At 29.2% G+C, this 131,736-nt stretch overlaps 11 protein-coding genes and 9 pseudogenes across 14 annotated transcripts; 9 read left to right on the top strand and 11 right to left on the bottom strand.

Annotated features, from left to right (window-relative positions):
* Positions 1-1,293: 1,293 nt before the first annotated feature.
* On the top strand, positions 1,294-3,328 carry LOC149059829 (uncharacterized; annotated as a pseudogene).
* A 1,626-nt stretch (positions 3,329-4,954) lies between these two features.
* Positions 4,955-6,899, bottom strand: LOC149059830 (uncharacterized). Its single transcript, XM_089226371.1, has 3 exons — positions 6,838-6,899; positions 5,063-6,419; positions 4,955-4,987 (listed from the first exon to the last, which is right to left on the bottom strand). The coding sequence occupies exons 1-2, from the start codon at positions 6,897-6,899 to the stop codon at positions 5,918-5,920; spliced, it is 564 nt and encodes a 187-aa protein (XP_089082497.1). The 3' UTR covers positions 4,955-4,987; positions 5,063-5,917.
* LOC149059831 (uncharacterized) lies at positions 6,857-15,100 on the bottom strand (annotated as a pseudogene). The gene is made up of 7 exons (XR_016189928.1): positions 14,912-15,100; positions 14,668-14,827; positions 14,372-14,492; positions 14,132-14,290; positions 7,667-7,889; positions 7,485-7,592; positions 6,857-7,423 (listed from the first exon to the last, which is right to left on the bottom strand). The product of XR_016189928.1 is annotated as an uncharacterized LOC149059831 (transcript).
* LOC107171068 (uncharacterized) lies at positions 9,856-12,381 on the bottom strand (annotated as a pseudogene). The gene is made up of 4 exons (XR_016189929.1): positions 12,011-12,381; positions 11,725-11,931; positions 10,005-10,553; positions 9,856-9,925 (listed from the first exon to the last, which is right to left on the bottom strand). The product of XR_016189929.1 is annotated as an uncharacterized LOC107171068 (transcript).
* An 839-nt stretch (positions 15,101-15,939) lies between the features above and the next one.
* Positions 15,940-16,519, top strand: LOC149059832 (uncharacterized; annotated as a pseudogene). The gene is made up of 2 exons (XR_016189931.1): positions 15,940-16,165; positions 16,240-16,519. The product of XR_016189931.1 is annotated as an uncharacterized LOC149059832 (transcript).
* Positions 16,520-19,534: 3,015 nt separating this feature from the next.
* On the top strand, positions 19,535-30,440 carry LOC149059833 (uncharacterized). Its single transcript, XM_089218019.1, has 14 exons — positions 19,535-19,817; positions 21,637-21,738; positions 22,062-22,170; positions 22,254-22,376; positions 23,129-23,314; positions 23,417-23,512; positions 23,602-23,695; positions 23,971-24,025; positions 24,855-25,048; positions 25,112-25,221; positions 26,978-27,127; positions 29,606-29,790; positions 29,965-30,203; positions 30,282-30,440. The coding sequence occupies exons 2-14, from the start codon at positions 21,723-21,725 to the stop codon at positions 30,297-30,299; spliced, it is 1,575 nt and encodes a 524-aa protein (XP_089074145.1). The 5' UTR covers positions 19,535-19,817; positions 21,637-21,722; the 3' UTR covers positions 30,300-30,440.
* Positions 30,441-33,725: 3,285 nt separating this feature from the next.
* LOC149059834 (uncharacterized) lies at positions 33,726-44,621 on the top strand. Its single transcript, XM_089218020.1, has 14 exons — positions 33,726-33,999; positions 35,819-35,920; positions 36,244-36,352; positions 36,436-36,558; positions 37,311-37,496; positions 37,599-37,694; positions 37,784-37,877; positions 38,153-38,207; positions 39,037-39,230; positions 39,294-39,403; positions 41,160-41,309; positions 43,788-43,972; positions 44,147-44,385; positions 44,464-44,621. The coding sequence occupies exons 2-14, from the start codon at positions 35,905-35,907 to the stop codon at positions 44,479-44,481; spliced, it is 1,575 nt and encodes a 524-aa protein (XP_089074146.1). The 5' UTR covers positions 33,726-33,999; positions 35,819-35,904; the 3' UTR covers positions 44,482-44,621.
* A 7,139-nt stretch (positions 44,622-51,760) lies between these two features.
* On the top strand, positions 51,761-54,263 carry LOC149059835 (zinc finger MYM-type protein 1-like). Its single transcript, XM_089226376.1, has 2 exons — positions 51,761-51,832; positions 53,025-54,263. The coding sequence occupies exons 1-2, from the start codon at positions 51,761-51,763 to the stop codon at positions 54,261-54,263; spliced, it is 1,311 nt and encodes a 436-aa protein (XP_089082502.1).
* A 103-nt stretch (positions 54,264-54,366) lies between these two features.
* On the top strand, positions 54,367-55,512 carry LOC149059836 (52 kDa repressor of the inhibitor of the protein kinase-like). The gene is made up of 2 exons (XM_089218023.1): positions 54,367-55,078; positions 55,153-55,512. Exons 1-2 carry the CDS (start codon positions 54,756-54,758, stop codon positions 55,337-55,339), a joined length of 510 nt encoding a protein of 169 aa, XP_089074149.1. The 5' UTR covers positions 54,367-54,755; the 3' UTR covers positions 55,340-55,512.
* Positions 55,513-69,931: 14,419 nt separating this feature from the next.
* LOC149059837 (uncharacterized) lies at positions 69,932-75,083 on the bottom strand. Its single transcript, XM_089226389.1, has 8 exons — positions 74,587-75,083; positions 73,283-73,690; positions 72,639-72,750; positions 72,125-72,347; positions 71,832-72,041; positions 71,358-71,483; positions 70,738-70,965; positions 69,932-70,662 (listed from the first exon to the last, which is right to left on the bottom strand). The coding sequence occupies exons 1-8, from the start codon at positions 74,733-74,735 to the stop codon at positions 69,932-69,934; spliced, it is 2,187 nt and encodes a 728-aa protein (XP_089082515.1). The 5' UTR covers positions 74,736-75,083.
* A 4,784-nt stretch (positions 75,084-79,867) lies between these two features.
* LOC149059838 (uncharacterized) lies at positions 79,868-81,612 on the bottom strand (annotated as a pseudogene).
* On the bottom strand, positions 80,869-83,987 carry LOC107171511 (zinc finger MYM-type protein 1-like; annotated as a pseudogene).
* Positions 83,988-85,429: 1,442 nt separating this feature from the next.
* Positions 85,430-86,053, top strand: LOC149059839 (uncharacterized). The gene has a single exon (XM_089226409.1). The coding sequence runs from the start codon at positions 85,430-85,432 to the stop codon at positions 86,051-86,053; it is 624 nt and encodes a 207-aa protein (XP_089082535.1).
* Positions 86,054-86,455: 402 nt separating this feature from the next.
* Positions 86,456-88,440, bottom strand: LOC149059840 (uncharacterized; annotated as a pseudogene).
* A 2,667-nt stretch (positions 88,441-91,107) lies between these two features.
* On the top strand, positions 91,108-92,638 carry LOC149059841 (uncharacterized). The gene is made up of 4 exons (XM_089226414.1): positions 91,108-91,890; positions 91,957-92,094; positions 92,157-92,246; positions 92,369-92,638. The coding sequence occupies exons 1-4, from the start codon at positions 91,183-91,185 to the stop codon at positions 92,636-92,638; spliced, it is 1,206 nt and encodes a 401-aa protein (XP_089082540.1). The 5' UTR covers positions 91,108-91,182.
* Positions 92,639-92,804: 166 nt separating this feature from the next.
* On the bottom strand, positions 92,805-94,049 carry LOC149059842 (uncharacterized). Its single transcript, XM_089226420.1, has 2 exons — positions 93,402-94,049; positions 92,805-93,353 (listed from the first exon to the last, which is right to left on the bottom strand). Exons 1-2 carry the CDS (start codon positions 94,047-94,049, stop codon positions 92,805-92,807), a joined length of 1,197 nt encoding a protein of 398 aa, XP_089082546.1.
* Positions 94,050-100,965: 6,916 nt separating this feature from the next.
* LOC149059843 (uncharacterized) lies at positions 100,966-102,631 on the bottom strand (annotated as a pseudogene).
* A 40-nt stretch (positions 102,632-102,671) lies between these two features.
* Positions 102,672-103,303, bottom strand: LOC149059844 (uncharacterized). The gene is made up of 2 exons (XM_089226444.1): positions 102,880-103,303; positions 102,672-102,823 (listed from the first exon to the last, which is right to left on the bottom strand). The coding sequence occupies exons 1-2, from the start codon at positions 103,301-103,303 to the stop codon at positions 102,672-102,674; spliced, it is 576 nt and encodes a 191-aa protein (XP_089082570.1).
* A 24-nt stretch (positions 103,304-103,327) lies between these two features.
* On the bottom strand, positions 103,328-106,752 carry LOC149059845 (uncharacterized; annotated as a pseudogene).
* Positions 106,753-111,129: 4,377 nt separating this feature from the next.
* LOC149059846 (uncharacterized) lies at positions 111,130-116,367 on the top strand. The gene has a single exon (XM_089226453.1). It carries the CDS (start codon positions 111,130-111,132, stop codon positions 116,365-116,367), a length of 5,238 nt encoding a protein of 1,745 aa, XP_089082579.1.
* Positions 116,368-131,736: the final 15,369 nt, after the last annotated feature.

Here is a 131,736-nt window from a genome sequence, read left to right on the forward strand (position 1 = left end):
TGAGTCATGGTACCTTAAAGAGGGTACATATTTATATTATTCAAGTTGCAAGTATAATTCATATAAGTGTAGAGTTTATTAAAACTACGCTGATTTATCTAATAATCAAACAATAAACTTAAACACTTTGTGAACTTTATTGCTGTTGAATATTACTGATTAATAAATATACTTATCAAGGGTGGGCAATTTAATGATCGTTTTTAACTTGTTAAGTTAAATTAAAATCTAGTTAAAAGTTAATCCAAAATGTTCTATCAATTGAACTAAGTTAAGAAGTAACCTACATTTAAGATCACCTTTCAACTCAAAATAGTTAAAAAAAAATTTTTCTTGTTTTCGTATAGGTAAAATTAAGATGATCGGTAGGTACCTAAAACTGTTCTATCATTAGACCAAAGACCTATTGTTTTATGTGTTCCAAAAGGTAGCAGAACAAAGTTTGTTAGCATACTCATAACTGATAAATGCGCACAGCAATTTGTATGCCTACAATAGTTCACATAATTTTTTTAAAAAATGTATACTTTTTATAAATAAAAAAAATTCATTTGAAATTATATTTATTGTTTTTCTGCAAATATTCGAGTTGAGACGGACTTGTGAGTATTTTTAAAAATTTTCCAAACCCCATATACATCGGTCGCTTTTTTCGGTGCGTGGCGTCTGGGCTATCGTCAACTCCTGACGTTTTCGCGAGCCGACTCGCCACGATCTGATTGCATATTCTGATTGTCCATGTTATAACGAAGATTTGTATACTACTTAGAAAGTGGAGACGGACTTGTGAATATTTTTAAAAAATTCAAATTATTAATTTTGTTTCCGAAGTCTTATATACTTATGAAAGTAGGTACCATGTCCTTCAGTACATCAATAAGGAATGCAATTGTTTGTTGCTTTGACAAAATGTATTAAAACTATATAGTTATAAAGGCAAGACAAAAAAAAGTTTATTGGTCTGAATCTATTTGATGTAATTTATGGTGAGTGAATAAGTGATATTTTACACTATTTATTTAATTTTTAATACATTTATATTTAGAAAATCCATCTAATCATATATATTTATAAATTATTATACCTATGTTATATTATACACAGTGGCGGCTCGTGGCTTGGACGACGGGACGATCGCACCCCCTACTAAAATTAATTAAAAGAAGACAATTTATTTATTTTTTTAATTCTATAATTTAAAAAAAATAATTTTTATTAAGACCTAACTTAAATTTCTAGTATATTTTGTCGTATGCGAACATTAAATTTGTTTCCCTTAGATACCAGGAGCATATGGGTACGCTAGTACGCATGCACACACGAGCAGTGTCTGGACGACCGGCAGCGTCGTCCAGACGTAATATTCTGAATACGTACATTTTAACCGATGGCACCGCAGTCGTGTGCGTGCGGGTACGTTTTAGCTGCGAACTTATTGCGGGGTCTGGACGACCGGCAGCGTCGTCCATAAAGAAAAATATTAGTGTTTATTTTTAAAATTAACCGTATACGCTCGTTGTTATCGGTTGCTAATCGCTATTGTTATTGTCGATTATTATCTTGAAACATTTTTATTATTTATGACACTTTAATAATAAAATAATATATACATGTATACATGCGTGTACATTTGAACTGCGGTCTTATATACGCGTTTTTGACGACTGGTAGCGTCGTCCGTGATATAATTATATATAATTATAATATTATTTTCATTTCTATTTTTTTCTGCGGCCTGCGAGGCTGCGACTAGTAGGAAGCGGCTAAGATTGTCGTCATTGCATACATCTTATAACTTGTAAGTGAACAATTTATTATTTTTTTATTTTAATTACCTATTTCAACATGTCAAATAATGTTATAATAAATGTTTCATTTTATTATTTTCATTATACTTAACTTGACAATTTGTTATATCTATGACTAGGGGGCAGGGCATTAATGTATTATATTTAAAGTCGCACCCCCATCACCAGCACCCACGAGCCGCCACTGATTATACATATAGCAGGGGTGGCCACTAACCTTTATTTTGGGAGCCGCAAATTTATTAAGCTATTTTGAAGTGAGCCACTTTGTTAGGTTAGGTAGGTATGTTTATAAAACAAAAATATATTTTTGATTTTATAACAAATAAAGCAACATTCATTTTTTACACTACACAGAGCATAATTGTTCAGGTAGTAAGATAGTCGGTATTAAGAAATGGGATTTTACTTTTGAGGAGTGTTTTTTATATTATAATAGGTATGAATTAATTTTACTCTAAGCTTAGTTTCAACTTTCAAGAGTCACACGAGACTCACTCGTAAGTCGCATGCGGCTCGCGAGCCTCGTTGTGGCCACCCCTGTTATATAGAGTGATTAGATAGATTGATATAATATATATAATCTGTTTTTGGAATTTTTCAATATACATTAAGAAAATATTTTTAAATTCTTGCGATTTTTGTATTACTCAGAGTGTCCTAGCATCATATATAGATGATAGAACTTATATTTTCAAATTAGAACTTTCCATTTATACTGTGAATTGTATTCGTTTAGTCATGGACTCTAATACCTTTGTTAAGTTATTGTGACACCATTTCGCTAAATCAAATAAAATATACAGTCCGCTTTATACAAAAATAAAATAAGTTGTTTGTGTACATTTCTTTAAATTTCATAGACAAATCATCAACAAGAAGTAATGACTATTGATGATATGTATCCCAATAATTTTAAAGCTGTTACTAATACCCATTGATTTTAAAGCCTTATGCTTTGAAAAATTATCTCACAGCTAATCAAACAGTTGGGTTTTTGTACTTATGAAGTCTAGAACCTCTAGTCGAAGATTTTAGTGAAATTCTTCTCTTAGAAAATGATATAAACTCCTCAGAATTTAGAACTTCAGAAAATAGTGTACAAATGTTATCTGAGCTTTGTAAATTATCTTTTGAACAAATTAAAGATATAGCTTCTAAAATCATAGGACAAAGTCAAAATGTTAAATGGTGTCTTCATAGAAAATGCTGTTTAACATCTATTAATTTTCATAAAGTAATTAAATCAGTCAAAAACAATTGATATCCTAATTCACTTTATAAAGGTCTCCTAGGTAAATATTTTGTCGGAGTAAAATCTATTGAATGGGAAAAAACACACAAAAATATTACAATTGAGGAGTTTGAGAAGGCTATCAACTATATTGTGATAAAAACTGATATTTGGTTACCTGAATCTGAGTTTTTGGTAACCAGTCCAGATGGTTTGCTTTTTGATGAGAACTCTTCATATTGCATTGAAGTCAAGTGTCCTTATAAATTTCGAAATGAGGATTTAAAATTTTCCCTCACAAATATAAATGATTATATTATTAACTTTGATACAAACAAAAATGATTTTGTTTTAAATTCTGATCATGAGTATTATGACCAAATTTAAGGTCAAATGCACATGAAAAATTTCATCTGCAATTCTTATTATATGGACTACAAAATTTTTAGTTGCTTTTAAAATTAATCAAGATCCAAATTGGTCATAAAATGTTGATATTTTATTACGTTTTTACCATCAACAATTGATTCCATATATTTTAACAGATTTTAACTGATTATTATTATGCATAAAATAATTTAGGTTTATTATATAATATATATATGTATGCTATGTTTGGATTAATTTGTTAACATAATTAAAACAAATTAATAAATATTTGATAGAACAATTTATTTACATTGAAATTATAAAAATTATATACTTTAGGTTAATGTGTAATAGATTTTTAACTATATTTAAATCATTTAGTTTAATTAAAATTTAAAATTTGTATTACTTTGTATAACTACCACCTATATAATACACTTAACAGAATATAACTATTGAAAATACAACCATAAAGTGTGTGTTAGTATTCATTATAAAAAATAATGAAACAAACAAACTCATCTTTATTACAATTAATTAAATAACAATTTATTTATTTGAATAATCAAAATAAAAATATACATACATTTTTTGTAAACCCTTTCATAACAATTTAATTAATATTATAATAAATAATACATAATAATAAAATAATAATTCAAAGATAACAATGTAATCTATATTTTAAAATATGAATTAGTTAATTTATATCAAAATAACTTTTTCTGTACCTCAAATATAAATTTAAAAAAAATAGTTTGTGGTATGGTTCAAAACAATTTTTACACAGAACCACCATAACAGTTGAATAAATATTATAATAAATATACATAAAAATTAATATAATAATTCAAGGATAACAATGTAACAAAATTTTAAAATATGAATAGGATAATTTTTATCAAAAACCTTTTTCTGAACTTCAAATATATGTATAAATAAATAAAAATAGTTTATTGTTTGTGGTATGGTTCAAAACAATTTTTGCATAGAGTCGCCTCACAAGTTATGCAAACTATATTCGACCTTTTTTCTTGTTTTTTGGTACTGCACATTTTGCAATGCCTATAATTACTAATAAATTCAGGCAAATGCTGAACATTATCAAACGATAGACTATTGATAGACAATTTAATTTTTTTTTTATAATCCTATCTTGAGGTGAGGAAGTCTGTTTTTTTCTTGAACTAAAATTACTAATTAGCTCATCAGTAAGTCTTGATCTGAATTCCAAATGACTAATAATTTTTTTTTCATTGTATTGCAACTTTCTTTATATAAAATAAATGAATTTACAACAGCAGTATTGATCATATAGTAAAATAACTTCAACCACCAGCGATTATAATATCCACACCACCCATATGCTTATTGTAGTCAGATATACCAACTGGACATTTCACTGCAATTTTTTCTCCTCTTTTATTTTTTCTATTTACCATATTGGACTCTGATGCATTATGCATATTACTAACTAATGTAACTGGTTTTACTCCTCTGTCTTTCCATCTCATCAAACTAATATCTTTTGATCAAATCGTAATCCATTATAAAAATATGCCTTACAATATCAATTCTAAAACAACGATTAAATACTATTTACTACAGCCTAAAGGAATATATTTCGTTATAAGTTGTGCTACAAACTTACAACAATACAACTTGGTATTTACAATAAATTATTATGGATAATTATTAATCAAAAAAATATACAAAAACGCAAAAAACAGAATGTTTTTTTTCTATATTGTTATCAAATGAATAAATGATACATTTTGTCGTGTTTTCGTGGTGGCGACGAATTCTGCAGACTGGTTTTTTTTTATGTTGTTATCAGTTTTATAATGCGATTTATTCCTATTTATTTAATATAATATTGTATTCGTTTCATTTTATTGTAAAACGGGTATACGACAACTGTGATAACAGTGTAAACACTGTAAACGGATATTTCGTCACCGTCAATTCCCGTCATTGAGATTTAAAATTTCAAATAAATAGTGACTGAAACAAATAAAAATAAATAATTACGTAAAATATGCATTTGTATTATGCCTAAATGTAATTAATTTTTGTAATATATATTACATTATTTAAAAATTCAATTCGACTGATGACAATTAGTAGCTAGATAATATATTTATATTTATATTTTAAATAGAAAGTGATTTAATTTTTTTAATTTAAAATACTAGGATGGTACCAAATGTCTTATTTTAATAGTTGACCTAGACGAAAAGCCCGCGATTACTGTATGTTGTATGTATATGTTCCTTGACACACCAACGATTTCGTTACCCACGCAGAGTCCCGTGCAGCCATTGGCTTTCGTTTTAAGATGTACACAACGCCGCCATTGCGTCGTGTGAACAAAGGATGAAAGGACAACTCGATTTTTCGTCTTTCGTTCTACTGTTCTTCGCTCCTCATTAGTTATTAGGTTAGGAATTTAGGATCGACTGTGACGAGTTGTTTTTCATGTAAACACCGCCGCGCATGGCGTATCTCACGATGAACCCATTTTGCGTTTCTCGACGATAGCACCGTGAACCGCCGACCGTTGTCGAGTATCCATGCTTATTTTTCCAACAATATTGATTATTCCCGTGTTCATTATTTGACATAGGTCATAGGTACGTTTCAATGTGAAAATAATAAATTGGTAATTGGGATTTGGTAACTCTGAAGGAGATTTAATATTTTGATTTGATAAATAATTGTCAACAAGAAGTTTATAATCAGTATTTGAAATTATTGAATTATTTTCCTCAAAATTAAAAAAATCATCCTCAATGTCACTATTATGATGTTCAGTAGATGTTGTGTTAGATGTAGATTGTAGATCTTGGGAATTTGTTAATGATGCGTTATCTATTATGGTTTCCAATGTTTCTATAAGTGAATTTTTTATGTTGTTTCGATCATCTTCTACAGCCCAATTGAGTTTGAATTTTGGTATCAAACAGGCAGCCACTTGGCACATATTTGACTCCATATATCTTACGAATCTAATAATAAAAAAATGTTCATAACATTATTTGAGTTTAATAAGGAATAAAACAAAATATAACCGATTATGATATTTATAATCTTTACAGTTAATTTGTTTTTTATTTTATCATGTTTAACATATTCAGTATTTTAGTTTTATATAAAATTTATATTTTATACAACAATACATAATCTATTTTTGATCATATGATTTTTTTTTTTTTTTAATAATTAAGTTATACATATTTTTATTTAGATATTAAATAACTAATTTAAGATTTAATTTCTTAAAAATCATTTGGCCAAAATACAAATTATATTTTTATTAGAAACAGTATAATAGATTATAATTTTATACAGGTCAGGTTATGTAATATTCTATAAATTTAAATGTTTGCTATTTAAATAATTCATCAATTCAATCAGAAATATTACCTTTTATTTAATCCTCTTTTAAGTGCAATAATCAATGGTCTACAGAAAACTATATTCTTCATATCGTTTAATGATTACATAATTCATTTTATGATTAAAATATATAATAATAACAATAAAATATAAATCTTATTAAAATAAATAAATAATAATAACAGTCGAATATCTTTTGATTCAAATCAAAATAAAATCACAATTCCTTTTGTTTTATAAATAATAAAAATTCCTATAATTCTTTTAATTGTTTTTTCAGTTCATATTCTAAAAACTCTCCTTTAAGCTTGTTTTGTTTTGCTTGGGAAGTATAATTTTCTCTTTCTGCCTTCAGTTTTTCAATAGCCACAATCTTTTCTATTTCTAAAATTTTTAGCTTTATATCAGAATATTTTCTTTTAATGATGTTGTAGTCATTTATAAATGATTCTTTTAAACTATACGAACTTAATCGCTGGTTAGTAAGTTTGTTTATATTTTCATAAACTTTCTTGGGAGTTACACGCATTGTTAAAATCTTTGGGCAATAATTCTTGTGACGTTGAAGTTTGAATCTGTTTTTGTACTGACTGATCGTAACTTGGTATGTTTTCTAAACAAAATTCAACAGTTGTACAAAATGTGTTTTAAAAAATTTGAATAACAATGTTTACCATCTGATGAGTGTTGTTGATCATCTACAACTTCATACATTTTAGGAGGTGTTGAGCGTGAGGTGACTTCCATGGCTAAATTTAAATCATTAGGGCCCAAATAAGAATCTAAAAAAAAAAACAAACAATAAAATATTCTCAATTTAATTCATTTAAATTTAAAAACTATAAAAAGTGCTTACATTCTTCTGGACTACTTTCATCAAAAATTTCAATGCATTGATCATCAGTAGAAACTGGAGTATAACTTTAATTTATAATTACAGATGTACTGGCAAAATCTCCATCACTATCATAAGGTGATTCTAATGATTCGAACCGGTTACCCATCATGCCAATTATTTTATTGCTTATCGTAGAAGAATGTATTTGAGATTGTCCTCCTCCAGTTTTATAAGTTTCTCTCTATAAAAATTATATTTGAATGTTATGAATATAAAAAACAACAGAAAATATAGACAAAGATAGTTCAAAGTTATTAATTAAAATTGTAAAACCTATCTGTTGTTTGGTTATAAATTTAAAAGCATAAATTCATTGTTAATTGGGACTCCATAACCAAATTTTGTATAGTTAAAATATATGTTACAAAAACTATGTTAACGAATACCGCCAATAAACAATTTTAAAATGTTGTCACCGAGGTATTCCTCTGGTATCTTATACAGTGACAGTCAAATCAAATCAAGACAATATACTACTTCAACTATTGTGATATAATAAAATGATAACTAATTGTATTATTTAAATTATATATATATTATTGAACTATTTTAATAATTAGGGCTTGGGAATTTTTGAATACTCCAATAATTATTTTTATGTTAAAACAATATCATATTATAATGCTTGATAAAATAAATAATAATAAAGATTCAAGATACATTAAAAATTATATATAATTATATAAGAAATCTTAAAACTTAGAAATTTACTAATAAATTACAAAAAAAAATCACCCTGTTGAAGGTGATTAAAATCTTATATCTTTGTACTGTGTATAAGCAAGGCTGGGCAAGTAAATGAAATTTTTTAACTCATTTAAGTTAATTTTTTTTTTTCAATTAAGTTAAAAGTTAATAGACTTTTTTAATAAATCAATTAAGTTTAAATTAAGTTAACAAATATTGTTAACTTAACTTAACTTCAATTAATAAGTTAAGTTAATATAAAAAAAAAAATTCATCGAAAAGGTATTAAGATAACTAATAAGTGATAATCACTTGAATATAGTAATATAGGTAGCATATACATATGATAAAAGATGCATAATAATATATTATTATGTATATAATTTAAAACCTGTTATAGGGCTGTACCACCTGTGTAATTTTATAATTATATTTCACTGTTTAACATTTACAATTCGAAAATAAATAACTCAAATGTTTAAAAATTAGGTACAGAAAAAATTACTACTCATATATTTTTAGTCATTAACTTATAAATATTACATCTATATAATATATATGTATTTATAAATAAAAAAAATCATTTGTATTTTACAGCAAGGTTATTCAAAATATTTATTGAATTTTAATAATAGTGTCATTTCAAAATTGTGATCGGCCATTGATCCCCTCCTCTTGTTTAATAACTGTCCTCCAGCACTAAAGAGCCGCTCAACATGAGCAGATGAAGGGACGGCAGTGTTATACTTTATGTATAATTCTTTAAGGGGATTTGGTAACTCTGAAGGAGATTTAATATTTTGATTTGATAAATAATTGTCAACAAGAAGTTTATAATCAGTATTTGAAATTATTGAATTATTTTCCTCAAAATTAAAAAAATCATCCTCAATGTCACTATTATGATGTTCAGTAGATGTTGTGTTAGATGTAGATTGTAGATCTTGGGAATTTGTTAATGATGCGTTATCTATTATGGTTTCCAATGTTTCTATAAGTGAATTTTTTATGTTGTTTCGATCATCTTCTACAGCCCAATTGAGTTTGAATTTTGGTATCAAACAGGCAGCCACTTGGCACATATTTGACTCCATATATCTTATGAATCTAATAATAAAAAAATGTTCATAACATTATTTGAGTTTAATAAGGAATAAAACAAAATATAACCGATTATGATATTTATAATCTTTACAGTTAATTTGTTTTTTATTTTATCATGTTTAACATATTCAGTATTTTAGTTTTATATAAAATTTATATTTTATACAACAATACATAATCTATTTTTGATCAGATGATTTTTTTTTTTTTTAATAATTAAGTTATACATATTTTTATTTAGATATAAAATAACTAATTTAAGATTTAATTTCTTAAAAATCATTTGGCCAAAATACAAATTATATTTTTATTAGAAACAGTATAATAGATTATAATTTATACCTATAATTAATATTTTATACCCATATTTATACAGTTTTTATCACCCTGCAATATATCCAATGCTCTAGATATAGGTTTCATGACCTAAAAAACAGTATAAGACAACTACTATTAGAATATATTTTAAAAATATTAAATGTGCATATTTATATATAAAATTTACATTGCAATATTCTTGTAAAAATGAGATTTCACGAGGTCCTGAAATGGTACTTAGTTGTAAATTATTACACACATCTTCAATTTAATCAATATTTTCAAGAATGCATTTCATCGCATCATAATATGAATTCCACCTAAACATAAGATATTATAAGACATTTTTCTTTCAATGCATAATATTATTTAAAATAATTGGTAATGCCTTGTGGCATTAGGTGTAATAAGATATCGACCAAGATGATTTTTAATGATATCTGCACTTAATGTAGATTGATCCTGTTTATTAAATATTGCTTGGCACTTTTTAAATACTTTATGGCTGATGGTTTTATATGCAAGGTCTTTTTCCGCATCTTTAATGTCAACTGAAGCAATAAGGTTCATTGTGTGTGCTGCACACCGTTGGTGGGGGGGTAATGATATACTTAGGTTATCAACATTAGATGGTTCACCTTCCAGAGTGTTTGTAATTTCTATAGAGACATCATTTTCTTCAGATACTTCAGATACACCAATGCATTCATTTAGATCATTATCATTACTATATATTCTATAAAATAAAAAAAAAATTTATTTTTTGTTTAAATTTACCAAAAAAACTAATGTTTTAATTTATAAGTTATAAGCAGGCTTAGGGACTTATAGCTCTAAAAAAATGCACAAATATGCTGCTAAAATCATTGAAATATGCATTTTAATAAGCATTTATATGCATTGAAAAAAAAAATTGACCACTAAATCTTGGTCAATTTTACTTTAAACTTAAAAAAGTTATTATTTAAAAGTTATATCTAATAATTAATAAATTTTTTTTTTACGATCGGTTGAAATATGTATAATATGTAGTTATATCATATATGTATCTTAACATAAAATTGTAATAATTAATTATCGCATTTAACATGTCAAAATGTATTAATTATCTTTCATCTCTAGGTATAGACTTCAACAGTTAAGAATACCTTATTGTAATAAAATAAAAAATAAAAAAAATTTGTCAAAATGAGCACAAACATTTTAAAATATGCACTTTCCTGCAAAATCTTTCAAAGATGCAAAAATATGCACATTAAAATTTGAGGTCTGATATCATAGCACCGAGGAACGAATTTATTTCACACTCTGCTATATTTAAAAATAATTAAAAAAAGTATGCTAATGCTAGAAGTCCCTAAGCCTAGTTATAAGTATAACTATAATTAGTATTCACTAAAAAGCTGCAGTAACTATTTTATATTATATTAATTGTTTATTATTTAAATATTATAGAATATAAAATGTAGATGTCTCTGCTATTAATGAATCATTGAAAAAAAAGTGTGGATGTAGAAGTTATAATTTTTTTTTGAGTATAAACTGACAATTTTTTACTCATAATTTATAAATTATTATTCTGAGTTATAAGAAAAACTTTTTTATAGGAATATAAATACTAAAATATAAAAAAAAAAAAGCACTTGAATATGATTTTTAAATACTTATTGTATAGATATAAAACTATACAAGTATTATAGCACATATTGAATAGTATAAAAACTGTAGGTATACAATTGTTTCAAACAATTATCAATATCTATAAATGAGTGACTCTAGCATAAATTAAAATATTCAATATTTTTAAGTGATTTATTAACTAAAATATGAATTAAACATTGTTTATTGAGCTCATAATGAAGTTTAATTGGTAACTATTAACATCTAATTAAGAAAAGGATAATTACCTAAAAGTTTTGACAAAATTTGCTGCATTGTCAGTGACTATTAATGTTGTTTTATTCTGAATTTTAAATTCATCGAGTACTTTGTCTATTGATTCGGCAATATTATTGTAAGTGTGTCTTCCTATCATTCGTCTGCAAGCCAGTCCTTTAGAACATCTTTCAAGCGTTTCAGGATTAATCCAATGGATAGTAAATCATATGTATGATCTAAAATAATAAAAGATTAAAACTTAATATTATATGAAATAGAAAAACTTAACTGAACCAAAATGTCCAAAATATTTACTTGTGGAATAAGCTCCAGCAGTCTGCTGTAATACATACATATTTAACTGTATCTAATTCGCTGATCATTTCGTGTATCATTTTATTATACAAATATTCAACATCACGCATTAAACTTCTACGTGATGCAGGAACCTTATTTGACGTAACTTTACAATAATTTACGCTGGATGCTTGATAAATGAAAAGGGTGACACCGTATCAATTATAAGTCTTAAATTAGCCTTATCAAATTCAGCTTGATTCAACTTTTTGATTGGGTAAACTTTACCAACCTCGCTTAACTTAAGTTGCTTATGAGACGTTGTTGTAGAATTTGTTGGTCTTTTTTTTCATACAATTGTTGAATTCTGCCAAATCATTTGGATGCATAATCTGAAAAAAAGTATAAATAAAATATTTAATATTTTGCATGAGAGTATACTAAAACTTGTTTATTTTTAATAATAAACAACAACAATCAATAAAAATTATTTAAAAATATTAGCATTAAAATATAATAACTATTATTTCATAAAAATATAACAAATAGTTTTAGAACCATAGGTTCTAAAACTTAAGCTAAAACAAATTATATGATTAATAGTTATAAACAAAGGCAATTAGTTTTATTATAGTTTACACCTATATATTTAAGAAATCAGTCATCACCGTCAACTTAAAATATAAACCACACTTATAAATTATAAATACAGATAGGTACATATTTTGATATGTGTTCGAAGATTTGAATTTGAGAAAGTCGAAATGTGTTTTTCTTTTGGACCACATAAAATGCACTTAAAAATCAAATTATTTTTGTTTGCATTTAAACCGCTTGATTTAAGTTTTTCAAAATAAGAAATCATTGTTGGCCATTTTGGCTGATCATTGGAGCTATTCACTTCTTGGTGTCCTGGTGCACTAAAAACTGAGAAAAATATTTATTTTTTTTTAAATTAGAAAATAATGTAGTTACAATAAATAGAAATATATTGAAAATAAATAAAAATATTGAAAATTTCAAATTTGTATATTATACTAACAATTAATTGGTTTAAAAAAGTGTTTCGTATTTTTAATAACCATAATATAATCTATATAGTATATTCTATAGGTACATGTTTATTACTATATACAATACAGTATAATATGAATACATATAACAATAATATATAAAAAATATATAATATATATAATATATATTATAATATATAATTTGGATTAAATAAAAATATTACTTACTTGGATAATTATTATTATTCATGTTTATGTCCAGTCCAAGTTACAATACGTAGGTACAAAATACGCAATAAATAATTAAACTAATAGTGAAAACACTGAAAACGTATTAGTTATTACTTATTAGTTTATTACTGACAAACTGCAGCAGTGTAAGCGACTGATTAAACTAGTGAGGAACTGAGGAATGAAAACTATGAACTAAGAATGTATAAATGTATATTACACCACTATAATAGGTAGGTAGGTATTTTTGTAGTACAATTATTATAACATATTAAATGTTAAATATAAATTTATATAATAAACAAATAAATAGAAATAGTCACAATTCATGATAATCGACAATCGTACAAATTATAAAATATTGAATAATAAGAAATAACTATAATGAGACCTAATAAGCCATTAAGCCCGCAATTATTACGCTATTAAACGTGACTTCGTGGGCTCGTATAGCTATTGATAAATCTTATATAACGGTCATAGGGGCTACAATGGTCTAAATGTCACATTGTGTATTATACTATTATTATTTATTATTTTGTTTTTCATTAAATCTTTTTTTTCTAATAATATTTTATAATATTCTACGAATTAAATTAATTAAAACGACAAAAATTCAAAATTAACTTAATTGGGAATTTTAAAAATAATACAAGTTGATTTTAAGTTAACGGATATCCTAATGAGTTAAGTTAAAGTTAAGTTAATTAAAACAGCGAACTAGTAAGTTAAGTTAATAAGTTAAAATTAACTTGACTTTTAACTTATTAACTCGTTAATGCCCAGCCTTGTGTATAAGTATATAGCCATAAACATACTATTTAATACTTAAGAGTTACCATTAAGATCAAAAGCTACCTACGTTATTCATTAAATTATTGTACATAGTACTTACTTTTTCATTATTTAAATCAGATTTGGCTGTTTAGCATAAAAGTTGGTTCATCATTATTAGTTCATCTCTTGTTTTCACCCCACAAGTTTGCATTTGATTATATGCTTCAACAATTGTATTCCATGCATTGGTTTGTATATCAGAACAAGCAAGTGGATCCTACATAAATACAAATATATATATATATAATTTGATAAATGAATTAAATGTAGAAACAATTAATTACAATGTATTACATACAACAGATAATTTGTTGTCTGAAATAAGATCTAACATCAATTCTATTTCTCGGTCAGTTTGTACTGTGGCCTGATGCATGTAAGAGTTAACATGTTTTAAAAAATATATCATTCACTATAATCTACAACAAAATATTTGAGACATGTTTGAGCACTATTAAAAATAACATAAATTTGATAAGTACATTAAACCAAATACAATAAAATAATATTCTTTGTTAAAAATATAACCTACCTACTGAGAAAATAATTTAAGGATAAATAGTTCAATATTATGTGTATTTCTAAATAATTTACTTTTTTCAATGCTTTTGTCCTTTTTAGTTTTACGTTTCATCACATCAAACATAGCTTTTAACTGAATGCTAGTTCTTTGTCCAGAAGTTCGTAATGCGTTATAACTCACTGTTATGTCTTCCCAAACACATAACTTCATTTTATTTGTAGCGCCATCAGTCTAATTCAAAACAAGTGAAGATAATGTTTACATTAAAAGTTTCAGTTTAATAAAATACCTATTATTCTAAATTGTAATACACACCTTAATATTTTCAATTACATTTAACCGTGGTTGGATTAACTGCAACAATCTATCTTTCTCTGCCTCAGTAACATTTTTACTTCTACGTTTAGGCATCATATTTTAGTAGGTATTATAAATTATAAAACTAAATTTCAACTGTAATACAAATACTTATGCACTTATAAAGACCTTGTAGTCGATTCACAATTGTTGATGTAATATTGTAAATTGTAATCAGTAATCACTATTCGCTATTTCGAGTTTCGACATTTCAAAAAACAATGATAACAAATAACGACCGATTTATCATTAATTGAATATACCATACTACCATGACCCTGGTAAGTTGTCAATTAATAATATATTTGTTCAACGTTTATGCAACAGTGATGTACTTTATGGAACCGATAAAGATGTTTATATGATGGTTTATCGACCCGATCGATGCCTTATCGTGCAGTTTTTATAGATCGTTTATGCAACCCGGCATTAGTAATTCAAAGTGTTATCAAATATTTATAACTGATACTATCATGTACAGAAAAAAATAACGGTTCTTTTCAAATAAGTGGGAAAAATATTACCTTAGCAAGGAGCAAGAATTTTTTTTCGTAGGTGGGAAATATAGATCCCATGCACTATAAAGTGATACACGATACACTTGACATTTGAAATTTTTGAATTCAAATAGTGGCCAAGTGGCGGGCTAAAATATTAGATTTTCAATAAGTGATAACACAAGTTGAGATAACAGGCACCTTTGTGAGACAAAAGATGTCTGCTCTCTCGGAACGCGGCACATACTGGCCCGTATTACGAATAGTAGTTTAACCTCTTATCGGTGTTTAAACCTGGGTCAAATGGAAAAGACCGTATTACAATCAATTATCAATGGTTTAAACCACTGATGGCTGAACCACCGATTTCGGTGGTTTAAACTTGGTTCGGAGATGGATCTGTGATTTCATTTGCTGTTCATTAATGTTGATAATGAACTTTGTTATAATGATAAACCACATAATTTTTGATACACCATGATTACTGTTCATTTGCAAATTGCAATTGCCAATTTGCATTTTATGACTTTAAACATTAAAGACTGTAACAGTTTTGTGCCTTTGTTTTTCAAGTCAGTTGTAAATTATGGAAACTTCTGTGGAGAATAAACGCACGCCAAATTTTACCAAACAAGAGGAAAGATGCGTTGCTGCATCTTGTACAACAGTACATACATATTTTAGAATGTAAAACGACTGACAGTATTCAAAATAGGTACCTAAAAACAAATTATTATTTATTATAATTTATAATACTATAATATTTCTTGGTTGTGTTATTTTAATAGAAAAAAAAACGGACACGTGGGCTACTGTTGAAAATGAATACAATAAAAATCTTGAAGGAATAGTATTCCGAACTGCAACAGTTCTGAAAAATAAATATTTGAATTTAAAAAAAAAATTGCAAAAGAAAATTGGAGACTAAAGGTCAGGAATCAGAGGTACTGGAGGTGGTCCCTACAATAAAGTTGAATATAATGATAGCTAAAATTTAGTTTTTGAAATATTAGGCGAAAAAAGACTTGGACGTCAATACTCAAAATATGATGATAATAATGGTAAATAATATACTTTATAAACTTAAATTGGTATCCTACAATGTACATGATACATTTCAGAACACGCTGCTTTATATTTTAATTTTAGAACAATGCATTAGTAGAGCCCAGACACCTTTGGATCAAATGAAGATTACTTTACCAGGTGGCAAAATTGTATCAATGGAGGAGGTTGTCACTGAAGAAGTTTTAGATGATGCAGAGACTTCAAATATTTAGTCTCTCCAAGTTGATATATTTCAAGGTAAATATAGTAGTTTGTATTAATTACAATTAAATGTATAAGTTATACTTATTTATTTATTTTTTTTTTTTACTGTAGACACTGTATTGGTAAACGACATTATTTCTCCGAGCACTGAAAAGAATAATGGTAAGTTAAAAATTTGTATTTATTATTTAATCATTGATAATCAACTTATGATATACATATTTACATACATAATAACAAGTATAGTCTTAATTAATTTTTAACATAATAATAAAACATAATAACTGATGGGTTACTCTTGGAGTTTGTTCTCCAAAATAGCAAGCAATATTGTGGAGTACAGCAGTTGCCACTATAATGCTTTCAACAGACTCCAATTTCATATTAATTTCAACAGCTAATACTGGAAATCTCTTTTTCCAAACGCCATAACTTCTTTCTACGGCATTTCTTGTTCTTATCTGTGCTTCATTGTAAGTATTTTATCTGCGCCAGTAGGGTTCAAAAATGGTGTCATCAAATATGTCTTCAAAGCATAACTACTATCACCAACAAGAATGCCAGCCTTCATTTCTCCTCTTTCAAATTTACCCTGAATAATAATTGAAAATAGTAGAGTCATGATTACTTCCTGGAAATGTGGCAACTATATTTTGAATTCTGAGATCTGCATCACAAATAGTCTGGACATTAATAGAAAAATAGCCCTTCCTGTTTCTATAGATTTCTGAATCCAGTCCACCTGGAGATATAATTCTAACATGTGTACAATCAATAGGACCAACATATTTTGGAAACTTAGAAACATTATAAAACTTCTGTCGTATTGAATCGATTTCTGTAGAAGTTGATGGAAAGTTTATAAATGTAGCACAGTGTTCCAGAAAAGGTTTTTAGCAGGACAAAATTGTTTATTTATATAATTGTTTTACTTTTCGGATACTTAGATCATTTAAAAATTCAGTTTTTACCTTGTGCAATCATTAAGTCCTTAAACCAAATTTTCGAACTCCGACAATATGTAATATTATTTTTTTATTTAAACATTTTTTTTTTTAGAATTAAAAAAATAAACTGCTTAATAGTTAGTATATTATTTATTCTAATAATACAATAAATATATTATTATATTTGAATTAAAGTTATTTTTTTTTTGTCATTTGGTTTTATGGTGAAATATAATTTTTGACGAATTTTAAAAATATAATAGGTACTATGTATTGTGCAGCAACTTGCCGTAACCAAATAGTATAATGTCGTTTAGAGGACAAGTTAAGCTAAAAGAAAACACCAAGTTCAAACCTCTACTATCCACTACTATATTTTTAGTATCCTTAATAATTAAAAAAAAAATGTATCTTACATTTTTAAATATTTCTATATATATTACTTAAATTTTTCATGCAAAACTTAATAAAAATAAATATATACATCATTTCCACTAGTGTATCCATAATGTTGAAGAAAAATGAACGGACTAACTTCATTCAACGAACGACACTAACGGTATAAAAACTATACGCTCAAACAATTTAGCTGGTAATTGAAAATCTAATTTCAGACTATTAGTACAATCAGTTCACTTTTATAACTGTATGCAATTGTGTATCAATTTAAAAACCTATATTATATAATCAGTCGACAGTCACTGACTATCAACAAATTAAATTCATTTTTATGTTCAATTAATGATTATGAAAATTCTTATTTTGTCCACCTAAATCAAATTTCTGGAACACTGTGTGTAGGTCTTAATAATGCCAGTTCATGAGAAACGAGTCGAATGATTTGGCCAGCTGTTGATTTGTGGACTCCTACAAAATCACCGCATATCGTTAGGAACGATCCTGTAGCATAGTAACGTAATGTAATCAGAAGTTTCTGTTCGGGGGTTACAGCATTGTTCCTGTAACAAGTAACAACATTTAATTATATCCTCCATACCAGTTCTATGTTATAATCAAAAAAAAAAATACATGTACACTGTACACCACTCATTGTGTACAATGTAAAGTATACTAGTTGTATTTCTATACAAATATAAAATTATAAACAATACTTTACCTATTTGTTGGTGATGTTATACGTTCTTTAATGTGATCAAGTATGAAGTAAACAGTATTTTTGTAAAGGTGAAAACGATTAAAAAACTGTTCATCTCTCCATTTCGTGAAAAGGTTGGGCCGCTCAAGAAACATTTTTCTCTTTCTAGGAAAAGCTAGAAGTAATGCCAATTCCATAAAATCTTCATCGTCTATTATATTATTTTCACTTACAGACATTACAACTCAAAAAATGTACGAATATAAAATAATTCAAAAAATTACATACAATAGTTGCTAACAACAAAAACAAATAATTTATTAATCAGTCAATGATAATAAATTATAAGTTATCACGTCCAAGCACCACGATCTGCTAGCTTTTCCATTCATTCCACAGTATCACCAATCGTATTGTAAAAATAACGGTTTAACCACAGTTCAACAGAACGACGATTGTAATACCGACAAGTTAACCTAGGAGTTAGTTGATAACCGATGTTCAGCTGAACTCAGGTTCAACTTCCTATAGTAATACGGCCAATACGGGCCCTTAATGTTATAAGCATAGCCTTGGCCTATCCATTCTTTATTATAAATACTTTAAATACTTTATTATCTATGTATTTACATCGTTCGATGATTCGGCATTTCGACACCGACGCGCCTTGACAGTGCGTTGCGCATTAGCCCTCAGATAGGTTAAAAACGAAATGATGCACAATAACCACGTTTTTGCTGAATGGTAACAAGACTACAAAAGCAACAAGAACAAGTAACCACATTACGCCATTACAACAATCGGTTTGTCTTTCTCGACTGTTCAGTGTTCACTTATGCAATCTCATTTGGTATGTCGTGTTTCGTGTAGACGTGTAGTCTGTACTTTTCTTTCTAACTGACAACAGTTTTGACATAGATTTATAGCTAAGAAGATTTTAGTAAACAGTATTCTCTCATAACGATTGTAAAATCAAATTATAAGTTTTTAAACTGAATAAAATAAAATATATGTAGTGTTCCTATTCCATTCAAATTTCATCTTCGGTTTCGGTGAGTGACAAAAAATATAATCAAATAATATTTAACTTTAATACATATTTTCTTACGATGAGTATCTAGTCATATTTAACTGGAAATTAACAATTCTATATAACTAATGTTTGGTTGTTGTTACACATTGTATACGTAGACTAATATATACTATTTTAGGTAGGTAAATAAATAACGATTAATCCAACTAAACATAGTTTTATAAATTAGGTAGTTAGGTATAATAATTTAGAACAAATTGGTTTTTGATTAAAAAACAGTTGGTCAATTACTTTGCGACCCCCCTCCCCCCCATATATAATAGGTAAAAATTTGAACAATAAGGATATCATATCATTAGCATTAACCAATTAATCAAAACAAATATTCCATATTGAATATCAATTAATACATACTATGTATAGTAATTTAAACTTGTTACAGTTAAATAGATTAATCAACTTTTAAATGCAATAAATTCATTATTACTTACCTGCCCACCTTTTTTTTTTAAATTAAAATAATTTTAGATTTTTCTTATTTAATTAATAAACATGGTTTTTGCTATCTATTTTGTTTTGAATCAAGTCTCATATATTATAACATTGTATACTGGTTACACAACTGATACGTAAAATACTATGAATTTGTGTCCCCTTTCATAATGTACCGTTTAATGCAAGCAGATAGCTATCAGTTGTCACTAATTTTTTTCCACGGTTGTTTACCCTCAACCATGGTTATTCCTATTAAATATTAAAACAATTAAAGATAAATTAATGATACGTGTATAGATATAACTACCTGAAATGTTTAAAATTTTTCCACCTGGAGCGATTAGTTAAGTTTTAAATGCCTTTTCATGACCAATCGAGGAGGGTCATTTTTTTTCGACTAGTTGTATTATCACTTATCAGTATATCTTTATTAATACTTATAACTCAAAAACTACTTATGAACAATTTAATTTTAATATATCTAAGTAGGTACATAGTACAAAGTATATCGAATAAGGAGTGTCATTAAAGATTATTAATATGTATAATCTATTTAGAAAAAATCTTTTTTGTTTTAACTTAAAATTATGTAAAAACAGGGTTTGGAATGAATGCATTTTCAATGAATGCAATTCATGAGTACATTCAATTTTTACATTATGAATTATGATTGTGAATCGGGTTGTGAATGCATTTATTTCTCAAACAAATATGAATGGAAATTGAATGTAATTATGCATTCTTTTTCTAATCACATAGAAAATATATTAATATTATATTTTTAATACCAAAAAATAGTTTTTACTAGAGTCTATCTACTATCTACATAATCTGCGGCAAGATTAGAATATTATCGTCTCAGTTTCAACCACAATAACAAATAATTATTATTTTTAATATTTTATTTATTTATATATATATATATACAATATTATATAATATTGTTAATGCAGTTAATGTTTAAAATGTGTGTTATTTCAATTTGCTATACCTACCTCGTTTATTGATATGGTTCATGCAATATATAAAATGCCTCGTTAAACACAAAAAATAAATTATAATATATTATGTTTTATTCAAATAAAATAAAACATTTTTTTACATGAAAGTGGTTAAGAATGCATTCTTTTAATGAAATGCAAGTATGAATGCATTCTTTTTGAAAAATTGAATGTTGAGTGCTAATACATTCAATTTTAAGCTCTATGAATGTGAATGTGAATGCATTTATTTTTTGAATGAATGTTCCAAACCCTGTGTAAAAACAAACTATATCAAACTAAACTTTGATATTTGTCTTATGTTATATATGTTATATTTATCTCTGTATATATTCTTTTCAGACTGGCCATTAAAATAGTTGTTGGGTTAAGTTACGTAATTTACACTAATCTGCAGTTACTGATCATTGTCAATTGGTTGTACCGGCATGGCGGCATTATCAGGTCGGAGGAGTTTATTATTATCATTGTTGTATATTTCAATATATTTTGTATTTTTAGTCAATTGCATTGAGCGTACTATATGTCATTACTGGTTTCGTTATTATTACGTATTTGTATGTATAAGTATTGAGCACTATCCCACCAACATATTAAATTGTAATGTTAAAATTTGCAATTTATGAAGATATCTTGCTTCTAATGCCTTTATGTATGTGTTGGTGTGATATAAGCTACTTTTATATTTTAAACAATATTAATTAATTTTAACTATGCACTTAATTTTTAAAATATAATACTGGATTCAAATAAATTTTTTTTTTCAGTAAAAGTCTTCAGTTGCTCAATTTGCAATGAACCTTTAGGAGATACTCCATTCTCTACACTATGTGGACACATGTTCCACTATAATTGTATTTCTCAATGGCTGTTTCGGTAAAACACATATTTTAATACTGTTTAATATAAAATTATTGTTAGAAAATAATTAAATTTTTTATGTTATTTTATTTCCAAAGGTCAGGATCAGAAACATGTCCAAATTGTAGAACCCATGTACCAAGATTCAGTTTACTCCAACTTTTTCCATCTGAAGATGATAAGTTTTGGGTAAAAACCAAAGAAGAACTGGAATTGTTACAGTAAATATTTGTATACGTACAAAGAATACCATACAATAAATGAATTTAATTAATTTAAAAATGATTAAAAAATAAGTTATTTAATACTTGTTTGTGGTTCCAAAACCTTCTTATATAATTACTGATTTTGGTTGCCAAGCATATATCTGTTAACAAACATATTTATATAGAACTATTGGATTTTTAGTGGTCTAAGTCAATATATGTTTTCGTTAGCCAATTTGGACAAAACATACATTTCTTTCATTATTTCAACTTGGATATTAATGAACAATACTTATCTAGATCACAATAATTTTGATTAAAAACAAAACTTATATAAAATAGATGTGTTTCAATTTTTAATAAAAACACTGTCAATATATCTAATTTAAAAGCTTTTAATTAAATTAATAACAAATTTGTTCATCTATGTATATTAACTGAAGTCTGACATCTTGATAGACTTACAACATTTAAATTAAATGTATATATGAAGTATATTACTTTGTAAGAAATTAAACTTTATAGAAAAGTGATTAAAATGTCATTCTTAATTTTATCTAATAAACGCAATAATTAAGGATTATTAAAAATGAAAAGTATTAAAAACATAATTAAACAAAAATGTATTACAGGCATTGCAGCAATAAATTATTAGGAATTAATAACAGGTGTTTAATGATTTTGATTCATAGAACAGAAACTCTAAAATAATACTTTTCAAATGTCAATAATTAATTTGTATAATTCTATAAAAAATTTTCTTTTAGGAAGAAATTAAAAAGTGTCAGGATGTGTAATGCAGATTATAAAAACAAAATGAATAATCTCACATTAAAACTAAATGCTGCTGAAGAGAACTTAGATAAAAGCAATAAAGAATTTAATGATATTAATACCAAATATTCAAATCACTGTAATAATTGTGTTAATCTCATTGCAAAAGTAGATAAAGAGTAAGTAATCTTGTTAGTTATCAAACAATTACATTTTTAAATATCCATAATTTATTACTCACTGTTATTTATTATTATTATTATTATTTGTATACATAACAGGACATTAGATTGCAAATATAATCAAGAGAAATCAACAAGAATATTATTACAGAAAGAATGTTATGAATACCATTCTATCGTTTCAGCAGAGCTTAAGTAATTATATATGTTTTTGTTGATTCTGTGTATTTTAGTGTAAATTGAGTATTGAAATATTTATTAATTTCTTATTTTTTACTAATTAGGGAGTTACAATCTGAAATAGAAAATTTAAAATCGGAAAAGAATTATTTTCAAAAAAAATGTCATGATCTTGAACTATCAAGTACATCATCAAAGGTATATATTTTAATATTTCTTGTTTGTATTATGTTCTCATATGATGAACAATTATTATAGTGTTATGTGATATATAATATATTAATATATATGTTTTGACTTAAATTTGAATTTTGAGAGTTTTTATAAGGCAAACAAAAACACAATTTATTTATATTCAAGTGTTATAAATATTTAAGTACTTCGACATACGTACTTAAGTAGTTCAAATTAAAGGTCATTCAGTAAAATGATTTAATATTATTTGCTCATCTTGTTCATTTGAATTATTTTAGATACTTACTAGAAGCATAAGCACACTTTCACGTCAAATACAGTCTTCGGCTCAACGTAAGATAATATTATTAAAAAAATATTCTACAGTAAAAACAATAACATTATAAGCTTAATAAGTAAACTTAAATAATATAACATTTATTATTAAAATATTAAGCAAATAGATAGTAGCTTTGTTCTATTCTATATTTTTTTAGCATAATATGTTATGAACTAGAATCTAAATGATGGAATGATAATCCAAATAAAATGATTCCCAGCATCTCATGTGCAATATGTTTTATCACCTGGATATAACAATTTGATTCTTTGGGTCCTTTGGAAATCGTTTTAAGCTGATTCTACTTTAATTAAAATCAATAAAACTTAAATTATTTTATTTTTATATAAAAATGTATAATTGATGTAAAGTAAACAAATTTTGTATAAAATACGTTTTTTCTGTGCGTTAAATTTATAATGGCTTATAATATATTCAATTTCTAGACATTAACAAAATTCACAATTTACGAATTATTTCAAGTAATCGTAAAACTTTGAAATTCAAGTGATATATATAATTAAATAGTATATTATACCAGCAAATTATTTTTTTCTGATTAAGTAGGAAAATTTGTGGGGAATCTTTATTAAGATGTCTAATGTTTGATATCAGATGAAATACTTTTATGAACTTCCAAATGAAGAATAGTTTGCATATTTTTACGATTTATAGTTTACCTTTATGCTGGCTTTTCACATTCACTACCTTTAATTTTTAAGTTCTATTACTGCTTGTAAAATATATGTCCCCTTAATAGTTAATAAAATACAATATTATTAATAATATGTATTATTGTAATATTACTATGAAGTATAAAGTATTATTTTTTTCAATTTTCAGCATCTCCTGATGGCTTTCTATCGAACTGTCATTTTTGGATTGTCAATGAACTTGAAAAAGTATCAGGAGCGACCAATCACATACACTTCAATGAACAACGTGTTTTAGAGCACGGTGGAACTGTTGCATATCATTATACAAATATGGTTACACATGTCATTGGCGTTTCTCGGAAAAATTCAGATGTTCTTAGAGTAAAAATAATATTTTTATATCTTATTTAAATGTAATAACTGATTGACATATTAATTTTTCAGGGTTTAAAAGAACGTAAAAAATGTGCAACTGATTACTGGCTCAGTGATGTTATAAGTGAAAGAAAAATGATAAAACCATGGTTACCTCATCATTTTCCAATGCCATACTGGTAAAATATTTTTTGTTTATTTACTCGTATATATTTATAAATGTGTAATCAAACCTGTATTTAACAAAACTTTCCAAGAAAAAAAAGATTTTATGGAACTATGAAATTTTCATTCAAAAACGTTTTTATTTAAACAATTCATTTTGTTTTACTTTTTTCAAACAAATGTAAAAACTTTTATTATTTATAGGATTCACCCTCATCAAGAGTATGAATTGTATGCTATCATGCCTTGTCAAATTTTATTATCTTAGATTATTATTATTTATGATAATATATAAGATACGATGTACTTTAAAACAGTTTTCTTCTATTTGTCACTAGTTGTTCATTAATTTGTGTTGCATGTTGTACATGTATAAGTAAGATCTAGAATTTCAAAAAAATAATTTTAAGTATCACAGATAAAACAAGATGATCAAATTTAGTGTAAAAAAAGTTATTTGGAATTATGTCCAGTACAATAAAAAAAACTAGTATTGAAGTAAAAAACATTATAATTTCTATTTTAACAAAGTAGAATTTCACAAGTTTTTTCCAATGAACCATTAAATTTGATCAGTAGAGGTTTTACTATGTACGATATATGTATTATATATGTAGTATATAACAGTTAATAGTTGAGCCCAGTTCATCTGTATTATCCTTTAAGACACTGTACTTGTATGTATTGTCTCCTTCTTACAGTGCATAACATGGCAAATTTACACTCAGCAGATCATGTTAAGCTCCATTAGTTTAAAAATTAAAGTGACTTGTCCTCTCATAAAATTTAAAGAACATTATCTGTGTATTTTATGATAGTTCAATTTTTAAGTTGTTATGAGGATTTTTAATTAACACTATAGAATGTAGGAAAAACTTGCTCTAAAATTGTACTATTTTAAATTATCCACATAAAAACACAAATAATGTGCTTTATACATTTTATGAGAGGTCCCATAAATTTTTAAACTTACCGAGCTAAATATTCGAGATAAATTATCTGTTACGCACTTGTAAGATGGAGACAACACATGCGGGTATAGTGTTCTCTTAATAATTAATCTTAAGTTCACATTAAAATCAATTTTGTTTATTTTTACTACAAATTTTGCTAAAACTACAAATTTAATTTATTATTTCATTGTCATAACTGATTAATTTTTATTAAAAAAAAAATACAACTTTAAATTGTTATCGTAAACACCATAATAATATATTAACGAATATGGCCGGTCAGTCTAAGATAACTTATCTTAGTTATATCTTATTGATGTTATTATTATTTTTTTTTACTCAGTATTATGGTAGGTTAATTTAATTTTTGCCAAAAGCATTGCATTTCTAAGCATTGTTAATATTTGATTTCTAACTATTTTAATACTCAAGTATATTATACAATACTTTGTTCAAGCTATGAAACATAATCGGTGGTTAATTTATGAAAAGGATCTATGTAATATTACACGCAAGTATTTAAAAAGTTTTTATTTCGGGGTGATTAATGGATGTGGCCCAACTGTTAACTAATGAAAACTGGTTACTGCCAACTGCATTTCTTAACTTGAACAGTGTAGATGGTAGTTGAAGCAATTAAGAGAATAAAAATGACCTCTTCAAAGTACTATTTAAATTGAATTTTAACAATTGCTCATAATAAAAATTATTGCCAATGATAATAAGAAATATTAAGATTATAAGAACTTAAACATTTTCTTGCATAAGCTGAATTAAAAAAAAAAAATAATAAATATTTTTTATTATTATGTTTCAGTGAAGATAATTTGCCTTTTGCAAATAAAGAAATAGCTATTGTGAATTTTGACAAAAACGAATATATTAAAATTAAAGTGATGGCTGAATGCTTAGGTGCTATGGTTATCAATAAAATTTCCCGTAGTACAGACATGGTAATTACTCTGAAGTAAGGATTTATTATTATTATTATTATTATATTTATATACTTTTAAAGGTCATAATATTATATTGTAATATAGGTATAGGTATTAAAAATAGTATCAAATGTATTTCAAAACAAAAATAAATGTCGAGATGTTATATTTATGAGATAAATAAACATTATATGTAGTGATGGGTCAAACTGAATTCTTAAAGCATTGCAAATCAGAACTATAATGACTTATAAATTATTTAAACTAACCCAAACCAAACTATAAACAATTTTAATTGAATTCAAATTTAAACTTCATTTCATTTTAATTTATCATACCTAATTGCAATAATATAAAATAAATGTCAATAGTTTAATATTATCATGAAATTTACATTTTAATTAGGTACTATAAATAAAGGAAATTAATTTAATGTATTGTTTTACTCAGAATAATTTCAAATTTGATTACTTAACAGTAAAAGATACTTAATAGTTCAGTTCGTAATTTTTTTACACAGAGTTTGAATTTCAAAACAAACCAAATGTGAAGGGATTGGTTTGGTTTGAGATTTAATCAGTTTGACTGGTAATATAAATATGATTGTTTTGAAGATTGTCTATGACCTAATTGTATTTTATTTAAACATCAAGTAATATAATATTTGATGGAAAAAAACTTTGTCAATGTTAATAAAAAAAATTAAAGTAATTTAAATTTAAAGCTTAAAGTAGGAGCACAATTTAAATGTGTTTATGTTAAAAATTGTTTTTAAAAATGATGTTTTTCATAAAATGTTTAATATTAAGTCCTTAATACGGTGAAAAACTAAAAAACTCCAAATGAAATTCAGCATCATGTGCTCTCATCATATTTGAACATACTGTTTACCACGAACTAAGATACACAGGACTGGAAACGAATGTTGATACAAGTACACCTTAATATTTAGATTGTGAGGGGAACGAGGGAATTTGGGTTCTAATCAACACTAGCACTCAACTCAAGGCTGTCGGCCGCTATATCTATTATATAGGAAGCATTTAAAAAATAAAAAATTAGTAGAACCTATTACCTATAATTTATAAAGTACCTAGTATCTATGTAGTAACAAGTTTAGATAACTTTTTTTGTAATTTTCTTTTTTAATTGTTTGTTTTGTGACAAAGTAAACTGTTTCGTTCTCATAGTGATGTAGTATTGGAAAATATTAGTCATTATTTCTGTTTCAAACAGACACAATTATTATGAATTATAATTATAATATGTTAAGTAGGTATTAAATGTATGATAATATATTATAGGTAATATTGTATAATTATATATTTTCAAAGTATGAAAAAGGCGGGAAATTAAGCTCCTATTAATATTGATTAGCATGCTGATTTATTAATTTCTTGTTTTGGATACCTAGATGACGCTAGTAATGACAAGAACTCAAAGCCCCCGTACCCCGCTCATTGTATACATTTTATTTATTTATTATTTTTGTTATTTTTTTTGTTTTTGGCCTTTAAGACCATCTTGCCAAAGAACATATCCTCCCCCCATTGTATACATAAAGGAGGATTTACCTCTCACACCCCCCCCCCAAACCTGTTTGTTTCCAGTCCTGTATATCTTAGTTCATACTGTTTACACAGGGATTCATATTTTACCAGCAGACAATTTAGATAATAATAAATAATTTACTTCTAATGTATATTTTATCTTAAAATCTTACAAGTTGCATACCTTTTGTATATTTTTTATTTCCAATATTTTTATGATATAAATATAATATAATTTTTAATTTTTATTAAGTAGTTGTTGGGTGGGACCTTAATGTCAATTATGCAGAAATAAAAACCATCCCGAGAGAATGTACTTCATAATATTATTAAGCTCTTGAGTACTTGTATTAGAAAAATATAATTATATAAACTAACGTGGATGTCAAATGCGTTTGATAGAAAATTAGGTATTCTTTTAATGTGTAATCTACCAGATTTTTTCTGTCTATAACTAACATTAAAAATGTTAATAGAAGATTCTCCCTCTCCGCGTTTTCTAAATTTAACAATAAATTAGTTTATCTAAAAGTTACATTATTTACAGTCTTGAGATATTTTAAATTTTAGATTATTTATTTGATTTATTGTAGATTTATAGAGGAACACAACTCAGGATTGTTTTACCTATGCAATTAATAACTTTCATTTAGTATCATAGAATTTAATTATAACACATCCAATACAAACTATCGCCTATAAACTTATTTATTTTCATTTCTTCAATAATCATTGATTTTTTTTCAATGCAGCTATTTACCACAAACTTGTTTCATAAAAGAGGGCGATATAAAATATTTTGATTTTCAGGGTAGTGACAGTCTTTAAAAAGATTGAGAGACATTGTTGTAAATGGTTTCCACCGTGTCCTATAAATATAAATTGTCTTACAGTATTATTAAATTAAAATTGTATAATTTTCTTCCAAATAATTAAAGTTACTTGCATTTATTATTATAGATTAGAAGGTGGAATGATAAAAAAAGCTTTAGCATTAAAGTTACCAGTGGTTAATGCTCAATGGATAACTGATGTATTTCTTAATGAAAAAATTGGTTTACAAGATTTTAAACATAAAAAATACCAACAGTTTGATTTGTGCAAGTCATATTTAATGGATTACAATATGGTATCAAGTATAATGGGTATGCTAATCAGTTTTTATGAATTGACAAATTATACATTGAAATTTTAGTTTTACAAAGATTGTTCTTCTTAATTGTTCAAAATCAATAATTCATAACTATTTTTATTAAGTGGCTTGATAAAAATGAAAAATTGTGATAAATCGTGATTATGAAATTCCATTTTTTTTTCAGAGGCTTGGGAAAAGCATTTAAATGTTTCTAGGTTACAATTTTCAACTAAAAAAGTTTGTAATAAATCTACTCTTGCAAATAATAAAAGGAAAGCATGTGTTGTACAAGAAGTTTTAGAATCTGTTGATAATGATGATGATAATGACAGTATCACTTCTGTTGCAACCACATCCACTGAAACTAAACCACATATTAAATTTTCTAAAAAATCAATTAGGCAACCTAAAGACATGAAAAAGGTATTTTGTCATATTATTTTTTATTTTATAATTAAATTTTTTACTATATGTATTAAAAGGTTAAAATCAATTTTGCAGGGGAACAAAAACAAATAACAATTTAACTTTACAACAGATTACTTGAAAGTAAATATCGAAATACTTTCATCCATTCTTAATATTTTTATGATAAATATATAATTTTAAATAGTTAATGTAGTGAACAAATTGAAAATTCAGTTTTAAAAAACCATCTGTTGCGTCATTATCTTAAATTTGTGTAATTTTTATGACATTTTTGTACTTTTATATATATAATTATAATATTGTATAAGTTTATATTAATTTTAAATCTTGTAATTTAATTTTTTTTTAATTCTTCAATATGATAATGTACTCTAATGAGTTGTTTGTTTGGAGCCCACCCAAAATACTTAAAATTAAATAAATGCATTAAAGTCATGAAAATGTGTAAATTATTTTCTAATGGTAATTTTATAAATACCTATCTTATTTTAACTTCTATTAGGTTTGAAATATTAATACATGATACATTATGAGTTTTATTTATTAAAAATAAATTAAGACACATAAAGGCAGGTCATATCTCAACTCATAGTTTTAGGCAGCAATATTCTGGCCCTAACACCACTCACCATCTCAATTACTTTATAAACTTACTTATGTAAAAGTTCAGTTTATTTTAGTAAAAATCTATTTAAAACTAAAACCGTCAAGTGTTCACTCTCAAGTTGATATATGATGTATGAATTGACAAATAGAGACATAACAATATTAGTTTCATTAATAGGTAAAATAAAACAATTAATGACTTATTGTTTAAGATGCAAAATGTTAAGTAATTGTAATAAATATACAAAAAGTAAAACATGATGTTCCTTCATTGAAATAAACATAATAATATAAAATACTTTTATCTTTTAATCATTAATGCTATACAGTGGCACAAATCCCTGGTTTAAAAGGGTTAGCACTTGAGCTGTCCTACTACGGTAGTATACGAATGAGACCGTTTTACCTTTTTAGCAACACGATTGAGAACGATTGTCGGCAGATCAAAGAAACAGTATTTCGTACTGTACGGGCGGAGGCTTTCAAGCAATATGAAAGGTTCCCCAACACCTAACGCTCTAAAAGGAGTGGACTGTATAACGAGGAACTCTGCTTACACACAACCATACATGTAAACGGAGGGTTCGCCTGCGATGAACAAGGGGTTGAGTGAAGCAATTAACAGTCTTGGGGCACCGAAATTATAAAATAATAAATCACAATATATAGTAACCAAAATATATAATATAGTATATTAATATGATTATTAACGGGGTAATTATAAATATGACATAGACTACTCGTGCTATCCAATAATAATTAACTAACAATGGTTAGCATATATGATGATACCAATAACAATTTAACTCAATATGAGTATGGTTAATTAACTAATTTAACATAATATAATACAATAAGACTCACGGTACTGTGGAGTGCGGAAACTGGCCAGCTGCACACTATAATTGCTACTATTTGCCTATATAGCTTACAGCAGTAAGTGCGGCACTTGAGGACCACTTATTTTTTTATCAACATTAAAAATCATAAAAAAAACCATAAAAAACATAAACATTAAAAAAACCGACCTTATATTTTTATGTTAAAAATTACAAAAAATCTAGACTTATCTGTTAAAATTACAAAAAATATAAACTATTTTTAAATGAATCTAAATTTATATTTTACCTATTTAACAATACAAAAAACATCATACATACAGGTATAATAATGATAACATTAATTCTTCTTCATAAAATGTACCCTCTATATCATAAATTTTATAATAAGCAACATTTGATATAAAAACTTTTTCAATTGTAAATATTTCCTTAGACCAATTTGTTTTTAATTTATTTCTATATACATCAATTATTGATGATAATCTAACTCTATCATTTATCTCAAATTTAGGTATAGAATTACTAATATCATAGCTATAAACGCTATTAAGTAAATCATACTCATTATTCTTATTAACTTCAACAGGTTTCATTTTTATTGTTCTATTATATGTCTTAATAATCTTCGGCAATCCATACATTATTTAAATAAAGTAGTTTCTTTAATTTATCACCTAATGTACGGTTAAAACGTTCGATCATAGAAAACTTTTTATCAGTACCAGTACTATACATTGTTATGTTATATTTGTTTAGTAATTGTTTTAAATCTTAATTATAAAATTATTTTCCTTTATCAACATGTAATTCTTTTGGTACAATATATTGTACTCTCATGTGAGTAGAGTGTACTCGTAAGAAAGTAAGTCCATAATGTGTTTTGTTCGTTTGTTATTGGTATATTGAGTGTGGGTGGGTGTGTGTGTGTGTGTGTGTGTGTGTGTGTGTGTGTGTGTGTGTGTGTGTGTGTGTGTGTGTGTGTGTGTGTGTGTGTGTGTGTGTGTGTGTGTGTGTGTGAACTATTTACCTAAACAACATTCAAATACGGAATATTCAATTGTATATTGTTTTGAGCAATAGAACAAAACGGAAGAACGTTTAATTGGTGTATTCATACATATACATATTTATAATCTTTATATTAATTCATCTATGTGTTCATTGGTCATATAATAAACGGTCAATTTGGAATTGTAAAGCAGTAAAACAACACAAATATGATGATAAATGTTAAAAAGTCCCAGTAAAAATGAAATGAAACTGACAGGTATTGTTGCTGTATACTGAACAATAATTATTGCAAAACGGACAAATCATTACAGTTATTATTAAAGCTTGAATAAAATGCAAGAACTTTATGCTGCCGTGGTAATACGTCATATATAATTCTATAAACATATAATAATATGTCACCGTTACCGAGTGAGGCAAAGTATAAAATTAAAACAAAATTACGTAAAAAAAAATGCAAAATATGAACCGGCCGCACGATCATCGTTGCCGCCGTCAAAACCAGCGCTCACGGATTCGATCTACACACCTACAGCTAACTATGCCTAACGCCTGAGGGGACCGGCGGCTTCAAAAAGACGTCCGCCGAGCGATCAGCACACGGACGGCGTTTAAAAAGTCGAAACCGATCGAAAACGACGGTAAAAAGGGTGAAATAACGGGCGACCAAACGACTCGAGGCGGCACCGTTTGCCGTCGAACCGATCGAGACGCGGACCTCGGACGACGGGACGCGAACGAAAACCGAACGGGGTCGAAGAGGCGCGATAAAAGGGCAAAAGAAGTCGAAAGAGTGAAAAAAAACGCGACGTTTTTGAAAAAACGCGGACGACGCGATAAGGACTGCGGGCCGAGATAACGACGGTAGGCCGAGGACGACGTATAAACGGTACGGTTCCCCAAGGACGTCGTAAGAGCCGGCACGGGGAGCGCCACCGTCTTAGCCGTGCCAGTGCGTTGCGCATTAGCCCTCTGATAGGTTAAAAACGAAATGATGCACAATAACCACGTTTTTGCTGGCTGGTAACAAGACTACAAAAGCAACAAGAACAAGTAACCACATTACGCCATTACGACAATCGGTTTGTCTTTCTCGACTGTTCAGTGTTCACTTATGCAATCTCATTTGGTATGTCGTGTTTCGTGTAGACGTGTAGTCTGTACTTTTCTTTCTAACTGACAACAGTTTTGACATAGATTTATAGCTAAGAAGATTTTAGTAAACAGTATTCTCTCATAACGATTGTAAAATCAAATTATAAGTTTTTAAACTGAATAAAATAAAATATATGTAGTGTTCCTATTCCATTCAAATTTCATCTTCGGTTTCGGTGAGTGACAAAAAATATAATCAAATAATATTTAACTTTAATACATATTTTCTTACGATGAGTATCTAGTCATATTTAACTGGAAATTAACAATTCTATATAACTAATGTTTGGTTGTTGTTACACATTGTATACGTAGACTAATATATACTATTTTAGGTAGGTAAATAAATAATGATAAATCCAACTAAACATAGTTTTATAAATTAGGTAGTTAGGTATAATAATTTAGAACAAATTGGTTTTTGATTAAAAAACAGTTGGTCAATTACTTTGCGACCCCCCTCCCCCCCATATATAATAGGTAAAAATTTGAACAATAAGGATATCATATCATTAGCATTAACCAATTAATCAAAACAAATATTCCATATTGAATATCAATTAATACATACTATGTATAGTAATTTAAACTTGTTACAGTTAAATAGATTAATCAACTTTTAAATGCAATAAATTCATTATTACTTACCTGCCCACCTTTTTTTTTTAAATTAAAATAATTTTAGATTTTTCTTATTTAATTAATAAACATGGTTTTTGCTATCTATTTTGTTTTGAATCAAGTCTCATATATTATAACATTGTATACTGGTTACACAACTGATACGTAAAATACTATGAATTTGTGTCCCCTTTCATAATGTACCGTTTAATGCAAGCAGATAGCTATCAGTTGTCACTAATTTTTTTCCACGGTTGTTTACCCTCAACCATGGTTATTCCTATTAAATATTAAAACAATTAAAGATAAATTAATGATACGTGTATAGATATAACTACCTGAAATGTTTAAAATTTTTCCACCTGGAGCGATTAGTTAAGTTTTAAATGCCTTTTCATGACCAATCGAGGAGGGTCATTTTTTTTCGACTAGTTGTATTATCACTTATCAGTATATCTTTATTAATACTTATAACTCAAAAACTACTTATGAACAATTTAATTTTAATATATCTAAGTAGGTACATAGTACAAAGTATATCGAATAAGGAGTGTCATTAAAGATTATTAATATGTATAATCTATTTAGAAAAAATCTTTTTTGTTTTAACTTAAAATTATGTAAAAACAGGGTTTGGAATGAATGCATTTTCAATGAATGCAATTCATGAGTACATTCAATTTTTACATTATGAATTATGATTGTGAATCGGGTTGTGAATGCATTTATTTCTCAAACAAATATGAATGGAAATTGAATGTAATTATGCATTCTTTTTCTAATCACATAGAAAATATATTAATATTATATTTTTAATACCAAAAAATAGTTTTTACTAGAGTCTATCTACTATCTACATAATCTGCGGCAAGATTAGAATATTATCGTCTCAGTTTCAACCACAATAACAAATAATTATTATTTTTAATATTTTATTTATTTATATATATATATATACAATATTATATAATATTGTTAATGCAGTTAATGTTTAAAATGTGTGTTATTTCAATTTGCTATACCTACCTCGTTTATTGATATGGTTCATGCAATATATAAAATGCCTCGTTAAACACAAAAAATAAATTATAATATATTATGTTTTATTCAAATAAAATAAAACATTTTTTTACATGAAAGTGGTTAAGAATGCATTCTTTTAATGAAATGCAAGTATGAATGCATTCTTTTTGAAAAATTGAATGTTGAGTGCTAATACATTCAATTTTAAGCTCTATGAATGTGAATGTGAATGCATTTATTTTTTGAATGAATGTTCCAAACCCTGTGTAAAAACAAACTATATCAAACTAAACTTTGATATTTGTCTTATGTTATATATGTTATATTTATCTCTGTATATATTCTTTTCAGACTGGCCATTAAAATAGTTGTTGGGTTAAGTTACGTAATTTACACTAATCTGCAGTTACTGATCATTGTCAATTGGTTGTACCGGCATGGCGGCATTATCAGGTCGGAGGAGTTTATTATTATCATTGTTGTATATTTCAATATATTTTGTATTTTTAGTCAATTGCATTGAGCGTACTATATGTCATTACTGGTTTCGTTATTATTACGTATTTGTATGTATAAGTATTGAGCACTATCCCACCAACATATTAAATTGTAATGTTAAAATTTGCAATTTATGAAGATATCTTGCTTCTAATGCCTTTATGTATGTGTTGGTGTGATATAAGCTACTTTTATATTTTAAACAATATTAATTAATTTTAACTATGCACTTAATTTTTAAAATATAATACTGGATTCAAATAAATTTTTTTTTTCAGTAAAAGTCTTCAGTTGCTCAATTTGCAATGAACCTTTAGGAGATACTCCATTCTCTACACTATGTGGACACATGTTCCACTATAATTGTATTTCTCAATGGCTGTTTCGGTAAAACACATATTTTAATACTGTTTAATATAAAATTATTGTTAGAAAATAATTAAATTTTTTATGTTATTTTATTTCCAAAGGTCAGGATCAGAAACATGTCCAAATTGTAGAACCCATGTACCAAGATTCAGTTTACTCCAACTTTTTCCATCTGAAGATGATAAGTTTTGGGTAAAAACCAAAGAAGAACTGGAATTGTTACAGTAAATATTTGTATACGTACAAAGAATACCATACAATAAATGAATTTAATTAATTTAAAAATGATTAAAAAATAAGTTATTTAATACTTGTTTGTGGTTCCAAAACCTTCTTATATAATTACTGATTTTGGTTGCCAAGCATATATCTGTTAACAAACATATTTATATAGAACTATTGGATTTTTAGTGGTCTAAGTCAATATATGTTTTCGTTAGCCAATTTGGACAAAACATACATTTCTTTCATTATTTCAACTTGGATATTAATGAACAATACTTATCTAGATCACAATAATTTTGATTAAAAACAAAACTTATATAAAATAGATGTGTTTCAATTTTTAATAAAAACACTGTCAATATATCTAATTTAAAAGCTTTTAATTAAATTAATAACAAATTTGTTCATCTATGTATATTAACTGAAGTCTGACATCTTGATAGACTTACAACATTTAAATTAAATGTATATATGAAGTATATTACTTTGTAAGAAATTAAACTTTATAGAAAAGTGATTAAAATGTCATTCTTAATTTTATCTAATAAACGCAATAATTAAGGATTATTAAAAATGAAAAGTATTAAAAACATAATTAAACAAAAATGTATTACAGGCATTGCAGCAATAAATTATTAGGAATTAATAACAGGTGTTTAATGATTTTGATTCATAGAACAGAAACTCTAAAATAATACTTTTCAAATGTCAATAATTAATTTGTATAATTCTATAAAAAATTTTCTTTTAGGAAGAAATTAAAAAGTGTCAGGATGTGTAATGCAGATTATAAAAACAAAATGAATAATCTCACATTAAAACTAAATGCTGCTGAAGAGAACTTAGATAAAAGCAATAAAGAATTTAATGATATTAATACCAAATATTCAAATCACTGTAATAATTGTGTTAATCTCATTGCAAAAGTAGATAAAGAGTAAGTAATCTTGTTAGTTATCAAACAATTACATTTTTAAATATCCATAATTTATTACTCACTGTTATTTATTATTATTATTATTATTTGTATACATAACAGGACATTAGATTACAAATATAATCAAGAGAAATCAACAAGAATATTATTACAGAAAGAATGTTATGAATACCATTCTATCGTTTCAGCAGAGCTTAAGTAATTATATATGTTTTTGTTGATTCTGTGTATTTTAGTGTAAATTGAGTATTGAAATATTTATTAATTTCTTATTTTTTACTAATTAGGGAGTTACAATCTGAAATAGAAAATTTAAAATCGGAAAAGAATTATTTTCAAAAAAAATGTCATGATCTTGAACTATCAAGTACATCATCAAAGGTATATATTTTAATATTTCTTGTTTGTATTATGTTCTCATATGATGAACAATTATTATAGTGTTATGTGATATATAATATATTAATATATATGTTTTGACTTAAATTTGAATTTTGAGAGTTTTTATAAGGCAAACAAAAACACAATTTATTTATATTCAAGTGTTATAAATATTTAAGTACTTCGACATACGTACTTAAGTAGTTCAAATTAAAGGTCATTCAGTAAAATGATTTAATATTATTTGCTCATCTTGTTCATTTGAATTATTTTAGATACTTACTAGAAGCATAAGCACACTTTCACGTCAAATACAGTCTTCGGCTCAACGTAAGATAATATTATTAAAAAAATATTCTACAGTAAAAACAATAACATTATAAGCTTAATAAGTAAACTTAAATAATATAACATTTATTATTAAAATATTAAGCAAATAGATAGTAGCTTTGTTCTATTCTATATTTTTTTAGCATAATATGTTATGAACTAGAATCTAAATGATGGAATGATAATCCAAATAAAATGATTCCCAGCATCTCATGTGCAATATGTTTTATCACCTGGATATAACAATTTGATTCTTTGGGTCCTTTGGAAATCGTTTTAAGCTGATTCTACTTTAATTAAAATCAATAAAACTTAAATTATTTTATTTTTATATAAAAATGTATAATTGATGTAAAGTAAACAAATTTTGTATAAAATACGTTTTTTCTGTGCGTTAAATTTATAATGGCTTATAATATATTCAATTTCTAGACATTGACAAAATTCACAATTTACGAATTATTTCAAGTAATCGTAAAACTTTGAAATTCAAGTGATATATATAATTAAATAGTATATTATACCAGCAAATTATTTTTTTCTGATTAAGTAGGAAAATTTGTGGGGAATCTTTATTAAGATGTCTAATGTTTGATATCAGATGAAATACTTTTATGAACTTCCAAATGAAGAATAGTTTGCATATTTTTACGATTTATAGTTTACCTTTATGCTGGCTTTTCACATTCACTACCTTTAATTTTTAAGTTCTATTACTGCTTGTAAAATATATGTCCCCTTAATAGTTAATAAAATACAATATTATTAATAATATGTATTATTGTAATATTACTATGAAGTATAAAGTATTATTTTTTTCAATTTTCAGCATCTCCTGATGGCTTTCTATCGAACTGTCATTTTTGGATTGTCAATGAACTTGAAAAAGTATCAGGAGCGACCAATCACATACACTTCAATGAACAACGTGTTTTAGAGCACGGTGGAACTGTTGCATATCATTATACAAATATGGTTACACATGTCATTGGCGTTTCTCGGAAAAATTCAGATGTTCTTAGAGTAAAAATAATATTTTTATATCTTATTTAAATGTAATAACTGATTGACATATTAATTTTTCAGGGTTTAAAAGAACGTAAAAAATGTGCAACTGATTACTGGCTCAGTGATGTTATAAGTGAAAGAAAAATGATAAAACCATGGTTACCTCATCATTTTCCAATGCCATACTGGTAAAATATTTTTTGTTTATTTACTCGTATATATTTATAAATGTGTAATCAAACCTGTATTTAACAAAACTTTCCAAGAAAAAAAAGATTTTATGGAACTATGAAATTTTCATTCAAAAACGTTTTTATTTAAACAATTCATTTTGTTTTACTTTTTTCAAACAAATGTAAAAACTTTTATTATTTATAGGATTCACCCTCATCAAGAGTATGAATTGTATGCTATCATGCCTTGTCAAATTTTATTACCTTAGATTATTATTATTTATGATAATATATAAGATACGATGTACTTTAAAACAGTTTTCTTCTATTTGTCACTAGTTGTTCATTAATTTGTGTTGCATGTTGTACATGTATAAGTAAGATCTAGAATTTCAAAAAAATAATTTTAAGTATCACAGATAAAACAAGATGATCAAATTTAGTGTAAAAAAAGTTATTTGGAATTATGTCCAGTACAATAAAAAAAACTAGTATTGAAGTAAAAAACATTATAATTTCTATTTTAACAAAGTAGAATTTCACAAGTTTTTTCCAATGAACCATTAAATTTGATCAGTAGAGGTTTTACTATGTACGATATATGTATTATATATGTAGTATATAACAGTTAATAGTTGAGCCCAGTTCATCTGTATTATCCTTTAAGACACTGTACTTGTATGTATTGTCTCCTTCTTACAGTGCATAACATGGCAAATTTACACTCAGCAGATCATGTTAAGCTCCATTAGTTTAAAAATTAAAGTGACTTGTCCTCTCATAAAATTTAAATAACATTATCTGTGTATTTTATGATAGTTCAATTTTTAAGTTGTTATGAGGATTTTTAATTAACACTATAGAATGTAGGAAAAACTTGCTCTAAAATTGTACTATTTTAAATTATCCACATAAAAACACAAATAATGTGCTTTATACATTTTATGAGAGGTCCCATAAATTTTTAAACTTACCGAGCTAAATATTCGAGATAAATTATCTGTTACGCACTTGTAAGATGGAGACAACACATGCGGGTATAGTGTTCTCTTAATAATTAATCTTAAGTTCACATTAAAATCAATTTTGTTTATTTTTACTACAAATTTTGCTAAAACTACAAATTTAATTTATTATTTCATTGTCATAACTGATTAATTTTTATTAAAAAAAAAATACAACTTTAAATTGTTATCGTAAACACCATAATAATATATTAACGAATATGGCCGGTCAGTCTAAGATAACTTATCTTAGTTATATCTTATTGATGTTATTATTATTATTTTTTACTCAGTATTATGGTAGGTTAATTTAATTTTTGCCAAAAGCATTGCATTTCTAAGCATTGTTAATATTTGATTTCTAACTATTTTAATACTCAAGTATATTATACAATACTTTGTTCAAGCTATGAAACATAATCGGTGGTTAATTTATGAAAAGGATCTATGTAATATTACACGCAAGTATTTAAAAAGTTTTTATTTCGGGGTGATTAATGGATGTGGCCCAACTGTTAACTAATGAAAACTGGTTACTGCCAACTGCATTTCTTAACTTGAACAGTGTAGATGGTAGTTGAAGCAATTAAGAGAATAAAAATGACCTCTTCAAAGTACTATTTAAATTGAATTTTAACAATTGCTCATAATAAAAATTATTGCCAATGATAATAAGAAATATTAAGATTATAAGAACTTAAACATTTTCTTGCATAAGCTGAATTAAAAAAAAAAAATAATAAATATTTTTTATTATTATGTTTCAGTGAAGATAATTTGCCTTTTGCAAATAAAGAAATAGCTATTGTGAATTTTGACAAAAACGAATATATTAAAATTAAAGTGATGGCTGAATGCTTAGGTGCTATGGTTATCAATAAAATTTCCCGTAGTACAGACATGGTAATTACTCTGAAGTAAGGATTTATTATTATTATTATTATTATATTTATATACTTTTAAAGGTCATAATATTATATTGTAATATAGGTATAGGTATTAAAAATAGTATCAAATGTATTTCAAAACAAAAATAAATGTCGAGATGTTATATTTATGAGATAAATAAACATTATATGTAGTGATGGGTCAAACTGAATTCTTAAAGCATTGCAAATCAGAACTATAATGACTTATAAATTATTTAAACTAACCCAAACCAAACTATAAACAATTTTAATTGAATTCAAATTTAAACTTCATTTCATTTTAATTTATCATACCTAATTGCAATAATATAAAATAAATGTCAATAGTTTAATATTATCATGAAATTTACATTTTAATTAGGTACTATAAATAAAGGAAATTAATTTAATGTATTGTTTTACTCAGAATAATTTCAAATTTGATTACTTAACAGTAAAAGATACTTAATAGTTCAGTTCGTAATTTTTTTACACAGAGTTTGAATTTCAAAACAAACCAAATGTGAAGGGATTGGTTTGGTTTGAGATTTAATCAGTTTGACTGGTAATATAAATATGATTGTTTTGAAGATTGTCTATGACCTAATTGTATTTTATTTAAACATCAAGTAATATAATATTTGATGGAAAAAAACTTTGTCAATGTTAATAAAAAAAATTAAAGTAATTTAAATTTAAAGCTTAAAGTAGGAGCACAATTTAAATGTGTTTATGTTAAAAATTGTTTTTAAAAATGATGTTTTTCATAAAATGTTTAATATTAAGTCCTTAATACGGTGAAAAACTAAAAAACTCCAAATGAAATTCAGCATCATGTGCTCTCATCATATTTGAACATACTGTTTACCACGAACTAAGATACACAGGACTGGAAACGAATGTTGATACAAGTACACCTTAATATTTAGATTGTGAGGGGAACGAGGGAATTTGGGTTCTAATCAACACTAGCACTCAACTCAAGGCTGTCGGCCGCTATATCTATTATATAGGAAGCATTTAAAAAATAAAAAATTAGTAGAACCTATTACCTATAATTTATAAAGTACCTAGTATCTATGTAGTAACAAGTTTAGATAACTTTTTTTGTAATTTTCTTTTTTAATTGTTTGTTTTGTGACAAAGTAAACTGTTTCGTTCTCATAGTGATGTAGTATTGGAAAATATTAGTCATTATTTCTGTTTCAAACAGACACAATTATTATGAATTATAATTATAATATGTTAAGTAGGTATTAAATGTATGATAATATATTATAGGTAATATTGTATAATTATATATTTTCAAAGTATGAAAAAGGCGGGAAATTAAGCTCCTATTAATATTGATTAGCATGCTGATTTATTAATTTCTTGTTTTGGATACCTAGATGACGCTAGTAATGACAAGAACTCAAAGCCCCCGTACCCCGCTCATTGTATACATTTTATTTATTTATTATTTTTGTTATTTTTTTTGTTTTTGGCCTTTAAGACCATCTTGCCAAAGAACATATCCTCCCCCCATTGTATACATAAAGGAGGATTTACCTCTCACACCCCCCCCCCAAACCTGTTTGTTTCCAGTCCTGTATATCTTAGTTCATACTGTTTACACAGGGATTCATATTTTACCAGCAGACAATTTAGATAATAATAAATAATTTACTTCTAATGTATATTTTATCTTAAAATCTTACAAGTTGCATACCTTTTGTATATTTTTTATTTCCAATATTTTTATGATATAAATATAATATAATTTTTAATTTTTATTAAGTAGTTGTTGGGTGGGACCTTAATGTCAATTATGCAGAAATAAAAACCATCCCGAGAGAATGTACTTCATAATATTATTAAGCTCTTGAGTACTTGTATTAGAAAAATATAATTATATAAACTAACGTGGATGTCAAATGCGTTTGATAGAAAATTAGGTATTCTTTTAATGTGTAATCTACCAGATTTTTTCTGTCTATAACTAACATTAAAAATGTTAATAGAAGATTCTCCCTCTCCGCGTTTTCTAAATTTAACAATAAATTAGTTTATCTAAAAGTTACATTATTTACAGTCTTGAGATATTTTAAATTTTAGATTATTTATTTGATTTATTGTAGATTTATAGAGGAACACAACTCAGGATTGTTTTACCTATGCAATTAATAACTTTCATTTAGTATCATAGAATTTAATTATAACACATCCAATACAAACTATCGCCTATAAACTTATTTATTTTCATTTCTTCAATAATCATTGATTTTTTTTCAATGCAGCTATTTACCACAAACTTGTTTCATAAAAGAGGGCGATATAAAATATTTTGATTTTCAGGGTAGTGACAGTCTTTAAAAAGATTGAGAGACATTGTTGTAAATGGTTTCCACCGTGTCCTATAAATATAAATTGTCTTACAGTATTATTAAATTAAAATTGTATAATTTTCTTCCAAATAATTAAAGTTACTTGCATTTATTATTATAGATTAGAAGGTGGAATGATAAAAAAAGCTTTAGCATTAAAGTTACCAGTGGTTAATGCTCAATGGATAACTGATGTATTTCTTAATGAAAAAATTGGTTTACAAGATTTTAAACATAAAAAATACCAACAGTTTGATTTGTGCAAGTCATATTTAATGGATTACAATATGGTATCAAGTATAATGGGTATGCTAATCAGTTTTTATGAATTGACAAATTATACATTGAAATTTTAGTTTTACAAAGATTGTTCTTCTTAATTGTTCAAAATCAATAATTCATAACTATTTTTATTAAGTGGCTTGATAAAAATGAAAAATTGTGATAAATCGTGATTATGAAATTCCATTTTTTTTTCAGAGGCTTGGGAAAAGCATTTAAATGTTTCTAGGTTACAATTTTCAACTAAAAAAGTTTGTAATAAATCTACTCTTGCAAATAATAAAAGGAAAGCATGTGTTGTACAAGAAGTTTTAGAATCTGTTGATAATGATGATGATAATGACAGTATCACTTCTGTTGCAACCACATCCACTGAAACTAAACCACATATTAAATTTTCTAAAAAATCAATTAGGCAACCTAAAGACATGAAAAAGGTATTTTGTCATATTATTTTTTATTTTATAATTAAATTTTTTACTATATGTATTAAAAGGTTAAAATCAATTTTGCAGGGGAACAAAAACAAATAACAATTTAACTTTACAACAGATTACTTGAAAGTAAATATCGAAATACTTTCATCCATTCTTAATATTTTTATGATAAATATATAATTTTAAATAGTTAATGTAGTGAACAAATTGAAAATTCAGTTTTAAAAAACCATCTGTTGCGTCATTATCTTAAATTTGTGTAATTTTTATGACATTTTTGTACTTTTATATATATAATTATAATATTGTATAAGTTTATATTAATTTTAAATCTTGTAATTTAATTTTTTTTTAATTCTTCAATATGATAATGTACTCTAATGAGTTGTTTGTTTGGAGCCCACCCAAAATACTTAAAATTAAATAAATGCATTAAAGTCATGAAAATGTGTAAATTATTTTCTAATGGTAATTTTATAAATACCTATCTTATTTTAACTTCTATTAGGTTTGAAATATTAATACATGATACATTATGAGTTTTATTTATTAAAAATAAATTAAGACACATAAAGGCAGGTCATATCTCAACTCATAGTTTTAGGCAGCAATATTCTGGCCCTAACACCACTCACCATCTCAATTACTTTATAAACTTACTTATGTAAAAGTTCAGTTTATTTTAGTAAAAATCTATTTAAAACTAAAACCGTCAAGTGTTCACTCTCAAGTTGATATATGATGTATGAATTGACAAATAGAGACATAACAATATTAGTTTCATTAATAGGTAAAATAAAACAATTAATGACTTATTGTTTAAGATGCAAAATGTTAAGTAATTGTAATAAATATACAAAAAGTAAAACATGATGTTCCTTCATTGAAATAAACATAATAATATAAAATACTTTTATCTTTTAATCATTAATACTATACAGTGGCACAAATCCCTGGTTTAAAAGGGTTAGCACTTGAGCTGTCCTACTACGGTAGTATACGAATGAGACCGTTTTACCTTTTTAGCAACACGATTGAGAACGATTGTCGGCAGATCAAAGAAACAGTATTTCGTACTGTACGGGCGGAGGCTTTCAAGCAATGTGAAAGGTTCCCCAACACCTAACGCTCTAAAAGGAGTGGACTGTATAACGAGGAACTCTGCTTACACACAACCATAGATGTAAACGGAGGGTTCGCATGCGATGAACAAGGGGTTGAGTGAAGCAATTAACAGTCTTGGGGCACCGAAATTATAAAATAATAAATCACAATATATAGTAACCAAAATATATAATATAGTATATTAATATGATTATTAACGGGGTAATTATAAATATGACATAGACTACTCGTGCTATCCAATAATAATTAACTAACAATGGTTAGCATATGATGATACCAATAACAATTTAACTCAATATGAGTATGGTTAATTAACTAATTTAACATAATATAATACAATAAGACTCACGGTACTGTGGAGTGCGGAAACTGGCCAGCTGCACACTATAATTGCTACTATTTGCCTATATAGCTTACAGCAGTAAGTGCGGCACTTGAGGACCACTTATTTTTTTATCAACATTAAAAATCATAAAAAAAACCATAAAAAACATAAACATTTAAAAAACCGACCTTATATTTTTATGTTAAAAATTACAAAAAATCTAGACTTATCTGTTAAAATTACAAAAAATATAAACTATTTTTAAATGAATCTAAATTTATATTTTACCTATTAAACAATACAAAAAACATCATACATACAGGTATAATAATGATAACAGTAATTCTTCTTCATAAAATGTACCCTCTATATCATAAATTTTATAATAAGCAACATTTGATATAAAAACTTTTTCAATTGTAAATATTTCCTTAGACCAATTTGTTTTTAATTTATTTCTATATACATCAATTATTGATGATAATCTAACTCTATCATTTATCTCAAATTTAGGTATAGAATTACTAATATCATAGCTATAAACGCTATTAAGTAAATCATACTCATTATTCTTATTAACTTCAACAGGTTTCATTTTTATTGTTCTATTATATGTCTTAATAATCTTCGGCAATCCATACATTATTTAAATAAAGTAGTTTCTTTAATTTATCACCTAATGTACGGTTAAAACGTTCGATCATAGAAAACTTTTTATCAGTACCAGTACTATACATTGTTATGTTATATTTGTTTAGTAATTGTTTTAAATCTTTATTATAAAATTATTTTCCTTTATCAACATGTAATTCTTTTGGTACAATATATTTAAATATTTGTGAAAATGCTTCAGATACTTCCAATCCAGACTTTGTCTTCAAAGGTATTGAATAAACAAATTTAGAAAATGTATCGATAACATTAAGAATATATTTAAAATATTATTAGCCTTATACAATGACTTATGATTATCATTAACTTTAATTTCATTACATTTATTTCTTAAATTATAATTGGGATCAATATTTTTTGATTTTGGTCTATAAAAACAGTATAAATCAGCTTGCCAAGTATCATTTATACCTCTTTGTAAAAAATGTCTTGTATCAAAATGTTTTCTAGCTGGTTTAAATAACTCATAAACTTCTATAAGTTCGGGTGGTTTTGATATATTGTTCTTTTTTGTATTACATTTTCTACATACTGATAATCTCCTATATTTTTTATATTTTTTTCAATAAATTCTGGAATTCCATTATTTTTTGTTTTTGTTTTACATTTTTTACAATAATCCATTTAATTATGATATTATCATCTATATATTTTCTCTAATTGTATTATTTGGAAGATCATAAAAAAATTTTGAACCAGATACTAAACAAATATAACAAATGGTATTAACAGGCAGAATTTTAGATCCAGAAATCTGTGATGGCTGCCTACTCATATTAATTGCAAAAAATGGTATGAGTGCACGGACTAAGATAGTATGGACTGGTATCGACTACCTTATCAGTGGCCCTCAAATGTTTCTAAAGCCGCCGTAAGGTACAACTAGGGGTAAAAGCGCCATCTACACGTGTGTTATAAAAACACAATAATTTTAATTAGACAACACAATGAATCAAATTTTCAAAATAATAAATATTAATAATATTATACTGCACAAATAATATTATAATTTATAATGTACTCAATACTGACTGACTACGCAAAATTGAAATGTTTACAATTTTTTAAGTAATAACTTCTAATAAATAATAAAAATGTATTTATTGTTATTAATTAAATAAAAAATACCTGAAGGTATACAATCAAAATATTTTAATACCTAGTAGGAATATATTATATGTTATACAGATATAAATAACCTATCTGGTGTTCTTACTTTTTCTATTTTTTCTTTATCTTCAGATAAACATTTAGGTACAGCATAATTTGTAATAAAATCGTCATTGCAAAAATGTTCAGCACATACATAAGTAACCTGACGCAAATAATTTCCATTCACTTTAGAAATAATTTTGTTCCAAGCATCAAAGTCAGAATCGTATACTTTAAATAATGGAACATTGGATGTTTTGTTAAAACTAGTGCACTTAACAACAGAACAACGTCGAGGCATTTTAAAAACTGTATCAACATTTATTAAAAGAGCAACTACGGACAATATTAAAATTTAATATTCATAATGTCGATGAATTTCGGTGACCAAAATTTGTTCAAAATATAAACATCTAAAATCTAAATATACAATATTAGTAACTTTATTTGACACTAGGAGCGCTTTTACCCCTAGTTGTACCTTTCGGCGGCCTCTTAGGACGGGGGAGTGGCGGTGTCGAAACATTTGAGGACCGTTCCTCTACTACTCCCCAACCATGTCGATACCAGTCCATACTATCTTAGTCCGTGTATGAGTGTGAAGTTGGGTGACCAAAGATAGGTGACTGTGAATAGTGATAAGAAACCTTGTATGTGTTGCTGCATTATGTATTATTCCAGGCGCCAAACATTTACATTGCCATTTGTAAGTCACACCAGTACACCACCGTTATTAAACACAAGATAGCGCAGCTATATTGCTAATTTTTCGAAATCAATTAGTGACATCAAGTAGCCAGTAATGGCGGTGCCAGAATTTTAATACCAGGTTTTTTTCGTCGAGTTCCCGGGAGAGTCGAAGAACTTAACCTACATACGCGGAAAGTCAAGAAAATTTCCCATCAGATGTATATATTTAAAAAGGACTCATAGCTTATTGGGAAAATGAAAACAGCGTACCAACACGCCAGGTGACTGTTTTCCGTACGTACGACGCGTAATCGGGTAGTCATGCGTAGTTTTTAATTTTTTTCGGTCAGAATATGAATTATTTAAAATATATTTTTTCGAAGCCCCTAGTATAAAGGCTCAAATTTATCTTCGTTCATGATTATTCTCAAGTAAGTTGGTAATTACTTTTAAAATTGAAAACGAGCGCTCGTAAATAAATTATGACGACGTACAATAACTAATGAAGGCACGGCAAATTATACTGACGTAAACCCAGTTTCAATTGCACCTATTTTATGCTAATATATGACTTTTTCTCCCTGGCCCGGAGGGCGGAGGGTCCACACAGCGATAATATTAAATGTTATGATTGAAACTGTCAGATGGTAAATTAATTGAATAATATTCATAATTTTACATTTTTTTTAAATATTGCAAATTTTTGCAATAATAATGCTGACAATTTCTCATAATTTATTGTTAAATGTTAAATAAATTCTATTAGAATATTTATCTTACTTTAATTTAGGCTTCAATGCTTTCAGGCATAGATTTTATAGGTACATAGCTTCGGCCTTTGTCGCTCCGAAATATACGCGTAGTCAGACGACAGACTCAATACTCAATAGTCAATTGAAAAATAAATAATAACCAAATTTCATAATCGTAATATAAAAATAATATTATAATCATAAATCTAGTTGGAACCGTATATTTATCATTTCACATCATATTAAACATTGCAATCATTCTATTTTTATTATTCTTGGCCACATGAAACGTATTGATAATCCCTGTGGCTTTTAATACATGTAGAAATATATACATTGTTATAAATAAAATAAGTATATTACTTTACGATGTCTTTCGATATCAGTGTTATCGTCGAGGATCATGAGGGGCCATGTAAAAAATCAACTTTTAAATCCAATACCTTTGTCTACGATTTACTTAATTATTTTAATATTAATAATATTTAATACACTGAAATCAACATAACTAGTTTACATAGGTACATCAATACATTTTATAAACTTACATAAAAACAGTTAATATAACAAATTTTTATGCCATTTTGTAATTACACAATATTCAGGGCTCATTTTCTTACAACGTCCTAAGCTACTAGAGGGTAATCTGTTTTAAATTTCAAAACTTTATCTTAAGAGGAAACAGAGATATATGGGTTAGAAAAACCGGGCTATTATTACAATTACACTATTAAAATTAGAATATAAAGTATACTCTAGAAATTTAAAGTACTCACATATAACATTTTTAAATTACTATACAACCAAAATTTTCATTCTTGGTTATTTAATATGTTTTTATATTATATGTAATAATTTTCATACAAATTCATAATACAAGACCAAGGTGACTGTTTTCCGTACGATCGCATAATGGGTACTGGCGCGTGGTTTTTATTTTTTTTGGCAATGTTCCCGGGGGAGTCGAAGGGCTTAACATAGATATTCGAAAAGCCAGGGAAATTTACTATAAGACGGTATAAAAATCGACCGCTCAGGTTCGACATAATTGTAAATGTTTCACAATGTAATTTTGTACAATAATAAGTTGAATTTTAATTATAACTTGAATGTGGTAACTGTATAGCTAAATTGTGGTGGTCGATATAACAGGCGAGTAACAATTTACATATTTAAACCGGATTCTATTTAAATAATAATAATAAATCGTCGGGACCGAGTATTGCTAGAATGGATCAATCTAATAATATAATAAAATGTGATATTATAATATATCGATCGATAATCGACGGCCGGAAATTATTGACGAATAGCTATAAATATAAATTAAACAACAATAAATACTTTATACATATTATCCCGAATGCGGGAAATTGTCAAAGTTTAGTGTGTACGTTCACCGCTAGGATACAGATTCGTTGGCTGCAAAACCCTATTAATGTGTTATGCCTAGAACCGTTGCTGAGTCATTCTAATTCCGCAATCCGATTAGACAATGCTATACAATAGACATCCTACACCCAGTACCTACTATCGACGTAAGTACAATATTAATAACTATTTCTAGTATTTTATCAGACTTGTAAAGTACTTGGGTAAAAGTGTTCAAATACTTTTTAAGTACTCAAATACGTATTCTAAATACATTTGGAAAAAGTACTTGGGTATAGTATTTGAATACTTTTTTGAAGGTATCTGTATTTAAAATCAAATACTATTTTTAAATACTTTTTTCGTCTTACTTTTTAATTATTCTAACTTAATTATTCTTATTCTAATTAATTTAAGTAAAATTAGAGTTCTAAAATAAAAATAATAATTTAGTTGATTAATAAATAATATTTCAATTTATCCAATAGGTCATTAGGCCAAGGAAATAAGATAAAACATATTTAAAAAAAAAAAAGTATTTGAATGTATCTGTAAATACTTTTTAAAAGTATTAGTATTTGTACTTAAATACTTTTTTTTTCAAGTATTCAAATACATATTTTAAATACTTTTGGAAAAAAGTATCTGTATCTGTACTTGAATACTTTTTAAAAGTATCTTTTACAAGACCGTATTTTATATATTTAAATATTTTACGTATCTTTAATAACAAGTTCAATTTTAAAGTGGTGTAATGACTGTATTTAATTTGGCACCTAATATCAATATTACCTAATAATACCTAATATTTTTTTAGTGTGACCTTTTTATATAAAGAAAATTAATTTGACGAAATTAAATGTCGAGTAAAATGTCTATAAATTAACATTGGCATAAGGTTAGTTTTACCGCTCTTATAATGAATTTTTAATTTATTTTTTGGGGAAACATGCGTTTTGTACTACGACATAACTTACCTTGTGACCTACTTGAAGGTGGTGTTGTGTAGCAAGCCGAGGGATATTTTTTACATTAAAAACCATATAAGAGGATACCGGTTACCCACATAAACATTTTTTTAATTTTTAAAATTGAAATTATTATTCATGATATTATATAAATTGAAAAGTAACAACACTTATTTGATATAAATAACTAATTTATTTGTGGATAGGTGAATATTGAAATCATTTTATCTCATTTATGAATAATTAATGGCGACAGCCACTTACAAACGATGTTTAACATTACAATCTATACTATAAATTCTTTGTCTATAATATAAGTTATGTTTAGATGTCCACATTCATATGTTATTGTGGTGGCGGTGGAGGCCGTGGTCGTGGTGGCGGCAGAGACAGTAAGAATATTCAAACATACTAATTTGTGACTTTATTTTCGTAAAATATAATAGGTATTCAGGTATCTCAAAACAGGGGCGCCCGCAGAGAGGGGCCAGTGGGTGCCATTGCACCCACTGACATTTTTTAATAAACAAAACAATTATTATATTATATTATAATATATTCAATTTTTTTTTCTGATTTTTTTTCTATAATCCAATAATTATCTAAGGTAAACTTTCACAGAATAATATTATGACCTTATGTCTCATGACGATATTTAGTATATTCTTATACACTGTGTCACTGTGTATGGTATAATAATTATTATTATATCTACTATCTAGACTATCTATTTATATTTAGATGTCTGAACAAAATATACGGGAAATGGGAATTACCACGCTCGATAATCGAGAACATTCGATAACAACTAACAAGTAACACTCTCCTCAGTCCTACTTCTCCCAGTGCATTACGATTAACGATACGTCGATACGTATTTATAGCTACTAGCTAGCGTCCAGTTCATTACTCATTGTTCATTACTAGTTATTGCGATTCACCTTGAATGTTAACTTATGACAATTTGACAATAAAGTAGGTTTTCAAGTTTAAATTACCGAGTTAAAGAGGTATTATAGTTGTTATAGTTATTAGTTCGTTATTCGGCTACAAAAATTATTATCATTATGAGTAATAAAAGAAAAGACTCAATATTGAGTTTTTTTCAAAAAAAAATTAAACCATTACCTGAGTCAGATGTTCCTTTGCTACAAAGAGATACAGACGAGATAGTAGAGTCACAAAACCTAATTTTGGTAAGTACTTACTCGAATACATATTTTATCATACCTATTATTATTAATTTTTAATTAAAAATATGCAAAAAATATATTATAATATGTAATTTTTTCTATAAATAAAAAACATATTTACAATAAATTAATATAAATAATATTTCATTAAATTTTATTCTATTAAAATATAAATAATTTTTAACTGAGTGATAAAAAATTAATACTAGCTATAAATATAAGATGATAAATGATTGGTAGGTGTCTGGTGTATTGATTATATATTGATAGTCAGGTGATTTAATTAAAAAAAAATTAAAATACAATTTTATAAGTTTTGTTACTAATCCTAATTCCTACATTTACTTTTGTATACTATTAAATATGTTTTTTTTTTTATTGTCAAATAAAGCAATCTAATGCATTAACCAGTGAAACAAAAGAAGTAGTTGATGAAGTTTTGACAAATGATTTTGCTGTTGAAAATGATTGTGATCAGTATGATATTGGACATTATATAAAACATGATTTAAATATTACTGAAGATTTTAAGTATAAACTGTTGAAGAATCCTTGGGTTCCAAGTATCCATTATAATTTTAAGAAAGATATTGTTGTTGGAAATCGGGCATTTGTATTTAAGTGGTTTTCAATTTATCCTTGGCTGGCTTATTCAAAAATATTTAAGGGCACATTTTGTCTATACTGTGTTTTATTTCAAACTCATGTATCTCATGGAGGTTTTCAAGGACAGTTTATAAATAAGCCTTTCCAACGTTATCAAAAGTTTTTAGAAAAAGCAAACAACCATTCAAAAACTCAATGGCATATTGAATCTTCTATACGTTTCAATGATTTTATAAATATGACGAGTAAAAATTCTAGTGTACATCAGATGATTAATACAAACTACAAAAATAAAATTGATGCAAATAGAAAGAAATTAATACCTATATTATCATCACTATATTTTTGTGCATTACATAATTTACCAATAAGGGGAAAGACGGATGATTCAGCTGTTTTTAATAAGTTATTACAATTCAGAATTGATGCTGGGGATAATATTTTAAAAGATCATTTGGAAAATGCCCCTAAAAATTTAACTTATATTTCTCACCGTACACAAAATGAGATGTTAGAATCAATGTCTGCAACATTAAAATCTGTTATATCACAAGAAATTAATGAAGCTTCTTGTTTTTCTATTATTGCTGATGAAACAGCAGATATAAGTGGTATTGAACAGTTATCCATTTGTATACGATTTTTAAAAGATAACAATTTGCATGAAGAATTTATTGGGTTTTATCCTTTAAAAGAATTTGATGCCGAGTTCATTTCTAAAACAATATTAGAAGCATGTAATCATATGAAATTAGATTTAAACAAATGTGTGGGTCAAGGCTATGATGGGTGTGCCACTATGGCTGGATGTATATCTGGAGTACAAAAGAGAATCAAGGATATGTATCCTAGAGCCCATTTTTTTCATTGCGCTAGTCATCGCCTTAATTTAGTCATCAATGATTTAAATGTCTTGCCTGAAGTTAGAAATTGTATTACCAAAATAAAGGACACTATAACATTTTTTAAAGAAAGTGCAGTTCGCAAGAATGTAATTAATTCTAGTAATTGTAAATTAACCTAACTGTGTGAAACTAGATTTGTAGAGAAGCATAAGAGTGTAAGACAATTCAATGAAAAGTATATTGTTATTGTAGAAGGTTTAGAAGAAATGTCAACATCAAAACATTTTAACAGTAAAACTAAGCAACGAAGCCTTGAAATTCTAAATGCAATTACTACTCCAAGTTTTGTTATTTTACTATCAATTATAGCAAAGTATTCCGCCAAATTTGAATTTATATCTACTATTCTTCAGGGTGTGAATATTGATTTACAAGAAGCCACAAAACGCATTCAAGAGCTTTTACAGATTGTAAAAAATGACAGATGTAACAGTGAGTGTCAATTTAACTTAATATTCAAAAAAGCAGAAGAAACTGCAATTAAAATTGGTCTAGAGTTAAAAATACCACGAAGAGCTATCAGACAAACACAACGAGATAATTATCCAAGTAATAATATTAATGACTTTTTTAGACAATCTTTATTTATTCCCTACTTAGATTCCATAATAATGTCAATTAGTGATAGATTCTCTGATGAAAATTTAAAATCATTTTCATTATTTAATTTACACCCAAAAAAAATGATAAAAATGAATATTGAAGAGTTCAGTGAAGTAGTTAAATCTATCAATAACTTATATGGACCTCTTCTTGATAATTTTGAAGAAGAAGCAATAACTTGGTATGAAATATGGCTAAAAAAACCATGTGATCCAAATACACAAATAATTGATTTACTAGAAGAATCTAAATACTATCCTGCTGTAAATACAGCTTTACAAATAGCTATTACATTACCAGCAACTTCCTGTTCAGTTGAAAGAACCTTTAGGTACCTAACATATTATTATAAACCATATTTTGTATTGATTATTTAATATTGATTATAATTATTATCTATTTTAGTGCTTTGCGTCGTATCAAGACATGGGTAAGATCTACAATGTCCAATATGAGATTAAGCAGTTTGGCACTAATTCACATTCACAAAAATAGATTTGACGATACATTATTTTTTGAAAATCACAAAACCGATGTTATGAATCATTTTGGACTAAATGTCAGACGTTTATCATTATTATTTGATTCATAATTCATATAATATTATTAATAATTTTATAATTTTTTTCTATGTATTGTATTAGTTATGATTTATATTATTATACATTTGGAGTTATGTTTAGATAATAATATAAATATATGTAAAATATAGAACATGCATTTCAATTTGCACCCACTGAGCTGATTTCCTGCGGGCGCCCCTGGTATGGGTAGTTGTGTTATAACAAAACATAGCGTAGCATAATAGTTTGTCCCAATTATTGTCCTTGTCTACGAAACTTCTAAGATAAGTTTTTAATGTTTTGTGGCTACGTTCCAAAAAACCGTTTGTTTGTGGATGCCATGCGGTTGTTTGTACTTTTTTAATATCAAGTAGTTTGCACATGTTTTTGAACATGTTAGAAAGAAAATTTGTACCGCAATCTGTCAAAATTGATTTAGGAATACCAAATGTGCAGACATAACATTCTACGAATGCTTGTGCTACCGTAGATGCGTCAGTGGATGATAAAGCAATGGCCATGGCGTAACGAGATAGCTCGTCTTGCAATGTTAAAATGTAAGAGTTTCCATTAATGTTTGTGGTAGTGGCCCTACAATGTCAAGGCAAATTCGTTTGAAGGGTTTAGTGACCGTACTGGTTATTAGCATTGGTTGTTTTGTCTTTTTATGCGATTTATTCTTTTGGCATAGTTCGCAATTTTTAATGTACAATTTTACGTCTTTTTTCATATTACGCCAATTGTGGTTAACCTTGAGTCGTTTAATGGTACGTGATACACCCGAATGTCCTCCTAACGGTGAGTTGTGGTTTTCGTATATAACTTGTTGTTTCTCCTCCTCAGTAAGCTGTCCCCCAGTATAAATTTTAACTATGATGTTTGTGGATTTGAATATATATCGGAACATCGTTCGAATTCTAGAATAACTGGTTAATGACGTAGCTCCGTCTAATTTTAGTGTAGAAAAGGATTCGATTTTATTATCAAGGCAATAATTTTTTATGTTTTTAATTGCCTGGTAGATCTCTTCGGCAACAAGTGGTACCGAATGGTATGGTGTAATGTTATAGAAAATTATGAAGTGTGACCCGTTTGTGTGTTTATAAAACCGGTTCTCGTTAGTGAACTCTATTTCATTACTGTTTATGTGTTTAATAATTTCGCGTACGGTCGGGTGTGTTATTACTTTATCTCGCGGTAGTGTAACAACTATGTTCTCTTGGTTAACGACCTTGTGGAGGTCGTCTTCGATTTCTAAAATTTTCACGTACATTACCCCGGCCCCCCCCCCATTTTTTATTTTGCAATTTTTTTTGCACAAATAATTAGTACTCAATTCCTGCTAATTCCTGACCACATTTTTACAATTCCTGCTCCACCGGTTTTCCCGGAAAATAGGATTTTATACGGGTGGGGCTGGGATAACGTTACTCCGGCCCCACCCACCCTTAAAATTTAACTTTTTGCAATTTTTTTTGCACAAATAATTAGTACTCAATTCCTGCTAATTCCTGACCACATTTTTACAATTCCTGCTTCACCGGTTTTCCCGGAAAATAGGATTTTATACGGGTGGGGCTGGGATAACGTTACTCCGGCCCCACCCACCCTTAAAATTTAACTTTTTGCAATTTTTTTGCACAAATAATTAGTACTCAATTCCTGCTAATTCCTGACCACATTTTTACAATTCCTGCTCCACCGGTTTTCCCGGAAAATAGGATTTTGCTTGAATATTTTATATAGGTTTTTAATTTTTGTTGATATTCAAAAAAAGTTAAAAAAAAATGTGTATTAACTTTTAACTTAACTGAATTAACCAACAATTTTATTAACTTTTAACTTTTAACTTTTTCTTATTGATGCATATTAACTTAACTTAACTGAGTTAAAAACAATCATTAACTTGCCCAGCCTTGCTGTTTATATAATAAAAAATAAATAAATAAATAGCGGTTTTGTAAAAATTTAAATTTCAAACACTCATAAAATTTTTTTGTCTTAGTCCGGTAGAATTTTTTTTGCAGATAGTTGAAGAAAAATTTATGGAGAACCTTGTACCAAATTTTCAAATCTTAGTTATAAAAGAAATAATTTTTACGATTTTTCAACTACAAAATTACTTGCAAATTTTCGCAATTTTGACAGATTTCGTATAAATTCGAACTTTAAGCACTTATAAAAAAAAATTGTGACTAACGATTTCGGATTTTTTTATATCTTTAAGAACAACTTATAAGAAACCTTGTATTAAATTTTAAAGATTTTCTGGCCGGCCAAAAAAATTTTATCGTTATTTTAAAATAAAATACTAAAAAAAATTAAAAATTTCAATTGTTTATAAATAGCTAAAAAAAAGTCAAATTTCTTTGAAATTTAACTGTATATGGAGAACGCTAATATAAACATTTTGTAAAAATTTCAAGTATTTACATTGATTAGTTTTTGAGTTATAGCAAAATAAAAAATTAGATTTTGTCGAAAACTGGTTTTGCGTAAAAAATCCCGTTTTTCCCTCCAAAAAGTGATGACAGACACAAAAATAAAAAAAAATAAATAAAAAAACACACATCATTGTAAAATCAATACATTCATCACTCCGTTCAGAATCTAAAAAGGAATAAGTATTTAGATGGTGAAAACTAATGGGGCCTTGCAATGATATACAACGGCCCTGATTGTTCTAAATAACATACATTTTTATTTAATTGTTAAATATTAATATATTATCGAATATCGATACATTTTGAAAATTTTAAGGTTAACACAGTTATGTGTGTTTCATACTTACATATTTTGTCAAAATGTATAATTTATAGATTAATGTTGTTTTTTATTGTTCCTGTAAATAATCGCACTATAGTAAACATTATATTATAATAAAATTTAATTTTTAAGAGTTTATATTAATTATTATGTATAGCTTTTAAAAAATCTACCATAAAATTTTTCTTAAATTGAATAAAATAAAAATTCGATTGGTACTAACACTGTTGTCTGTTCTTTCACTTGAACAAGAAGTATTTATTTTTATAAATATTAAATATTTTGCGAATTGACAATTTCAAAAAAATGGGTTGGTGAATTATAACTTTTTTTAAATGTCGCTGTACTCAATTCTACACTTTGTTGATACTTCTATATTTGATACATTTAAATGTTATTTAATAATATGTAAATAATGCTATAAATTACAAATAAGTTTTCTTACGTTACAAAAATAAATACTCCACATTGTACAATATGGTTTAATTCTCACGTTGGAAGTATCACCACTATCACCCAGAGTACACAGTGATCAGTGATGACACACAACCGTCTTTTTTATAATATGTAATGTTATAATTTATTATTCAATTTGAAATATATTTTTAAATCAACATTCATTAAGATCAAAATTGAATCGATAATTAGCCCATATTTCTAGCATCACTAAATATAATAATACTTACCGCCTCTGATGTAGTAGAATTATTATTGTTATCTTATTCGATGGTCGATGAAATTATTATTATTCAAAACAAGCTATGTGTAGCTTGTATTTAGTCTATTTATATCAATCGTGTTCTACATTCGTTTAAATAATTTTAACAATAATGAATAAACTCCACAAACCACAATAGTAATAATTTATTTATAGTTTATAATAATATCATTGTTTATCTATTTTTAATTATTTTGTCCAAATAAAATCATGAAGATATCTGACATTTATCATTCGTTGTCTGATACGACGCGCGACGTGTCTGAGGTGATCTCGTGTTGTTTACTTCTTAATTTTTTTTTTTAATTTGATTGCTTTTAAAATTATTTTTAAAATATTTTAAAATGAGCGGAAGAAAACCTGCTGTAGCACCAGAAATTGTAATAAACGCTGTTTTACAATTTAAAGAAAGAATTGTACAAATTGGTGAAAACGGTGAAAAAAGTAAGTAAATTATTGAGAATATTATATTACATTAAAAAACAATATAATATAAGTACTTAATCTATTTTAATGACGTAGCAATTGATTTATAAACCAGAATATTTTAAAATTAACATTGCTTACTAAAGGTTTCATTTCTATTGTGCTAAGAACAACAGTTGTTGTTAGTTTTTACTACTAAAATTAAATTATTCGAATTTAAATTCGTCTTTATCAGGGATAGACAACTCCTTGCTATTATAGGGTCAATTTTCGTAAGTGGAAATTTAACGAGCCAGAGAATGTATAGAAAGCAAAAAAAAGGTTCAATAAAATGTAAAATTGGCATTTTTTTAGAATATTTAGCATAGTTATAGTACGTAACGAAATATACGATTAAACTGATAACCATTATTAGCTATGTTAACTATGCCCATTTAAATATGTAATCAATTATAATTATATTTATAACATAAATATAATAATAATAAAATAAAATACAGAAAAATCCTATTTTTTTTATAAAGTAATTTGATATTATTCATATTATATTGATTAAAATATTAAATTGTATTTAATCAATGCATATTATAATGATGTCGAAGATAATGGGTGTTAGCTGACAGCGTATATAATCGTATCTCACATTAAGTGACAGTGGTTTATTAAAATATATTTTAAATAATAACCACTTATAGGTATATGAATTGAAATAATAAAATAAGTATATACAAATTTTAACATCGGTAACATTACTGACTTAGATTATATTCTAAATCATAATGTGGATTTATTTTTTAGAAATAGTGTTTGCTAGTAATTGTGTTTGGAATGAAATAAGTGAACAACTTGATAACCGTATGTCTGGAAAGGCTATACATACATTTGTCTTTGAAGGAAGGTATGCTATTAAAGAAAAACTTGGATTTACTTCAATTCCAGATTCTATTTCAGGAATAAATATTCCTCGTCAAGTCTTTGATGAACCAGGTTAGTTAAACATAATATATTGTAGATATAGTTTATTGCAAGGCTGGGCATTAACGAGTTAATAAGTTAAGTTAAGTTACTTTTAACTAAGTTAATTAACGAGTTACTTTTTTTTTAGAAGTTACTTCTAACTTAACGAGTTACATTTTTTCCCAAGTTATTCAGTAACTAACGAGTTAATTAATTTTATTGGCACGGTAAGTTAATTTTTTTCCTAAACCACAGATTTAAAATAAATTCAATTTTGTACAAATTAATTTTATAAAAAAAAAAAAAATCTGAAATTTAAAATATATTAATTAATAATTATTAGACAATAATTTATAAAAATAATTATCATAATATGACATATTGCATATTCACAGAAAATATTAAGTATAGTTGTGGATCATTTACGTTAAGAAATACATAACAATTATTTTATTATTTTATTGGATTTCAATGATTTCATCATTGATTAAAGTATAATATACAAATATAAGTACCTACCTACAGTAAATAACTGTATTACATACATTTATTGAATTATTATGTTATTTGTTAGCTTAAAAAAAGGTAGGCAGGTATAATTATTAATTTTATACTAAAAAAAGCGGGTAAGTGAGTATCGCTCTGCTGTACATTAGGTACATTAGGGGGTGGGGTGGACCTCGGACTAGGGTATAGGTTAAATTTGAATGCAATGATAGATATCATTGTATACGAAAAACGATTCTGAACAGAGATGATTTGTCTGTCAAGGATATATTATATTTAAATATTGTCATATTATATTCTATTTTTATACAAATTCAAACATTTAAGTAAAAGTCTCAAGCTCCTACGTTTGGTAATTTTTTAAAAAATACAAAAATCGAAAATTATTTAGTAGTCACACGTGTATTTTTGATTTCAAATTAACACTCGTAAAATTTTTTAAATTTAATAATCCTCAAACTTTTTTATAATTATTCTAAGCTTAACTTATGGACAGCATAGTATTAAATTTTCAATTCTTAGCTTTTGATAATAAAATATTTATAAATTTTTAACTACCAAATAGTGAAAAATATTCATGATTTTGATGAATTTTTGTCAATATTTGAACTTCAAATGCTAATAAAAAAAAATTGTGCCTATGTATTTTTATAATTTTTGAATGAGAGTTAGAACAAGTTTTGTGGACCCTTCAATTAAATTTTCAAGTAATTTGTCCCAGCTAAATTTTTTTTATCAACATTTATAAAAAAAAAATAAAAAAAATTGAAAATTTCAATTTTCTATAAATAGCTCAAAAAAAGTCAAAATGTTTTGAAAATCAAATCACGTAAAGAAAATGGCGATCTAAATAACTGGTAAAATTTTCAAGTATTTACGACTTATACTATTTGAATAACAACAAATATCAAAAATCGTTTGAGGCTAAATCGTTATTTAACGTGGTTTTGTAAAAATTTAAATTTCAAACACTCATAAAAAATTTTTGTCTGAATCCGGTAGAGTTTTTTCTACAGATAATTGAATAAAAATATATGGAAAACCTTGTACCAAATTTTCAAAACTTAGTTATAAAAGAAAAAATCGTCTACGTAGTAGTGAGGCAGCAACTATTTTTAAAATAAAGCTGTGTGACATACCGCAACTTATAAAAGTAAAGTCCAAAGTATATGAATTAAGAGGTGTTTTGGCTTTTCAACGACCGAAAAGTTCATTGAGAAATTCAGTTGGTCACTATACAGCATATATAAAAAGAGGATCTAGAAATTGGAAACTGTATGACGACCTTAAGAAAATGCCTGTCCTAGTAAAGGAACAGATAGCAGTACCAGTTGAATTTTTATTTTATTCAATTTAAAGAATAATTATATTTTACATTTTTTAAAGCTGTACATAAATATACTCTTACATTTTTTTTTGAATAATATCAATGATTACTATAATATTTTACAGGAATAATAAAAAACAAGTAACAACATTAACCTATAAATTATACACATTAACAAAATATATAAATATAAGATACTTATAAAGTCATAACTGTGTTAATCTTATATTATTTCAGATGTGATGATATATTACTATTTAATAATAGATTGTGGTCAATATAAAAATTGTGAACATACAGATAGGTATGTCAATATGTCATTCATAATAATATGTAATAAATATATTTGCCAATGTTTAAATTTCAACAAAAATTAAAAACCTATATAAAATATTCAAGCAAAATCCTATTTTCCGGGAAAACCGGTGGAGCAGGAATTGTAAAAATGTGGTCAGGAATTAGCAGGAATTGAGTACTAATTATTTGTGCAAAAAAAATTGCAAAAAGTTAAATTTTAAGGGTGGGTGGGGCCGGAGTAACGTTATCCCAGCCCCACCCGTATAAAATCCTATTTTCCGGGAAAACCGGTGGAGCAGGAATTGTAAAAATGTGGTCAGGAATTAGCAGGAATTGAGTACAAATTATTTGTGCGAAAAAAATTGCAAAAAGTTAAATTTTAAGGGTGGGTGGGGCCGGAGTAACGTTATCCCAGCCCCACCCGTATAAAATCCTATTTTCCGGGAAAACCGGTGGAGCAGGAATTGTAAAAATGTGGTCAGGAATTAGCAGGAATTGAGTACTAATTATTTGTGCAAAAAAAATTGCAAAATAAAAAATGGGGGGGGGGCCGGGGTAATGTACGTAAAATTTTCGAATTAAAGATCGGTTTATTTTCCGCGTTTTGAAACTCGTTATAGTCCGTGTTCGATTCTGTTGAACTGGTCTGTACTACTCGTAAGTGCGATAAACAGTCTGCATTCGAATGTTCCGGACCAGCTCTATAAGTTATAGTATAATCGTAATCGGCTAGTTGCAAACGCCAACGCATTAATTGCGAGGACGCGTCTTTAATACCGAACAAGTAGGTTAGCGGTCGATGATCGGTTACTATATTAAAATGTCGACCATATAAATATGGTCTGAAATATTTCACGGCCCATACGATGGCTAATAATTCTTTTTGAACTACACTATAGTTAGTTTCTGCCTTATTAAGTGTCCTACTCGCGTATGCTATGGGTTGGTCCTTAGGTACATCACCTTGAGATAATACGGCCCCAATTGCATATTGCGAAGCGTCGGTGCACAAATTGAACTTCCCTGCTTCCCAATCTGGATAGACTAGTAGTGGTGGGCTCATTAAAGCTTTTTTTAGTTCCATAAAACTATGTTCGCAATTATCAGTCCATACGAATGGTACGTCTTTTTTAAGTAAGTGAGTTAGTGGTTTTGCTATTTTTGCAAAGTTATCGACAAAACGTCTATAGTAATTTAATAGTCCTAAAAATGATTTAATTTCTTTAGCATTTTTAAGTCTAGGATAATCTCGAATACATTTAAGTTTGTTTGGATCTGGTGATACCCCGTTTTCATTAATTACGTGTCCCAAATAGATAACTTCCTTTCGTAAGAAAGAACACTTTTGAGGCTGTAACTTAAGTTTATGTACACGCAGTCGATTAAAAACGTGTTCGAGTTTTTTCTGATGGTCAACTAAGCTAGACCCGTGTACTACGATATCATCGAGATAGGCGGTACACATTTCTTCGAGACCCATGAGAACAGATTTCATCGCGTGTGTAAATGTAGCTGGTGCTGAACTTAGGCCAAATGGCATACGCAAAATATTTAGATTGTATAATTAGATTTTAAAATATTTAGATGTTCCTAACGATTCGAGTATTTCGAGCAAGTTAGGAAGACCATATGCTTCGTTTTCCGTTACTTCGTTAAGTTTTCGAAAGTCTACGCAAATCCGTAATTTAGGTTTCCCTGTCGAGTCTAAGTTTTTCTTCTTTACTACTACTAATGGAAAATTAAAAGGTGATTTAGAATCGCGTATTATATTGTTATGTTTCATTTCTTTAATTTGTTTTTCGATTTCCTCCTGATAAGCCCAAGGTAAACGGTACGGTCGTATATTAATTGGTTTTGTGCATCGCGGCGTGTTTATCGTATGCGTTACGACATCGGTAGCGCTTAAATAGTCACCCGGTAAGTAAAATAAATCCGCGTAATCACAACAGAGTTGTAAAATATTTTCACGTTCCTCTTTATTTAAATCGTCCGTTTTAATTTCACTTTTTAATTTTGTTATACGATCAGTTTGTTTATCATCTACGAAAGATGCTTTAAGTACTGTCTCGTGGTATGGCTCCCAGTCAATATGTTGTGTGGTTAGCTCGTCGATAACGAAAGGTTCTTCAGAAATATTAATAATGTTACTTATTATAGTATTATCATTTACTGGGCTAATGCTATTAGCAATAATAACGTTTTCGTTTACGTCTTGTTTTTTTATAGTTATCGCGTTGTGTTTAATTTTATCATCGTTTTTTATTAATAGTACACAGTTACTACGCGGCGGTATTATAATTTCTTTAAGACTGGTTTGTTCGGGTATCGTTAAAATATTCTGGCTGTAATCCATAATGACCTTATTTTGTTTCAAGAAGTTACGTCCGATTATACCGAAAATCGCCGAATACGACGTCGAATTTTACAAGGACGTCTACATCATTAATCTGCATAGTAGTAACTATAGTTCCTATCGTAAATATAGGTATCTCATTAATGGTGTTGGGATATTTTGTTCCGTGGATATTTTGTTCCGCGGGATAATTTGTTCCCTTTTGAGACATTTTGTTCCGTTTTTGGATTTTTTGTTCCTCTATGGAGACATTTTGATCCTTTTAAATATTTTAACAAAAAAAAGTAGGATATTTTGTTCCTTTAATTAAAAATCAAAAGGGGAACAAAAAATCCTAGAACGGAACAAAATATCCTAGTGGGACATTTTGTTCCGCGGGGATATTTTGTTCCACTCGGTGGACTTTTTGTTCCGTTTTGTGAATAATTTTATCCATTAAAAAAAAAATTATAACGGAACAAAAAATCCTAAAACGGAACAAAATATCCTAGTGCGACATTTTGTTCCGCGGGGATATTTTGTTCCACTCGGTGGACTTTTTGTTCCGTTTTGTGAATAATTTGATCCATTAAAAAAAAAAATTATAACGGAACAAAAAATCCTAAAAGGGAACAAAATATCCTAGTGCGACATTTTGTTCCACTCGGTGGACTTTTTGTTCCGTTTTGTGAATAATTTGATCCATTTAAAAAAAAAATAATAACGGAACAAAAAATCCTAAAACGGGTATAGCATTTGAAGTTCAAGTATTGACTTAATACGTAAAAATTACGGCAATGTTCCAATTATCTTAGATAGAAATTCATAAAAGTTTTTCTTTTTAAATCTAAGATTTGAAAATTTAATACAAGGCGCCTATGATATTTCTGCAATAGCAGTTGAAAAATAAAAGAAATATATATGAACAATTTTTTTTTTAAAGCATTCAAAGTCTGAATTTTGACAAAATACATAAAAATCACGAAAATTCGCAAATTATTTTAAACTAGAAATTCATAAAGTATTTTCCTTTTATATCTAAGATTAGTAAGATTTGAAAATTTAATACAAGGCTCCTAACATATTTTTACAATAGTAGTTGAATAATAAAAGAAATATATAGCCACACATTTTTTTTTTTATAACCGTTTATAGTTCAAATGTTGACTAAATACATAAAAATTACGGCAATGTTCAAATTATCATAGATAGAAATTCATAAAAGTTTTTCTTTTTAATTCTAAGATTTGAGAATTTAATACAAGGCTCATAATATATTTTTACAATAGCAGTTGAAAAATAAAAGAAATATATAGGCACAAATTTTTTTTTACATGCATTCAAATTTTAATTTTGACAACATACGTAAAAATCACGAAAATTCGTAAATGATCGAAAATTCGATGATCCTTGATTTATAATATTATAAAAGTTGTATTTAAAATGAAATAAAATATTATTGTTATTTCATTATTTGTTTATATTATGTCTTAACAATTAACACAAGCGTTGATTCTATAGGTACATCTCTTCTATAAAATCTTCTACATTCTCCTCCTTGCCTTAAATTAACAAATACATTTTTTAACAATTATCAAAATGAAGTAGATACCAACAATTTTGATAATTTATTACAATCGATCCCTAAAAATTGCTATAAAATAAATTGTCAATTAATTTACAACTAAAAAAACAATAAATAAAGATAAGTAATATAATAATGTTGTCTCAGTAACAATTGCAAATTATAAAGTTAATTAATTTATGATAATTTTTAGTGCAAAAAAATAATCATATTTTTAAGGGAATTATTATTTATTACTATTGTAGAGACCTTTTATAAGTAAATTGCCGGTGAGGCCCTTGGTACCCAGTCCGGGAGTTTACCAATTGCGCTTAAAATTACCTTTTCATATACCAATTGCGCTCTAAACATTTAAGGGTCGATATACCAATTGCGCTCTAAAAATTTTAGGGTCGATAGACCAATTGCGCTCTAAAAATGTTAGGGTCGATAGACCAATTGCGCTCTATACATTTTTTACATGTATTATACAGTTTTACAAGGTTTATGCAGTTTAGTCAATGAAATCTAAAATAAAATAATATTAATAATAATCAGAGAATAGGTGGTTAAATCATAAAGTAATAAGATTTTGAGTTTATATGATGTTTACATGATATTTGTATTTTGCATGCTTTAATAATAATAATATTTTTTTTTAATTATAATTTGAACATGGCATTACAATTTAGAATAATATAATTTGGTTAGTTTACAGAATAATATATTAATTGTTCAATAATACATTTTTTCACTACGAGGAAAGGAGAATATAATCATCATAAGTATAAAAGAACAATTGCCTACATTAAGATATTAAAATAATTCATTTAGTCACCACGAGGTATAATAATAATATGCTAATTTAAAAAAATATATAATACAATTTTCGTACATCACTCAAATGCATACTTCCGTGATCAAAATATGTGCGTGATAATAATAATGTTTCATAAAATTCCCGATACTGGTATAAAATATATTAAAACCAGTCACTTTAGCTAGTAATCAATTGATCAATAAATATCAGGCAAATTTTAATACAAGCGCAATTGGTATATTGACCGTAAAATATAAGAAGCGCAATTGGCACACTGACCCAAAAATATATGCAGCGCAATTGGTACACTGACCCAAAAATATATGCAGCGCAATTGGTATATTGACCCTTAAATACAAATTTTGTTTTAGGCGCAATTGGTCCATAGCCCCCAGTCCGACCCTGAATGATACCTACCTATCATTGCATTCAAATCTAACCTACCATAGTCAGAGGTCCACCGTCCACCCCACCGCCTAATGTACAACAGAGCGACATCCACTTACTCACTTTTTTTTTTATCATTTTGGTTTCTGTCTGTAAACATATTCAAAATATATTTCTGGTTAGGCACGCTCAATTGGTTTATATAATATACTATTGATAAATATAAAGTTTGAACTATATTAGGTAGGTACTATACCCTAAGTACCTATAGGACAATAAAAAGGGCTTGATTAATTTTGAATATTTTATATGAATTCACTATATGATATTTATATACAATAAAAAATTACTAACTATTATTTTCAAGTGTTTGATTGTAGTACCTACACTATAAATTTATCTGAAGAATATGTATTCGATGCACACTGCGTTTGGCAAGATTAGGGGGAGGCAAATATAAACCTTATATACCTATTATAATGTATATTTTAACAAAATAGGTAGGTATATTTTTTTGTATTGGAAACGCTTTCAATAGTAACTAGATAGTAAGATGTAACTGTGGAAGACCCTATAATTTAGGAGAAGGTTCTACACATGAAGCTCATTTTGAAGGAAGGAGGCTGTATAGAGGAATACTGGGTAAAACCGATGTTCAATATTGTTTTGTGAATGAAAATTATCGGTTTTAGATTTATTTCATTCCTTATCATGATTCATGAAATAGGTAAGTTAAATAAGTATCTGCAGCGTTTTGGTTTAAATTTTTATTTGACGACAAAAATGTTTATTTTAATTATTATTATATTATTTACATATTTTGAATGTAATGTTTAAAAATGGGAGAACTACCTATACTATAATAATTATCATGATAATATGATATACGTCTAGTATAAATTTACAGCTTATAAAGATTCTGTTGTACCTACTATCTACTAGGTAACCTATTTTTATTTAGTATTATGAAGTGTAAGTAATCTATAATTTCATAATAATTAATATATTATGATTTGGGGCAAAGCGATTGTTTATTATTTTTTTATAATGCCTAAGCATTGATAAGTATCAATTTATTGTAGGTTAAAATTAGGTGTACACATATCTAATAAATAATTATACAATTACAACTTTTAAATATTACCTGTATATTTTAGGCATCTTGCAGGTACCTACTCAAGGTAATACTCTTAATAATAATATGAGTAATTAAAGATGTTATTTAACAATAATTTAAATTAATCTAGAGCTGTTGAGGAATATAAAGTACCATAAACTACATTATATTATTTTGTCAGGAGAGTGAAGAAAAAATAAATACATTTATGTGATCTTACCACTAAAAAAAGCAATTATTACTTAAATAAAAACAATTAATTACCCAATTTTAAATGAAAATTAATTTACACAGCTTCAAAAAGCAATATTATTAATATTACTTGTTTAAATATTTATGTACACTAGTTGGTACACCCTGAATAGTATATTAAGTATAACTTATAAAATACGATCTTCACAAATGTCATATGCTTTTAACTTATATTAAAAATAAAAATCATTTAATAAATTTTATGTTTACATTCACATTTAAATGGATTGATTTTTTTATAATACCTAATAGTAACCTTGAATCTCAGTAAGTAGGTTTTTAATGTATATCTAATACTAATACCTATCTATAGTGCCTCTATGGGAGAGACTCCCCTCCCACACACATACATATATATTATATATATTTCAGAATTTTTCATAGTAACTTTGGGAATGATATGTCTGAAAATTCCAAAAATTGTAAACCTTTAGTTTAGTTTAGTTTTGTGATTAATTTAAATTAAAAGTAGATAGGTATAAAAAGAATTGACCATGTGCATAATATAAGTGTTGAATTATTCATATAATATATTAAAATTAATAACAATTTCAAACTTAAAACTCATTTATTAAATTTAACAATATAAATGTAATCATAACTTTATTAATTATGGTAAAAAATCCAAACGTGGAAAAAGTGACGAGTTGCGGGGCCACAGTTTCATGCTTAGAAGCAACTCATCAGCAAACAATTGACAATGCAATATACATTTAAAGGAAAAGGCAGGAGGCTAAATTTTCATGATACTCCATTTTACTATTTAACTAAACGTTGGTTATTGTAATGATACATTTTATAACTTTCAATGATATTATTTCTTCTTTATTATTTATTTACAAAAAATACATTAATATAAATATCAATATATTAAGATATTTATTTTTTCTTTCAGTTTTTCCCTACATAATTCAGTTTAATCATATATAGTGGATATTCATTAAAAAATTTGACTGTAACATAATATTCATATGATCAGATCTGGAATTGAAGGTAATTAGGTACTTAATCAATTATGTTAGGTAAATACCTAACACTATATGAATATTAAATTTATTTCTTTGTTTATAAATAATACCTACTTATTATAATAACAATAAATTATGTAATGTATGCAAAAATAAAATTTATTTTAAACAATTAAATATAAATCACAATTTTCTCAATTGGAGATCAATTGGAGATACCATAACTATTCTAGGAGACCAAGTACGTGACAATGATGAATTTCCCAATAAGTCAATTTCTTCTTGAAGATCATTGTTTTCTTCATCATTATGAAATTGAGACACATTTATAATCGGTAACGATATAGGACTATGCATTATTTGTACGTCTTCTTCTGCGTAGAAACTTATTTGAGGCATATTATGAACTGGTGTCGATGTAGCATTAGGAGTACCAACTTCTACATCAGACCCAAATGATGAATTAACTAACGGGAAAGTGTTCAGACTTTGTACGTCTTCTTCTGCGTAGAAACTTATTTGAGGCATATTATGAACTGGTGTCGAGGTAGCATTAGGAGTACCAACTTCTACATCAGATCCAAATGATGAATTAACTAACGGGGAAGTGTTAAGACTTTGTACGTCTTCTTCTGCGTAGAAACTTATTTGAGGCATATGAACTGGTGTCGATGTAGCATTAGGAGTACCAACTTCTACATCAGATCCAAATGATGAATTAACTAACGGGGAAGTGTTAAGACTTTGTACGTCTTCTTCTGCGTAGAAACTTATTTGAGGCATATGAACTGGTGTCGATGTAGCATTAGGAGTACCAACTTCTACATCAGACCCAATTAACAAGGATGATGTAGACAGTGAAGTATTTGGGCGATAAATAGCACGAGTGGTAATGTTATGTTCTTCAGTTTCATCTATAAATAATTTATATATATATGTATAAATACAAACAATATTAAATTTATTAAAATATAAATAATTAACCTTACCAAAGCCATTGCTGGTTGGTCGATCCATGCCAAAATTCGGGGTAGTATGCTTTGTATATAGTAGAAATTCGAATACACTGAACCTTTCATGGCGCAGTTTTTTGGTAGCAACACGAATTTTTTTATCTTGTACCTTCCATTTTTTTGGTTGTTCATGTCTGATTTCTATACCATCTTGAACTAATAAAAAGTCATTTGTAATTCCTTTCATGAAGGTAATAAGTTTCTCTGTAAATATATATAAAAATAATTATTAATTCTTGTTTTTTAATTTAATAATATTATATGCAGATTTTTAGGTTCCAATTTATATCAAGACTACTTGGGTCTAGAATTTATTTGTAATTATAAATGCAAATTATTAAAATGGAAATACTATATGTTATGCTTATGTTAATCATAGGTAATTGTTAAGTATTCTATTTGTTTTGAAATAAATTTAAATTTGTCAGGTCTTATCTATTGTCCATTATAAACAAGTATGTACAATAAAGACATAGACTTAATTATGGTTATAAATTATAATTATAAAACTTAAAAATAAAATAAAGAAATATAATACACATTGATAATTATGCATAATATATAATATCAAAAATTATAATAATATAATAAAGTACCAAGAAAAATCCATGGAGATGGGTGAGGATGTTGAATGTGCTTCATTAAATGCATATGACTGACTTCGAGATGATTATTTGTTCTGCGAACTCGATTATTAACAGACATTATGCTGCTTAAATTACCTATATATTAAAAAAATATATGATTTTTTTTTTTAAGGTGTAAGAACACTATTTGTTATAAAAGTCCAACAAAAATTAATGAGAACGGTTTTTTGGGGAAAATCATGTATAATATTGATCTGAATGTAAGTAATCATAAAAATGTAAGGTTAGCATAACTTTTAAATTTAATCACACGTATGAAATTAAAATGACAAATACTTTGTTCTATAGTTATTAGGAATATATATAGTATTTTAGTATAGTTGTATGTAACATCTAACCATAAACAGACTTCACAAATGGTTTGTGGTACTGTTATACTTTAAATAAAATAAAATAAATTTCATAGAAAAGATATATTCTTACCAATAATCCAAGTATTATAGTAGTATTTTAATAAAGATTTCATATTATGCCTATTTGTAATACTTAGAACTCTATGCAGCTCATCAATATAACATTGTAATACATTCTCAAATCCTTCAAATGTTTTATCTTTAGGCAATAGAGGAATTGCCATAAGCATATGAACAATGTCATAAACAGTTTGATTCCTACGGCATAAATCAGTTAAACCTAAATTTAACAAATAACAATAATTTAGAACTAACTTTAATCAGATAGGTACTTAAATACTGATGATTTTAATAAAAGCTGACCTTTTTTTTGAATATGACGCCAAACACATTGTGAATGGTGAAACCAGCAACCATAAATGTTTATGTCTGTGAACACTGACTTTATCGCTGCAATAGATGAATGTTCAAAGTCTACAGATATACATTTTGGGTTCCAGTTTCCAATAGTTTTTAGGTAATTGAACAAATGTATGTAACTGGTTTCTGTTTTGTTACTCATTAGAGCATATACTAATGGAAAACCCTGTAAATTATGTTAGAATTTAATAATACAACCACACATTTAAACATAATGCCTATAAATTAGGTATCTCAATTGTAATACCTATATATCTCCTATAATCAACACTTTAAGACTGATTTAAAAAATTGTATTTTAACTAAACTTATTATTAAAAATATTCTAGTATATATTAAATTTGGATAAATATACACATATAAACAGGAAAACAATAAAATTCAATAATTCCATAAATTGTACATTTGTATAGTTGTGCATTGGAAATTATAATAAAATTAAATATATGAAACTTACGTTGTCCATATACATTCCCATGATAACAAAAAGTTGACAACATTCACCTTGAAATTTTGGAGATGCTTTAAAAGTTCCATCGATGATAAATTCGGTTCCACTTCTCAAGAGCCTAGATTTAATATGAAAATGTATAAATAATAGTTTGAAAATTGAAATATATCATAACATAAAATACCTATTTAGCCAATAAATTGGAATAGATTCTATGTATATAATAATAGTAAATTCCAAAATATTTTGTAATTAATTATTTATTTTTAATTAAATTTATATTTATTAAGTACCAATAGTTATAATATACATAACTTATTAGTGTGATTTTATGATTCAATGAAGGATATTATGTGAAGTCCCCATCCCCAAATATTTAAATATAAAATTACACTATAAAATAACACCTCTCTTTCAAAAATGCTGACCTATGTACCTGCATTTATTTATATCATAGACTATACTAGTGGTCGTAGTATGAATGTAGTGCCAGCGGCAAGACTGCACTGTTCGGCCTTATATTCTCCGTATATTAGTACCTATAAGGTCTATGATTTATATGCTTAGTCTTAGTGTGTATGATAGACAAGAACCATCTATATTACCTACCTACCTACTCTAAAAATAAATAGATACTAAAGAAAACCAACCTCTTTAATTTTGGAACAATAAACACAAGTGAAATGCCATCTTCCAAATTTCCAGATTGTCCAAAAAAAATATTCTGTCCCTCAATTTGTACCTTTTCTGCAAAGTCATTCAACATTTGATTTTTGAACGATAACATAGAATTAGGTTCAGGAGGCAAATTTTCTTTTTTTGCTTTTGACATTTGTCTCTTAAACATTTTATATGGCACATGTACACTCCTAAACTCTGGTCTAGCACACACTTCATTGAAAATAACCCTATGATTTGTTTGTTCTCTTGTCGCTCTATCTATTAAAGTTTTTCTAAAAGTAGCCAATAGTGTTTTATTTTTATTACAATGTTTATGTGACTTGTACAACCACAACGTTTCCATATCAGGGAGCATGATTTTCCCTCTTGCCGGGCAGCTAAAAAAGAATAGATATAGATTAGTAAAATTAACATTAAAAATATTTTTCATTTCTATTCAAAAATTGTGACGAACATTATCAACCATTTTCTTGCATATTAGGTAGGTATTGGTATATTATAAATTGTTCAAGGTGTTAGCTTGTAAATGAATAAATATATAGGTACTATAGGTATATTAATGATCAATAGGACCCGGAAGTTTATACACTAAAAACTACAGAAATATGTATGCAGTTATATTATGCGCTTAGATAATATGCTTGAATATATTATATTAACCAATTGGAGAAAAACATTGTTTTTAATGTCAAATGGAAATTTGAAAAATACGATATAAGAATATCTTGTAAGTTTTCTCAATATAATTAATGTCTTAATTTTTTTATTCAAGAATTTTCATACTGGTTCTTCATAAAATATTTTAAAATATGCTCTAATAAATTGTAAAATTAAGAAACTTGCTCTAAAATTTAAAAACCACTAAATATGCACTAGATGCCTAGGTATAAACTTTTGATATGTTTTTTGTTGTGTCTTGAAATGCATTCCTAGCGCACTTGGCAATAAATCTAATGGTTAAAAAAAACTTTCTGGCCCTAATGATCAATCATAAGGCCATATTAATAATGTATTATAATATATTATATATTATTCAATTATTCCAACTACAAGATATTGAAGCACTCCTTACCAACCTATAGAGTATAGGTACAATTGTAGTATTATACCAAAAATATATAGGCCTTAATAATATCCATTCAGGCTAATGACCTCAGTTGTCGAAGCCTTAACCCAAAAAAAAAAAATAATAATAATATCCATTATATATTAGGTAGGTATTACCTACCTAATAAAAATACCTATATAATGTTTTAAATTGTTGATCACTTACTTTTGATCAGATATTCGCCATTTACTGCATTTCAATATATAATAACTGGGATTTTTTTGTTTTATCCAATAAACATTGTCGTCAACGTCTTTGTACACAGCACAATTTGCACGAATGCCAGGAACTTCAAAAATTTGTACCATTTGCATTTTAACTTTATTATAATCGTAGTTAAATAAATAAAATAATATACCTATACATTTGAGCTATTAATGTTATAATTAATAACTTTTATATAATAATACCGACAGTCCGACAACACCAACAACAATGAACATTAAAGATGTTATCAAGAGTGCACAACAGTAGAAAATTGGAATTACACTATTTCTCGCGTACTAAACAATCAAGTATTCTGTATTATAAACAGTATAAACTATTATTACTTAAATAAATACCTACAAAGAAAAAAAGAATTTATATTTGTCAATTTTCATGTGTTCTAAATCGGTTCTCACTACCACACATTACACAATGCGCGCACAAGCAGCAGTACAACAACCATTGTCGAAACTGGTTATTTATCGCCGTGGCGAGGCGCACGGTTTATAAATATCTAATATTTTGATACGAAAATATTAAATAATAATGTTGTCAATGAATTTTGATAATAATCTGATTCTGATACTAAAATTAATTACTTTATTCACATTTTCACAATTACATCAATAAATATACTTAGTAAAATCGGCGCCTAAATTCTTATTAATATTGACTTATTATCTAGATTCAAAATTGAGTATTAACTAATTAGAAAATTAGGGCGATAATTAGTATGACTTGAGACAATGTCGAGAGAGAAAAAAAACGTTATCCACCATTGCACAACCACAAATCGTTTTGGAGCGATTTCGCTAATGGTTTATGGACGGGGACGACCGCGCATAAAATACTAATAGTTTCCTCTACCCCTTTTTTTAGTTAAGTATTCTCGGTCGGGTATTAGCTAAGGGGGACCATTTCTTAACCAAACTTTTCGATTAAGCCCCTCTAAAATGTACTCCTGGAGTCGGGGGTCATCAAACCCCCCCTCTAGGTGAAATTTAAAAATGTTCAGTTTTTGTAAGACATTTCTGAAGGTCAAGATAAGGGTAGATTGGTGCCTGGTGGTCGGTGATCAAATTCGGCATCTTGTTTCATGACAGTAGGATCGGTTATTCCCCGTCTTTAATGGCTTCAAAAGTTCAAATTTTTTATTTTTCGGGTTTTTTGGCACGGATACTTATATTTTGGAGCCATTTTGGTAGTCGGATTTTATAGAGTACTTTTCCTCAGATCGATTGGTACTGATATCAAGGTTATCCAACTTTTGGTTCGGGAGTTATGATTTTTTATGTGTTCGTTGTACTTAGAAAATAACGTAGTTTCGTGTTTTTTGGAATTTGAGTTTTCGTTCGATCTCTACGAAACTTGAGATCCTGGTACTTTGGTGTTTGACCATTCAAAAAGGTCCATGGTCGAAGTACGTACGACCATTATTTCACCCGGAATCGGGTAGAAAAAAGTTGAAAAATGCATTAAGTGATTTTTCGAATACCCATACGTTTTTTACAGTTTACGTCCATTTAACGTCTTGGATAATTATTATTTTGAACTTTTTTTTGAAATTTACCTAGTAAATTAACGTTTTACCCTTAGATCTGTGCTATAAGTGGGATTAATTCTGTAATCCCAAGTCGTTTTTAAAGTGTGAACATTTTAAATACAGACGTATTGTTTATTTTTTTTTTACTATTATGTTTTTGTTTGTTATTAGGTTTTGGTCGACCAGACCAATGCTCAGCATCATTTTGAGGTCTGGTTTTTTCACCTATGGATAGGTACTTTAGTCAGTAGTCACCTTTTCATATAGACGCCAGAACAACAGTTATTAAATATAAATAAATGCAGGGCTAGATCTCCTATCAGCCTTAACTCTTAAGCCTTTAGAGCTGTCTATTTCTAGCGGTAATTATATACCTATACTACATATTCTAACTCTTTTGTTTTGTATTATAGATACCCATCGTTTTTTTCTGTAAAATACTGTTATTAAGGTAATTTGTCCTTGATAATAAAATGTAATAACATATAGTTTTCACACAGAAACCACACAGGTCATTGCAACTGTTAGTACTTCCACTATTATTAATTGCGAGATTTTCACAAATTTTGTTGAAGTGTTTAACATTATGTTATGTAATTTTACACAATTTAATAAATTAATACATTAAAAAAAAAACAAAATTAATATGATAACTAACTGCAATAATCACTATATATTGTATATTCGGCTAAAATACCTTCGGCGGCTTCAGCTGTAATATTTGTCAGCTAATCTATTTTCGGTTAAACTATGGACTATGGTTCTGCTAATATATACCTATTTATCCAACAAATTATTTTTCGGCTAGAATACGGATCGGCTGATATATTATCGGCTAGAATACGCACTTCCTTGTGTAAGAACACTAGGAACCTATATCTAAATAATAAAATAAAATACATCTTCCATAAAATATAACAAAACTTTAGATTATTTGCTTGGTAGTTGGTTATGTATAATAAATATATAATTAAATACCTAACAAATATACAGCAATAATAATTATCAACTATTATTGAAGGACGCGGACGTCAATATAAGGGGGTAAAATATAAATATACATATATATATATATATATATGTATATATGTGTGTATTTATTTATTTATATTGAGAAAAGTTCTTTTATGACTAACTGGACTGTAAAATTTGTATAATCTTTCCCACTATCGTCTAGCATTGGTAACTTGCTACCCAACTCAGATATAGATAAGGTGCATTTTGCTTCCAATGATTTTCATCATTGCGTTAATGTACGTAATAGCCAATAGGTTTTCAGTAATTACACACCTTGTAGCCGTTGTAGTTGCCTAAAACGGATTTTATAATATATTACTAATTTTACATGATTACAATAATTATTAATGATGATAGTTGTCATTGTGGTATCATTGCTTTTGCTGGCCTAAATGATCAAAATTAAAATTCTAGTACTTGCCCTTACCTACCTAGCCCCTTGCTTATTGCTACTTGAATGTTATTTTTTAAAACGATACAATTGACCTTCCCTATTGACAACGTTTGTCAACAGAGAAAATAAACTATGATAAGCAAATTTCGAGTAGCATATTGTATTATAAAAATTATAATAATATTATTAATAAAATAATATATCTAATGCATTTGATAAAATCAATATGAATCATTGTACCTAAAAGGCTAATAGTAAAGAAGTAGATAATAATATAATTAGCCTAAGTTGTACACAATTTTATAGTTACCACTGTTAGCAGTATATTTGTATATATGTATACTGCAAAAAGAGTAATATTAATATAAACAGAAGAACCTAGAAATATAAATTTGATTAATTGGGTAATGTTAAAAAATTGTAAATTTGTTTCCAATCAATTTGTATCATTGTGTTCAATATAACGCATTATTATATTATAATTAAACGCCTGGAAAATGTTACTTATGGTTGATAAAAATTAGATTAATAGCAAGTCTCAATTCAATGTTCATAGTTAATTAAAATATATTTTTTTTTCAAATAAGCATAACAATATTCACAAAAATGTCATAAGTACTATGTAATTGCAAAATAAGAACTATAAAATTAGTATGAAGGGGTGCTTTGGTAAAGTAGGTATAACACGTAGTTTTTTAAGAATTTTGACACAGTGGAGCACTAACTGAGCATACACAAATGAAACATTTTAAATCAGAAATGTGCACAGTGCCTCCTAGGGTTCGAAACTTGAATACATTTTTAAGGGATGGAGCACTATAACGAAGTGCTAAAATGCACTAACTTACACTAACGAGTCACAACAAATAGTCTAGGTACCCAAAATATAAAATGGATTTAATGCCACCAATAAATTTACTTATGGTCTAATTGTAACTTCATCGGTCTTATTATCACCTGTAGTCTTATTGACACGTATAGATGAATTACACAATAATATTAATTAAAAATACTAAATAGGTTAGTGGGTGCAAAACAATCTTTATAAGTTACCGAGACGTATATGATAATTAGAGTATACTTCTACCATTGTTTATAGTGTTTATACCTTAAATTCAAAACATGTAAATAAAATAACAATTAACTTCAACATTTTTATCATTGAATACTACCTACATTACCTACAAACAAAAATGTTGCTGTTGATGTTGCAGAATGAAATAAATCTAAAACTGATAATTTTCATCCATAGAATGCATGACAAACAGTACAGCCCCCCTTCTAAAGGAGCTTCGTATGTAGGCCCTTTTCCCTTATTTAAAGGGCCTTAAACAGTTACACCTTACTATCTAGTTACTATAAGAGCGGTTCCAATACATGCAAAACAATATATTTTGTTAAAATAAGTTTTATTGCCTTCCCCCTAATCTTGCCAAACTTAAACTTATACCCAGTGTGCACCAATACCTACGTAATTTTCTTCAAATAAATTAATCTCATTTTATAGTGTACAACAGTCAAACACTTGAAAATAATAATTATAATATAATAAAGTAATAAAATATTTAATACCTATTCACCAAGCCGTTCTTATTGTCCAATAAATATATTTAGGTAGGATAGTTATTTTATTACATTTTATGAAAGGATCAAATTATTCACAAAACGGTCCGCCGCGCCGCGCGCCGAGGGGAACAAAATATCCCCGCGGAACAAAATGTCCCACTAGGACATTTTGTTCCGTTTTAGGATTTTTTGTTCCGTTATTAATTTTTTTGAACCTATCAAGTTATCCACAAAATGGAACAAAATGTCCACCGAGGGGAACAAAATATCCCTGCGGAACAAAATGTCCCACTAGGACATTTTGTTCCGTTTTAGGATTTTTTGTTCCGTTATTAATTTTTTTGAACCTATCAAGTTATCCACAAAATGGAACAAAATGTCCACCGAGGGGAACAAAATATCCCTGAGGAACAAAATGTCTCAGTAGGACATTTTGTTCCGTTTTAGGATTTTTTGTTCCGCAATTGATTATTTTGAAAAAGGAACAAAATGTCCCCAAAAAGGAACAAAATGTCCGCGGAACAAAATATCACCTTACCCTCATTAATACCTTTGATAGTGCGTTTTTCCTGCTCGTTAACAATAACTTGTCCGTTTAACGCTGTGATTTTTATGAGGTTCATTTCCGCGCCTGAGTCAATTAATAATTTTATATTATGCGGATTAAAATTATGCGAGCTACATACTATATGTGCTCCTCCTCAAAGTTAGTGACAATTCTAACGTTGTTTTGGTTTATTTCCATGTTTTGGGACTTTCACTTTCGTTCCCCTGACCATTAGTTTTATTTTTTTCGTTGTACATACGTTTCCTACAGTCTTTAATATTGTGGTTAGTCTTTTTACAGTACGCGCAGAATCTAACCTGTCCTTGATATTCTTTCTTTATAACAACGGGTTTTTCGTCGCGATAATTTATGGGATTTCTAAAACCTGAACTGACCGATGTGCTTACGTTATTACGGCACTCGTTTGCATAATGTCCCATTTTATTACATTTATTGCATTTAATATTTTTTTTATTCGTGTTATTTTTCCCGTAATTTTTATTATTATTAAATCTTCGGTTTAATTGTTGTAAATCCTGCTCCTCTTCGATAGCGATTGTAATTGCTTTTTCAAGAGTGTTAACATCTCGAGCTCGTAGTAGTGCCCTAATTTCGGGTTGTGTCCCGTTAATAAATGCAGCTAGTGCCCCCGTTTTATGCGAGTTAGCCACTGCCGTTGCAGCGTTATGATCTAGTCCTATAGTTAACGCGCTTACCAATTCGTGGTAACATTTTTCCGTACGTCCGGCAAAAGTTCGGACGTCTTCACCGAAACGTTGTTTTATATTGCTTAATTGTGATTGCAAAAAATTAACTGAGTGTGTTGCCCCAAATACTGTGCGGAGGTGGTTTTTAAGCGCTGTCCATTCCGTGAACTCGCGATAGCGTACCGCTTGGTATGCGTCCCCTCCTAATTGTGCTAATATGTTTTCAAATATCATAGGTCTAATGGTTTCGCTAACGTTATTCATTATATAGTTACATTTTGTTATATATGAAGATAAGTCTGCTTCGGAACCCCCGTTAAAAGTCGGAACCATGCGTAAAGCAGATTCAAGTCCTATGTTTACACTCATTATGGTTGTACGTAAAGTTTGTGGGTTGTATCTAGTTATTTCCCAACACCTATTCGGACTCTCAGACATATACTAAATAATTGTTCTAACTGACAACTTACAAAATGCTCATGATGCTGTCTGGTCCTAAAAATTGTCCTGCGTGCTGATGACTGCTCTGCTGGCTTGCCGTTGATGCTCCGCTAGGCTCGTCGTTGATGTACTTGCTTTGTCCGTTCCTATTCCTGATGTGTGGATCGATGACGTGGTTGAACTCGAGGTCCGCTGATGTACTTGATTCTGGGTTGGATACCAAAATACTTCTTTCAGGTGACCCCACACCTGACACCAAAAGCGTGTAGTGATCCCTCACTAACGCCTATTATTTGAGTTCAGCGACGTTGGATTGACAATCAGGTTTTTCAAAGGAGACGGTGATAGAGTTACAAGTTACACAACGTTGAAAATATTAAGTATTTTTATTAAAGTAAAATATAAAATTATATAAATTTGAGGACAGAACGTAAAGTATCTGCCCGAGAAATTAGTAATAAAAATTGGAATGAACTTATGTATAGCGGCGATGTTGAGGACAAGCCCAACGACTATACTAAGTTCTACATTGAGTGAGACACAAACTAATTCTAATTCTGCAATGGACCTAATCCTGTATTTATGCAGAATTTTTACACGGTAGAGATTGTAGGGAGTGGATCAAAGGAACCGCAAGGTGGTTGTTATTGCGAGTGTTTGGATTCCCAGTAATTCGGCGAGCCAACGCCCATACATTCGGCAATATTCTAATCTAATTTATTGCTCTGTTTTCGTACTTATTTGTAATCGATACGCGGTTGAATCTGGTATCGATTAAACTGTCATTCTCGAGGTCCAGGAAGATAGTAGTATAATAGTAGTGTGAATTGTAATTATAATATGTTAATGTAATTAAAAAAAATAGTAGAGCGACTCCGTCGGTTTACTACACCCGGCTCGGATGACTTAGTGCAATAAAAATGCATTTTTTTTTAACCTTGTGACCTACTTGGGGTGATCACTTTCATTACTAAGAACTGAAAGAACTTCTAATAATTCAGAAAAACGCATATTAATTTTTTTAATTCATGTGTACCAATATGCCCATCTTGTTTCTATCAATCTTTCTAAATGGATGCCATCAAGATTTTTATCTTTTTGAGCCTTAACAAAAAGCTCATACCTTATCTGGCTATTCATAATAAATTTATACAAATCTTGTATAGTGTTAAAAAAATTATTGATGTAAGGTATATTTTGGAGTGTTTGAACTAAATATAAGTTCAATCGATGGGCATAACAATGGATGTATATGGCATGAGGAACTTCTGAACGTACTCTTTCTTGAACTCCTGAAAATTTCCCACTCATAACGGAAGCACCGTCATAACATTGCCCAATACAGTTCATTTTGTCTAATTTATTTGTAGACAATATTTTGAATATTTCACTTGCTAAACTCATAGCATTTGAATTTGTCATGTGATAGCGGCCAATTGATTTTTCACAAATGTTTAAGTCATTATCCACAAATCTTAATAAAAAACTCATTTGTTCTTTTTTGGATAAATCCTTTGTTTCATCAACCATGATAGTGTAAACGCCAAATGTATTTATTGAACCTAATATGTGTTGTCTTGTTAATGTGGCAATAATTTGAATAAAATCATTTTGATACACCGGATTAGTATAGTGACCATACCGGGCCTGTAAGCGTAACTTCATCTCATCACTTGCAAACATTTCTAAGATTTCAATAAAATTTCCTTTATTTTTTGATAACTCAGACTCAATGTGTCCACGAAAGGCTAAACCTTGTTTGGATAAATAAAGTGCTGCCTTAAATAAAAAGTGTACATGGCTTCTATTTTCAATAATGTTTTGTTTTCTAAAATTAATTAGTTGGTTTGCTACAGAATGTTTATTATTTGTTTGAACTAGTTGATAATCATACCAACGCTGTGTAGAAATAATATGTCTTTCATAACTACTATGCTTAGATAAACATTTTGTTATTTCTTTCCAATTTTTGCATTTAGAACCATAATCAACAAAACATTTTTGGTCTGTAGTTTGTCCAGATGCTGTAAGGTTAGCAGCAAAGTGACGACACGGAAAACAAAATAATGAATCATTTAACACTGAATACTCTACCCAATTGTGCTTTTCATAGAATTTACTAGAAAACCTTCGACCATTGGTAGCAGGAAATATTTTTTCAGGCTGTACTGGTTTATCACTTTTAGTTAATGATATATCACTGGGGTTATCAGGTCGTTGTAGTAAACTTGAAGGTAATTGAACCTATGTACATAATTAATGTTTCATTGTAATAATAGTATTTAGCCTTAACATTAGATTGATGTAAACTATATAATTTTAATTTATAAATACAATATACATTATAATAAGTATTAAAGTATATACATATCCCAATAAATGATATTGTAAAATAAAACATTAAAATTAAAATTACAATAATAAAAAAAATCATTCCACATCTAATAATTACATTATAATATAATTCTTTTGTTTAAATGTTAAAGAAATACTCACAATATTATCAACTACATTTTCTTGTTCTCTCTCTTCCTCTACCTCGTCCTTAAAATCACCAGTACTACTAGTTTCATTATTAGAATTAGATCCATTACCATTATCCAATACATTACAAGCGGTCAACTCGACAGGCTCATCATCTTTCTGGAAAGCATTAGTGTCTATGTAAGCATTACCTAAGCAATATGCATTTAATCTATCTATCTAACAAGCAATATAGCAAAAAATATGATATTCCATTAAGTGAATTAAATATTATAATTTTATGCAAACATATTAAAATAAATATTAATCAAATAATATTATATTATATTACCTGGGTATCAATTATTACAATTGTTAAGGTGATATGAGGTAATACATTAAGTTAATTATTGGGCATAACATAAATAATGTTTTATATTTTGGTTTTTTCAATAAATAGATAGATAGGTATAGGTAGGTATGTCAAAATATTGCAGTAGGTAGTAGGTACTTCAAAATGTATCATACTATTTTAGAGTAAGTATATGCAACAAATATATTGTAAAATAATCATTTTAATACAAATTAATTTATTTTACTCCATACTTCTGATCATAAGACAATAAGACATAATATGTTAAGAAGAAAAATTTACCTCATTACGATTACTGCTACTTTCATTTTGATCTGTTTTTGATTTTTTGTTAAAATAAAACATTAAATTATTTTTTCTTTTTTCCATCCTTAAGGCTTAAATTTATATATTTATTAGTTTTAATATTAAAAATATGACGTTTTAAACACTCTCAAGTCTTTACTCATTAGGTAATTACACTTCGTAATTTAAATTTTAAACTTTATAGTGTGATAATAAACAATGAAAAGTAAAACTGATTAGATAGATAATAGTATCACAGAACAGATGATAATATGTATAATCATAGATAATATAGGTATATAATGAGTATAATAGAGTAATAGGACGTACATTAATACTCATTGAAAATAGAATAATAATTCATAATATAATATAAAGAATAAATTTATTTGAAAAATTTATTTCTAGTGGGCTTGCGCCGCTGGCGGCCTATATCCGGACTAAAAGCGGCTCGCTAATTGTAAGGGGGGGGGGCAAAGGCCCACCCTGTCACCCCACAAATGACGCCACTGATGGGCGTGGGCTGAGTTCAATATGCGTTACTATTAAAAAACGTGTACTTTGACTGGGTTTCGGTCACACGTGTGCTGCGCGTGGCGTGTACATGGGCTGGGTCCAATTTGCGCCGGCTCTTATCGTTCGCCAGTTCGGCGAGTTCGCCACAGACATTTGACAAATGATAAACGTATAGATTTCCCAATAATTGTAATTTCCCTTAGGTATGCACGTCGTCTTTATATCATTAATTTTAGATAAAAGATAATAATATGGAGCTCTCCGTTCGTCAAATTGTCAAGGTTATACAAATACAGACTGAAATAAAAATAATAATATTATGTGTTTCGTCGAAATAATAACTACTTGAAAACACGCCACGCGCCGGGTATACCAATGTAACAATATAATTTTATAGTAATATTATTACTTAATATTTATACATAAAAAATCTGTCGTCAACAGTCAATTCAGTCGACACTATTAATAATTATTAACATAAATAATAATATTTAATATTGTAATAATAATTATTTACTAATGTCTTTAATTCATTATAAATATATGTTTAAATATATTAGTTTCCGATTAACAGTCGAACAGTACGGTCGTTTATACTTTATATTGACGGTTTAGTCGCTTATCTGTGTTTGGTTATTATTATTTTTTTTTCCGATTGTATTGGGTATAACGTTCGTTTATTATTATACAAACCGAAATAACAATCATGAATTGTAATAAATGTTTTGATAACATTATTAAGGATGATTGTTTAAACTTTTCTACATGTAAAAAAGAATTTCATTATTACTGCCAGCGCCAGGGCTATAATGAAACAACATTTAATAGATTGTCGAAAAATAGTAAATCTAGGCTCATCTGCTCGGATTGTAAAATTAATTCTGAATCAGGTATAAATACTTATAAACATAATGTTACCTTATAAGGCTTAACTGATTCCGTCAATTTTATGGGCAACAAATTTGATGAGTTCAATAATACTGTTTCCAAATTACTGAATGAAATGAAGGAATTAAGAGAAGAGAACCAAAAAATCTCGGAAATTAACAGGAACTTATTAACTGAGGTAAATCTTTTAAAACAAAAAGTTGATGATATTGAGCAAACATCACTTGAAAATATGGTTGAAATATCCGGAATACCTACTTCTAAAGATAATGACTGTGCCAAGATCGCCGAGGAAATTGCCACCAAACTTAATGTCACAATTCAAGTGGAAAAAGCAGTAAGAGTTCCTATTAAAAATAATCAATTTTCAAAAATACTCGTATGGTTAAGTCATAAAGATATGAAGTCAAATCTCGTCAAAAAATGTAAAAGAAATCGTGATTTATTTGCCAAGCAAATTAATGCAAATTGGTCCAGCACTGTGCGAATTTTCATCAATGAACATATAACCAAGGTTAGAAGACATCTATTATTCAAAACAAAAGAAGCTGCAAGAGAAAAATTGTACAAATATGTTTGGATAAATGAAGGTGATATCTTAGTACGCAAGGATGACCAATCTAAAGTTTTTCGTATAAGGCGGCTCTCACGCCGGAGCAATAGGCAACGAGCAATTATCAATTAACAATAGTCAACAGACAATACGTATTGCCTCTAGCTCTCAAATAGAAGCAACGCAGTAGCAACCATGTCATCGTCTGATGAAGACGACGTTTTATTATTTTGGTGGAATTTAAAAAGAAAAAAAAGAAAAAACGCAAATATTGGATTGACCCAGCGTTTAAACAGCTTGTAAAATATGGTGCAAATGTCTATGCAGATGAACTTAAACTTCATCCATTGCAGTTCAAAAGCTGTTATAGAATGAGCCCAGATACATTTCAACAACTTTTGAATTTAATTGAACATAGTATAACAAAACGTGATACCAATTACAGAGAAGCTATAAGTGCAGGAGAAAAATTGTTAATAACACTCAGGTAATGTTAAATTTTAATATTTATTTTTATTTAAATGCTATAACATACTATTCAATAAAGGTATGGAGGTAATTTTGTACTGTTGTCGGATTATTATTAATTCGTTCGTAGTCTTCTGAATGCAAATTTTCCAACTGTTGAAACCCGACCGTCCCCGCAGGTGGCTCAGGACTCAATACTGAATATGAACTTCCGGAGTAGCTGGATAAAAGTCGTTGAACTTATGAAATAGTGTTCTGTGTAGGCGAATCGTCCCAAATTGAATCTATAGTATCAAGTGTTCTTTTCTTAAACTGCCTTTTCTGATAATCTGTCATTTTAGATATATCAAGCAACAAGCTTTTTAAAAAATCAAGATCGCTATTATTTTTGTTCGTCTGAGAATCTTTTTTTGAAATAATATAATCCATGACGCACTTATCAACCTCATCCGTCGTTGTTTTCATATTACTCAATGCGCGTTTTTTTGTAGTATTCGGAGCAGTAAATTTATCTTGTGACACATCTAGATTCCTTTTTTTATAACTTTCTTTTGATGTAGATTGTGGTTCATCGTGTACATCGCAAGATACATCGCTAATGTCTTGATTAATGTCTGTATCTACAATATCAATGTCACTATTTTGCTCGTCCTTATCTTCGGTATCTTTTAAATTGCTACTTTGAGGCTTAACCTTCATGAACGGAAGAATAAACTGCATGACATCTTTCAAATAATAGTCTTTAGATCTTTTATTATTGGCAGCACTTCCTGATGGGGTTTTTTTTTATACTTCGTGCAAAAGCTGTTCGTAGATTTTTCCATTTTTCCTTGCATTGTACTTCTATTAAAATATAATATAACATATTATAATTTTAATATTATGTTATTCTAAATTTATATTAATTTGTTATAGATATTTGGCTACAGGATGTAGTTTTGTTGCTTTGTCACATATATTCATGAGAGGGGACAATACAATAGGAATAATAGTGAAAGAGTGCAGTGAAGCTATCTGGCGACTTCTTCAACCTTTATACATGCCTGTTCCAAATGAAGAAACATGGAAGTCGATAGCCAAACGATACTACGAATTATGGGACCTACCCAATTGTATTGGTTCGGTAGATGGCAAGCATTGTCGTATAAAAAAATTTGACAAAACCGGTTCGCTTCATTACAATTACAAAAGTTTTTTTTCCGTGGTGCTCATGGCATGCGTGGACGCCGATGAAATTTTTACAACCATTGATGTAGGAGAAGCAGGCAGGCTTAGTGATGGTGCTGTTTTTAGAACTTCTAATCTTGGGAAACTGTTAGATAGAGATAAACTTCATATCCCAAAACCAACACCAATGCCTAATGATGCTTTTGATTTTCCTTTCTATATGGTAGGAGATGAAGCATTTCCTCTCAAAATAAATCTCATGCGGCCGTACCCTAAGCGAGTTCTTGATAATGAAAAACGAATATTCAACTATAGACTGTCACGTGGACGAAAAAGCGTCGAATGCGCCTTTGGAATGTTAGCGTCAAAATTTGAAATATTTCAGAGACCAATAATGTGCCACGAAGATACTGCAATCAAAGTTATAAAAGCAGCATGTATTCTACACAATTTTATTAAAATGGTCGAGGGTCATTTTTCAGTTCCTCAAATCAGTAAAAATCAGGAAAATCAATTTACTCGAGAGATGTCACCATCAACCAATAACCATTGTAGTAATAAATCTGCCCATGAATTAAAAGATTATTTGAAAAAGTATTTTTTGAAACCAGAAAATGCATTGCCTTGGCAAGAAAATTACACTTTATAAATTTATTAACTACTACTATAATACTACTATACTATTAACTTTAATACTACTATACTATTAACTTTAAAATAAATAAAATATACATACCTGATAATTTAAATTCTTTTCCAATTGCATTCCAAGCCTTTTCAGTCGCGTTTCTTTTACTGTGATCATCCCGAGTGAAATCATAAATACATGGATACTGGTCAACGTATTCTACAAATTTTATGTTCAACACGGATTCATCACACATTTTTAATTTAATTAAGAAAAATTGAAAATGAGGTAACACAATTGTACCATATAATAATAATATACCAAATACGAAGCTCGTATGGGTACATTTCTACGGCTCCCCCAATTTGGAATTTTGAAATTCTGTTTGTGCACGAATGTGCACGAAGTCCGATCGTTTGTGCACAAAAGCTGCGGAATCTATCCCTAAATCAAATTTGGGGGGCCGTAGAAACGGCAGCCCCCCGATTTGGAACTTTGAAATTCTGTTTGTGCAGATCGTTTGTGCATCGCTTGTGCACAAATGTGCACGAAGTCCGGTCGTTTGTGCACAAAAGCTGCGGCGTCTATCCCTAAATCAAATTCGGGGAGGAGGGCCATAGAACCGGCAGTCCTCCCGATTTGGAATTCTGAAATCCTGTTTGCGCAGATCGATTGTGAACGAATGTGCACGAAGTCCGGTTGAAAAATTAGAACTTTTTAAGGAAATAAGTTTATCACAAAACAAAATTACAATACGTGATAAAAATATAGGAAATACCATACTTATACAGCTACAGAACAAAGCAAGGGAGTTGAAATATTTTTTGTCAGCATTGGATATGAGTATCGATATTACCGATAACACCCAGTTGCTAATAATTATTCGGAGCATATTTTCAAATACTGAAAACTTTACAAGTGCTTAACATAGACAACTTTAAGCTCAGTGGATCACGTTAAAAATATTTTAAGATGTACAAAAAATTTACAATTTTAAAAAACTCATAACTCGCTCCAAAATTAAAATATAGTAAAAAGATCAAAAAGTCGTCAGTTGTATAAAAATGAGAGTTCAGACCGCGCATCCCCGCATCCATGCATCCGCATCCGCATCCCCGCATCCACATTCCCGCATCCGCTTATCTTGAACCCGCCGCCCGACTCGTCACGTACACGATGTATCTCCCTCCATGACCTCCCCGTCCACCGTCCTCGCATTTGCTGGCCCTCCTCGTCACTCGCGTACGTACGCGACGTTACCCCACCCCACATCCCACACCCCGCATCCCATCACCGCCGCCACCACCTGTCGCATACGTGTGTGACGTATATTTACCCCTCCCTCCACCCGTATCACATGACTGATACATATTTTGTATATTTACCCCTCCACCTGAACCCATCTACTCATCACGTGACCGATACATATTTTATATATCATCCTCCACCTTCCCACTACCTTACGATCCGTTATGTGAGCTATATATATTTTATCAGTTATCAATTACAGACTCTTGTCTCTTAGATATACTTAACAACAACAACAACAAATTAAAATATCTATTAATGAATAACACAATAATAACTGATATACATAATGATATTTGTACCTTCCCACGAAATTGTATCATACTTCAAAAACATTACCGTTTAATAAACAATCTAAAAAAATACCTATTAGTGAAAATGTATAAGTCGCGTACACACTGTGAACTCTTGTCCCTTAGATACTATACTTGACTACAACAACAATTTAAAAATATCTATTATTGAATAACATATTAATTACCAATCTTTAATATAAAATGTCGTTAGTACTAAAGAATATCTTAATCGTTTGTACGTTATACTCATAGATATACGCGACAACAACATCAGTTTTGGAAAAATACCCATTACCTAGTGGAAATGTCTTAGTCGCGTACACATAGTGAACTCTTGTCCCTTAGATACTATACTTGACAACAACAACAACAACAATATAAAATGTCTTAATCGCTTAAACGGGAGGCTTTCATTTGGGCGAATGACCCAAAATAACATGTCGTTTGGGCGAATTTATACATATCATTTGGGCGAAATTTTCAAGGACCCCTAATTTATCTAATACATAGTTTGGGCGAGCCATAAATATATATTTATATAGACTAATAGGTTTTCCTTCCCATTTTTAGGACTCTTAGGGCCAGTTGTAACGTCTCTGATTAAAGTTAACCGGAGTTTAATCGGCCGAATTTGCATGGTTAAATATCTGTTATCAGCTGATTAAGCGTAATCGAAGTTTAACCGTAGACGGTACAACTGGCCCTCAGTTAACTCTAACTGGCATGGTTAAAAATCTATTATATTATCATATATATATATATATATATATATATATATATAATATTTATTATATTAATTAAATTTTAATTAATAAATGTCACACTTCAGTATGTGATTATAGATTTATAGACATGTGCAAAAAATGAAAACCCACACGTCTTAGTACAATCTAACAAATTATGATTCATTATCTATATTTGTAAATTGGCGTATAAATACCAATCAGCCGAAACGATATAATAATAATATTTAGCTGTAGTAAATATTATAAAAATTATTGTAGACGTAGGTATGTTACTTCCATATTATTCAATAATTTATAAATACGCCTATTTCTCGCCCAAATGATATATGCTTTACCCAGGTAAATTTTGGATTATTCGCCCAAATGAATGACACCCGCTTAAACGTTAGATAGCTCAATATTGTATCTCCCACCCATTAATGGACCCGTCGATAGACACTTGGCTCTGTAAGAGCCGACATTCAATCAGTCTGTTCTTAGTCTTACACACTTGTAATTCTCCTTTACGTTTCAAACATTCTTATAAATTGTTCTGAACTTATAGTTTTTTTCAAGTCTTTAGTGTTTATTATTTTCCAAGTGTTTTATAAAATGTTAAGTGTTTTTATTATCATAATTTTATTATTTTAAAAATCTTTTCTAAAAAACATGGCTGGTTCAATCACCGACAACGCTACCTTATACAATAATAAGAAGAAGGCTTTCACTTATGTACCACCATCACCTCCGGCTGAACTCATCGAGTCTACATCCTACACGATAGACTTTACAGCTAGAAAATTTATAATTGCCGGTATCGATCCAACAGATCAACTTCAAACAGTTGTTATTTTATTAACATCGTCACGTTATGTGAAAATTAGTATAGATTTTCTAAGACGGATATTCTCGCTTATGGGTAACGTACTATCTTTTATATTAGACACATCACAAAACTATAAGCGAACCACATTTCTCGAAACCGATGCTTATAAAATATCGAGTATGGTGTATAACGGTTCAAACGTTCTGGTAATTGAATCCAAGACTGAAGACGGGTGTAGAGTTTTATTAAGTCGTTCAGATTTAATAAAACTCCAGGAATTAGAATGGTGTATTACTGCTAGTATTAAAGAAAAAGAAGAAAAAATAAAACCCGAAATTATGAAACAAATGGATGAATATAAAATATATTTGACTGAAAAGTGTTTACGATTGGATTCAACGCCTAAAAATTTACTGGAAATGGAAATTTACGTTCGTAACATGGAAATAAGACAGAGTATGACTGCACCTCACCTCAGCCAAATTAAAATGTTTGCGGCTGCTCAAATAGCTAAACAATGTATGGAATACCGGAACACACTAAATCCTAAAGTAATAATTTAATTATATATATTATTTCGTATATAAAATATTAAATAACATTTATTTTTATTTTAGTTGTATAAGGATTTCCATGGACTGTCGTCTCTATCACCTAGCTATTCAGAAGTAATGAAAGGAATGAATAGATTGGAAGAAGAAATGAATGCAGAGGATGAAATCAATCCGTTGGAGAATGACAATAATTTAGTTAAGGTAATACATAAATGTTATATTATATACAATCATATATATATTTAAACACAAACTTTTTTCAGTGCGGGTATTCACCGATATCATCAAATTATTCTCCAGACAAAGAAATATCAAGTATACAGAAAAATTATGATATATCTACTCTAGCTAAGGTAATTTATAAAATATTTGTCTTCATATAAAAATAATATTGTTTCTATTAACAATATAATATAATACGCCGCCTCCATCTCATATAATATATTATATTTATATAAATTATTATTTTGTTTAGCCTATCGATGAGAACAATGGATCTATCAGTCTACCACCTCCAACATTCGATGGGTACGATTCGGATAATTTTGCGCAGTACCCTCCGTGGTTTATTACACCTAGATATATACAACCTTCGTCAACGAGTGATGCAGTTGACGAGAACGATGGTCCAACTGTTTTCGTTCAATCACCTCCACCCTCACCATCATTCTTTAACAAGTCGGCAAAAAAACGGAGCGCTCAACACCCAACACCATCCCGTAACGTAAAGCGCAGATTATTATAATAAAATTAAATAATTTAGATATGTAGAATAAAAATAAACATGATATATAAAAAAGTATTTTTATTTATTAATATTAAGATTTACAATAAATATTTACAAGGTTCTTACTTCACCATTAAATGGATTATAAGTTATAATTATTAATATTAAGATCTACAATAAATATTTACAAGGTTCTTACTTCTCCATTAAATGGATTATAAGTTATAATTTGATCGTGTAATATTAAGCAATATGCAGAAGTTGAAGCTGGGAACGCTTCGTCTGCTTCTAGTTCAATCCTATGGTCTACGGTTGACATTTTCACGTTGTCGTTCTGGCGGCTCATGTCAACAACAATAATTGGACACAGATTTTTGAAATCTGAACGGTTCAATAGAGGTGTTACTTCGTTATAACCATAGTAAGATTTCTGGAACTCGGCATATGCGCGATATAATGTAGCCATCTTATTCTTGGTGAAGTCGCATTGAAAATCTTCATAGGGAAATACTTCTGAGTTTAAATAGACCTTTACGTTTTTAATTTTACAATGGTCGAAAAATGACATTGCTTTATTCGAGCTATTTTTCCTGTCGGTTTGAAATCCGATTATAACATATCGAGGCTTTTCTAATTTGTTGGATGTCTTTACTTTCCACGAATGCGAAGTGTTTTGAGGTAAAAATGGATATTCACACAGTTCCCACGATCTAAACGTACATGTTAGAGGTTTCTGATTGTTGATTACTTTCAACAGTCAAATTTTTTCTTTATCACTCACTTTCACTATAGGCATTATCCACAATATTTTTGTTATGTTTATTTTAACGTCTTTTAGTTTAGGAGTGTCTTCTATCTCATTATTTTTAAACTGTTTAACAGCATTAATATCGATCGAAGCTCTATTTAAGATAAGTTGTTGGTTACAATTTATTAAAATACGTTTATAATCTTCGCAAAAACCAAACAAATCTTTAAGATTAATACATCCATTAAAATTTCCGTTATCGATAAAGTCTTTATTACCATTTTTAATTTCACTATCCCAGACAGCATTATGATGCGATATAATATTTGTTTTATTATACGAGCAATATCCTTTTAATGTAGTCGAAATACCTGGGTTAACAAGTTTTTGAATTTGAGTACCATTTATTTCATATTTCATTTCAGAGAAAAGAAATGCCAGTCCATTGTTTATAAATCGAATTTCGTCAGTTATATCTGTAGGTTTATTTATTGTCCCCTCAATGTAAATATAACTCTCACATGGTAAAGTATAAGACTCTGTGTTATGTAAAGCAATACGGACCTTATCATTATTAGAAAGAGCGAACGTTGAATAAGGTAAAAAAGAATGATATTCAATTTGAGTTATCTTACAATCATCGGTGTATCCAGCCGTGACATTTAAATACATATCATCCATATTAAATTGCGTTTAGCGAACGTAGAAAAGCCAAATTATCAGCAGTTAAACTATGTTTGACATACAATTTACGTTTAGAATATTTTTTTTTCTTTAGAGATGTTACCTTGTTAGTGTTATTAACACGACTAACATGTTTTATATTTGCATACGTATTTATATTATGAAATTGCAGCCCCATAATATTATCATGAGTCTTGAATTAATAACCGTATTGATACTGGCTCGCCTCGCAGATCGATCAACTCGTTGTTCTGATTTTTTAAAATTATACTTTCGTGCGTTATAGATGTAGAATTAAGAGGGTAAAATACCAAATGTGATGGTACCTCTATTATTTTATAGCCTGGAGGTACATTTGGATAAAACTCATGTATTGTATGACACTGTTTACCGTTGACAAATGAACCCATAACTAGGTTTGAATCGATATATATACAGTTTGTTGTGGTAATATTGACTAACGAATCTGATTCGTGATTGACATTAGCAGCATATTTACGATTTTTAAACCCTAACAACTGCCCTATACTATTTGCCATGGAAAAATCGATAGTTTCGCTACAAAACATTGTACATTTTAATGTATTATTATCTGCTCTCAACTCGAATAAAGTATCAGTGTTATGTAATACACGTTTTATAGCCTTCTTAATTTCCATCAATTCATAAGAGCCAGTAGGAATACCGCTATTATTATTATTATTATTATTATATATGAAACCAATTTTATTACACTTTTCGTTTACATTAGGAATAGAATTATTCGTTTGAAAACCCAACAGTCCGATTTTTGCATTTTTACTAACTTCTATAGGTGGGAAAAAGTCGCATGATAATTCGCTTGAGTTCCCCGTTAAAGTTATAGTGTACATGATAAAAATTTTAAACACAAGTGTCCACAGTTTGTTGTATTATATTTCTGTTGTTTCTCGTAATTATATTCGATACTACAACTGTTGAAATATTTCAGTAATTCTAGCGGAGGGGTTAAGTTTCCGTAGCTATCAAAATATTTAACTTGATTTCCGATTTTCTTATACGCTACCCAATGAATACCTGTACCTTTGTCGATGTCTAAATTAACTATAGCCGACTCTTTATATTTTGGTCGTAAAGGCAACCTGTCTCTAGAAAATACTCCAATGAAATGAGGAATTTTCAACATGTCGACATATTTTATAATCTCATAATCGTACAACGCTCTATCGGGTAACGTGGAAATTAGTTTTTTGATCTAGATTTCTTAACTGATCCGCCCTTGTATGGTGCTAGGTATAAACCTTTTCCTTTTACGATTTTATAAGAACCGCCCTTGTGAGGTGTTAGATATAAACCTTTACCTAAATGAATAGGAGTGCTTTTACTAGAATTTAATTCGTTCACTACTTTTACTATATTGCTGACACCTCCGGTAAGCGCGCCTAATGCTGATAAACCAGCAAAAATAGGTATTAAAGGTAAAACACCACCCTTTTTTGGTATTGGTATAATTCTTGGAGTTTTAGTCTTCTTATTTATAGATTTTTTAGATTTTTTCGCAGACGACAGACATGTTCTTACTAATTTAGTTATATTATTTTCATTCATTTTATTCTTGATCGAATTTTTAGCAGCCGAAACAATTTGTTTAAATCCGCAACCAGCACCCATCTTACATTTGACTTTCATGGCTGTAGTAACCAGCCAAGACGCCGCTTTTTCCTTAATACCTGTGTTTTTAGATTTAAACACCTCCCACGCCTGATTTTCCAATATTTCGTCCGCTCTATGTCTATCGGTGAGAGAATTACTTTCTTCGTATGCGATATCGTGAGCTCTGGCCAACTCGTCAAGACTGTTTATTCCACGTTCTCCACGTGCTAATCTTTCTTTTAATTTGGTTCCAGGGCCAGCAAATCTATAACAAATATATATGTATATATATTTGATTTAGATCAGATTTTAATAATAATAATAATAATATATCATAATGACTTACCTATAACCAGGTAAATGTAATTCCACGGGTAAATGATTAATAACAGAGTTAATAAGACCAGAGCCCTTATTGTTGTTCCGCTTACGAACGTGAGACATCGTGTGACGCTTTCACTGACAATACATCTGTATTTATAGCTAAAAGTTTAAAAATGCGATTTATTGAACAAGAGAAAAAAATTCGAATTTATAACATTGATACCCCTGATACAATTCAGCTTAGACATGGTGTGCTTTTTCCAAATACAATTAGATCGTTAGTGCTTGGGAGCTCGGGATGTGGAAAAACAAATTTGATATATTTTTTACTCGTTGACGAAAACGGATTACGTTTTGAGAATGTTTATATATACTCTAAAACGCTGGAACAACCAAAATATAAATTACTAAAACGTATAATTGACAGTATTGATGGTATTAACATGTACACATTTTTTGAGAATGATAAAGTGATTCCACCCGAGAAAGTCTTACCAAATTCTATTTTTATCTTGGACGATGTTATAGGCGAACAACAAAACGTCATAAGAGAATATTTTTCTCGAGGTCGTCACAATAAAATTGATATATTTTATCTGGCTCAGAGTTATTCAAAAGTGCCTAAACAGTTGATACGTGATAATGCTAATTTATTAGTATTATTCAAACAAGATGAAACCAATTTAAAACATATTTACAACGAACACTGTTCAGGCGATATGACATATATACAATTTAAACATTTTTGTGTGACGTGCTGGAACCGTGACAGGTTTGCATTTATTGTTGTTTGTAAAGATAGCGAACGTGATAACGGACGTTATAGATTTGGATTTGATACATATGTGGTTATATAAGACAGTATACAATAATAAATATTATCATTTAAAACTTAATCATGACGGAAGCAACTACTGTATTAGATGAAGTCGTTAAAGCTAAGGAAAGTATAAAACGTAAATATATAGCATTAAAAACCGGTTCATATAATGTTCAGCAATTAATGTCTGAGACATTAAAACCTATTATTGAACCTTTAAGTAAAATATCAAATAAGCCTCAACTCATACCGAATAAAGAAAATATTAATTCGAAAAACTCAATTGACTATCAGCAAGAAATTGAAAATTGGTTTCAGTCTACAGACTTGGATAAAACCTACGGTCCAAAAAAACTTCCAAGCGGTAATATTATTTTGGGTGGAAAAGAAGTAAAATTCCTTGAAAACACTATACTTATTGATGGTGTTGTTTACCCATCAACCTCGGGACTTATTCAGTTATTATTTTTGAAAAATCCATTAATTTATACTGATAACGATTTAGAGGTATATAAATCTATATTAATTCAAACATCGGCACATTTATCATCAGATGGTAAAAAAATAAAAAAGACTGGCTCTAAATATTCATCGGATATTAATATATTATTTACCTCGTCTGTTGGTGGATTCTCAATGAAATTACAAAAAAATAACTTAGTGTATTGGGATAATCCAAATGAGTTAGTCGATCGATTACGTCTACTTCTCGCGTCCAAAGCAGCTGGTAATACAGGTGTTTCAAACGAAATAATATCGATTTTCGAAGAATTACGTGAAGTTGGTCTTATAAAACGAATACCAAATGTCTAAACGGGAAATCGCTATCGAACTTCACAAGCCAGCAAGGAAAAATTTTAGTAGACGTAGAGTTATCGTTTATGGAAAAAATGATTTATGGCAAGCTGACTTGGTTGAAATGATTCCATATTCAAAGAAAAATAAAAGTTACAAATACATTCTAACAGTAAGTTATTGACTGTTTTACAAAATTTGCGTGGGCTCTACCTCTGAAATCAAAAACTGGTAGAGAAGTCACTAGTGCGATGTCAAAAATATTACTTGATCGTTCACCAAAACTTTTACAACTCGATAATGGAAAAGAATTTTATAACACCACTTTCAACGCATTGATGACTAAGTATAACATACACAAATATTCTACATTCAGCGTTATGAAAGCATGTATTGTAGAACGATTTAATCGTACATTAAAAGAAAAAATGTTTAGAGAGTTTACGGTGCGTGGCTCACACGAATGGATTTCAATTTTACCGTTGCTGCTTAACGAATACAATAATTCACGACATAGAACTATAGGAATGACGCCAATACAAGCAGATTTCGACCCCGCCTCAGTGGTAATAAAACAATGTAAAATTAATAATGAAAAAATTAAATTCAAAGTCGGTGATAACGTTCGTATCAGTACACAAAAAGGCGTGTTTACAAAAGGTTATTTACCTAGGGTGACCAGATGTCTCTTATAAAAAAAGAGGACATTTTTATTTTTTACTAATATTATGGATAGGTACTTTAAAATTATTCATAATATACAAAACATACTTGTGATATTTATTTAACACAATTTTATCATACTCAGTTGGCTGATTGAAGCACAATATAAACAGCATAATAAAAATCTAACATATCTATTAGAAACAATAAAATAAAAATAATCGACCAAAACTAAATGCAAATTCAAAACATTTATTTTTAACCTTTTCAAACAACCTTAGAGATTGCAGGCGTACAATCCATTGATCGGAAACTAATTAATCGGAATAAATATTTATTAATTATCTTTTGGTCTTATCATTGTCTAGGAAAGGCAATTGGTTTAAATGTTTTTATATTTTATGGCATAATATTATATTCTTATTCCATTGTTAGTTCTAAAAATAACCATACTGTGATAGTAATAATAATAGAAAAGTTCTTGTAAATCTTATCACAATATCTTATCACATCAACACAATTTATAACCACAGATTACATGTAATCTGTGATATAACTATCTACAGGACAACTTACAACTGTCTACAGCCATAACAAGCCATAATCAGAATTTTGTCTATAATCGACAATCGTGTGCAATACTCATGTTATCACCAATTCTATAAATTATTTTTTGGAAATATAATATCGTTTAAAATACATTTTACCACTGAATAGAGACTACGTATAAAAAAGAGGACATTTTGACTTTTTATTTAAAAGAGCCCGGACAACAGAGGACACTCATAAAAAGAGGACAAATCCTCGTAAAAGAGGACGTCTGGTCACCCTATATTTACCAAACTGGTCCACGGAAATATTTGAGATTACAAAAATAAATAAAACATTACCCGTTACTTATCAATTACAAGATTATATGGGTAAACCCATATCAGGTTGTTTTTACTCTGAAGAAATATGCAAGACCAATTTTCCAAACGAATATTTAATCGAAAAAATGATTCGTAAGAAGGGCGATAAAATGTTTGTAAAATGGTTAGGATTCGATAATACACATAATAGCTGGATAAGTACATTTGATGTTAAAAAATAGTGTCAGTCGTTTTATAACTATGAACGTGTTTGGTAGTTCTCAGGCTAGCGATACTAAGAAAATTATTTCCGATATTCAATCAAGTAACAAAACAATCCTAAATGATGTGAAACTTCATCAGAAAGAAATTGATACTTTGAAAAGTAATATTGTTGATCTAAATTTAAAAATACATTCGTTGGAAAATAATATACAAACAAGTAATAAGTCTTTATTAAATTGCGAAAATCGTATGTCAGAGCTATTTAATAACTATGCTGCCACCAGCACAGCGATAGGTATCTTCGGAGGAGACTTGAGTCAATTAAAATCTGAAATAAATCGAATAACTGGGATATTTGATGAAAATTCACTACCGAATCATGGGGCATATATTACAGATTTAAATTCACGTTTGGAGATCATCGAAAGAAAAAATATTAATAAAACTTAATAATATACAATATATAATACAATTATAATATACAATTAGTTGGTTTTAAATATATGAGATAATGAAATATAATGTCAGTCGTGCTGTATACATCAACGTGTTTAGTAGTCCACAGACCTTGTTATAAATACTACAAGTCATTTATATATATATCTATAATTATGGCAATAGCTATCATAGACATGCAATGCATACTTGGAGCAAACAATAAATATTTTATTAAAGAAATGTTTATAGTCGACACAGAAACATGGGCAACTCAACATTGGATTTTTAAAAATTCGAAATCAATACAGGACAACAAGAGTCGTAAAACTAATAAGTGGTTGGAACGCAACTATCATAACCTATCTATAGAATATGGTGATATCGAATATGAAGAACTAAGTAGAATATTAAACTCATTAAAATTCACCTGCATTTACGTCAAAGGTGAACAGAAAAAACAACTGCTCACAGAATTTATACCTCATGTCACACTCATCAACATCGAAGATCTCGGATGTCCACGTTTAGATCAAATATGTAATGAAGAAACTTTACCTTGTTGTATTTTTCATATGGAATTTAATCCAAAACAGTGTACATTCTATAAAGTATTTGCTATAAGGAAATGGTATATAAATAATTCTTAAAGATTTTTGTATACATTTTATTTAATAAACATAATAATATTTTAACATTGTTTTTTATTTATTTATTTATATGCTATCATACATTTACAAGATTTTTTAATTAAATATATTGGCTTCCATCTACCTGAAACAGAAAAAACATGATTATAACCTAAACACTTATACAGGAAAAAAAAAAAAAAAAATTACAAGAAAACATTGTAAACTAAATTACATAGGTATCTAACAAAAGCATACTGATGCGGTATAGAGTAAATTACAAATTATACAAAATAAAAATAAAAATTATACATTTACATACAAAGTATACATTATAAAGGTGTTAATACTACAAATTTATACGCTAATCTAATATTTTACAAAAATATTTACAAATTACACAATAATCTATTATTAAGTATTTACATTATATAACATTTAATAGGGTAATATTTACAAGTTATTTACAATAATCAATATATAACAAAACAATAAAACTATATAACAAAAAAAAAATAAGTAAAGTTTCTGAAATAAAACTATTTAGTTGTGTAATAAAGAAGCTCCCTCATAAACTCTTTATCCAGTTTACTCCATCGACGCCCTCTGTCATCTACCTCATAATCGAGTTCAGACCATTCATCCTCGGGCTCATCTTTCCTATAAAATATAAAAGTAAAATCATTACAATAATTTAAAAATATATAAATGTATTAACTCACTCTATACTATAATGGCCATGTGCTAATGTATGTATTTTATCCTCTAGCACCACCCTCTTATCATCATAGCTATTGTAAGTTAATTTTTTTGTCTTGATCGTTACTATCTGATGGATGAATGATCGTATCGATAAATTCTCCTTGTATAATTCCACTCCAGTTTCATTAAACAAACACTTTCTATGGTCTTCAAGAGTCATGTGGTTTTTAACTACATGAGACCGTATCCCTTTCGCCTTAATTTGTTCCCCTCCTACTCTGTCCTCTTTATCTTTCTTCTCATCCTCTTCTCCGACATAAATGTTAAAAGCATACGATTTAGCTCTCAGCCCACAGAACTCTGTAATTATATTTCCATTAACTTCATCGGAGAAGAACCCAGGAACCTTCTTCCTCGCTGAGGTATAGCACAGATGACTAGAAGGCAAGTCAGACGTGTCCACTCTATTTAACATGCTAGAGTTGTTAAGTAAGTCATTATAAAAGTCATCGGTGTTAATACGGTATATCAATGAATCTGTAATATTGATAACAAATTAATATATTATATACAAGAGATAAGTAAGTTTTATTATATTTACCTGTGTCGGTATACAAAAGTTTAATCCTATCCCCATAATGCCTCTGCATGACATTATAATGATAATCGTACATTAAAGTTTTACTAATATCAAGCACTGCAAATCCTACAGATAATACACGTGTTAATAAATGGATGATATAATTGTATAATATAAAATTAAAAAAAGTAAGTTTACCAATATAGATAGGTTTGTCGAAAGTAATGATTCTGGTTCTCAAGCGCTACAGCATTGGGATTGGGATTTTCATTATATCTAGTGCAGTGCTTGAATGTAGTCTTGTTGATTAATTTCTGCAGCCTTTGTTCGTTTGACACCAATTCCATTTTCATTTCTTTCCGTTTTGACTGCATTGTTTTACCTAAAAAAACAAATTGTTAGTAAAAATGTTTAAATAGAATAAATAATATAAAGTGTCATACCAAATACAGCGTTATTCATTAATTTAAAAAAATCTTTTTCAAACGTATTCTTAGCCTTCTTCCTCATCTCAGTGTTTAAGCTAATATAATCTGCCAACCATGCAGACTGACTGAACTCTAAAACTCTATGGACCTATAAAATAAGAAAAATGAAAAAATCTGATTTAAATCTTATAAAATAAAAATATTTACTTTTTCAACTATTAAACCGTTCTCTATCGCCTGCTGTAGATTTCTGTAGTGAACAATATAATTCTTCTTCTGCTCAAAAGTTGCCATTAATTTTTTTACCTTCGAGCCTTGTGGTATACTGTTTTGTGGCAGAAAAGGTAAGTCATTATGTTGATCGTGTAAATGTTGCGGGTATGAGACATCGACTTCGTATACTCGCCCTTTATCTGACGTTGGTGACATGTCACTCAGTCCGTTTAAGTTGGATTCAACCCATTTGAAGTCACCGTAAGGCATGTACTCCGACATCGCCCACCCATACAAGTTGTTACCTTTAAGTTTAAAAAGTTTAAACTTTAAGTTTGAAAAAAATTAAAAACATATACTTACAGTCCTGATATATTATCCACGATTTGTCCTTAGTCTCGTCATAGTCTGGAGTCTTTATGTTATTAGCCTTCGCATGCCTCATGCTTGCCTGTACCAATCCACCACGAATACCTATAAAAATATATAAGATATATACACATTTTAAAAATTAAAAATAATATACTAACCATTCTCAAACATTAATAACATGTCGTACTCTGACAACAACTCCAACTTTTTCTTTGTAAACTTTAGCATCGCGTCAAAACTTAAGCCTGGGGCGGTGAAATAATGGGCGGCGTCCAGGTTATACGCCCTCATGCACACGTCGCGGAAGTTTTCGAAAACGTCCGCCAGCAGCAACACGTCGATTTTCAGATACAGGTCGCTGTACTCACCCAACGTCGTACAACCGAAGTGGTCCCAGACCTCCTTCGCGTGCTCAAACTCCTTCTCCTTAATCCCGACCTCCGTCAACGTACTATAAAAATCTCTCTTCCTCGGTAATCTCGTCTCCTCCAACCGCTCCCAACTATCTGTGTACTCATACGGGTACACCCCCTTACGAGTCACGAGCGACGAAATGTTTGGCTGTCTCACGGAAGTTCTCATGTTCGGGTGTAACTAAATTTTCGGCTAGGGACGATAGACTCGACGCCATAAACCTGAACGTATCGATAAACCGAACAGTGAAGGTACTACTTATATATTTCGAGAAAGATATATATTTCTCCTCACTGTTCGGTATAACGTTGATCGCCTGTGTATCATACCCAAGTTCAGTGATTATGAAGTGCGAGTCGTAGTTGGATAGGTTGTGGAACATAACGGGGACAAATTTAGGCTATTGTAACTCTAAGTTACACCTAGAGCACAAGGTCTGCCTAAATTTCCCCGTTAAATGATCATGATATCTAACCTTACCGCCTCCGGCTAATATGCATTTGCATAAGTTACACGCATTACACTCTTGGTGTGTTTTTTCTTCACCCTCGGTCATGGTTATAGGTGTATTCGTCTTCATCAGACCTTCGATTTTCCGGGCCACCTCAACTATTGACTCTACAAAATGCCTCGCCACGTCCGTCCTGTTTTCGCCCCCTCTATGTTTTACCGGCCCCGTCGGTATCTCGTACTCTTCCAAAAGTGCTGCCGGTACGTCGTCGCTCGCCTTCACAAAAAATGTATAACTCATCGCCTCGTGTCTCTGTATAATTGTAGTACTCTCGCCCTTCTTTTCCTCCGTCTTCACCAGCAATGATTCAAAATCCGCATAAATGACAAACGGGTGTCTAACCGTGTTTTTCCACGCTCTGAACTCAACACAATCACCCTCCTTCGGCATAACAGGCAATATAGGCTTGTGCGCCCCACAAATCAATTTATGTTGGTCCAGGGCCTCCTGTCCACTCAACTTGAATTTTAAATTTTGGTTGTTAAAGCTGGTGAAGCACCTTTTACAAAAAATGACACTGCCATTGTGTCTCGTTTTCTGCGCACGTATGAGCCGTGAAAAATTCGAAATGTAAACATAGTGCGAGTTGTCGCCGTCCGTTACCAACAACAGGTCGAAATGATCCTTTTTTTCTTCGTCGACCACACGTAACGGATACACTTCGTACGTTGGGTACTTACGGGGTGCCTGGAATTTTTTGTCGAGGCCGTATACATTTATTATTTATTATTATTTTTTTCAAATTTGGTGATGTCTGATAGTGGTGTCGGGAACGATATACCATTAAAATTATAATTTTTCTCATGCTTTTTATAATTTTCTCCGACACAATATTTATATCTATCAGATAAATTTTCAGCCACAAGCCTCGCTAAAATCGCCCACTTGAAGCATTCCTGATCCGTATTCTGTGGGTTGATGGTCCCCCGTTTTCTATCTATATATTCAGGTAATTGTATGTACGACGATCCACTCATTGGTGTATATTTATATACAGCAACTAATAACCCGTCTATCGACTCTAATGTAAATCCACTTCCTCTTCCCATATATTCGTCCTTCTCCTTCATTAACTTGATATACGCTCTCTCTATAATCGTTTTGATGTCACTGTCCGGGAAAATTTCTACCGCCACTGTTTTAAACGCCCTGTTCTCCGACGAATTGGGGACGTTGGGTCGGTTGTATGTTGTCTCCAGTTTCAAATTGAATTTAATTGCATGTTTCTGTATGTATGTTTTCAGCAAATTTACTAGCTCAGGCATAAGTGGACGGAGAAAATCTGAATAAATTGTTGTATTGGCGATATTTTTGGCATAGTACCAAACTATTTTTCTATTTGCGGACGACAAAATTTGGTACTTGTTTGTTATCGCCCCGCCAATACACCGAATAAAATTTATTGCCCCGCCACTCTTGTTTGTTATCGCCCCTCCAGTACATCGCATACAATTTATCGCTATTGCTAATCGTTTGTGATATATTTTAGAAAATGAGAAAACTAAATTTTATCATTTTTATGATAATTTTCGATTAGTTCGTTACAATAATTTGCAACAAGTGGGATTCAAACATAATACTGTAAACCACACGTATAATTTTGTCGATCCGGACACAGGGGCTCACACCCAACATATTGAGAGGTTGTGGGGTTTTGCTAAATGGGGCAATAAAAATCGTCGTGGGACTAACAGAAATTTTCTAGAATCATATTTGGCAGAGTTTATATGGAGAACACGTCTCGGAAAACAATACGCATTTGAAACTATCCTCAAAGATATTTCCGAATTCTGGCCTCCATTATAACTATATATTCATAATATATTTTCTACATTTTTCTACATATTTTATATTTTATACATTTTTGAATTTAAATTTTATACTATACATTTATATATTTAACACTATTAAAATAAAATAACATAATATTATACATTGAAATATTTTTTTTTATTTATGGAGGGGCGATAACAAACAAGAGTGGCGGGGCGATAAATTTTATACGGTGTACTGGCGGGGCGATAACAAACAAGTACCCAAAATTTCTATGAACCCGGGAGCCTTAACGAGATTTAACCTAATCCTTTTAGCGTTAGCAACCGAGGCGGTATTGGCCGTAGAAACGCGTTTACCGTCCGTTGACGGTAACGGTGTAAGAATCTTTAAAAATAAAAAAAAAACCTAATATTAATATCTAATAAAATTAATACCGTATCTATTAGAAATATAATTAACCTCACGAATCTTAAAAAATAGAAAAAAAATCTACTGATATAACTACAAAGTTATAAAAATGCTGACATATAATAAAAATCGCGTTGAAAAAATTAAAGAATTTATATAATAAAATCACACGTTGAAAAAATTAAACCTATCAAACGATCTGACAACCGGTGCAATGCCAGAATACTTCAACTATTATTACCCCATAGGATGCGATAAGTGAAATGATCGATACAATGTCGGAATACTCTAACTGTTATACCATTGATCGTTACACAGACTATTTAATACGTTTAAAATGAAATTTATATATTTACTCATATAATAAAAACCAAGTAAAAAAAAAAAAAATGTAACGTATTCGTTTAAATAATTCATAACGGATAAAATCAGCGGGTCTCTTTTAAAAATCTAATTCTTATAAATAAAAACTAACCTGTATCCTCAAATTCATCCATGACCTCCATACATATTTCGTCTTCAGTTAACATGCTTGAACCACCGGCCGGGACATCTGGTACAAAAATTTGAGGCGCGATTTGAATATCCCCTTGTGGAGCGGCACGAGGCGCGAACTGAATCACGCTTGGTCGTGCTGGTTGAGCGGTGATCGGCGCAGCTAGTAATGGTATTAAATGAGCCGGAACGTTGACGATACCTTAGGAAAAATAATATAAATTAATATTGTATATGATAGAAATAAAACTTTTTATTATAAGTACATACCATGAGCGTTCTTCAGATGCTTGTTAAGGTTGTTTTTGTACCAGAATGTCGTTGAGCATACGGTACACGGAAAACGTATACCTGTATGAGTTTTTCCATGTCTGATCAAACCGTCTTTACAGGTAAAAACCGATGAACACTGTTCGCATTTAAACATATTTAAATTGTTTGAATTGAAAACAAACGAAAACAATAAAGTGATTAAACACTTGTAAAAATTAAACACTTGGAGAAATCGAAAATACTGTTGTGAATTGTGAAAAACACACAGAGAGAACGAAGACAACGTATGCGTACAGGTATGGATGTCAAGAACTGACTGATTCTATATCATCGTCTGTTAGAGTGTCTTAGAATTGTTTTTCTTTTTTAAGTATGATAAAATTTCGTGGGAAGGTACAGATTTCATTATCTATATCATTTATTAATATGTTATTCATTAATAGATGTTTTTAAAAATTGTTGTTGTCGCGTATATCTATGAGTCCAACGTATAAGCGATTAAGATATTTTTTAGTACTAATGACATTTGCTTATAATAATAATATATATAATGTTATAAAGAGATTGGTAATTATTATGTTATTCACTAATATATATTAATTTGTTGTTGTTGTTGTTAAGTATAGTATCTAAGGGACAAGAGTCTGTAATTGATAACTGATAAAATATATATAGCTCACATAACGGATCGTAAGGTATTGGGAAGGTGGAGGATAATATATAAAACATGTATCGGTCACGTGATGAGTAGATGGGTTCAGGTGGAGGGGTAAATATACAAAATATGTATCAGTCATGTGATACGGGTGGAGGGAGGGGTAAATATACGTCACACACGTATGCGACAGGTGGTGGTGGTGGTGATGGGATGCGGGGATGCGCGGTCTGAACTCTCCTTTTTATACTACTGTCGTCTAAAATAATACTCTCACCTTTAAATTGTATGAGAAGTCGATTTATTCAAATTTTCAAAGTAACGGAGCTAAACGTGATCTGCTGAGCGTAAAATTTGCCATGTTACGCACTTGTAAGACGGAGACAATATTAACGAGTATTAGGTCCTCTGAATTTTGAATTAATCACTCAGCCGTGGTTAATAAATATGTAATATATAATACGGTAGCCAAAAATGTAGGGTACTTCGACAATAAAAGCCCCGGAGCCCACCTTTTACAATTGTACCAATAGGCAATAACTACTATAACGCTCCCAAGAAGTATGCAGTTAAAATTTAAAAAGTTGGAGTAATAATAAATTTAAAATAATTATTGTACACCGAGATAATTTGATGCTTAATAGGACGCAACACCCGTATTTGTTGTCTCTGCCTTACACTCTTACAAATACGTAATATACCAAATTTATGCTGAGAAGTTCACGTTTTACTCCTTCGTTAGCTTAAAAATTAGAGTAAATAGACCTATTTTGAAACTTAATTTTAAGAACATTATTATCTGTGTTTTGTTGGAAGTATTTCTTATGATAATTCAGTTTGTAAGTGAGTTATGAGCATTTTTATTTTACAATTTATTATACGCGCATAACTCATTTAAAAACTGAATTATCGTAAAAATACTTCCAACAATACATAGATAATGTTCTTACCATCAAGTTTCATAATAGGTCTATTCAGTCTAATTTTTAAGCTAGTAACGGAGTAAAACGTGAACTGCTAAGTGTAATTTTGTTATGTTACCTACGAGTTTGTAAGACTGAGACAACAAATACTGGTGTTGCGCCCTCTCAATTTATTACAAACATTATTTTAGGTACAAAAAGTATAATTAAAAAAATATTGTATTTTTTTGAGACTTAGTCTCCAAACAAAATTCTTGGCTACGCCACTGACTGCAGGTAATAGGTGTTGCTGTAAGATATATATGTATATTATATAGGTGATGTATACATTGGTAATGATAATTACTTGGGCCGAAACTCACCTACCTACCACTAAAATATTATCGGGCCGGAATTCACCGGTCTCCAACACCGGACACGACAAGACGGGGCGCATCTCACCCACAGCCTGTGATACAGCTCTCATGTTATCGGCGCGCGGCGTCGCTGTCTATGTCTCGGTATAAAGGCAAAGTTCCTAGAAACGGGATACCTTTTAACTACCGTACCGTACGCGTGCGGTATAGGGGCGCAGGTGTGTTTTATCCTAATGAGTCTATATGGTAAACCGGTACTCAACGTCCATATTATCAGTTTTGTAAAAATCTAAGCATTGTAAAAAAAAGAGATTTTGTATAATTTGTCATTTGCGATTTTGTGAGGTCGCAGTTAACATCTAGTGTTAGTTCAGTTTGTGTTCTACATTATTTACATTGTATATATGGATAATATACTATTTGCTGTATGTTTTTCTAATAGTTTATTTAAAGAAGTAAGTATCTTTTGTATGAATAATTTATTCAATTAAATAGAAGTGTATATATTACTCATATATGATTTAATTATTATGATTTCTTATTTGTATAACATAGATAATACTGAATAAAATAACAGTTTTTTACGAACTGTAGTGGACCGCGGGATCATTCATTCGTTCACGGCTGAATGGTAAATATTATTCTATAATTTACTAAAATATAAAAAATTGGGATAATTACTGAAGTGTATAATTGTGTGCAGTATAAATTATTTTTTTTCTTCAGTGGTAAAATGCACTTTACTTAGATATACATTTCGAATAGATTTGATAGTTTTTTGCGGAGTTTAAAAATATTTTTAAACATTTAAAAAAGTTATTGCTCATGGGCATTTTACGGATTAATAAAAAAAAAATCCATCATACTTAGCACACGCTTCTATTAATTTAAGTATGTTATATACATAATAATGTTTTTAAACGTTTTACGACTTAAAGAACCGGAATTTAATTCTGACATCATACTTTAGCACAGTTTTAACTTTTAAGTACCTATTAATCCGTAAATATTAGTATAATATTGTTATTTAAATCTAGTAGTGTTGTAACTAGCAAGTAGTATACACCTACTTACAATTAATAGATAAATTGGCATCATTACGAGATAGCGAAGGGTATCAGTTGCTAACCCACCAATACTTTATTATTTTTCTATCGACTGCTCTCGCGCTTCATTTGATCACATACAATTTAATTTAAAATATTATTCAAGATGCTTAGATACCATCGCGCATCGCCCCATTATTTTACTCCAAATAACGCCACTAAATAGATATACCTACAATTACGTAAAACTACAATAATTATGGCATATTATTATTTATGTTATGTCGTATTATTATTATTATATTATTATTATTATTATTAATTTCTGAGTGGGGCGATGAATGTATAGATTTTATAATGATATTGTCGACGCCATATAACACTATATAGCCACCGACCGGCTCACCACACACACACACCCACATCACATATCTGTTACCTGTTTGAACCTATATATTTATATTTTGTATTATTGTTTTTATTTCTGTTTTAATTGTCCGTATCAACTGTGAATTATTATATAATATGTAGATTACGTGCGATCGCCCGCCGCTGTTAAGCGAATATACTTAGCACGGCCGCCCAACCAAACCAGTCCAGTTTTCGGAGTATCACGAGAAATACTCGCAAAGAATTACGTGCGCAAATCGCCGTCTTTTTATTTTATATAGTTTTTTTATCGGCACGACTTACCAAGTATTATTTTATGTCTTGTGAGCGCGAATCGCCACATTAATTTATTTAGTATTATTATAATTCGTAATTCGTGTGAGCGCGAATCGCCACTTTAATTTATTTAATATTATTATATTGTACGGGCGCTAATCGCCACTTTAATTTATTTTTACTATTGTTCCGGCATAGTGTGTATGTCGTGAATTATTATTATTATTGTTATATTTTTCTATTTTGTATGTGTGAGTGTGAACTTTTCCGTATAGCTAGGACCAGCTGGCCAGACTGCGCTCCACAAATTGTGAGTTTTTACTATTATTGTTATTTATTTACACTATTATAATATTATTATTTTTACCGGCCAGAGGGACCGTAATTTATATATTTATATTTATTGTCTATACAAGCTCACATAGCAGCGTATATTATATCTTGTTGTGCCAGGAGGGCTACGTATTATATATTTATATTTGTCAATTATACAAGCTCACATAGCAGCATAATATTATATTTTTACCTGTTGGGCCAAAAGGGCCGTAGTATCATTATTACTGTTTATTATATATTTATCAGCATTTAAATTGAGTTACCATTTTTACTTAGAGTTACCTATCTCCTTTATCAGTTAAGAACACACACACACAAATATACACATCTACACACACCACCACACACTAGCACTCTCTGGTCTTGCTCGGCGACCCCGTCCACTTCCCTTGAGTCGCTATATACACGTATACACATTTACACAGGTCGGTCGGTGTGTGCGTGCGCTACGAAGTAGTTGGGTAACCGGGCGCGCGTATTATTATCTTACGCTCCCGGCCCGTTCATTTTGGTGACCTCGACGTGATATTGTATTAGTTCACATTGATTATGGGTTTAGACGAGAGCGATCAAAGGATCTTAACTGACCTAAAGAGGAAAAGAGGTGTCATAAAGGCTTCGTTAACACGAGCTCGAAATTTTATGAATACATTTAATCCGAGAGAACAAGCTATTACGTTAGTGGAGTTCAGGCAGGAAGAACTGCCGCAGATCAGCAGGAAGTTCGATGAGATACAATGTCAAATCGAACTTCTTGATGTTGACAATTTTGAGGATAATGAGCAGGCTAGAGAAGCCTTTGAAAATGATTATTATGCGGTTCGCTCGGAGATGCAAGAGTTGATTAACCAGGAGAAGTCGCATAACTCGTCGATGAGTAATAATTCATTAATTGCTAGTGCTTCGCATTCTCAACAAGCGCGGCTTCCTCCTATTGAAATACCGAAATTTGACGGTAATATACAGGAGTGGAATTCCTTCTTTGACCTTTATAAGGCAATGGTTCACAATAATGAGCATTATTCGTTAGCTCAGAAATTCTCCTACCTTAGATTGGCACTAGGTGGTCCAGCATCGGATATTATCAAAGGGATACCGATCACAGAACTCAACTATGAAGTAGCTATGAGAAAATTACAACAGAGATACGAAAACAAAAGCTTGGTTATTCAGTCGCATATTCGTGCCATTCTTGACGCACCCCGAGTAGAGGTCGCTTCGGCGAACGAACTGCAGAAGCTGCATTCATGTGTCTCAACTCATATCGCCGCACTTGAGTCGTTGTGCCAACCGATTGAGCACTGGGACGCATGGCTCGTAACAATTATTTTGAGGAAATTAGACCAGACCACAAGTCATGAATGGCAGTTGCGTCGAACTAACACAGATTTACCAACATATATCGAGCTGGAAGAATTCATTGCAAGTCGTTGTATTGCATTTGAGAGCTCCGAAACACTAGATGCTAATGAAAAGGGTGAAAGGGCAAGATATCCGACGAATAGCGCAATTACGAAGAAGACGTCTAATCATACAGCTACAAGAAAAGGACTCATAGCCTCAATCCCCAATAATATAAAATGCAGCTGCTGCTCTGAACCACATAAACTATACGCATGTGGTAAGTTTAAAGATCTATCAATAGGAGATCGTGTCACAGTGGTTCGAGACTCAAGATTATGCTTCAACTGTTTTTCTCCAACTCACATGGCAACTGTATGCAAATCTCTTTATGGTTGTCGTATATGCAGACGAAGGCACAACACACTGTTGCACTTTGACAAGGATCCAGAGCCTCAACAACCCACTGAAAGGGAACGGGCTACAACAGAGACGTCAAACGTGTCGGCAGCTGCATCCGCTTTTAATGGACTAGAACAAAACTACACGTTTCTAGCAACTGCAGTTGTCCTTGTTACTGATAGGCGAGGCAATCAGCGTAAGTGTAGAGCTCTACTTGATAGCGGCTCACAGGTGAATTTTATATCAGGGAACCTCGCCAAGTCACTGCAACTAGAATGTAAAAAGTCTAACCTACCAGTCGGTGGTATTGGGGCGAGCCAAGTGAGAGCTGTATCCTATGTTGAAGTCTTAGTTCAATCAAGACTAAGTGATTATTGTGTTAAGTTGGTATGTTACGTGTTGCCAACAATTGTGAATAATTTACCATCATGTGAAACGCCAAAAGAGGGTTGGCAAATTCCAGATGATTTGATGTCACAACTAGCAGACCCTTTCTTTCAAAATCCAGGGACAGTTGATTTATTAATAGGTGGTGGAGTATTTTTTGATGTGTTCTCAACTACTGTACCTCGGATACCATTAAACGTCAAAAATGTAGTTTTGAACTCCAGCAATCTTGGGTGGATAGTGACCGGTGAAATAGGAGTAGTGACCTTAGTTGGAATTCATTCAGTCGGCGAATCTTTAGAGGAAGATTGGAAAGCGATTATGGTCGGTGAGACTTCCAGTTTCGGACGGCTATCGAAGGCAAATCAAAGATGTTTGGAAGAGGCAGAAACGGTTGAACATTTTAATCAAACTACATACAGAGATGAGGAGGGACGGTTCATAGTACGTCTGCCAAGGAAAGACACAGTGAATGAGTTGGGTTCTACGTTGGCTATGGCGACATCCCGATTCCTCAGTGTGGAACGCAGATTCCAGCACGATGAGAAGTTTAGAACTGAATACACAAGGTTCATCAATGAATATATTGAAATGGGACATATGGTAGAAGTCGTCGATGAACTAGTGCTACCAAAACCATCTTTTTACCTACCACATCATGCGGTCCTTAAAGGCTCAAGTCTGACAACCAAGCTCCGAGTTGTGTTTGATGCGTCAGCCACAAGCTCGTCAGGGCTATCGCTCAACAAGGTATTGAAATGCGGTCCTACCGTGCAAGAGGACGTATTCGGAATACTTACCCGTTTTAGAAAACACCAATACGTCGTAACATCCGACGTCGAAAAAATGTTCCGTCAAGTACGCGTCTCAGAGGATGATTGGAACCTGCAACGGATTTTGTGGAGACAAAATCCGGAAGAGCAGTTGCGTACTTATCAATTGACGACTGTGACCTATGGAACGACACCAGCGTCATTTCTGGCTACACAATGCCTAGTTGCTTTGGCAGAAGAAGTGAAGGAACAATACCCCGAAGCGTCAAGGTCTATTCTTCGTGACTTTTATATGGACGATTTAATGACAGGCGCGGACAGTGTGGAGGACTGTTGTAGAATTCAGAAAGAGGTAAACTCTATCCTTGATTCTGCAAAAATGCCACTGAGAAAGTGGTGTTCAAACTCACGAGATATAATTGAACAAATGGGTAAACGGGAAGGTGATACGTTGTTTACACTTGAGATAGGAGATGGAGAAATAGTGAAATCGTTAGGACTGGAATGGAAGCCACTGTTAGATCAATTCTTTTTTACTATATCTCCTATTTTACAACCGAAATGTTTAACTAAGCGAGTGATATTATCAGATCTCAATAAGATTTTTGACCCTCTTGGGTTTTTGACACCCGTGCTGATAAAAGGAAAAATTTTTCTGCAACAAATGTGGGCAGAGAAAATGGATTGGGATAAACCGTTGCCAATAGCCATGCAAACAAAATGGAGCGCCTTTTACCAAAGTTTAGGGCAGTTGAAGGTACTAGAAATTCCAAGGAAAGCGATTCCAAGTCTGTCGAAGGACATCGAAGTCCATGGGTTCTGCGACGCTTCGGAAGAAGCGTACGGCGCGTGCATTTATGTACGTTCTATAGATGGCAACGGAATATGGAGTTCGAGACTCTTATGTTCGAAAACCCGTGTAGCACCTTTGAAGGGAACTACCATTCCACGCTTAGAGCTGAATGGGGCGCTATTACTTGCCGAATTAGTCAACAAAGTGTCAGAGTCATGGGGCTTCCAGTTGGGAAGTTGCCAATTATGGACTGATTCGATCGTAGTCTTGAGTTGGATAAACAGTCAGCAAACCAGATTAAAATCTTACGTTCTAAATCGAATATCTCAAATTTTGGAATTAACTGATGCGAGCCAGTGGCACCACGTACGTACAGCCGAGAACCCTGCTGATGTTATTTCCCGTGGCATAAGTGCCAAGGAGCTGTTGGGAGCAGATCTCTGGTGGCATGGACCAAGATGGATGTCAGATCAAAAAGGCCAATGGAATACTTCAGAAGTACAGTTAATCAAAGATGAAGAGATCCCGGAACAACGAACAGTAAAACTTGCATTAGTGATTTCTCTACCATTAACTAAGCTCTTCGACGCGTTCTCGAATTGGCACAAACTAGTACGCTCAGTAGCATGGCTCTTACGATTCAAAAGGTATATGAAGCTAAAAAGAACTATTGAATATCCAAAGCATTTATTAGTTCCCGAGTTACAAGGCGCTAAAGTCGCTGTGATCAAATGGGTTCAGAGAGAATCGTTTCACGAGGAGATAAAATCATTAGAAGCTAATAAGGAACTACCTCGAAGAAGCAAAATCAAGAATTTGCAGCCATTCATAAAGGACGGGATAATCCATGTCGGAGGGCGCCTAGAGTATTCCAACATATCTGAACAGCAAAAGCATCCATTAGTACTACCAGCAAGCCACAAAATAACGCGCTTAATATTTGAAGATCGGCACCGAGAATTACTGCACTGTGGACCACAGGCCTTGTTGGCCGAAATAAGAAGAATGTATTGGCCACTGAGAGGACGAATAATGGCACGTTCAGTAACATCACGTTGTGTTCAGTGTATAAGGGCAAGACCTAAGTTTTTGTTACCACTCATGGCCCCATTACCAAAGGATCGAGTACAATGCTCTCGGCCTTTTGCTATCGCTGGGGTAGATTTTGCTGGTCCGATTGTTATCAGAAGCGGAATCCGTCGAGTAACCGGCATCAAAGCCTGGATTGCTGTTTTTGTGTGTTTTTCGACTAGGGCAATTCACTTAGAGGCTGTGGAAGACCTAACAAGTGCTGCATTCGTAGCTTGCTTACGTCGATTTATGTCAAGGCGTGGAAAATGTAAGAGAATTTATAGCGATAATGGTACTAATTTCGTTGGGGCGCAAAAGGAGCTCACTGCATACATGGACAAAATTGATAAGCGAATGGAAGGAGAAGGAATCGAATGGAGATTCAACCCCCCATCAGCCCCTCATTTTGGAGGGCTTTGGGAGAATGCTGTGAAAAGCACAAAATTTCATCTCACAAGGATAATGAAGGACACACGGCTCACTTTGGGAGAACTCAGCACGTTATTATGCCAGATAGAGGCCTGTGTAAACTCAAGACCAATGACACCTCTGAGTAGCGATCCGGCTGATTTAGAGGCGCTAACACCAGCGCACTTTTTAATTGGTGGGCCCATGTTCCTACCACCTGAGAATGATCTCACAGAAGCCGAGCCAAATGGTATACGGCGTTGGAAAAAGGTACAATATCTGATGCAAACATTCTGGAAACGATGGGAGAGTGAGTACCTGCCACAGTGTCAAGTGCGCGGTAAGTGGTTATGCAGTACAAGACCAATGCAGATAAATGACGTAGTGATAATAAGAGGAGAAAGCAATCATCCAACCAAGTGGAATTTAGGAAGAGTCATCCAGCTTCATCCGGGTAAGGATGGAGTTATTCGAGTGGTAACTCTTCGCACGGCCAGCGGAGTGGAAATGCGTCGACCAACAGTGAAACTATGTTGCCTTCCAGTGCATGATGAGGACTCAAGTGTTGAAAAATCAGATTTTCAACGGGGGGAGGATGTCGACGCCATATAACACTATATAGCCACCGACCGGCTCACCACACACACACACCCACATCACATATCTGTTACCTGTTTGAACCTATATATTTATATTTTGTATTATTGTTTTTATTTCTGTTTTAATTGTCCGTATCAACTGTGAATTATTATATAATATGTAGATTACGTGCGATCGCCCGCCGCTGTTAAGCGAATATACTTAGCACGGCCGCCCAACCAAACCAGTCCAGTTTTCGGAGTATCACGAGAAATACTCGCAAAGAATTACGTGCGCAAATCGCCGTCTTTTTATTTTATATAGTTTTTTTATCGGCACGACTTACCAAGTATTATTTTATGTCTTGTGAGCGCGAATCGCCACATTAATTTATTTAGTATTATTATAATTCGTAATTCGTGTGAGCGCGAATCGCCACTTTAATTTATTTAATATTATTATATTGTACGGGCGCTAATCGCCACTTTAATTTATTTTTACTATTGTTCCGGCATAGTGTGTATGTCGTGAATTATTATTATTATTGTTATATTTTTCTATTTTGTATGTGTGAGTGTGAACTTTTCCGTATAGCTAGGACCAGCTGGCCAGACTGCGCTCCACAAATTGTGAGTTTTTACTATTATTGTTATTTATTTACACTATTATAATATTATTATTTTTACCGGCCAGAGGGACCGTAATTTATATATTTATATTTATTGTCTATACAAGCTCACATAGCAGCGTATATTATATCTTGTTGTGCCAGGAGGGCTACGTATTATATATTTATATTTGTCAATTATACAAGCTCACATAGCAGCATAATATTATATTTTTACCTGTTGGGCCAAAAGGGCCGTAGTATCATTATTACTGTTTATTATATATTTATCAGCATTTAAATTGAGTTACCATTTTTACTTAGAGTTACCTATCTCCTTTATCAGTTAAGAACACACACACACAAATATACACATCTACACACACCACCACACACTAGCACTCTCTGGTCTTGCTCGGCGACCCCGTCCACTTCCCTTGAGTCGCTATATACACGTATACACATTTACACAGGTCGGTCGGTGTGTGCGTGCGCTACGAAGTAGTTGGGTAACCGGGCGCGCGTATTATTATCTTAAGATTTTATGTTTTTTTAGACTATACCTAAATACCTTTTATAGTAAAAAAAAGTGCTTTCGATTTTTAACTTCAGCTTGTTCTCTGGTAGAAAAGTTAATCTACTTTTTACTTATAATGGGCAAAAGTAAAAAAATATTAATAGTTTTTGTAACTCTTAAGCATTGGGAAAAACAAATACAATTTTTTACATAAGATCAATTTTAGACAAAACAGATTTTTATATTTAGCTTTGATTTAAATTTGTATTACCATTTACCGTAGATACTTGTAATTTTCAGTTATCACTAAATGCTTATAATACTATCAAATTTATTCTTTATATATTATTATTATTTAAACGTGAAGCGATTTCTTATGACAGTGACAGCTGAGCTTCATGTCCCCGGCCCCCCCACCACGGAATTTTGAAAAAAAATTAACTCCATTCGTTTGTGCTTCGTTTGTGCTGGTTTGTGCTTTTAATCCCGTCGTTTGTGCTCAACCCATTCCAAAGTTATTCAAATTTCAATGTGGGGGGGGGCTAAAATGTACTCCCAGCTACTTCCTTTTGTAAAAAAAATTAAATCTGATGGTAACTGTCCCTATAATTATTTTTACCTCTATGGTTTATACTCTCTATAGTCATAAAACATTATTTTGCCAGAAAAACCATGCCCTTGTGGATTAGAAATTATTTTTATATTATTCAATTAGCGGGATTTTCGTAAATAAAAAAAAAATACTTGTGGCTCAACAAATGATCTCACAGCAAAACACTAACGATGCAATTGTTAAAAAAGTGTTACTTTAAATCCATTCTATGTATTTTGGAAACCCAAAACCATGATTTTCGAACGTTAAAAAATTATTTTCGACGTCATCAATGGAAATTACGTGACTTATATTATATTATATTAAATTACCTCAAGGAGTGACGAGGACAACAAGTTTTACTTATATGTTCTAAATTATAATTGTGATCATATAAGTACCTAAGTCAAATCAATAGATTCATAGGTAATATTTAATGTCCTGCAGCAGTCAGCACACAGATCACGATCACGAAACTTCCTGTCTTTTGGAAAATTGGCATTAGAAATTAGCAAAGCCAGATATTTTATTATTACGAACACAATAACTCCTAACAGATAACACCCAAGAAACACCTGCAAAATACGCGAGCCAACCACTTCCAAGATAAATTCCTTCCAATAAATTGATAGGTAACTTGTATAAATATAAATACGCATACCAAGATTAAAAAAAAAAAAACGATTACGACCATTCACCATTGACATTATTTCAGAATAAATGAAGAAAAGTATTTTTAGTAGGGTTTCATAATTTTAAATATGTTTTTTTAGTTAAATGTTCAAAAAAATTTAAAAAAATATATATTTAATATAGTTTTTGCTAATCTTTGATGCATATTTTTATTTTTCATGCATATTTTAACGTTTTAGTGCATATCTTTAAGCATATTTAAGATTTTTTAGCGCATATTTGGTTGTTTTTTAATGCATATAAATCCGCGCTCTAGTAGTGATATATCAGGATTCAGGAATCTTGTATTAAATTTTCATGCTTTTATTGATATTTTAGAAAAAAAAACTAAAAAGGGTAAATGGATGTATTGGTCTGTTGTATAGTCAGAGTAGGGCGTTATTCGAATGAAATTTTATTTAGATGATTATTTAGATGACATTTTATTCGAATAAAAAATTATCCGAATGATTTTTTCACAATTATTGGAATAAAAATGTATTCGAATAATTTTCACATATTATTATTCGAATAAAAATTATTTTGATAATTTCAAAACGTTAATATTTGAATACAAATTATACCACGTACAAATATGCTCCTCGCATTCGTGAAGTGTCAGAACAAGTTGCAGTATTTAAAGTTAATTTAAGTTAAGATATTAAGACTATTTTCTGTTTTAATAAATTGATTTTGCTTATGTTGGTTATGTAATTTTTATAAATTAATAACATACGTTTTTATTGTTAATTGATTTAGGTACTTGTTTATATTAAAATAAACATGTTCTATAGATAATTTTACAACAAAAAGTATAAGAGCATAATATTATGTAAACGTTATTATTGATATTTAATTTATCAACGTGTTATTTTTGAAGGTAAATAAAAATTTAAGTAAAAAATCCCACTCTATTCTTACCTTAAAAAGTATTAAAATTTAATTTAATTTTAAAAATTATGCAACACTCGTTTCATATCCGAAAAAACTCTCTTATATAATATTTAAAAATAAAATATATTTTATATACGACTCCATTGTTAATCACACAAATCAGTTACGAAAATTAGTTTAAGAAATTTCTTTATATCTATTATTTTGGTTACACGTAATTTCCATTGATGACGTCGAAAATAATTTTTTAACGTTCGAAAATCATGGGTTTGGGTTTCCAAAATACATAGAATGGATTTAAAGTAACACTTTTATAGTTAGTGTTTTGCTGTGAGATCATTTGTTGAGCCACAAGTATTTTTTTTTTTTTTACGAAAATCCCGCTAACTGAATAATATAAAAATAATTTCTAATCCACAAGGGCATGGTTTTTCTGGCAAAATAATGTTTTACGACTCTAGAGAGTATAAACCATAGAGGTAAAAATAATTATAGGGACAGTTATCATCAGATTTAATTTTTTTTACAAAAGGAAGTAGCTGGGAGTACATTTTAGCCCCCCACATTGAAAGTTGAATAACTTTGGCATGGGTTGAGCACAAATGACGGGATTAAAAGCACAAACCAGCACAAACGAAGCACAAACGAATGGAGTTAATTTTTTTTCAAAATTCCGTGGTGGGTGGGGGGCGGGGACATGGAGCTTGACAGCTGTTTTATCTTATATCTGAAGTTCTACTGGACCCCTGTCAATAGATAGTGGTCAATTGATAGCGCGACAATTGATTATTTACGACAATTGATTGTGTACGACAATTGATAGTGTTATGGTTTTTAATGTTTTTTTAATTCTGATTTTCCACAAATAAACTAACAAAGTTATCAATAATTAAAATAACAATAACAGGTTCTCACAAATAATAATAATAATAGGTTTTCAGAAATAAACTTTAACAAAGTTATCAATAATTAAAAAAATATTACCTATACCTAATAACAAAATTCGAATACAATTTTGATTCTTCACAAATAAACTTGACTTAAATTTATTGCATTTTACGAAAATGTTGTCGAAATCGTTGTACACTATAAATTGTCGTACCTATACTATCAATTGTCGCGCGATCTATTGTCCACTATCTATTGACGGTATACCATTAATTTATCAGTGGCGTATTTAAGAATTTGTCAAGAGGGGATATACGTTAGCAAACATTTAATTTCTCTTAGGGGAGGGGGCAGGGGCTTAATAAAGGGGAATGAGGGTGGATAGTTCCCTAACATTTTATATTCCGTATATACCTAGACACCTATAGTGTACTGTATAAGACTTACAAATTTTGCTTAGCACATATTATCCCCCCCAACCAAGTGCTTAATAATTACGGCACTATTTTTGATTAAAATTAAAAAAAGTATGTGAGGATTACAACAATAATGAAAAAAGTATTGACAACTTTTTAAAATGTTTATCATTGACGTTTATAAATTTTAATTAGGTAATATGTGTTTGCGTAAATTATATGATTTTTTTTTTGACAATTTTACCATGGACATTTTTTTTTGACAATTTTACCATGAAAATTTTTGTTTTTGGACAATTTTACCATGGACATTTTTTTCCGGACATTTTTACCGTGGTTCCTCGGACATTTTTACCTAGATTCATCTTACCATCGACATCACAATATTATAAATAAGCAACAAATAAATGACCAAGGAGTAGGTATCTATTCCCCGTAAATACGCCACTTTTATTTATACAGAGTGATTCATGAGGCGTAAAATACTCATTATTTCTAAAAACTATTTTACTTTTTTTCGTTTATAGTTCAAATTTTTACGAAATCTGAGGAAAACGCGAATATTTGCAAGTATTTTTGAAGTTGAAAAATCATAAAAATGTTCGTGTTTATAACTAAGGATTAAAAATACAAAACTAAGTTTTTCATAAGTTTTCCTTCAAGTAGCTATAAAGAAAATTTGAAGCGTCAGTATAGGAAAATTGTTTTAAGCGTTTGAGTTTTTAATTTTTACGAAATAGCGTAGCGATAACGATTTATCCTCGAACCAGGTATATTATATATATATATATATATATATATATATGATAATATAAGGTATTATGAATTATGATAACTACATGCAATGTTTTTGGAAAAATTGATTAACCATGCCTTATGCAAGATGCGTCCTAATTGAAAAATAAAATATTTGTTTCAAAATATAATATAATATGACAATATTTAAATATAATATATCCTATACTGACAAATCTCCGTTCAGAATCGTTTTTCGTATACAATGATACTTATCAGTTATCATTGCATTCAAATCTTACTTACCCTATAGTTAGAGGTCCACCCCACCCTCTAATGTACAGCAGAGCAACATCCACTCACCCGATTTTTTTTAAACGAATTTTCCGTTTAAATTTTCATTTTTCGTTAATCCGTTGACGAGATATACTAGTCATAGCCTTCCAAAATTCGATGGTTTTGATAGTGGTGTTTGTGTGTAAATAGGTAACTGACCACCTAGTCAGTAGATACCCTAGCAGTGTTATAAAGTATTTGAGTAAATGTATTTAAATAATTTTATAGTATTAAGAATATTTTTATAGTATTTAGAATACTTCAAAAATACTTTTTGGTTTAAGTATTTGGAAAGTATTTTAAATACTGTCTTGGGCGTACCTATTTGTATTTAAAAATCAAATTCTTTTGAAAATTCAAATACGAATAATTCGTCAGTTTTAGATTTTAGATTCTAAGCGGAGGGAAGAATTTATTTATTTTACAATAATGTGTTTTTTTTTTAATTTTTAATTTTTTTTGCGTCTGCGTACACGAGAACTTGTCGAAATAATGCTTCGATTTTAAACTTCAGTAGCTTTTCCGGTTTGAAAGTGAATCTAGTTTGTGCGTTGGTGAGGTCATTTTTTGAAATTTTCAATAGTTTTCAAAAGTAACGGGAAAAACCAAAAAAAAAAAAAAAGCGGGTAAGTGGATGTCGCTCTGCTCTACATTAGGTGGTGGGGTGGACCTCTGACTAGGGTAGGTTAGATATGAATGCAATGATAGGTATCATTGTACACGGTAAACGATTCTGAACGGAGATGATTTGTCAGTCTAGGATATATAGATTATTAAAAATTTTAAAATCTTCGATTTAAAAAGAAAATTTTGTATACATTTCTAGCTTAAAATAATTTGCGAATTTTCGTGATTTTTACGTATGTTGTCAAAATTAAAATTTAAATGCTTGTAAAAAAAAAAAAATGTGATTATGCATTTCTTTTATTTTTCAACTGCTGTTGCAAAAATATTTTAGGTACCTAGTATTAAATTTTCAAATCTTAGATATAAAAGGAAAATGTTTTATGAATTTCTAGGATAAAATAATTTACAAATTTTCATGATTTTTACGCATGTTGTCAAAATTAAAATTTGAATGCATGTAAAAAAAAAATTGTGCCTATATATTTCTTTTATTTTTCAACTGCTATTGTAAAAATATGTTAGGAACCTTGTATTAAATTTCAAATCTTAGATATAAAAGGAAAATACTTTATGAATTTCTAGTTTAAAATTATTTGCGAATTTTTGTGATTTTTATGTATTTTGTCAAAATTCAGACTTTGAATGCTTTAAAAAAAAAATTATTCATAAATATTTCTTTTATTCTTCAACTGCTATTGTAATAATATGTTAGGAGCTTTGTATTAAATTTTCAAATCTTAGATCTAAAAATAAAAATTTTTATGAATTTCTATCTAAGATTATTTGAACATTGCCATAATTTTTACGTATTAAGTCAATATTTGAACTTTAAATGCTAATTGAAAATTTCAGTTGTCTATAAATATCTCAAAAAAGTCAAAATATTTTTAAAATTAAATCATATAAAGAAAATGCCAATCTAAATTACTGATAAAATTTTCAAGTACCTACGGCTTATACTTTTTGAATAATAACAAATGTTTAAAATCGTTTAAGGATAAATCGTTATCGTTACGCTATTTATTTAAAATTTTAAATTCAAACGCACTTAAAATTTTTCCTATAATGATGCTTCGAGTTTTCTCTATCGCTAATTGAAGGAAAACTTAGTGTTGTATACTTGTATTTTTAATCCTTAGTTATAGAAACAAAAAATTTTATGATTTTTCAACTTCAAAATTACTTGCAAATTTTCGCATTTTTGACAGATTTCGTAAAATTTTGAACTATAAACGCTTATTAAAAAAAATTGTGACTTAAACTACAATAAGAACAACTCATAAGGAACCTTGTATTAAATTTTCAAGTTTTTTTGGTCGGTCAACATTTTTTTACCGACACTTCAAAAAAAAATTCGAAAATTTCAGTGGTCTATAAATAACTCAAAAAAAATCAAAAATTTTTGAAAATTAAACTGTATATAGATAGCACTAACATAAACATTTGATTAAAATTTCAAGTATTTACAGTGATTAGTTTTTGAATAACAACCATATTATATAATTTTATATAACCATATATAAAAAAATCGATTTGGTCGAAAACTGATTTTGCTAAAAATACTAAAAATAATTACCGTAGAAACATGAAATTTTCACTGGATATTTATACTGGCATTTTATATACATGATACAATTTTCAAACAAATTCAAATTTTTTAAAGTTATTTATAGACATTTGAAGTTTTCGATCTTTTTTAGTTTTTTTTTGTTATAAATGACAATACAATTTTATTCGTTGGGCAAAAAACCTTCGAAATTTGATACAAGACTTTTAATATATATCACAATTTTTTTTTTTAATAAGCATCGACAGTTCGAATTATGACAAAATATACGTAAAATCACGAAAATTTGCAAATTATTTTGAGTTAGAAATTCACAAAAATTTTCTTTTTAAATCTAAGGTTTGAAAATTCTATACAATATTCTTCATGAGTTTATCTAATTTTATCAAATAAAAAATTTCTACCGGAAATACAAATTAAATTTCTATGAGCATTTAACTCAATTTCTGTTGTACCGATATTCTTTTTTTGTTGTTGTATAAAAACGATTTACTATAGAAACTTGAAATTTACACCAAATATTTATTTCAGTAATTCCTATACTTGATAAAATTTTCAAAATATTTCAACAATTTTTAAGTTATTTATAGGCATTTGAAATTTTCCGTTTTTAGTATTTATTCTATAAATGTCAATAAAATTTTATTCGTTGGGTCAAAAACTTGAAAATTTAATGCAAGGTTCCCATAAGTTAATATGATAGCAGTTTAAAAATATTAAAAATACCTACGCATGAATTTTTTTTATAACCATTTAAAGTTCAAATTTTGACAACATTAGTTTAATTGAAACTTTATTAATTCTTTAGTTGTTAAAAATTTATAAAATGTTTAACTTTTATTGCTAAGGATCGAAAATTTGAATTGAGGTTCGAAGTAACATAATGAATCTAATTTGATTAATTTGAAATTTCTTTTATAGGTACTTACATTATTTTTAAAAATAATATAATTAGTATTGTATAAAATATCCTAGACTGAAAACTCGTCTCCGATCAAAATCGTTATTTTTTGGGTAGAAAATCTTGAAAATTTAATACAAGGCTCTTAACATATTGTTACAGTAGCAGTTGAAAAATAAAATAAATTCATAGTCAAAATTTTTTTTTATAAGCATTTAAAGTTTGAATTTTGACAAAATACGTAAAAATTTATTTTTAAATCTAAAATTTGAAAAATTAATACATGATTCCTTGCAAATTTGTCAATCTTTATCACTAAAAAAATGTCCACCGGAAATTCAAATTAAATTTTTATAATCATTTGAATTTCAAATATTGACAAAAATTTGTCAAAACCATGAATATTTGCAAATTATTTTGTAGTTCAAAATTCAATTGAAAAATAAAATATTTGTTTCAAAATAGAATATATGACACAATATTTAAATATAAAATATCCTAGACTGATAAATCATCTTCGTTCAGAATCGTTTTTCGTATACAATTATACCTATCATTGCATTCAAATCTAACCTACCCTAGTCAGAGGTCCACCACACCACCTAATGTACAGCAGAGCGACATCCACTTACCCGCTTTTTTTTTTTTAATTACACTGATAACAATTTATGAGGAACCTTGTATAAAATTTTCAAGTTTTTTGACCCAATGAATGAATACAATTTTATTGACACATTTTATAGAATAAAAACTAAAAAGATTGAAAATTTCAAATGTCTATACCTAAATAACTTAAAAATATTTGAAATATTTTGAAAATGTTATGGAGTTTATAAACTGCCAGTATATACTTTTAGTAAAAATTTCATGTGTCTTCGGTAATTCGTTTTTGTTACACCAATATCTAAAATCGAATTTCTCAAAAATTGATTTTGCATTAAAATTCCCGTTTTTCCTCAATTATTTTTTTTTGTTTTCTGTCGCTCAATGCACCAGGATTTTACAGATACAACTAGATTCACGTTTCCAACCGGAAAAGCTAAGTACTGAAGTTAAAAAATTGAAATAATTATTTCAACAACTTATCGTGTACACTGTACATTATTAAAAAAAAATAACAGCGTAAAATACAATAACACCTATAAAAACACATAACTTTGAGTGTCACAACTTATCTTATAAACGGATTATTCAGAAACTAAAATTCATAAAAAAAAAATAGTTTTCATTACATTTCATACATTTTATACAAAAGTTTCATTTGGAAATCAAAAGTTGATAGTGATTTCCTCCATAAAAATAAGGGTTAAAATAATAGAGGGTATGAGAAATGTTAGACTATAAAAACATTTTGATATTTAAGAGGACGTTTCACCCGCATGTGTTGTCTCCGTCTTACAAGTGCGTAACATTACAAAAACTTTTACGCGCGGGAAAGAACCGAGAAAGATACAGTTATAACTAAGAAACGAAATTTTCATCACATAAAAAGGAGAATTTTGTCTGTGCAATATCGTTTTTATTTTTTCGATATCAGAACTACAAAAAAAGTTATTCATGCTTAAAAAACGCAAAATTAATGTATTATAAAACAATAAGAATTTTTGTTGTATAAGTGATATCGAAAAAATAAAAACGATATTGCACAGACAAAATTCACCTTTTTATGTGGTGAAAATTTCGTTTCTTAGTTATAACTGTATCTTTCTCTGTTCTTTCCCGCGCAAAACAGTTTTTGCAATGTTACGCACTTGTAAGACGGAGACAACACATGCGGGTGAAACGTCCTCTTAAGTAATAAAAATGTTAATACTTTTTGAAATAAAGAGTGTCTTACGTTAAATGGATCAACCATCTGTATATATATTGATTTGTATAAAAACAACAAAGGTATAACAACTTTCACTAGGTATATAACAACATTCGTTGCGTTTCATTTTGTATGACAATTTTTTTCGTCCCATTCCCCAAGAAAGAAATCATACTTTAAAAACACACATCATTGTAAAATCAATACATTCATCGCTCCGTTCAGAATCTAAAATAGAAATATGAATTTATTGCTTTATTAGGAATCGAATATAATTATAGTGTAGGTGCCTACAATTTGCGTGTATTATATTTTTATAGAACCTTTACAATGCCGAGAAAAACGAAAGTCCCGTTTGTTGAAATAGTTGAGGCAATAAAAAAGTATGAGGATAAAATTTTCCAAGGACTTCACATAGTCGGCCCAACACATCCAATCTGGAGTGAACTTCAAAACAGTTTGAATGGAGAAATATCCGCTAAATCGCTATATACAACTGTTAAATGCAACAGAAATGATATTTTAAGCAAATTAAATATAAATAAGTCAGGTGAACTGATTTCAAAAGAACAAGAGGATGACGGTTTTAATGACAATACATTTTCTGACAGTGAGAACATCGAGAATATGGATTTTAAAATTACTCTGAGTAAAGAAGAGTGGAGCTCATTAAGTTGTGCAAAAATATATCAAGAACTAAACTCTCAATATTTAACACGATTTTACAAAATACTAAGTCCTGGTTGGACTGACATAGTTCACAGTCATTTTTGGGAACAGACAAAAATCGCTTGTTCTGTTACGTATAAAAAAGCTAAGATTTATGAATCTGGGATAAATTATTGTGAGTTTTACGGAGAATGCAAATCATGCCACAGTAAACTTAAAGGTACACTCCTTGAAAAACCTTCAAATAATAGTAGGGCAATTTTCCATTGTACCTATAGTGGCAATTTTCGGCAATGCGTTGATAACAAAAAACGTAAAACAACGTTTAGAAAAAAACAGTATTACGTCGATAAATTAGTTAATGAAAATATGTCAGCCGCTATGCTTCGAAGATGTGAAGCAAATGCTTTGATGGAATTTGATGATGACGAACCCAGTTATTTACCAACAGCAAATGCACTGAGGATAATGAAATGCAGAGCTATATCAGATCAGCGAGAGGATCATGATCCCATTTTAGCTCTTTGTAAAATGAAGCATATTCATCCATACTTAAACATAATTAAAGACATTGGATATGATCGTTTTTTCGTTCATTATTGGACTGCTCTTGAAATGAACGTTTATAGACAGTATGCAAAACATAACAAGATAACAACGATATGTATCGATGCTACCGGCGTTTGGTAAAAAAACCAGCTTCTATAACAAATAGGAAAACTAAAAGTATTTTATTGTATGAAATAGCAGTGCACGATAAAAATATAACAAAACAGTATTCGGTAAGCCACATGCTTTCAGAGAGACATGATAATAACTCAATATATTATTGGCTTATAGAGTGGATTCGGGACGGAGCTCCTTGCCCAAAACAAGTTATAACTGATATGTCTTTAGCATTGATGACGGCTGTAGTGAGGGCATTTACTCAACACAATAATTTAAAGAGTTATATGCGTGCATGTTTCAAACTATTAATGAACTCCAAAATAGATTTGCCAACATGTTTAGTTAGATGTGATGTCGCTCATGTGATTAAGCTTGTAACCACTTGGAAGCCTCTTCAGTCGGTGGACAAAAGAGTGAAAGACTTCTTAGTCCGTTCCATAGCACAAATGATTTAGAAGATATGCAACTACTTTTACAACATTTCTTTTGTCTAATTTACAGTAAGACTGATGGTAGTTTAGAAAATGGGATTTCAACTGCTAGTGAAAATGGACGACGATTTCTTCGGCAAAGGATTGCCTCAGGAGTAGCTGAACAATATTTTAATGACATTAACGAAAACATCGCAAATGAGTATAGTTTCGAAGATCTCACTACACTTACTGACACAGAAAATCCATTTTATGAAATGACAAAACAAATCTCTGATCAATGAAAATATCAAGTGGATGATGAAGTTAGAGATCACGATAACATGTATTTTTTACCATCTGTTGCAACTCTGGTAATTAATTAATGCACATATATTCCTTTGTGGTCTAGTGTTATGTGTTCTTCATTTAAATATGGTGATATACCACCATCAAGTGCACCGATTGAAAGCCAATTCAATGATTTGAAAAACAGAGTTTTGAAACATGTTAACAACATGCCAATGCGTATTGACGATTTTTTAAAATTACATATCCAATCACTTGATGGTACAATTAAATTAATAAATGCAAGCATGAACACACTACAACATCAAAACCATTCACTTTCAACTTACAAAATAAAAAGTACAAGAAAAATCTCAGAAACCACTAGGTACTAACAAAAAAACAGAATGAAATAGTACACTCAGATACAAATTTTTCACAGAATACAATACAACTGTCAACACCTCGTGGTTTCCGCTGGAAGTCTTTAGGCATATACTTTTTAAACGATAATAATAAAAAACTAAGAGTAGTGCTATTTCTGTTACCGATTCTATTAGTCAACGGTCCTTTTAACCATAGATTAATTAATTTTCTTGTTACACCTAGACAAACTAGGTGCATATAATCTAGGGAAAATGATTTAATTATATCTATTCCAGGAATTTCAGTTAAAATAGAAAGAGTAGAGCAATTGGTATGGTGTTCCTCATTTTCTCTTGAAATGAAATTTTCATGTGTTCTTTTTATACAATTCAAATCTGGAAAACATATTCTATGGTTTTTAGAATTTCCTTCAACCATACAGCGAGAACAAGAAAAGTATCCGGTGTGACCTTTAGTTTTCAACACAAACGATTTTGCAGGAACATCACATGCAAAAACATCTAAAACTACTTTTTTCACATAATACACCAGACTTATTTAATATTTTAATTCCATTTAATATTAAATTTCTTATTTCTTTAAAAAATCGTCTAAAAAATCATTGCTGTTATTTGGTTTTTCATTTCCCCAATATAGCCCAATCGGAAATAAATTATTATAATAGGGTCTTATATAGCATAAAATTGGCCAAAAAGTGCTTTTTGAGCTTTTAGTTAATGGAAGACCATCGATTCCAACAACTAATTTAATTACATCCATGGTGTCATAAATATTATAATTCTGTATAATACCATTGCGCACACCAAAATGGTACCTAGTATTGCCCAGGTGCTATTTCTTACAGTGGAATTTTTAAACTTGAAATTTTAGTTTTCAACAAAGTTCTAGCATCACCCGGAAGGGAAGGGTCGTAACTAGACTGAATAATTTTTAATAAATCGGAAATTGCAGCATGTGTTATATTATGTTTAATGCTCCATAATGCTAATTTAGTTTCTACAGAATCTGTATCTACTTCAGCATAATGACAAAAAGGTAGTTCTTCATCCGAACAATCCAGTGGCGTATTTTGGGTGATTTCTCGGGGGGTGTCAACATTTATTGAACCTCACAAACAAAATTTTTAGTTCTATTTACTAATGTAAAAAGACATTGAATTAATTTTTTAACAAATTAATATGTTAGGAATTGACAAGAAGTTTAACATTTGATAAAAATAATATACTATAAAATAAGTGACAACACTAATGTCCAATATATTAGGACTTTTTTTAAATGTCGGGGGGTGTCAAGACATGGAGGACACCCCCCTAAAATACGCTTCTGGAACAATCTGTATCTGATTCCAAAATTGCATTTTCTTCGTCATCGATAAACTGAATTTCAGGTTTATAAGAACAGCTTGCAATCTCTTCTGTTGTATTATTAATATTAGACGATTCTGAAATACATTTTTTTTTTAAATAAAAGTTTATTATTTCTATAAAATACTTATAAATGAATTTCAAGTCATAATAATTAAAAATAATTAAAACATTATTGTTGTACGGAATACGATTCTAAAAGGAAACTGAAGACCTCTTGTATAGTAGATATAGGTACATATAATATATGTATATAAGAAAATATTTTATTTTAGTGAAACTACATACCTGTCACAAAAATATATAATATAATATAGGAATAACAATATTATTATTATTACACCCTATGGTGTATATTTATATTAATTAATAGTATAATATTATACTAGTAGTTTATTTTTATATTGATAGTAGTATATATTATACATATAATAGGTACTACTTGTGGAAGATTGGAATAATTATTGCCAAAAAAAATTGCATGAATTATATTATGTTCTAATATTATTTAATTTTCATATGATATATTCATACTAGGTATTTCGATCTGTTGTTAACTTATATAGTTAATAAAGGTACTGTGTAGAACCGTAGTGTTACGACGATTGTTATTCGAATAGCTTCGTGGTATAAATTGCTTCAAGTTAATCTAAATATTTTGAATTTTTTTTCTTGTATTTAAACAATACTATACGAATAAATATAAATTTGTGAAAAGTTTTCAAGTATCTACAGTTATTTGTTTTTGAAAATCCAAAACATTATCTTCATTATTAATAAATACCTCGTAAGTTAAGTATCTAATTCTAATATATGTAGGTGCTTACTTATAAAGTTATAACTATTTAAACTTTTGATAGTACCTATTTATTAAAACTATCAAATTTTTATTGCATTGAATTTTTTTTTTTTTAATAGCTTTTAAGGTCACCACACACTGTACCGGTGACGGTAAAATTCTTTTGTCTTGACGTTGCCGCCCCGGTGGCGGTAAAATTGTGTTGCCGTAACCGCCACCACCACCGCTACCATTGCAATGTGTGGCAACCAAGA

This window comes from Diuraphis noxia, unplaced genomic scaffold (assembly GCF_037042655.1).
Source record: "Diuraphis noxia isolate RWA-SAM2 unplaced genomic scaffold, SU_Dnox_SAM2 contig0001, whole genome shotgun sequence".
Taxonomy (NCBI): Eukaryota; Metazoa; Arthropoda; class Insecta; order Hemiptera; family Aphididae; genus Diuraphis; species Diuraphis noxia.

Excerpts from the sequence above, each read along its gene's own strand:
- LOC149059830 (XM_089226371.1), bottom strand. The coding sequence starts at position 6,899 with ATGAAGAATATAGTTTTCTGTAGACCATTGATTATTGCACTTAAAAGA. Across the intron at positions 6,420-6,837 it reads AAAAGAGGATTAAATAAAAG|ATTCGTAAGATATATGGAGT; the intron begins GTAATATTTCTG and ends TTTTATTATTAG.
- LOC149059833 (XM_089218019.1), top strand. Across the intron at positions 24,026-24,854 it reads AATACAGTCTTCGGCTCAAC|CATCTCCTGATGGCTTTCTA; the intron begins GTAAGATAATAT and ends TTCAATTTTCAG. Across the intron at positions 25,049-25,111 it reads AAAATTCAGATGTTCTTAGA|GGTTTAAAAGAACGTAAAAA; the intron begins GTAAAAATAATA and ends TTAATTTTTCAG.
- LOC149059834 (XM_089218020.1), top strand. Across the intron at positions 37,878-38,152 it reads TATCAAGTACATCATCAAAG|ATACTTACTAGAAGCATAAG; the intron begins GTATATATTTTA and ends GAATTATTTTAG. Across the intron at positions 41,310-43,787 it reads GACATGGTAATTACTCTGAA|ATTAGAAGGTGGAATGATAA; the intron begins GTAAGGATTTAT and ends TTATTATTATAG.
- LOC149059835 (XM_089226376.1), top strand. The coding sequence starts at position 51,761 with ATGTTTAGATGTCCACATTCATATGTTATTGTGGTGGCGGTGGAGGCC. Across the intron at positions 51,833-53,024 it reads TCGTGGTGGCGGCAGAGACA|CAATCTAATGCATTAACCAG; the intron begins GTAAGAATATTC and ends TGTCAAATAAAG.
- LOC149059836 (XM_089218023.1), top strand. The coding sequence starts at position 54,756 with ATGTCAATTAGTGATAGATTCTCTGATGAAAATTTAAAATCATTTTCA. Across the intron at positions 55,079-55,152 it reads TCAGTTGAAAGAACCTTTAG|TGCTTTGCGTCGTATCAAGA; the intron begins GTACCTAACATA and ends TATCTATTTTAG.
- LOC149059837 (XM_089226389.1), bottom strand. The coding sequence starts at position 74,735 with ATGCAAATGGTACAAATTTTTGAAGTTCCTGGCATTCGTGCAAATTGT. Across the intron at positions 72,042-72,124 it reads GCGTCATATTCAAAAAAAAG|GTTTAACTGATTTATGCCGT; the intron begins GTCAGCTTTTAT and ends TGTTAAATTTAG. Across the intron at positions 70,966-71,357 it reads ATCTCCATGGATTTTTCTTG|AGAAACTTATTACCTTCATG; the intron begins GTACTTTATTAT and ends ATATATTTACAG.
- LOC149059839 (XM_089226409.1), top strand. The coding sequence starts at position 85,430 with ATGGGCAACAAATTTGATGAGTTCAATAATACTGTTTCCAAATTACTG.
- LOC149059841 (XM_089226414.1), top strand. The coding sequence starts at position 91,183 with ATGGCTGGTTCAATCACCGACAACGCTACCTTATACAATAATAAGAAG. Across the intron at positions 92,095-92,156 it reads ATGACAATAATTTAGTTAAG|TGCGGGTATTCACCGATATC; the intron begins GTAATACATAAA and ends AACTTTTTTCAG. Across the intron at positions 92,247-92,368 it reads ATATATCTACTCTAGCTAAG|CCTATCGATGAGAACAATGG; the intron begins GTAATTTATAAA and ends TATTTTGTTTAG.
- LOC149059842 (XM_089226420.1), bottom strand. The coding sequence starts at position 94,049 with ATGGATGATATGTATTTAAATGTCACGGCTGGATACACCGATGATTGT. Across the intron at positions 93,354-93,401 it reads GGATAATGCCTATAGTGAAA|AAACCTCTAACATGTACGTT; the intron begins GTGAGTGATAAA and ends ATCAACAATCAG.
- LOC149059844 (XM_089226444.1), bottom strand. The coding sequence starts at position 103,303 with ATGAGAACTTCCGTGAGACAGCCAAACATTTCGTCGCTCGTGACTCGT. Across the intron at positions 102,824-102,879 it reads GTTATTAATGTTTGAGAATG|GTATTCGTGGTGGATTGGTA; the intron begins GTTAGTATATTA and ends ATATTTTTATAG.
- LOC149059846 (XM_089226453.1), top strand. The coding sequence starts at position 111,130 with ATGGGTTTAGACGAGAGCGATCAAAGGATCTTAACTGACCTAAAGAGG.